This window comes from Camelus bactrianus, chromosome 32, assembly GCF_048773025.1.
Source record: "Camelus bactrianus isolate YW-2024 breed Bactrian camel chromosome 32, ASM4877302v1, whole genome shotgun sequence".
NCBI lineage: Eukaryota > Metazoa > Chordata > Mammalia > Artiodactyla > Camelidae > Camelus > Camelus bactrianus.
This window is the reverse complement of record NC_133570.1, coordinates 187,680-288,896: the sequence shown is the minus strand read 5'-3', so window position 1 is coordinate 288,896 and position 101,217 is coordinate 187,680. Positions and strand designations below refer to the sequence as shown.

General features: G+C 49.6%; 3 protein-coding genes and 1 non-coding gene across 23 annotated transcripts; 1 reads left to right on the top strand and 3 right to left on the bottom strand.

Annotated features, from left to right (window-relative positions):
* Positions 1-1,593: 1,593 nt before the first annotated feature.
* On the bottom strand, positions 1,594-44,787 carry GOLGA3 (golgin A3). 6 transcript variants are annotated; one of them, XM_074356676.1, is made up of 24 exons: positions 44,445-44,783; positions 37,723-38,038; positions 35,140-35,382; positions 32,379-32,491; positions 27,305-27,963; positions 26,889-27,000; positions 24,426-24,732; positions 22,033-22,235; positions 19,880-20,017; positions 18,657-18,818; positions 18,037-18,405; positions 17,042-17,119; positions 15,965-16,228; positions 14,917-15,011; positions 14,073-14,289; positions 12,108-12,251; positions 11,189-11,386; positions 10,603-10,713; positions 8,385-8,524; positions 7,625-7,757; positions 7,282-7,404; positions 6,440-6,604; positions 5,407-5,570; positions 1,594-4,665 (listed from the first exon to the last, which is right to left on the bottom strand). In XM_074356676.1, the coding sequence occupies exons 2-24, from the start codon at positions 37,853-37,855 to the stop codon at positions 4,449-4,451; spliced, it is 4,488 nt and encodes a 1,495-aa protein (XP_074212777.1). In that variant the 5' UTR covers positions 37,856-38,038; positions 44,445-44,783; the 3' UTR covers positions 1,594-4,448. The 6 variants fall into 6 exon arrangements, with proteins under 6 accessions (XP_074212777.1, XP_074212776.1, XP_074212778.1 ...); XM_074356675.1 differs by having other exon boundaries at positions 10,603-10,719; positions 44,445-44,782; XM_074356677.1 differs by having other exon boundaries at positions 10,603-10,719; positions 35,260-35,382; positions 44,445-44,782.
* Positions 44,788-49,819: 5,032 nt separating this feature from the next.
* CHFR (checkpoint with forkhead and ring finger domains) lies at positions 49,820-72,071 on the bottom strand. 6 transcript variants are annotated; one of them, XM_074356688.1, is made up of 17 exons: positions 71,977-72,071; positions 71,642-71,785; positions 65,997-66,096; positions 63,469-63,578; positions 62,518-62,577; positions 62,175-62,384; positions 61,649-61,816; positions 61,194-61,356; positions 60,276-60,593; positions 58,088-58,230; positions 56,955-57,071; positions 56,439-56,522; positions 55,778-55,848; positions 54,748-54,835; positions 52,748-52,855; positions 52,294-52,366; positions 49,820-50,925 (listed from the first exon to the last, which is right to left on the bottom strand). In XM_074356688.1, the coding sequence occupies exons 2-17, from the start codon at positions 71,772-71,774 to the stop codon at positions 50,883-50,885; spliced, it is 1,989 nt and encodes a 662-aa protein (XP_074212789.1). In that variant the 5' UTR covers positions 71,775-71,785; positions 71,977-72,071; the 3' UTR covers positions 49,820-50,882. The 6 variants fall into 6 exon arrangements, 5 of the variants coding, with proteins under 5 accessions (XP_074212789.1, XP_074212790.1, XP_074212788.1 ...); XM_074356689.1 differs by having other exon boundaries at positions 71,958-72,059; XM_074356687.1 differs by having other exon boundaries at positions 71,972-72,034.
* A 6,714-nt stretch (positions 72,072-78,785) lies between these two features.
* Positions 78,786-78,974, top strand: LOC123614930 (U2 spliceosomal RNA). The gene has a single exon (XR_006722434.1). It is a non-coding gene; the product is annotated as a U2 spliceosomal RNA (small nuclear RNA).
* A 426-nt stretch (positions 78,975-79,400) lies between these two features.
* Positions 79,401-95,873, bottom strand: ZNF605 (zinc finger protein 605). Of its 10 annotated transcripts, none has more exons than XM_074356697.1 (8): positions 95,799-95,873; positions 94,792-94,857; positions 91,177-91,666; positions 89,929-90,016; positions 89,352-89,527; positions 86,822-86,942; positions 86,149-86,241; positions 79,401-84,316 (listed from the first exon to the last, which is right to left on the bottom strand). In XM_074356697.1, the coding sequence occupies exons 5-8, from the start codon at positions 89,364-89,366 to the stop codon at positions 82,521-82,523; spliced, it is 2,025 nt and encodes a 674-aa protein (XP_074212798.1). In that variant the 5' UTR covers positions 89,367-89,527; positions 89,929-90,016; positions 91,177-91,666; positions 94,792-94,857; positions 95,799-95,873; the 3' UTR covers positions 79,401-82,520. The 10 variants fall into 10 exon arrangements, with proteins under 10 accessions (XP_074212798.1, XP_074212797.1, XP_074212802.1 ...); XM_074356696.1 differs by having other exon boundaries at positions 89,352-90,016; positions 91,177-91,267; positions 91,546-91,666; XM_074356701.1 differs by lacking the exon at positions 89,929-90,016 and having other exon boundaries at positions 91,177-91,267; positions 91,546-91,666.
* Between the last annotated feature and the right edge of the window lie 5,344 nt (positions 95,874-101,217).

The following is a 101,217-nucleotide window of genomic DNA, read 5'->3' as shown; positions in this document are numbered from 1 at the left end:
GCTGTGGGCTGGGCTGGGCCAGGCCAGCAACAAGAAGGATGCTGAAAACACCATTTTATTACCAAAAGAAAAAAGAAAAGAAAAAGGATGCCGAGGACAGGAAACCCAGGGGGCTAAGAGATCAGAGGGACAGATCACTGTCATAGGGAAGTCAGCCAAGGAAGGGCCCATTTTCTGGAAGGAGGTGAGGCGATTCAACACATTGAGGTTTAAGGACTGTGGAAATCACTTTGAAATGTCCACCGAGTATTTAGAAATGCGCATTTGAGCACTCGTGGAAAGCTCACAAATGAAACGATCGTCCTCCAAGAACTTCCTGAGCAGAGACTGTTCCCAGGTGGAGTCCAGACCTGCCGCAAGCTCCCAGAGGTGCCCCTTCCAGCCAGGTGCCAAGCTCGGGCCTGAGAAAGGACCTGGTGCAGAAGCTGCACCCCACGCCAAACAGGCCAGTGAAGGGATCAGCCACACAGAATATTGTTTCCCACGCTTCTGGGGAAAGATGTCACCAAAGCATACTTTTTACCGGAATCTGCCACATTCTTTGTTAAGTGAAAACCTGCATACAGGCAGGCTGCTTCTGGTCGGAGAAGTTACTGATTGCACAGAATTCCTTCTCAGGGAAAGGCTTGGATGCTCTTCCAACAGCCCTCGTGTTTATCCATCACACTGCACATCAGTGGCATCAATAATTCTATTCATCTTCCCCACGAAGTCTGCACAAGGGATGAAACTGCCTGATCTGGTGATTTTTAAACACCGAGCCGCCCCTCGGCGCCAAGTCCCCGGTCCCACACTCACCACAGGTTTCCACCGGCAATTACACCTCCTCTAGGCCAGGAAGCGGCTGGCCATCTGAGCCTAGACCACTCCTGCAACACCCACTGCGGGACTGTTAAGGGTAGGTTAGCACAGAACACCTATTTGATGAAGGAGATACAACATAAAGGTAAATCCAGGGGGAGGTATAGCTCAGTGGTAGAGCACATGCCTAGCATGCACAAGGTCCTGGGTTCAATCCCCAGTACCTCCAGCAAAAAAAAAAAAAAAAAAAAAAGAAAAGTAAATCCATCGACTTGTTAGCTCATCAGTGCCTGCATATGTCCAGCAACTTTATAAGAAAAGGGAAGAGTTCGGATACATAGAACCATGCCCCTCATGATTACTGCAGGAAAGAAAATCTGCATCTTCAACCTTTCAGGAAGCTAAGGCCACAAAAAGAGGCGGTCAGAGTCTTCATTCAGATAAGGTAGTACGTGTGCTCCCTGACCCCTGGGTATGGACGCTAACCCGGTGGAGGCCTAGGGAAAGTGTCAGCCCCACCGCAAAACCAAATCCTGTGCTGCCGGCTGGCTTCTCCTTCTCTGTGCTTTTTTTCTCTTTTTTTAAACCATGCTGGTTATTAATACTAATATTTAACTGAAGATTCTTACTGATCAAAAAAAGTATGAACGAAAAAGGCAAAACTGGGGAGCTGCAGCATTTCTCTTAGTCAAGTATTTGACCAGAGTTTATAACTGGACAGAAAAGTTACTTCCAAATGTGCTGAAATATAAACATTAAAATGAAGCCACCCCCACAATGAAATGTAAAAAGTCTTTAACAAAAAATAGTTTATTGCACAAATTCAAGGAATTCCCAAGCACGCTTGAATTGATATAAAAAAAAAATCAACATGCTTTTTAAAGTTACAATCCGTTGTGCGTGGTGACAACCTTTCCCCTGAACGGCCCCAACCCGAGGACTCCCTTTTTGTGAGGACATTGTTAAGAGACACGAATAACTTAAAACCACTGAGTTTTCAAGACCCTCTAAAACATTACTCTCAAGGACCCATCATAACCTGGGACCACCATACCGTGAGACTCGCCTGGAACACGGTGAGTGGACTTGTTTGAATAAGGCTCAGAGGGTCCCACACGCCCCAGCGTCGCACACGTTGTGGGGTCCAGGACATTTCTCTTTCAGGTACACTGGTCCGTTTCAATATTAGAAATCTTTACGCACGACATTTAGTTTTTATTAAAAAAAACACTCATGGAAGTGGGAGCTTATGTCGTGGGGACTCTGCAGGCTGTGGCTTTTGCCACTGCAACAAGAGTCTTTAAACTGAGAGCGTTTAACGAGAATCTTCCTAATGCAGCCTTCCACAGGCTGCCTCCCTCGAGGCCCGTCCTGGTCCTGGACCCCAGGCCAGGATACGAGCCAGTTTCACACGCTGTCAAAAACACTGCCTGTGATAGCTTCTAAACAGCAGAATGAAGGCGTGTAAATCTGTAAGACGTGGCATCTATCTGATGTGCACCGTGGAGAAATCAGCAATAACCACGTTGCAATAAGTTATCTTTGGGACGTAAGAAAAACACGTAATAATAGCATGAAGTGTCCAAGCCGAGGACGCGACATACAGTATCCATCGTACAGATGAACTACAGACACCAACACAACGCAATGGCGGGCTTGCCTTTGTAAGTGCTCCAGAGCTGACTGCTGTCTTCCGTGAGCACGTTCCTATTTCCCCCTTCTGCCCACAGCAGAACATTTCCAACGTCACTCACTCAAGAACCTAACTCTGGGAGGTAGCTGTGCCAGTAAAGTCCCTTGGACATAGAAAACCAAAGAGCCAAAAAAACCCCCTACAAATCAAGAGCAAGTGAGTCAAAAACACAGCTTCCTCTTTCAAGATGATGTATTGAGGAAGCCTGAACACAAGAGCCCCGGATGGGGAACTGCGACCAGACACACATGAGGCATCACTGTGGCTGGAAGTGGACAGCCAGGCACTGCCAGAACCAAAGGACGAGGCTGCACCCTCGTCACCAGGTGACGTGGGAGGGCACGGGCACACACACACACAGGCCCCCCACAAGGGCACACGCACGCAGAGGGTGACGCGGCAGAGGAAAACAGGGCCGAGGAACAGAGATTGGCTTTCTCCTGATGGACGTCTTCAGGATTCGTTCATCCTTTCCTAAGAAGAAATGACCGTGACCAGCATTCACGGAAGACCTCAGCAAGCAGTCAGGAAGCAGCTACAGAAGGAGGCTGTGTGTGATTTCTTGGCTCTAAAGATGAAAACAACAGAGTGCAGCCGAAAGAAGTGAGAACATAAATTACACTTTTCTTTCCCGAGGGCACAAAAACAATCTTGTCAAAAATGATTCCAACCTCGGAGGCAAAGGATATATTTATAATGAAGTTTTCAAGTATAATTTCCAAGATTAACCCTGTACCAATGACGTACGTATTTTAGAAGTTCTATTACCTGCTGGGGGAATTTTTTTTCCAATACCAGATGTCCTTGTGGTTATTGCCACTTTAACCTTAGGACTTAACCTTCTACAGCAGATCGTGAGAGAAGAGGAACGACTGAAAACACCGCGCTGCTTTCTGCACCGACGAGACTCGGGTGACACGGTGGCAGGAGCGGATCTGGCCTGGTCAGTATCACCACAGACGTCATCTTCAGACCAGCAGCCTGCGCGGGGGTCCCACACCCTCCCTCTCTCCTCTGACTCAGAACAGTAAACACTATTTTAGGACATCTCAGCAAACTGGGGACAAATGCACAAACCTCGAGTCTCACAGTCAACCATGCAGTGCCGAGGTGCCCTAGGTGGACCCTCACACACCCGGGAGCTCTGACTTCAAGTTCGGCATCCTGACATCCCGCCCGCCCAGGGGTCGGCCACGGTGAGTGAGGCCACATAGGGCCAGGAGTCAGACAGGTGGACATTGTGCATGCAGGATGAGGAAAGAATCTCAAAATAAAGTGAAACAGAAATAACAAAGAACTTCTGTCTAAGGATATTTGGTTTTAGAAGGTGAATAAAATAATTACCTTTCTTAAAATATAATTTTCTGTCTGACGTTCCTAAATCCTACACATATATTATTTCCTAACAGCAGATTTTCAGAAAGGCCATCGACAAAAAGACAGTTCAGGTCATTCTTAAATAAGGTGAGCATATACTTTTAAAAGATTAGATTATGATTTTTCAGGATTTCTATGCACATTCTATGGAGGGATGGTATTGAAAATAAAATAAAATAAAATAAAGACCAAAGGTGCAAATGGAGTCTCACTTCTGCAGGGAGGGAAAACTCTTCCTGAATCAAACAGGACAGTGAGAAACCAGACCCAGAGTGTGGTGACCCCACCAGTGACCGTCTGAGAGCAGCGCCCACTGTCGTCCTAAGAGATCTCCTTCTGCAAGTAACCCTTTGGGTACGTTCAAGACGTCCCTCTGAGATCTAAATGAGGTTTTCAAGATTTGGTCATTTCAGGAGAAAAGCTGGTTGTGATCTGCAAATGACGATTTGTTGACCCTGGGCTCTCGCCCTGCTGTGCTCCTTGTAGAGGCAAATGCAAACCTTAAATCTCATCTTAGAGAAACACAGAGCGCACGGTCCAATGAGCAACATCGGTACGAGGACATTCCTCTGGGTAGCTACGAACACTCGGGGTGGGGCTGCTGAGCGGTCGCTGTTCCAAGCCCCTCTTCAGAGGCCCTGCCCTGACTGTGTCGCTTCGTGTCCCCTCTGGGGTTGGCGTGATCTCCCGACGGGGCGGGGCCGGCGGGGTCCCCCTGAGTCCATGAGGACAGCGACTCATGCACAGTGACCGTGTGAGCCTCCATCTGGCGCTGCAGGCTGTCCATCTCCTGCCTGGGGAGACGGGGGAGGCAGAGGAGGAAGCGCGGTCAGGGGAGAGCCGGCAACAACGTCGTCCCTGCCCTGAGACACAGCAGTCGCCGCGGACTCGCCCCAGTGACCCTGAACGGGACGGCAGCTGGCTCATGCGTGGTGCCTTCTGGGACCAAGGGAACCTCTCTACTTGGACTGGGAAAGTGGTGGGGTCGCAGAACGAGAGGGATCCTGGGCAGTTTTCTCGGCACCCTGCAGAGGCCAACTGGCCATGCGGTGCCCCGCACGGGCCTCTGCTTGGGGACAACGTGGGAAAGACAGTCGAGGGTCCGCCCCTCACGGCTTCCAGCCACGGGGTCAAAGGACACAGGGCCCCATCCTCCCAACACTGGCCTCCCGCTGCTGCCTTTCTGAGGGCTCAGCCCTGTGGCTGGAGGCGTCTCAGGTCGTTTGGCCCTGGGCAGCCCCCCCTTAACAAGTGGCTTGAGGAGGGAAGGGTGTAGCTCAAGTGGCAAAGCGCATGCCTAGCACGTGCAAGGTGCTGGGTTCAATCCCCAGTCCCTCTTCTAAAAAATAAACAAACCAACCTAATTACCTCCCCCCAAAACACAAAACAAGTGGCTTGAGAGGCATGTGACCCTGAACACAGAGCTGCTCAGCTTCTGCTGGGTAGGCAGCGCTGGCAACAGGGAAGCTCCTTCTGGGTTAAAGGTGCCACTTAATCAGAAGGACTCAGTGCCGGGGCCCAGAAGCAGGTCGTACTTGAGCTGCTGCAGGCAGCTGTTGAGGTTCTTGAGGGGCTCCTTGCTGACGGCCGGTGGGGGTCGCAGCAGCTCCTCCAGCAGCGAGGCGGGGACGGGGCAGTCGGGGACCTTCACTGGCGTCACGGGGCTGGAAGAGCTGGCGTCGCCTTTCCGCTCCTTCCTCTGATTTGAAAAGGGACAGAGTTAGCTGCCCCCGTCCCCCAGGAGGCTGCTGGTGGGGCTCCACCACCCCGACTGCTTCCAGAGGTGCCTCCCCAGCATCCCTGGGGCCTCAGGAAGGCATATCCTGCTAGTTCCAAATCAGCAGACCCAACTATACTTCAATTAACAAAATAAACAAATCAGCAGAGCTGGCCACCGCAGGGGTTCACGAATTGGGGGCTGAATAAAGAGCCACCTTTCTGACGCATGTGACAAACATCCAGGCCTGGCTCCTTGGGCGGACGGGGCGGACGGGGCTGAAGGCCCCCCAGGTGTGAGCACGACTGTGGGGCTTTCCACAGCCTGGACGCTGAGTTTCCCTAAGAAATGAAGTTACGTTTTCAACTCCTAAGACACCTCCCTACCTAGGACTTCAAACCTCTGCCACAGATACTTAACCAGGCTGAGTAAACCTCTGGATCAGAGCGATTTCTTTGCAAAACATTTATACGGACCGAGGAGAAAGACAAACGGTGTGTAAACATACAACCTGAGCAGGGCTCATGACAGTGGCTTTCGGGGTCCCTGAGCCCCGAGCCCGTGCTGGTAGCTGTCAGGTCCCTGCTAGGCTCACCGAGAGGGCCAGAGGCCCTTGTTAACACACGAGCTCCACACCCTTGTGTGGCCTGTGAGACGTATTGCAGTAAGACAGCCCTGGAATTGCGGGGGAAAGGCACCAAGGCAGTGATCTGGCCTGGTGTCGCAGCAGAACACTCCCTCATCACCTATTTTCACACAACAGTCGCTCGATGTTGGGTGAGTCAACTCCGTAACTGAATGACCAGGAAACCCGCCAGCCTCCCACCAACACGTCTACGTAGGCCGCTGACCGTCTTGGCCGCACCGCGTCGCAGGTCCAGCTGGAGCTGCTGGTTTTGTTGAAGTAGAGTCTTCATGTTGTTCTTCAGTTCTGACACTTTAGCCTGAAGCGTGAACTTGTCTTTCTGGGTCATGGACAGGTCTCCCCGCACCATCTCCAGCTCAGCTTTAATGTTCTAAAGGGAGGGAAGTCAGGTTTTCAGAAACTGAAACACTTGAACCACTGCTAAAATCTTCATCTGTAGGTCACCAACCCAAGGGGCGAGTGTCTACAGGATCGCTTTTTACCCGACGCTCCCTCCCCAGCACAGCTCCTCTCCCGGAGCCTGGCCTCCATCTTCTGGCCCAAATGTCAGCGCCTCTGCCCAGGAGCTGGTGGTTTTCCTACATTCTACAGTGAACCCCGAGGTGCCTGTTCATATCCCAAGGTCAGAAGCCTAACTACCCCTAGGACAGAACACAAAGCCGTTCTGATTGCTCCTCAAGCCATCCACCTACAGGGAGGAATCTCAGCAGAGTCGTGGCCCTGATCCTTCTCTCAAGTCGTCAAGACTCTCCACACATTTCTTCCTAGAGATGCTTATCACAGATGTGTGAGCTAACGTGTACTGTCTCGGTTTTTGGACTTAATGAGACCCAGTTCCTGGTACACATCACACAGCTCAGCCCAGGCCAGGGCACAGGGTCTCTGATCTCTGCTCAGCACCCTTCAGCGGCCTGGCCTGGCTTCTCTCTGAAACGGGACAATGTCTACAGAAAGGTTTGGTGAGAATATCCGATCTATCGAGAATGCCTGCACAGCACCGGGACAAGCTTGTGACACGCTGCCCTAGGGCCCTTGCATGCCACACACCTGCCATGACTGCTGTATTCCATCCAGTTCCTTTTTACTCTGCTGTTCCGTCAAGTTCAGCTGCTGCTTCAGGGACTGGATTTCTCTCTCCTTCTGATCCACCTCCCATTTGAGATTTTCCATCTAGAGAAGGGAAAAAGTCACGTGAGCAAAAGAATTTTCAAATGGCCTTCTTGCGTTATAAAAGTGCTCTCACTGTATCTCTGCGTGTTGCTTAATATTACACTTAGAAAAAACAAATATCCCTTTCCGAGGAGATAGGGAATGAACCGAAGTGTCGGCCAGCAGAGCCCAGCTCTGTAAGCACATCCACCGCAGGTGGAAAGCTGCCTCGGAGGCTCACCTCTTGGGTTCCCACGGGCTCTCTGCTCAGCTGCTCGTCCAGCTGCTTCTGCAGGAGCTGGAGTTGCGTCCGGGCCTCGGCCAGCTCTGCCTGGAACTGTGCTACTTCCTGGGAATGCTTCCCCTCCTGAATCCTAGCACGAAGAACAAGGAAGAGTGAAGTCACAGTCTTCCCTTTCCCTTCCTGCTCTACGACGCGGTCAGTTGGACGCTGCATGTGCTGGTGACACTCCTAATGACAGACAATCATGTACGGCTCACCCTGGGCGGGGACTGTTCTGGGAACTCTGCGATGCGCTGTCCTCACTCATCCTCACTGCTCCCCCAGCCCCCCACCGAGGGAAGCTGGGTTGGCGCATTTCACAGATTGTGATGGGAGGGAAAGTGCCACGGGGACCCACGCGCCTGCAGGGCCCAGCACGTATGCCTGCCCTGAGCAACACGCGGCTTGCCCAGAGGGCGCCTACGGTGAGCCTCGGTGCTCGGTGGTGGGCACAGCCCGCAGGGCTCTCTGTTCTCGAAGGAGGCCCAGCCAGGCAGGGCGGGGGCGCATGGCGTCAGGGCCTGCGTTTCAGAGTTAAGCTGCAGGCGTCCTGACGCCAGAACTGGCTCTATGGCTCCTTAGATTTGCCTCCAGAGCCCTGGCAACTTGCTGAGAGACCGGGGGCCTGATGTGCTGAGTGTGCGAACTGGAGGGGGCAGGGAAGCCCCTCAGGAAGCTCTCCGGTGGCGCCGCCTGGCCCGTGCCCGCTCGCACTCACTGGAGCCCGTCGGCCTCTGCCTGCAGCCTCCGCACCGCCTGCTCCTTGGCCTGCAGCTCCTTCTTCACCTCGCTCAGCTCTAAGGTGGCGGCCCTGAAGTGGCGGCGGTTATGGCCCGCTTCCGCCTTGGCAGCAGCAACCTGGGCGGGTGGAGAGCGGCAGCAGCAAGTTCAGAGGCGGAGCCAGGCTGTGCGTGCCCGGGGTGCGAGGAGCAGCCACCCCGCCACCCGCATCCCTGCCAGCCTTGCAGGCTCCCCTTCCAAAGCGTGCAAGTCCCTGTCAGGGACTAAAGCACCGAACGCGTGCCGGACACGCAAGCTCGCGCAGCACAGTGCAGGCAACTGTGACTGAACAGAGGGGCCCGGTGTTCTGGGTTTTCCTCGGGCACATCTGTACGTTTCTTGTTTATTCACAATTCACGTATTTGGGAGAAGTCTACCTTTCCATCAGACCGTCTCACTGTAATAAAGCTACTGAGTATTGTCTGTTTACGATATAACTGGCTTTTACATAGTTAACAGTTTAACTCAAGGTTTTTGAAAAAGACAAGCAAATTCTCCGAATATATCAGTGTTTTCCATCTTCCTTTCCAATAATTTAGTTTTCTCATCTAAGTGCACTAGCAAGCACTTCATTTAAAAGAAGTTTCAAAAAAAATTTTTTAAAGAAGTTTCATAAAAATAGTTACAGTATATGACATATGAATATAGAAAGAACTCTCAAATGTAAGTGGGAAAAATCCTTCCACGGAAGGTATGAGCAGTGGTTGTTACTACTCAGAGGTTCAGGATGGTCTGTCCTTCAATCTCCATATACTTCAAAGCTGTTTACTAGCACGTGCTACTTTTACAATCGGGACAATCAGCCCAAATGCACTTAGAAAAACGAATACACGTTATTCACAATTACCGCCCTTAAAAAAAGAAATCAAAGTCAAATACACTTCATGCCCCCAGCACTTTGAGTTACACATCACCTAGCTAGAAGTTGTAACTTCTTTAAGCTGAGACTAAACCTAAGAAGTGACACTTGAGCATCTCCCACACCAGAGGCAGGATGAGGGGAGAGAGGTAGGGAGAGCTGCCGGCCCAGCTCAGAGCCATCAGAGGGGAGCAACGCCACCCAGAGACCGAGTGTCAGCTGCAGATGCGGCAAATGTGGGTCAAAAATCACTCAATAATGGTTTATGTTCAAACATTCTCAACGTATCTTAAAACTAGTTCTATTTCAGAAGACTGTTTCACTGTGTCACCCAGGAAATAGAGAACTGTTTTCTTCTATCTCTACTACATAATTATGGAAAATTTTGAAAGAACGTGCCAAAACAGGGGGGAGGGTATAGCTCAGTGGTAGAGTGTGTGCTTAGTGTGCGTGAGGTTCTGAGTTCAATCCCCAAATCCCCAGTACCTCCTCCAAGAATACATAAATAAATGAACCTAATTCCCTCCCACCCAAAAAAAGAATTTAAAAAATAAAAAAAATTTTTAAAAAGAAAATAATAAGGAGTGTGCCAAAACAAAACCCAGGTCAAAAGAAAACACCTGCGTGAACATGTGCACGGCCAACGTGCCCTGGGCATCTGTTCCGTGCAGGCACTGGGGTGTGAGGGCGAGGGAGCCGCGGCCCTCGTCCCAGGAAGCTGACATTCTAATGAGGAAAGGGCTCTGTGGAACCACAGGCGCAGAGACGGAGAACGCGGGGCCCGCTAGCCCGCAGGGTGGCTGGGGCAGGCCTCACTGCCAGAGGAGCCGCCTGGTGTGCTGGTGGCCACCTGAGTGTGGCCAGCAACAGCCCGAAAAACTGCTCCAAACACAGAAAATGGCCCAGGGTCTCCAGACTGCTTTTCCTGGTTGCTTTTTTAACACAAATGGGATCACCGTCCTGCTCTGCAGCCTGGTGTTCTAACTCCCTCCCTAACGCGTGCAGGGAGTCTTTCCTAGCGGGTATAGAGCCGTGTGCAGGCCTTACTCCCGCCTGCCGGCGCCTTGGTTTAAGCTAAGCCCCTCTTCCACTGACGAGCCTGGGGGCTCTCTAGCCTCTCACTGTCACCAGCACCACGATGACACCTCTGTCCTCGGACACGGCAGAAAAGGCGTTCACGCGGTAAGTTCCTGGACGGGAACCTACGTGCCGAGGGTACCAATACTTCAGACACTGGAAAATCACAGCCCTGAAGGCTCTATGAGTTGTAACTTGGACCCGGGCGGGAGCCACGCACCTGCTCCTCCAGGCTGTGCGCTGTCGACCTCTCCTTCTGCAGCGCGGCCTGCAGGGCCTGGACCAGCTGCTGCACCCGGCGGTCCTCCTCTTCCTTGCGCTGCAAAACCGCCTGCACCTACGGCACAGGCCACGAGTGGGAGGAGGACAGATGGACGGGCGGACGGCAAGTTCCCAAAGCCTAGGAGCCCTGGGGGAAGGCATGGGCCACGCTGATCGGGGCCACGTGCACATGGGGGGGCCTGGCGTTGTGGCGGCACACGACATCACGTGTTGCCAGCAAGGGTACAGCCAGGGCAGGTGCGAGAACTGATTCCATCTCCGGAGACTGTCATGGCAAAAGCTGCAACCTCAGCTCACAGGGACCCAAAAGATGCACGTAAGTCAGGGGTTACAAACGCAAACCCCTTCACAGCAAGGCCGGGACAAGGGGCTTGAGACCTCCCCTGATTCCCTGAGCCTCTGTTCCTGCACCTTGGCCCTGCAGGTGGTGATGATGATTCAACACCAACCAGGCGGCTGACACACTCCGAGGGCTGCCTGGCCTGCAAAGTCTCCTTCTGCTTCTGGAAAAAGAGTTTCAATACCTGAAGATTCAGCTGAACTAGGTCTGCTTCCCTCTTGGCCAGAGCTGTTTCCAAGATGCTGTTGTGCTCCCGCAAAGCTGCATTGGACTGTCCCAGGCCCGTCAGCTTCCCTCTCTCATGTTCTAACTCAAGAGCCAACTTCTTATTTGACTCCTCAAGGCGCTTTATCTTCCTCCTAAAGCCTCTGGACTCCTGGAGCTGAAACAAATCAAAGTCACCCTGAAGCCAGGTGGTTACACATCCCAGTTCCCGGAGCTACGGCACACCAGAAACCGAACAGCTAGAGCCAAAGCGCAGCAGCCAGCAGCCAGGGAACGCACCGGATGCAGCGGGCGCTCGCTTCACAGCTGGGAAAGCGGCCGCAGTCTATTCCCTTCCCAGACCCCCAGCCAACAGCCCAGCTTTCCCCCGAGGACCACATACTTCTGGAGAAGCACACCCCAGGTCGGAGCCCAGATGGGCCCAGACATGCGTGTGACTCAGATGGCGCGCAGACCCACAGCTCCTGATGGCCACCTGGGACCCCAGGGAGAGCCCGTGGCAACAGTGCCACGCTGCTGTGTGGGCACCACCTGCCGCCACAACTGTCTCTGGGCCCGAGGGCTACATGGAGTTCCTCTAAAGGCTGAAGCTAGTTTGAGCTCGGTTTCTTCTCTGCCACCAGGGCTTCTACCTGGGAGCAGCAGGGGAGCCGCCAGGAATGTGGCCGATGGCCTTACTGAAGGGCGGGGGGCACGCAGCGGGCCTGGCTGGAGAGCTGATGGCACCACACGGGTGAGGAGTCTGGCAGCACGGGCAGTCAGAGGCCCAGAGCAGCGGCCAGGCGGCGACGCTGAGCACACAGGCTGGGCTATGACTCGGGGCCCCCTCCCTGCCTCTGAGCTGCGCTCGGGGCCACACAATGGCAGGACCTACCTACCTCGTCCTCCAGCTCCAGCACCTTCTCCCGGTGCTCCTCCAGCTCCTGGCCAGTCATCGCGATGACCTCTTGGAGCTCCCGCTCTAGCATTGTCTTGCTGTGGGCGACGGTCTGCAGCTCCGCCTCCAGGGCCTGGATCCTCTCCTGATGGACAGGAAGGTGAGCCTGGTCACAGGTCTCCGCATGGCCTCCCCTAGCACGTGACCCCACATCACAGAGGCAGAATGAGGCTGCTGACCACGCTCGACAGGCGAGATGCTCTCTGCCGGACTCTCCTCTTGGTTACAGTTAACTACGCTCAGCAGGCACGCAGGAGTTACTCACAAAGGTACTTTTTCAGTTAAACACTATGAAAGCAGGTGGGAGGGTTTAACTCAAGTGGTAGAGGGCATGCTTAGCAGGCACGAGGTCCTGGGTTCAATACCAGTACCTCCTCTAAAAATAAATAAACCTAATTACCTCCCTCATCCCCCACCAGAATAAAATAATTAAATAAAACAATAAAAAGTGAAGAAAGAAATCCACTATTCTACAAATTTGAATCACAGAAATTCTAAAAATTACTAAAAAAAAAAGCTTTGACAATACAGAACGACTACTCTGTGGCAGATAGGCTGCAGTATAACCAGGACCACGCTCGTGTGCACGCACAAGTGCACACAGACACGCGCACGCTGGCTGCTGTTACGGTGCGGGCGCTGGTCTGAGCACTTCACACGTCTCCTCCACTCACTCAGAAAGCTGGTCCCATTTCACAAGGAGAAAGGAAACTGCAGTTGAGTAAGCTGTCCCCCTCCCAATGTTTTCAAAAGTAAGCAGGCGAGAGGGAACACTGAATTGATCTATTTCCGCAAGAGAACACCACGCTATGATACGGCCTCCTCACTTAAATCGAGAGGAGAGAGAAATAGAGAGAAAACACAATTACCAAGCGTAAGCGTGTTATTCACATTGCTGAGTAACAAGTGAACTGCAAATGACCTTCAGCAGAAGTTCACACCCACGAGCAAAAGGGAAAGGCAGTGGTCAGATCCAGGACACTGACGGCGACAGTGCGAAATCCAAGAGCTCGCGTCTCACCAACACCCCCCAGCACACACACAAGCCAGGAGGACTTGCCGCGCTGCCCCGTCCTCCATCCTAAGACAGACCCCAAGGCCGGAGGCTCCCGCCCCCTGAGGCGACAGTAGGAAGAGCAGTTTCAGCGCCCCCGCCCCTCACCGTGTGGGGCCCTGGTCCTTCTGAACCCTAGGGCTTCACAGCCACCCCCACCAAAGCCACCCTCTCTGGCCCCAGGCTTGCCCCTGCTCCTGCATGCCAGCTCCCCGGCACTGTCCCCCGCAATGCCACCTCCTGCTTGCTCCCCTGCCACCTCCACTCAGTCTCCGTCTTCTCAGCTGCTGGCACAGCCTCTCCCGGCCTAGCCCTTCCTCCTCACTGCTCCTCGGGGTCCTCCGGACAGGACAGTGACTGGTCTCAGCCAGCTCTCTGTCACACGGAAGTTCCAGTCCAAGTCCCTGACCCAGCCCACTCACCCACCCTCCAGTGGGACCCTCCCTGCCCACCTGCCCTCCCCAGAACCAGTGCAGGGCGCACCTGGTACAGGAGCACCCCTTGGCTGGGAGGCCCCTCTCATTCAAGACCAGTTCGGAGGTCACCTTTTCAAAAAGCTTTCCTGGATTTTCCAAACACTCACCCCAAACCTTCTCATGCCCCTTGTCCGCTCACAGAAGCTCCTCCCCAGACACCGGGGCGGAGGGGTCTGGCCCAAGCAGGGGAGCCGAGGGGGAGAGAGGGTCCCCACGTCACCGGAATCCCTGTCCATCCGTAACCGTGCGGTGTTTTAAAGAGACGCTAGCCCACCCCTCCTTTCCAGGCCCTCTTGGGGCCCAGAGGGGAGACGCCCGTAAGCGCCAGGCCCCTGCGTGAGTCTCTGCGACCGGCCACAGCAGACAGGCTACCCACGTGCAGAGCGAGGTCGCCGCCGCCGTCAGCCGCCCGGGCTCTCAGCTGGTGCAGCTCGGCCTCAGCGGCCTCCCTGCCCACCAGGGCCTCCTGCAGGCGGCGGCTGAGGATGCCCACGGCGTTCTCATAGGCCTTATGCTTGGTCTTCATCTCCTTCTGCGCACTGCTCAGGTCTGAGCCCAGCCGCTTCATCCTCTGCTTCTGCTCGGTGATGGCCCTGGGGCGGGCAGACAGAGAAGGAAGTCCTCACTCACTCCGGCCCTACTGCGCCGCGCCAAGCAAAGGCAACGTGTGTCTGGCCAGTTCTGCCCTTCTCGGCCTCCAGCTCCCTCCCTGGGGCTCTGATGGGTGGCCGCCCCCCGCTACCACACTGCCCAGGATGGGGTGGGTGGCGGCCTCCGCAGAGCCCAGCCCTGCGCTTACACCCACCCTGCTCCCTCTTGGGGCTGCTTCCAATGTTCTTCCAGAATAGCAGTCAGAAACTCAACTGTCAGGTGCACAGTAAATCAGAACAAAGCCCAGAGGCTCCCCCCATGCGCATGTGCCCCGGGAGGGTGGACACAAGCGTCAACCCTGGTCTGGGAGCCAGGGGTGGGGAGGGCGCTATTGCCATCAGCGCTTGATGCGAAAAGTCAAACAAAAACAAAAATGAACAGGGACCGTTTGTTAAAGCAGGTGTGGAACCGCCCAATGACGACAGAATCACTTTGCCAGCTTCATCTTTGGCACTGACATCCCAGGCCAGGGCAAGTGTGAGCAGACCTGGCGAGGGCTGCACAGACAGCGCTCAGGGCCTGGCCTGGCCCCCGCCCGCCACCCGCTCCTCCCTCCCACGCCCCCATACTTCGTGGCTTCTTGCTGCAGCTCCTCTATCTGTTTCTTGAGCATCTCGTTGGCCTCCGTAAGAGCAACCATCTGCTCTTTATCCAGCTGCAATGACTTTGAATAAAGGGAGAGAAAGACAAAGTGAGGAGTGCAAAGCCCTCCCCAGGAAGCCCAGAGGTCGGGACTGGCTTCCCCTCTGAGGGGACTGACAGAGGACCTTGTCACAGTGACCACCTGACAGGGGTCAAGAGTGCCCTGAGCTGCCTGTGCCAAGACTGCTGCTGGGCAACAGGTGGGAAGGACTGGCTAACAGGAAAGGCCCACTGGACCCCCGACAGAGCCCCCCGGCCCCTTCCCTGCTTCTCCCAGCCCTCTCCAGAGCAGCCATGGGCCCTCCTCCTGGCCTCACTTGCTGCCGTTTTCCTTCTGTGCAGTGAGAACTGTCCCAGGACGAGTTTGCCCCTGAAAGCCCTGAGCACCTCAAGGAATGCACGTGTCCTCATAGCTGTGGGTGTCACACCACACTCCCCCAGGGCCCTCTTCTCCCCTGCACCCTCCTGGCTCTCAGTTGCAGTCTCCAGCCAGTCTTTCTACCTGAACCCTGCCTGGCCCGCTCTGTGGCCTTCTGAAATGTTACATGTAAGACAGAGCCCTCCGTCTGCTCCCTGTCCACCGCCCTCCCCAGGTCAGCGGTCTCCCAGTTTCTAATCTCAGGACACACTCCTCAGTCTTGACAGGAACCTGGACTGAGGGTCTCATCTCAGACCCTGGGGCTGACCCTGCCCCACGATCTCTTATGGGCTCCCACCCCGACGCTCACCTCCCCTCGACCCTGGGGACCCTCAGGTGCACACATCAAATCCGGTGACCGGCTCCCAGAGCACATACAGCCCAGAGCCCAGCACCACATTGTCCTTGCGCTCCGGGTCCCCCGCCTGCCCCACCAGATGGGAGCTCCAGCAGGGCCTCACTCCAGGCTGCTGGGCTACAGACCTCCCCATGTGTGCCCGCCCCCAGCACGGCCCCAGGCACATCGGCAGGACCTTCTCAGTCAAGTGCTCCCGGACCTGCAAGCGTGTCTCCACCTCATCGCGCTCCCTCTGCGCAGACTGGAGATGCCCTTCAAGGTCCACCACCTGCTGCCGGGCCTGGGACACTTCCCTCTGCAGGCGCGTATGCTCCACCTCCACCGACCTCTTCTCCCCCTGAAGTTGGATGAACTCCTGCCTCAGCTCCCTCATCTCCGAGTCCAGCCTCTTCTTTGTGGCCTTCAGCTCACTGATAAGCTGGTCTTTGGAGGTGGCGTCCCGGCGGTAGGCCTCCACCATCACCTGCCGAACGAGACAGTAGCTGCAGCCAGCGCGGGGCGGGGCCTTCCGAGGGTTCTGGGGCCTTAAAGAAAAATGTTCACTGCGAGTCTAGGCAGAACTGTTGTGGGGCTAAGGATAACACATTTCACCAAATCCAAGATACCACCACGGAGACTTGCCGTGGCTTTATGCACTGGAGCAGGTCTGGGTGACGCCTGGAGCGGCCACGGAGCTGCTGGGACCTTAATTGCCTCACCTGCCCCCTCCAGTGCCCCCCCCAGCTTCTGATGGGGACCCCCGCTCACATCCCAGGGATGAAACCCACCAGCACCTGGTGCGCCCTCGGTCATCCTCCCTGAGCCCCTTGGTGATGCTCTGCGCCCCTCCTCCCACAGCACTCCCACAGCAGAGTGGGCCTGACTAACGTGGAGGGCCTCGTCTCAACGCTGGACTGAGGTGTCACTTTTTCAGATATGACAGGCAGGACACTGGACCGGTGTGGTGGTGACACACGCTCACCCTGATGTGACAGCAGGCGTGGTCCACGTAATGCCAACCCCGCTGTGAGAAGGCATCCAACCTCAGAGACACACGAATGGGAGAGTGAGCGGGTATCTTAGAATCAAAAAAGGGCCTTCCAAGAACTGGAGTCTGGCTGTTACCTCCCTCCTGAATGACTTCCTTCCAGTGAAGTGATTAACCGCACAGGATTTTCTTTTTTTCCTTTTTTTAAAAATTTTAATTTCGTGAAGCAGAGCTTAAAACTTTGCCAAACATACAGGACTTTCTTCACGCGCCTGTTTTGCAGGAAGGAAACCAACCCCACGTTTTTACCTTTTGTTGAAGAAACTGTTCCTTTATCTTCTGCGTCTGCTTTTTCAGGGCGGCAGCTTCTTGCTGCAGATGCTCCACCTGCGAGGGACACGCATGCAGACGTCACCCTGACGGCTCCACCTGTGCACGCCACTGACCTGCTCCAGTGTGTCTCTCCTAGAAACTGTCCTAGCACCTGTCAATGTGCCCAGACAAACCACAGCCTGCTTCCCAGGAGGAACACACGTTACTGGTCTCCTCCTGTCCTCGACGCTCACAAGGGGGATTTGAAGACACAATCGCTCCCGACACCCACTCCACTTCCTCCACACCCTGAGCTTTCTTGTTTCGTCTGCGTTTTTTTTCTTAACTTTTAAATTTTGTTTTGTTGGGGAGGCTATTAGGTTTTTCTTATTTTTTTAACGGAGGTGCTGGGGGTTGAACCCAGGACCTTGGGCACATCAGGTGCATGCTCTAGCCCAGCGCTTCACCCACCCACTCTGCATTTCTTAACGTTCACCTACATCGTCAGGAATGATGGCATGACCGTTCCCCAGTGTTGCCTGCTGGGTCCTGTCCACATGCACCCGGGCCTGCAGAGGCCGTCTCCCCGCCCTCGCCCACTGACACACCACAATCGGCCTGCCCACGCGTCCGGGGGCCGCACAGCCGTCAGGCACCCGGGAAGGAAAGAACAGAAGTTCCACATGGCTTTCCCCTGCCTGACTCCACATCGCAGGTGGACAGAAACTGGTGTTTTTTAGATTACTTCCAAAGCCCCGAACATAACTCTGTTTCCCGGTTCTCCGCCATCTACACACCCAGCGGCTCACGCAGGCCCAGAGGCATGCCCCCAGCTGAGCTGTCGTGGGTTCCTTCCCCAGTCGAGCCCTGGGCCCTGCCCTGGATGTGTTCTTCCCCGTTTACAAAACAAGGAGTTCAAAAAAAGACCAATCAGCATTAACTCCTGTGTGCGTGATTTCGATTCAGAGCAAGCTGATGGCGAAGCGCGTTACCTGGCCGGACTTGACGGCTAACTCTCGTCTCAGCTGCTCTAAAGTTTCTGACGTCTCCTGGGTACCTTCTTCCAGGCGTTTTGCTCCTCTAGCAAACTCCTCCCTGCTGCTCTTGGCTGCTTGCAGAGCCACCTCCAAGACGATCTTCTCGTTCTGCAGGAAATGGATCGCGTCGTCCTTGGAGGCGGCCTCCCCCTGCAGCTCCTCCAGCCTGGCCTGCAGTTCGTCGTACTGCATCTGCAGGCCACCCAGGGACTGCTCCCGGGTCTGCAAAGCCTCCTGGGTCGCGGTGAACTGCTTCAACAGGTCCAAGTGCTCCTGCTGCAAAGCCTCAAGCTGCTGGTCTCGCTGAAGCAAAGTCACCTTCACCTGGAAGAAAAAGGACCTGGAGTCAACGTGGTTGTGCTGTAAACAAAACACCACGTTTCCACGTTCAGGTTGGAAATAATCTGGATGGACGCCATGGAGGCAGCCCTCTACGGAAAGCTGCAGGGTGGACGAATACTAGCAGAAGTGAGCAGCGGCAGGTCTGAGGATGTGACGTTAAGACCAGACCGACGGGCAGGCTGGCCCAGGCGAGCAGAGCGGGGCGTCAGCGCAGGGCCATGGTGGGTCCCTGCCTGCTCTAAGTGCTGCTCCAGCGTTGCTGCTGAGGCCACCATCTTCTGCAGCTGCTCCTTCTCGTCTTCAAACTCCTCCAGCTTCCTCTGCAGGTCCTCCTCCACCATCGTCTTTGCCTCCTGAATCTGCACAAAGGCAGCCTCCTGGTCCAACATGTCAGCCTGGGCCCAAAAGACAGAGGGTTTTTTTAAAAAGTGGGATAACCTGATGGCTATGGCAGATGCAGCGGGTAAACCCAGTCCCCCCCAGTGACAGCCCTCGTCCAAGTCACTGTCCCGTCTGCCACCCACAGACAGAGGGTCCTGGAACAGAACCTCCGTGGCTGCCTCTTAGGTGAGGACAGGTCGCAGCCCCGCTGGGGTGTGGGACACGGCACATTCTCTTTCACAAGATTACTTCTCGATGCCTCTTGGTGAAATGGGAACCCAGGGGCCTTGGGACCTGACTAGGTAGATAAGACCCAATCTAGGTGTTTTCTTAAGGAAAAAAACATCAGATTAGAACTTAAAATCGTTCCAGTTCTTTGACACTGAGCCCTTGAAGTGTATGTTTGACTCAAGGATTCTCTCTGATCATCCATGTCATCTGCACGGACAAAGGGGAGGGGCAGAGAAGTGAGGAGGTGGGCGACCACAGCAGTCACAGGACGCCAACCTTCCATGTGACTGGGAAAGGCCAGTGACGTTCTCAGCACACAACTGCCTCACTACTCAGAAAATAATTCACGGAGGCAGCTGGACATGGTCCTGACCCGTCCCCTGGCTGTCGGAGGGCAGAATGGTGGTGCAGGCTGGGCGCTGGGACCAGGCAGGCTCTGAGGTGGTCTCAGACATATGATGTACTAAACTCCTCCCTCCTCACCCGCTCGCTGCCCAGGCACACAGTGGCCCACAGATGAGTCCCAAATTACCCTGACAACTCAGACATGAGGGAGGGGATGAGTGTACAGCAAATGCGAGGAACAGAATCCCCATGCCTGACATCACTGCAGGTGGCTCAGGAGAGTATTCTGAGACACATGTACGTGTGTGTACAGTATTCACGTTGCTGCGTATGTGGACGTGTTGGTATGGTTTCTTAACCTGGCTCACTGTCACCAAAAAGAAGCCCAAACCCCAAACAACGCAGCCATACAGCCACCCCAGGAGCAGCACCCACCTCGATGCCCTGGAGCCGGGGCCCAAACCCCAACACAGTGCGGCCGCCCCAGAGCAGCACCCACCTCGATGCCCTGGAGCTGGGCGGCAATACGCTCCTTCTCCTTGATGGACTTCTGCTGGGTCTCCGTCAGCTGGTGGGACAGGGACACATTCTCCAGTTTCAGGTGCTCCAGGAGGCCCGCCTGGGTCATCTGTCCAACCTTTAAAGAAAAACACCACAAGGTAGAAAGGTGCAAGGTGCCAAGCACCAAGTACAGACAGCCAGTCTCTGAGGCCACGAGGGTGAGGGTCACTGTAACAGTGCCGGTCCCCAGGAGGGCCACTCCCCAGGACCCCTCCACGCAGGGCCTCACTGCCCACCCTCGCAGCTTCTCTAGGTTCTGTGTGCCTAAGAGGGGCTGGCCAACAGCCCAGAAGTGAGTGCTCTTCACCCTGAAGGCCTACACAAACGCTCCCATCAAAGGTGCACCTCTGAGCCCTGAAGGTGGGAGGCCTCATCTGGACGGCAGGGACAGCCAGGGCTGGAATCTGCCCACCCAATGAACGGACCACCTACAGCCAGACACATTTCAGGCCCTGCCTGCTCAGTGCCAGGCTGAACCTGGCCACTTCCAGGAAGTGGCACTGGCTATCCAGCCCGGCCATCTCAGACCTCGAGCACACCCCTTCCAGAGCCAACATGAACGCTCCTGGACCTGCAGGTGCCAGATACAACTGGAAGTTGTGAGCACTGGGGTTTCAGGGGAAGCCGCCCAGAGCAAAGTCAGGCGCTGTCTGTCGGGGTTTTACTTCAAGGCAACAAATGAACAGACTACCTTGCATTCTCCTCCCACCTGGACGGTCCCAGGACACTTCCATGTTATGGGAAAAGAGGGCGAAAATTACGAACGCCAACTAACGAACGCTGAACCTGGGTGCCAGAGGCATTTGACAAAAGCAGGTATGGTCCTCACGCTGCCACTCTCTTGGACTCTGTCTCTACTTTTGTCTTCCAAATTCCACTTCTGACTTACGTTAGGACACATAAATCTGGCTTCTTTAAGTATTTTATGCCTCAAATAAATGCATAACTTCAAAATTGCATTGACTTGCGATGGTCTATTTCTAAGCACACTGTAAACAGAACAAATGCTTATCTCTACAAGCATTTGTATGCATGCTTAAAAATATATATACATTTTTTAAAACTTCTTGGGGGGAGGGTGTAGCTCAGTGGTAGAGTGCCCTCTTAGCATGCACGAGATCCTGGGTTCTATCCCCAGTGCCTCCACTGAAAAAATAAATTAAAATAAACAAACAAACAAACAAACCCAATTATCCTCCCCTAGCTTAAAAAAATTAATTTAAAAAAAACCCTTCTATTTTGTGTATTTGTAGACTTAAGATTTTTTGAAAAAAGAGTATTTGATGGGGTTAGTACTTTCCATCCTCTACTTGAGAAATCAAGTTTTAATTAATCTACAATATTTTACCTGGGGGAAAAAAAAGGGTGGGGGAATAAAACTCACAGCACAATTCAAAAAGAAGACATGCTGACTGAGGCACCATCAGCACCCTCAGGATTGGTCCTATTAGTCCAAAGCACTGAGAGCTGGAGCAAAACGCTGTGGAGCAACTTGCCCACCGCTCCTGAATGTCTCCAGAGCACGCTGCGGCTCTGGTCACCCTGCAGACCTGGACTGGCCCCTGCTCTCACTCACACTCAATCAGGGGCCAACGCACTTGCACCCGGATAAAATGGAAAGGAGAGGAAAACGTCTCCCCCGAAACGGAGGAAATGAGTGTTCTCTGGAAAGCTCTGGGGGTCAAGCAGCTGGAGGAAGGAGCAGCTCCACCGGGAAGGTAATGTGTGCTGTGCTCCGTGCACAGGAGGGATGCGTCCCAGGAGGCAGAGGAGCCCGTGAATGGGAGTCTTGAGACCCAGGCAGATGTCGATATGACAGCAGGGTTCAAATGATGGAAGGTGCCCTCCAAGGAGGTGGTGAGATGTTCTGCATGCAGGAGGCCCCGGGGGAGGGGGCTGAGAGTTAAAAATGCTCTAGCGGAGGCTGTAAAACTCCCTGGGTCAGCTGGTCACGGAAGGCGGGCACTAGACAGGACAGGGTATGGGCTAGACAGGTAGTTAGAGGATTTTGAAAACACCCTGTGAAATCTAAAACCAATGTAGGGAAAACTGCTCCACAGGAGACGCGACCAGCCGCGTCAGGGGCCCTACCTGGATGTGGGCCATCTCGCCCTGCAGTCTGACCCGGGCCTCCTGGGCCAGGGCAAGCTGCTGCTGGTACCACTGCCGGACACTCTGCAGAGACGAGATTTCGGCCTGGGACGCCTTCAGCTTGCTGGCCAGCGCTGTGCGCTCCAGTTGCACCTGCTGCAGCTGGCTCTGTAAGGCTGTCATCTGTTGTCGCAGGTCGTGCACTGAAAGCAAGAAGCACAGCTGCTCGGACCACCTGCACCAGCCAGGAGAGCCAGAGCCTGCACCGACATTCCGGTCAAAGTCAGAGCAAGAAACACACTAAGCCTTCTCGGTCACAGGAGCGACGTTCTGCAAAGTCGCAGGGGCATGCAACAGTGAGGACCGACCCACAGGTCCTGGGGGAAACACGGGGTTAGGTTCTGGCCACGTTTCATCACATACGATCGATACATAACCTTGTTTTACTGTGTTTCTGTTTAAGGAAGACACCTGACTTCCTGTCAGTTCAGTAACACCGAACCGACAGCTGACAGCACTGCAACTTGTGCCTGAGCAAAGCCAAACTAACGTGTGTATTTTTCTCCAAAAAGCACATCACAGCCTTCCTGCACTTAGGAGCACCAGGTGGTGTTTGGGGTTAGTTGTAAAGAGCAAAATGACCCCCAAAAGCACACAAATGCAGAAAATGTGGCACTAAGTAGACCACGAAAGGGCACGCATCTGTGGTGCAGGCGCTGCACCGCGAAGGCTGAGCCTCACACATCAGGCGACTCCAGCCCTTCCCTGCTCCGCACTGTGTGCCCGAGACCCTGAAGGAGCTGTACTGACCTGGGGAGTCAAGTACATTAGGGAATCTGCAAACATGAAGATCGGCCACACCACTGCCGGGTGTGGCCTGTGGCTCTAGCCTTTGGCCTGAAGGCATCCACGAAGCATCCACAAACTCAGGAATGGAATCCTGTTGCTAACTCGGCACTAGAACCCGCTGGTTGGCTGCTACAATCAACGTTTAGCACTGATGAAGGGGGGGGGGGAAGGGGGAGGAGACCGGAGATCTCAGACAACCCAAATCACGGTGCAAACAGAACCAAAGACTGAAAGAGAGAATTGCACCAAATACTGAAGAAAGCATTTACAAGTCTGATGACAGTTTCCAAAGATATAAAACAAAACAAAACAAACACCATAGGAACCCCGACCCCTGCTCCGAAATTCTTGGGGACAGCTGTGGCTCAGGGTTCAGAGTGGTGGGACTCGACATCAGCCTGCACCCCCGTCCACCACGGGGCAGGCCCCTTGCATGAGGCAGGGGGAGGCTCACCCCGTGCTCATTGAAGCCCGCACTGCTGCCTGCTGGGCTCTGGTCAGGCCAGGTCTGGCCACCCAGAGCGACCCAGTGATTCTGGAGGTCAGCTCTTCCTGCTTTTATCACTTTCTTAAGGGACTAGGCATTGTAAAATGCCCAGAGACTAAAAATGACTGGCTGCTTTATTTCCCACTGGCCCTTTCTCCTCCTGGTATCAGGATAAAGCTCCTGTGACAGTTTGCGACTTTCACGTCATCAGATCTGAAAGCCAGTCTCACCAGCCTCCCAGTCGAGACTCCACACTGGCAGATGCAGGTCTTCACAGCAGCCCCGCTGCACCGCTCTCACCTCCCAGACACCCAGAGCTCTGGGACAAGACTGTCGCCTGTCCAGCCTGCACTGGGGGAGCAGGGCCTGGGCTGACTGTACACCCCCGGGCTCCCACCTTGACTCTCCCCACCCCGACTCCCCAACCTCCCCCCTCCCGTCAGCGGACACTGAGACACCATGAGCCTGCAGACGACCCGGCCAGGTGCAGAGCATGGACTCTAGGGGTGGAGCACGTGTCCCCAGGATAAGAAGCAGGCGTGAGGGGAGGGCCACATAGGTTCTCCGTGCTTGGCCTGCCACCAGGTTCCCTGACTCCCCTGTTCCAGTGGTCTACCATTCCAGGGGTGGTTCCCACAGGGGTCCAGCTAGACCCCAAATCTGAACTTATGTGAGGAAAAATAAAGTCCACAGTCTAAGTGTTGCTTTAAATATTTTAAATAGCATTTGCAATTCTGTGGCATAAGCAGGAGCTCCAGCCCCCAAACAACAATGGCCTGGGAAGGCAGGACGAGGGGGAATGATTACTACTGACCATCCAGCTCTAAGACCCATGGCATCCCCTTGACGTGCGTGCAAAACCAGGCAGAATTCCAGGAGCGCAACCAAAAACAAGGCAAGTGGCCACATCATGTATGAATCGGAAGGGACTACAAGCCCCTACGACAAGACATGACAAGAGCTCAGTCCCCAGTGCAGAGTGATGCACCCACCCCAGGCCACAGCCCCCAGGCCCCCGAACGGGACCGAGGACAGAGGCAGACGCAGGACCACGCACCTGTGTTGTCCTTGCTGAGGATGCTTCTCTGCATCTCCTCCACTTTGGCCATCAGTCTTTGGTACTGCTCCTCTGCCACCTGCAGGTCGCTGTTGGAGGATGCCAGGCTGGCATTCTTGGCTTCCAGCATGTTCTGCAGGTCGGTCATTGCCTGCTCTAGGTCCCAGCAAGACTGCTTTAAGGTGTCAACCTCCGAGCTGAGTGAGTCCTGCCTCTGCTGGCTGCTGTGGCTGAACTCCACCTGTGCCTGGAGCCTCGTGCTCAGGGCAGCAAGCTGTGCCTGCAGCTCTGCCTTCTCTTTAAGTGCCTGGAAAGATCCCCAAAGAGCCACACTGACTTCCAGAAAAGTAAGTCACTTCCACCTCGCTTTTCACGCAGGCCAAAACACAGCCAGGGAGACAAAGAAAGGTGTCTGACAGGTGGACTTTGCAGGAAAGCACCATGATTTCCAAAATATGCAGTCGCTCCAGCAAGACAGTCATCCCAAGAGACGGGGTTTCTCCACACAGGCCCAGGAGGCAGGAGGGGTCACTAAAGAATCTGCAAAGGGCAGGGCCACCACCCACCCTACAGTCAGCCTACTGGGGTCTGCAGAGCAATTCCAAAATGCAGAGAGTGGCAGAATGTCGCTCATCGACACCCATCAGGAGAAAACCAACCTCGTAAAGACAAGCAACAAACTCAACACACAGAATAACAAAAACCCAAAGAAAACACGTGAACTGAGCCAATGCAATGCGGTTAAGATTTTTCCACTAAGAGTAAATTAGTATCTTCATAGAAATGCCAGAAAGTTTGGCACCCTTACCAATCCACAAAGATCCTGGTTTAGATGCAAGTGAAGAGCAAATCAAATCCCAAGAGGATAAGAAAGTAAAGCAAAAGTACCCTCAACTATTTACAACAGCCAAGACGTGGTAGCACCTAAATGTCCATGGACAGATGGCTGGATACAGAAGCTGCGGTATGTTTAGACAATGGAATACTACTCAGCCATAAAAAAGAGTGAAATGCCATTTGCAGCAACATGGACGGACGTGGAGAACATCATTCTAAGTGAAGCCAGAAAAACAAAGAAAAATACCATATGATACCACTCATACATGGAATCTTAAAAAGAAAAGAAAAGAAAAAAAAGGACACTAATGGACTTATCTACGAAACAGAAACAGACTCGCAGATACAGTAAACAATCTTATGGTTACCAGGGGAAAGAGAAGGAAGGGATAAATCTGGGAGTTTGAGACTGCAAATGTTCACCACTATATATAAAAATAGATAAAAAACCAATCTTCTGTATAGCACAGGGAACTACATTCAATATCTTTAATAACCTTTAATGAAAAGGAATATGAAAATGCATCTATGTATGTATATGCACGACTGGGACATGATGCTACACACCAGAAACTGACACACTGTAACTGACTATACTTCAATTAAAAAAAAAAAAACAAACCACCTAAATAAAGAGCACACTCAGGTTCTTAGATTGTTCGGGGATCAAATGTAGACAAAGTGGAAATGCATTTGACGAGGTCACATTCTAAAGGAGGACAGAAAGTGAAAATAATGTACAACCAAAGTGCACCTTGACACCTCAGTTGTCACCTCTTCAGTCGGGAGTTCTATGTATGTGGAGTCAGGGGTCTGTGTCCCAGGACTGAGTGCACAGAAAAAGCCACAACAAACACGAGGAGCACACTGAGCAGAGCAAGCTCTTGTGGGTGAGAGCGGCTCCCCTCCCCGGCCCAACAAAGGAACACCCTTGCTGCCTCTGCCTTGCTGTGCCCTGGGCCGTCTCCTGTTCTCCATGCCAGATGTGGGAAGTCAAAGGCAACTGAACTGATTTACTCTAACTGCGGATGGGAAAACTGAAAGTTAAGGGATGGAAAATGATTTTTCAGGTGTATGCTAACCAGAGAAAGCAAAACTCCTATTATAAAAAGAAAAAAGGGGTGGGGGAGGGAGGGTAGAGCTCCTGCTTAGCACGCACCAGGTCCTGGGTGCAATCCCCAGCACATCTGTTAAAAATAAATAAACAAATAAGCCTAATTACCTCCCCTGCCAAAAAACTGTTTAAAATTTTTTTTTCTTTAAAAAATAAAAAAAGTATGGCAATTGTACCAGGCAAGAAACAGGTGAAATCCACCAAAAAGATTTAACTGTATGGATTACTAGGTGTCTAACAGCTCAGCTAGGAACTATTCCAGGCAGATCCTGAGAGAGAGACACGGAGAAACGGAACCATGCGCAGTCAGAGCGGGAAACCGGCACCAACTCCTCTGGGGCTGACAAACCTAGCAGACAAAAGGTGAGGACATGGGAGGCTTGGCTGCGGCCACTGCTCTGATACAGCGCCTTCCTACAGGCACGTGGAAAGCTCTGGCCCCGGCCACCCGGAGTGGCACGCTATTTTCAAAGACGTGGGACAGTCACACACACCCATCAAATGTCCGTTACCTGACTAGCCTCTAACGATAAAGCTTCCAGCTGTCCTTCAAGTCTCATCTTTTCCTTAAGAACCTGCAACATTTCATCTTGCGTTTCAGCCACAGAGCTTTCCATGGATGCACTGGAAGAAAAGGCACGAGGGATCAGGGGGTGGGGATGTGACTGTTCTCTCCCCTGAACATTTGTCTACGCCTTCCAGATTCCACACCCTCTGCTCCCCTCCCCCGATTATTAAAAAGAAAACAAGTAAAAAGATTTAGAGGCAGGTCTGCACACATCCTGGAAGACAGGCTCTTTTAACACTGCAGATGGTGACACATTAGGTCAAACTCTGTTTCTCACAAAGCAGCGGGGTCCTGTGTACATGAAACATTAAAGGCGAGGGCGGAGGCCCGGTGGCCAGGGGCGGTGCGGGCGGCGCCCACCTGCTGCCGAGGCTGTCGGTGCGGCTGCGTGTCTCCCCGTTGACCTCCTGCCTCCGGTCTTGGTGCTCGGCGGCTGCAGCCTGGAGGACGTCCGCGATGGAGGGGAACTGGCCCAGGGCGCTGGCAGCAATCTCCTGGCCGTGGACCACGTAGGGGGCCCCGCGCGCACCTGCGCTGCGCCCCAGGCGGCCGAGTGCCCCCAGGGCGGAGGCGCCGCTGCAGGAGGAGCTGTCGCTCTCATTCCCGTCTGCCTCAGATGCGTTGTCCCCCGTCAGGGCCGCCTCCTCCAGGCGGTTGTCTGCCTCGGGGCTCAGGCTGATCTCGGACACCACAGATGCCCCGCTGCTTCGGTTCTGCTTCAGGGAACCCCTGGCAGAGTCTGCAGCTGGGACATCTCCACCAGAATTCCGACTGTCTGAATCTTCAGTTCTGTAATCAGCCAGAGACCGAATTTTGCTTGATTTGGCACTTTTTTTCTCCTTAGGATGTGCCAAGAGCCCTAAGCTGCCCACCTTCGGCCCCCGGGGGACACTGGTGCGCAGGAAGGAATATTCTTTTGTCATAGCCACGGCACTGGCCCTTGGTAAGGTTTCAGGGTTCAACATGAGTTCAGGATCAAGTGTGCTGAAAAGTCTTGTTTTAGTTACAGGCTGAACTGACTGAAAAGGAAACAGAAGTACAATAATTACGTTTAAAATTGACAAGCAGCATTTCGAAATTACCAGCCAGAAAGGCCACACCAATCATATAAACAGAGTGCGCCCTCCCACCCCGTGCCCTCACCACGGCAACCCCGCCCAGGCCTTGAATCCTTCATGACCTCACTGCCTCCAGGTGGAGTCCCAGTGACGGTCTGAGCACACACCTTTCCTGACTCTGACCTGATACCATTTTAAAACATCTATTAATAGAGCAATGCCTTCCTCATCATGCCTCCTTTATAAAATTTTCCTGGCTATTCTCCCATATTTCTACTTTTCATAAAAAAAAGAAAAAGAAAAAAATTTTCTTCAAGTTAAAAAAGTCTTGCTGAATTAGAACTACCTTAAATTCACAATTACGTAGGGGTAACGAGCTGTTTCCCGGCATTTACTCATACCTGCTTGCAGGCGCCTCAAACAAGGAAGCTAGGTAGTGCTTGTCTAGATTCTACACCATTTTTGTTACAATTTTAATGCACTACTTAGATATTTTATCATTTTGTTGATAGTATAAATATTACTGTCTTCCACTCATGATGTAACTTGTTATGAGGATAACTATTGATTTTTCATATTTGTATTTTAAACTGACAATTTTCAGCCCTCAATTATTTTAATGTTTTATAATATCTTTATAAATTTATAATAATAGCAAATTTTCAGTTGATCCTTTAGAGGTTTTCCAAAGCGTCACCAACACCTGCAAATAATAATATTTTTCCTCTTTCTCAGTATTTGTATCTCTCATTTCTTTTTCTTACATCCTGTTGGCTAGAACTTCCCAGGTGGGCTTGAACGAGGCTGGGGAGGAAGGAAGGCGGTGCCTCGTGGCGCTGAATCAAGTGACTCTCCCTCACAGATTCACGTTCAGCTCTGTGTTATTCTACAAAGTCGATGCAGTTCCAAAGGGGCCGGGGGGTGAGTGTCTCGAAATGATGCTGAGGTGCAACAAGAAGGATAAACGCGCAAGAGCGAGAAGGAGCACGGGGGGGGGGGGGGGGGGGATGCGGCGGCGGAGGGACAGGGCCTCCCAGACGCTAGCGCACACGGTAAGGCTGCCTAAGGGGATCCACTGAGAATCAGAAAAGCCGCAGGCGGGGGAGACACACAACACAGCCCAGAACCCAGCCCAAGGGCAGGCAGGGCCGCAGACGTTTAAGAAGCACCGCAGTAAGGCAGCGTTCCGACCAGCGGGGAAACGACAGACGACGCAGCAAGCAGCCTGAGAGAACCGACCAGCTGCCCACAGAGGCTCGTTCCCACCTCCCGCCTCTGTCCAGTTAGCTTCATGTAGGAAAAACACAACTCTTTACTTTTTATACCATCTCTTACTTTTAGTACAACGAGAAAACACTAGTGAATTCATTCACAGCCTTCAAGCAGGGAGATCCTCTTCAATACGACATGAACCCCCAAAGAAGTAACAGCAAAGACTGAAAACTTTGAAACATTCAAAATCGATGTGCAGCAAAAAAATATACAAGAAAGAAAGAAAGACAGACAGACAGCAGAAAATAAATGAATAATAAATTAAAAAATAGGGGGAAAAATGCCAGAAATCAAAAGATATGGCAAACTGAGAAAAAAATTATTTGCAACAAAGACTGAAAAAGGATCACTTCCTTGTGTATAGCACCTACGCAGTAAAAAGATAACCAAGAGGAAAGCGGACAAGGGCTGACAGACACCCAGACAGCCAATATGTAAAGAGCGCCTACTGTTAGGAAGTACTGTTTTTTCCACCTACTCGGGGACAAAAATTCAATTCTGTTGCTTCTCACGCTACCAAGGATGAGAAAGCTAACAGTCTTACACGCTGCTCACCAGAACGTAAACCGGTCTAGCCTATTTGGAGGGTGGCATGTATCAACTGACAAATACGTAAGATCTTTTAACTCAAGAATTTGATGGTGAAGGATTTACCCACAGAAGTACACCAAGACACAAAACGTTCACTGTGGCACTGTTTGCAATTTCAAAAAATTAGAAACAGCCTAAATGCCGGTCACTGTGTGTTGGTTACTGCAATGCTGGTCCACACATGGTTACAGAGGATGAGGTCAGTCTCTGTGCTGATGGAAAAGGCGTTCAGGACAGGTCAGTGACAAAGGTCATATGAAGAACAGTGCAGATGGTTAGTGACAATATGAAAACGAATCCACACATGTATACACATGACTGGGACACCTAGAAACTGACACACTGTAACTGACTATACTTCAATTAAAAAAAAAAGGACAGGGCAGACGGGGTGCTTGTCCTGCATACAAATCATCATGCCCTAACGTGACAGCACACGCAGAGCTGTTCTCAGAGTACGTACGAGGCTACAAACACGGGGGCACTTGTACTCTGCGTCTGTATCATTCAGACATGAGGTCTGCAGTACATTCCTCGTGCTAAGGAAACAGTCCTAAAGAAAGACCCTTCTACTCCTAGTTTGTTTTCGTGCGCTTGCTTCGTATTTCTTGAATCAAGAATTCTGAATTTTATCAAACACCTTATGAGATGATTATGAGTCTTTTCACATGGACCAACCATTATAATGAGTTCTATCAACAGATTTTGAACTGGGGGGAGGGTAGAGCATATGTTTAGCATGCATGAGGTCCTAGGTTCAATCCCCAGGGCCTCCATTAAAAATAAATAAACCTAATTACCTCCGCACCCCATGGAAAAAAAATACAATTAAAAAAAAAACAACCAGATTTTGAATTAACTATACTCTTAAAGAAATCCTCACTCGTCAATCTAATACAGATTAGTCCATAAGTCACCAGGCGCACTGACTGGTCACGATCACAGCAGAGGGGGCACAGCTCTGTGCTCAGACAGGCAGGTTCACATCCCAGCTCGGCTGCTGGCACCGCTGACTCCGGCGGTCACTTCAGCTCTGAGCTCCCCCAGGTTGTGGCGGCATTGACACCTGCCCTGCAGACGCTGGTCTGCACGAGGATGACACCTCCCAGGCTGCACTTGGCCTTGGCAGGCCCTGCCCCGAGGGTGTCCAGAGTACCTGGCAGCTGGGCCTGCCTCCCTCAGTGTGGGGGCGGTGGGGCAAGAGGGCCTGTCAGGTTGGGCAGAAGGGGTGTGATGAGTGCAGCAGTTTGAGAGAAGTTATTTTACTGAGCCTAAGACTGTTTACATATATGTGTGTATATACACACACACACGATGTTTAAAGATGGGAAATGATGTTGAAGTGCACAACTGATCGATGTTGGATGACCCAGCAGAGCTTGGGACTTCCATTGCAAGGCTCTGGGAAGCAGGCAGCGGACGGGTCTCGGCACGCAGACAGACACCGGCAGGTCTGTATCTCAGCTCTGCACTTCACTGCTGAGCGACGTCTGGATGTTCCTTGCCCATCCAGCCTCAGGAGCAAGTCCAGGGGGAATGTAACCCAGGGCCTGGCGCACGTCATCACTGACCACTGACCATCGTTGTGACTTTTCCCGGCAGGCCACAGGGACAGACCCCTAGAGCCCCAGACCAGGCGGGGCCCTCTGTCAGCTGAGCGTCCGTTTACGTGGCCTCCAGAGCAGTGACACCTGCAAAGCCAAGGTTCTCTCTTGGGAAAACCAGCGGCCAGCCCTGATGAGGGCTTTTCACTCTAGATCATTCACTGAGGGCATTTTTTTTTAAAGTAAGCTTAGCTTTAAATCATTTGAAAACTTCCAAGCCCACGGAAAAGTTGAATGAACAGCAATACCTCCCTTTCCTAGAGTCACTTGATGTGATTATTTTTAATCCAGGATTTTTATTTTTTCCTTTTTTTGGGAGGAGGGGAGGAATTAGGTTTGTTTGTTTGATTGATTGATTTTTAATGGGGGGACTGGGGTGTACAGCCAGGACCTCGTGCACGCTGCGCACGTGCTTTACCACTGAGCCCTACCTCCCCCTCTTTGATGTGCTTTAGAAGACTGCATGCACTAGTGACCCAATGAGTTTTATGAAGAACACTGACTTCAGCCTTGCCTGTGGACACACTTAGCAGAGTGTGTCACCTGGCGTGTGTTCCAACGCTGTTCAGCAGCGCCCAGTAGAAACTGTAGCGCTCACTCAATAAAGGAAACCTCGGACTGGCTGCTCGAGGACTGAGAGCAGCTACACCCAAGTATTTGCTGTCTCTGCTTTTCCCACGGGAGACTTATAAATAAACTACGCTTGTTTCAAGGGAAGAAGGACCAGGCGGGGTGGGAACCCTGTGGAATCTCCCCAAAGGGTGGGAACCATGTGAGAAGGATCTTTCCCAAGAAGCACACAAGCCCTCCCGAGAAGAGAGAAATAACAGCAGATCCGGGAGTTTCGTGTGGCCAACTACTGTTTTCACACATCAGGTTCTCCAGCAGCTCGCTGGGGAGGAGACTCACCCTTTCCTGCTGGTGCTTCACTCTGTACTGTTTGAGCTGCTCTTCCAGCCGTTTCCGAGCCTGAAGTCGGACCTGCTCCTCCTTCTCCAGGGGCAGAGAAGCCTCTGTGGAGCCTGTTGGGGGGAAAAGGCCATTAAGAAACTCATCATGCACCAGGGCGCAGAGGACAAATCAGCACAGCAGCTTGGCTGTTGTGTGTTTTATTACCAATATGATTTAGCATCTAAACCACACACAGCTGTCCAGTTTGCAAGGACTTTTCCAGATGGACAGAAAACTGTGTGCCTTGGACACGGGCCCCACCTGGTAGAAGCCCCACCGGCCAAGCACAGGGGCTGTGCTCGCACTACAAGCACGTCACTTCCCACGGGCACCCAGCTGGGAAAGCGGGACACCGGCCACTTGTGCCCTGCAGCAACGAAGGACCTGGGTCTGAAGTGTGTGCCTCGGTAAGCGGGCTCAGGCTCACACCACGTCCCCAACCTCTCCCTGCCATCCCGGACGAACATGAGACAGAATTACAGCCAATGGTGGGGAAGGCACACGCCTGCCACACCTGCCTTCTCTCTGCTGTGAGACTGGGATGTCACCTGACCCACGGCTCATCCAACTCCTGCAACAGTGAGTCACACTAGGGTTTTGTAAAATCAAGAGAGCACGTACAAGCCATGCTCAGACATTCCTCAGGAAGGACTAAAACTGTTCAGGGACACCTTCAGGACTCCCCGTGGAGCAAAGGCCGAGGAGGCAGCCCTCAGAGGCCTGGGCTGTGCTCCAGGACAGGAGGGGAGCTATCTCCACAACTTTCGGGCTAATAACAGAATTTAAAACACCTAAAACCAAGCCTTTTATTTGGGGTAATAAAAGGGCTGATCAGTGAGTGACAGGCGTAACCAGCACAGGCTGCCTTCGCACACAGCAGGGCGAGTATGGACACGACCACCAGGGTGCAGCTGAGAATGGAGAAATGTCATCATCTAACCACTTTAAAGGCGGCATCATCTTTGAATGCGGATTCCAGGAGATAAGCAGCTGTTGTTATATTTATTTTTAAGTAATACAAATTCATGTTTTTATTTTTTTTGTAATTAAAAAAATTTGGGGGAGGGTAGGTAATTAGGTTTATTTATTTATTTAACAGAGGTACTGGGGATTGAACCCAGGACTTCGTGCGTGCTAAGCACGCGCTCTACCGCTGCGCTACACCTTCCCTGCAAGCAGCTGTTGTTTTAAATAAACTCTAAAACCTGAACAGTTGCCAAGAATTTCACTAGGAATTTAGCAAGGTCATTACTGATTTGTGCATTTATCACTGAAAAGACCTTTAATGCTTTTCATGACCTTAAATGGTCCAGATGGCGGAAACCAAGGGGCCTGCCGCCTCTGGCATGGAACCTGGATCAGCAAATGCAACAACAGAGGCACAGCTTCAGGGCTGGGGTGAGGAGGGACACTCCCAGGAGGGGCAGCAGGTAGGACAGGTGAGCCATGGGGGCACGTGGGGCCGGGGCACCCAAATCCCTCACCTTCACGTGAGGTCTTGACTTACAAAGTAACATTCAGCTTATAGAAATTTGTAAAACATGCTGTGGCCCTAACAAGATAATGCCTGTGAAGAAAAAGTCAAATAATCTGAAAGAAAAATGGGCCAACACATGCAGACAGTTCACAGGAGAGAATGGCCAAATGGCCAACAGATAAAGAGATGCTCAGGGAAGGGTGTAGCTCAGTGGTAGAGTGCGTGCCTGGCATGCACAAGGTCCTGCGTTCAATCCCCAGTACCTCTGCAAATAAATAAATAAATAAATAAACAAACAAACCTTAATTTCTTCCCCCTGCCAAAATGTTTTTAAAAGATGCTCAAACCGTCTAGGGAAGAGTAAGTTGCAAATGAAAGTACAATGGTGGCCTCATGGCACACCTACTGGAAAGACTGAAAAGAAACAGCGTCTGTGGCCTGGCACAGGGTGTCAGTGCCACAGCCGCATGACCACACGTGATGGAAATATACACACCCATAGTCAACAATACGGGTTCAGACCCCTGACCTGTCCACACTTGGGGCCCACTAGCCTTAAAAGAGAAGCTGCATCGGATGACGTGGGCGATCCCCACTCGACGATGCTAGGTGAGGCTAACGTGCAGTAATGTGAGCCATACGATCCCGCTTTACAAGACGAGGGCCCCGTAACCTGTAAAGGGTTGTGTGAGCCTGTGGCTGACCCGGAGGGGAGGGGAGACACAGTGGGGGCGAGGGATAAAAACAGCACGTGTGACACGATCCTAGCAAGTAAAACTGCATACGTCTGTGTTTGAAATCCTAAGGGCTAGGAAAAGGCCCGGAGGTTTCTAGGGCTCCCAGGCTGCCCGTTCTTGGCTTATTCACCTGAGTCCCCAGTGACTAGCACAGAATGAACGTTGATCACAGTAACTCATAAAAGAAAGCTTTCACATGTAAACATTGCAATCAAGTCCCCACTGGCTGCTGGCTCACCATCCAGGGTGACAAAAGCCCCACACAACCGACCCTTTAAACCTGGACCTCAAACACCATGGTCAGTATCAGGCCATGATAAAGGGTAACTTCTCTCTAAAACGGAGCTGTCTGTTAAATGCAAGACCCACCACAGCGATAAAACAGCGAACAGCAGAGGGATGGGGTGGCCCGTTGGGCCTGTGCCTTGCAGGACGGTGAGGGACCAGGGGCCCTGGGGTGGGGGTGGGGGGCGGGCAAGGAAGAGCCAGGTGGGACGATGCTTACACAGTTGCGTTTCTTGCATAGGAAGACTGAGTCTGAGGGACTGCAAAGCTTCTTTTCTTACACTGCCCTCAGCACTAGTCCCCTGAGACTTCCTTAGGTTGTCATGGAAACCAGCCACACCTGGAGAGGCATCAGGACCCACTGGCGGCAGAGGGTCTGGGAACTGCAGCGTTGGCCCGTTTGGACAAGGGTCCCCTTGGCTTCCTCCCTCATCCGAAGCTCTGTTTACCGTGGCACTGGCACCTGGAAAAGAGGATGTGCTGGGCCATCATGGTTTTAACAGCTACGTAAGGTCATTCTTCAGACACACAGCTAAAACAGGGCAAAGGAGAGTCGAGATATGTGAGTGCTCTCCACACCTTGGCAATCCACTCTGAGAGAAGAGAGGGCCTCGGCCCCTGTGCGCGGGTGATGTGGGACAGGCTGCCCAACTGCACAGAGCCTGACACTCTCAGCTGTGGAATGCCCTCACCCTCCACACTACAGCTGGAGAATTTCAGTAGGAATGTCTCCTTTTCATTTAAACAAGACCAGCAAGAAATCTCATGAAAGTCTGTTCTTAAAAAATGGCAAAAAAAAAAAACCCACAAAAAAACCATAAGATGCTTAAAATGCGGCTCACAATGTTTTTAACAGGTGCTGTTAGCAGCAGTGCTAATCCGTGTCTCCACCTCACATTTACGGGGAACTGATTCCAAAGTCATTTCAAAGAATACGTTTATCCTCCAAAACCAGAAATTAAAGGCAAAAAGTCAGAATAGCTGATCAGAATGATGACGGCAAAGCTGAGCGTGGAACCCAGGGTGTGTGCTTCTGATGGACAAGCACCCGTGGGGGGAAACCCAAGCCCAGCAGTGGTGGCTGTAGGTGACCACACACACCCAGCTCAGTTCCACCCGCCGACGCTATTACAAGTGGACTCGTTTACACACTAACTGAAACCTGTTTTTGCAGCAAAAGGAGACAAGGAAGAAAGCGCCCTCCCTCTGCCCCTGATGGGCCGGTTGGCAGCCCAAGAGCCCAGGGGTGCTGTGCCCCCAGCTCTCACAGGGGTCAGCCTCACCTGGATCTCAGGACGTAACCAGCACGCAACCAGAAAAGTGCCTTTGTGACCAAGCAAATTTAACACGGATTTCTGTCGGTGGAGGGGAGGGTACAGCTCAGTTGTAGAGCGTGTGCTTAGCATGCACGAGGTCCTGGGTTCCATCCCCAGTCCCTCCATTAAAAACAAATAGATAGACAGACAGACAGACCTAATTACCCTCCCCAAATGATAAAATAAAATAAATAAAATAAAATAAAATAAAATAAAATAAAAATAAAATAAAAAATATTAAAAAATAATAAAATAAAATAAAATAAAATAAAATAAAATAAAATAAAATAAAATAAAATAAAATAAAATGTTTCTGTCATCTGAAATGTGACTCTCAACTAGCACAGCTACTCACTGTCACACCTCATGGAAAGGAAGACCAGCATAAAAGTGGGGCACCCCCAGAGACGTAGCAGCCAGGAGACTCGGGCATGGCCCTGACATAAATGGCCTGCAGCCCCACTGCTGGGGCTTGTGGTGGCAGGGGACCTGCATTTCAGATCCAAGTCCATCAGGTCAATGCCATTTCTGACGGGCCTCTAGGTCTGGGAGAGTCTCTAGACCTTCTGGTCACATAACAAAGTAATTCTGTAAGCATCACAGTGCATTTTAAGCCCAATAAACAGTAAGACTTGGCTGTTTTCAAACACAAGTCTAACTGTGGATAAACAAACGATGACCCGCAAACCCGGCTGGCACCACGTCCTGGGCGCTTCCCGAGTGCACCTGCAGCCCTCCCAGCTGCCCTCAGGTGCAGGACCATTCACCTTCCCGCTTCTCAAGAAGAGTGAGACTGAGATAAAGTCAGGATCTTGCCTGAGGGCTCATGGCTCGTAGAGGCAGACCCAGGAGCTGCCCCACAGCGGAACCCTTGGTCTCAGGCCAAGCCGCATCGGCCTCCCTGGCACTTAAGAAGCACTAATCAGCAAAGCCCTTGCAGGTGGTTGAGCGTTGTTTTACAAAAACAGGGATGCAATTTCTGCAAGTAAATCAAGACATACGCAGGCTCTGATTTTCAAGCAGGTGCTGACCAGGAAGGAGCAGGAGTGAGTAATTCACCTTGTGCTTCTGATGCATGAATAACCCACCAGCTAACATGCAATGTGATCCAATAATCCTCAGACCACCAGTGGACCATTTCTGGATCCCACTTAGTAAAATTTTGGCAACCAACCAACATACAGGTTGAATGTTAACAATAATGCGTCGGTGAAGACCCGCAGAAGCCTTAAGGGCAAATGATGCTGCTCCGTCCTGCTGGGGCAGAACGTGGGCTGGTTCTCACTCTATTTAACACGAATGCTGCTTAGCTGAAAGGCAGCATCAACTAAGGAAAAACACTCATCTGATTACAAAGAACCCACTCTGAATGAATGAAAAAGTTCACTATGGCCTCAGACACCAAAGTCTTCCTCCAAAATGCAAGCTGACCCACGTCCTCCTGTTTAAAGGCAAAATCAGCAGCTGCAGAGTAACCGGCGACTTACGCTGGGCTTCATCCCACTGGTCCAGAGGCGCCAGGGCGCCTGGGGGATCCGGGGGGGCCTCGGGGCGAGCTGAGGTGCCACTGCTGCACCTGTCCTCCAACAGGCCATCCTGCACTGCCCCAGCACCCTCCATGGCCAGGATGACACAGGCTGGGCTGACACTCAGGGGCTACCAGTGAACCACTAGTGAGTTTGCTTTCTGCCATCAGCAACAGCCAAGAGCTCCTGGGATGGACCGCACTAGGCTTTCCATTTTCGGGAGAAGATTTAAAGTCTCACAGATGGCTTCAAATCACACCAAGTAATATCATGATACCTGGCAGGAGACAAAAAGAGAAAGAAGGTGTTATGCGACTTTTATTCCAAGACCAGCATTTGCTTCACACCTAGCATCTCTTTAATAAACGTAGACTCTTCATTCAACAAATAATCCTGGGGCACCTACAATATCCTAGATTTCATTTATTTAAAAAATATCTTCACATGCATTTTATTTATTTCTGTTCTTCAAGGGAATGTAATTATGTTTATTTTTTCACATATGTGTTTTTTAGTGGAGGTACAGGGGACTGAACCCAGGACCCTGTGCATGCTAAGCACGGGCTCTACCACTGAGCTACACCCTCCTCCCGACATCCTGGATTTTGAGGATAAGTGTTGAGCCGGCCGCATCTGGGCCCGTTCCTGAAGGCGCGTCTGTCCTGGGACTGGCTGAAGACAGTCCCACCAGGATAAGCAGCTCTGTAATGAGCGCTGTAATTGGGTAGGCGCAGGTGGTCACTCAGCTGGGGGGGAGGCCTGAGTGACTGAGGAACTGAGTTTTTACTCACTTAAATGTAACTCACTTGTGTGTAAATAGCTGCATGTGGCCAGTGGCTTCTGTACTGGACACGCAGGCCCAAGCACTCGCCAGGGCTCACAGGGCAAGCTCCTCTCCCAGGAGACCTGAGGAGACAGTGCCCAGGCCACAGCTCCCAAGCGGAGGACAACAGGGAGGCTGCAACTGCGTGGAACATGGTAGCCCGTGTGCTATTGGCGGAAGCCCGGGGGACAAGGACACAGGACACGTGGGTGGAGGGCGGAGAAAGCACCTCACGGCAGGTGACTGGTTCTGCCCTTCCTCTCTCACAGGATCTGCTATCTTTTCACCTGTCCTGCTAGGCTAAGCTTAAGGGAGCGAAACTTTGCCCAAAGCTTGGCAACTGTTTATCGCGTTTGCAGTGGGATGAGGATGCTATCGGCTCACTTCCTCACCCACAGATAAGGTGCTGCTCTTACTCGTTGTGCAGAAATGTCAGCATTTACTTCCTTTAAGATCAGTTTTCGGGCGGAGGCATATAGCTCAGTGGTAAAGCACGTGCTTAGCATACACAAGGTCCTGGGTTCAATCCCCAGTCCCTCCATCAAAAATAAACAAAACACACAAATAAATAAATTTCCCCACCAAAAAAAAAAAAAAAAGAAAGAAAGAAACAAGAGAAAGGGGAATTAAATTTAAAAAAAAAAACAAGTCAAAAAAAATTCAACTCCTTAAAAAAAAAAGATCAGTTTTCATATTATCTTATGTACTCTTCTGTGTCTCACAGGTTTCAGGACAGAAATTTACAGGACCGTCCTCTCCAGCTGACGAATCCTATACAGATGTTTTGGAAAACAGCCTAAATGGGAGCTGACTCTGACTCAACAGTCCAGTGCAACTGTTTTCCGACAGTCCTACTGCCCTGTCACCCAAGAGCAGGCACATCCGGGGGCCTGGGGTAACCTGTTTGCCCTGTGGTGAAGGACTAGTGATGGGAGCGTCCCTCTTGGGGACCCAGTCAAGTGCGGCCAGCAGCGCTGACCGTCAACACGTCCCTCTCTGCAAGCTGGCTTCCTGCAGGCCAGCAACACCACGGGTTACTGCAGTTATGAATGTGAAGAGGCAACGCCTGCTATTTCGTGTAAAACTAGCACTAAGGGTTTGTATGTGAAAGGACCGTTGAAATGTGGGAGAACCTGGGTGACTATAGTCCAACATGGCTAACCAAAGAGCCCCAGAGCCACTCCAGCTCACGGTGCCTCACCCATGTAAATATCTGGAGACTGAAACAATATCTGAAATGAACTGAGGTCCTGAGGCCAACCGAACATTCTCTACCTCATTTCTGTCTCTACAGTAATCAGTAACCTCTTCCATCCACGGAGACACTTTCCCGGGTGGGGAAGGGGCAGATAAATGGGCCCTTGGAGGCCCCATGCCTGTCCTGGTACATCCCATAGGCCCCTCAGAAAATCACCATTTCGCAGGGTCCCGCCTCCACAGGAAAACCCTGTAATGTTGGTGGAGCCCACCTCTGGGCTACAATCCCGACCCTCCCTGGGAGCGGCTGGAGCTAAGCTGATAATGCACAGAAGGTGCCCAAGAAGCAAGGCAAGGCAGTCAGCCCACGGATGGGCAGGCTATCCCCTCCTCTACCAGCTCACCCCTCAGGACAGATGATTTCAGGGGTCCTGTAGGAACAAGCGTGGTGGCAAGTGGAAGCCACCGTCCCTGCACGTGATGCACTGCACTTGCTGGCCATCCTGAAATGCTCCTTAACAAAAGGAAACGTTCGCATTGTGCTTTGACATGGCTGTTTCTGCCTTGTGGGGGTTTGGCGGGGGGGGGGTGTCTAAATCACCACAGGCTCCCTAAGATGCCTGAGAGGGTAACACTTAACGGGTCAGTGCTTGCCGGGCAGAAGCTGGTCCCTCTGTTGCAGGTGCCCTGTTCCCCTTGACCGCCAGGCATATTTCTACCAGTCCTTCTGCGTCTACCAAAAGGCACTGCTGTCAAGTCTTCTCTGGGCCTCAGGTAAGGCACCTGGCCAACTCCGTCCTGGCATCATGGTACCCCCGCGTGCACACCATACTGCGACTGTCTGTGCCCATCTCTTCCACCAAGCTGTAAGATCCCTGGGCATACCGGGGGGAAGGGGTGCGAAGGGATAAATTTGAGAGTTTGAGATCTACAAATGTTAACCACTATATATAAAAATAGGTAAAAAGCAGCTGTCTGCTGTACAGCACAGGGAACTATATTCAATATCTTGTAATAACCTTTAATGGAAAAGAACATGGAAACGAGTATAAACACGCATGACTGGGACACGCTGCTGTACACCAGAAACTGACTCACTGCAACTGACTATACTTCAATTAAAAATTTTAAAAAAGATCCTAGGGCACAGAAGTCACCACTCCAGGTCTGCCCCGCTTCCCGGAACATTCCCTACGCAGAGTGGTGCTCAGCGCAGGCTACCGACAAATCTTTGCCTCTGCCCAGTTCCACCCCTCAGCAACCAACCGAGTGGTTCCAAAACCAAAGGATACAGATGCCTTTTCAAATACATGATGCCTTTTCAAATACAGAAAAACTCTATTTCTACTATAAAAGGTTCAAGGGAGAGCAAAGAACACGTCTGGGAGTTATAAACTGGGAGAGAGACGTGTAATGGCCACAGCCCAGATAAGCAGTGTCCCCTGGGTGAGAAGGAAGAGCAGGACGGCCCGCGGGACTGGACTTCCCTATGAAATCAGAAACTGCCAACCGAAAAGGGGGACAGAGGGGCAGCCAAGGAGCCGCAGAGAATGTGGCCCCAAGGCTTGCAGTGAGAACCCCACACCCGACCCTGTGCAGGAAAGAGGGACACTGGCTGAAGGGCCAAGATGTTGGTGCCCACTGATGAAGGCAGGTGAAGGCCGGCCAAAGACTGAGAGAAATGCACCAGGCTGTCTGAGCCCAACGCCGTCACACACGTCATTCACCTGATTCCCTTTATTTGGATTTCTTGCTAAACAAGAAGCCTACTGATTCCCAAGCAGCTCTAACCACTCCAGAGATGGATGGTGCAGCCTAGAGAATTCAAGACCCTGTGCCTGTGACTGGTTCGGAAGACTGGCCTTATTCACATGCTGCTCCTCCCAGAGCCAGACAAGAGACAGAATTCACGGACTACCACAAGAGGCCTCTGCTGAAGGGACGCTCTCCCTACACATGATAAACGGGCATTCTGTGCCTCTCCTGTCTCATGTGAATTTTACTTAGCATGACTCAGTCGTTCAGGGCCTCATTGTCTCAGACTGCGGACAAAAACAAGATAAGGAGGGTCAGACAGCTGGGAGCACACCACAAGGAAGCTGTTATTAGTAAGATGCACCCTATTTTGTGGTCAAAAAAAGAGAGATCAATCTGATCACAGTACCATCTGACCACCTGCATTCTGCTGTTTCCCAGAGGGAAGAGATGAGGCAAAGCTGTCACTTAGAACTTGGCAAAAGTGTTTGTGACTCTAGGTTCACAGCTGTCTGACGTCAAGAGACCTCGGACGGAGAAACTACCATCTCAGGCACCAATGTGACTTCTGGTTTCCCCTATCTGGTATGTACACATTAACAGCTCCACCTACCCTGTCTTATTTAAGGTGTTCCTATCAGCATTTAGAAACAACAGAGCATGAAAACCCCAAAAGCCTCATGTGTCTGTACAGCGGTGGAATGGAAAGCACAGACTCAGGCACCAGGCATCTTGGCTTCAGGTCCTGACTCTGTCACCTCAGCCGTGAGATCATGGGCAGATGCTTTACCACACTTAGCCAGTGACCTCATACAGTAGGATGATGAGAAAAAGAATAAAAAATTTGTGCTGGGATGAAGTGCAGCAAGGCACAGCCTGTGTCCCATGCCCTTGATAAGCAGCAGCTGGTGTATTTTCCCTGCAGCTGTTGCTTGTCAACATCGATAGGGAAAAGCCAACTGAAGTTCAAGAACGTACACTGCTTGGATAAAGAAGATATGGAAGATACATATATACACACATATACAGACACATACATACAAACACACACACCTGCACGCACAACAGAATACTCAAGCCATAAAAAATGAAATTTTGCCTTTTGCGACAACATGATGGCCCTCAAGAGTATTATCCTTAGTGAAATAAATCAGACAAAGTCAAATACTGTATGTTATCACTTATATGTGGAATCTAAAAAACAAAACAAATGAACCAATACAACAAAACAGAAACTGACTCACAGATACAGAGAACAAACTAGTGGTTACCAGAGAGGAGACAGGAAGGGGGAGGGGCAGAGGGGTGAGGCGGACTAAGAGGTACAAACTACCAGGTACAAAATAAGTTACAAGGATGTCATGAACAGCACAGGGAATACAGCCAGTCTTTTATAATAACTTGGTATGGAGTGTAATCTATAAAAAATCAAATCACTAAGTTATATTCTGTATAGCACAGGAAACTATACTCAATATCTTGTAGTCACCTACAATGAAAAAGAATGTGAAAACAATTATATGTATGTATATGTATGACTCAAACATGCTATACACCAGAAATCGACACATTGTAACTGACTATATATCAATTAAAAAAAAATCACTATGCTATACACCTGAAACTAATATAATATTGTTAAGTCAACTATACTTAAACTTTAAAAAATTATACTGCTGCTTAAGGCAACTGGCTAAAAAAAAAGGCAACTTTTGAATCTGAGTAATGTCAGATGATTTTTATTTCCTTTTCTTGCCATTCAAGGTCCACTGTAACTGAAAGCTATCATTCCAGGAAAGCTATGTTTGCAATAGTTAAGGGTCAATTTTAAAAATGCAAAAAAGATCTATGAGTCACCTGTAAATGGCTTACAACGTCCCAGTGGTTTTTAATCACACTGACAATAAAATCCAAGCCTCTTACCAGGAACTAGGAAGCTGTGGACAATCTAGCCCCTCCCTACATTGCATCCTTGTCCCCCATCACTTTCTTCCTTTTTCATTACACGCTTGCCATACTTCTCTACCTAAAAACACCAAACCTACTCCTCCCTCAGGGTCTTCACATTTGGTGCTCATTCTACCTGAAACATTCTTATTCCACAATTTTGCAGAGCTGGTTTCTTGTCATAGAGACCTTGGCTCAAAAGTCACCTCCCTGGACCCGCCTTCCTAGAGACCCATCCCAAGCACCGCCCAATACTCTCTCAGCAGTGACCTCATAGAACGTGAGCCCAGCGAGGTCAGGGACCCTGACACGACTGCAACCCTGTATCCCAGGACCTACAATAAACAGTGCCCGTCACACGACTGACACTCACCAGTTGCTGAATGAAGGCCGACCTGCACACTTGTATCGCACTAGTTACAATGTCTGGCCCCACTCCCGCTGTAAAGTATCACTGACTCGGTGAAACACGTCTAAGCACCCAGAATTGAGATGGAATCGAGGTGGAGGGAGAGGCAAAGAGCACACGGATTCTTTAAACCAGGCTTCACACTAACCACCGACACCATGTCAGGACGTCATCTTGACAGAACTTCTGCAAAAGGACAAGAGCTGTTTCTCAGCAGCTCCAAGAGCAGCTGGGGCATCTCTGAATAAGTCACTCCCCGACACGCGTGGACAGCGTCCTGGAAGGGCTCGAATGTATGTATATTTATGAAGCTAGCTTCGCTAACAGGTGCACAGGTCGGCTTCCAAGCCCGGAGGCTACCAACGGCGAGATGCCAGACTTGCGCGGGGCGTTGCCGCTCCAGGCGGAGCCGCGGCCGGCCCTCCGCGTCTGCCCAGGCCCTGCCGCCCTTCGCCCACCACCCGGCCCCTGCCTAGACCGCGCCGAGGTCCCCCGACTTCCCGCGACCGCCCCAGCCTGAGCCTCTGCCCAGGAGCCACCCGCGACCCTCACCCCGGCGCTGCGGAAGCCGCGGCAAACGCCCGGCCCGGCTGCTCCGGCGGAGACGTGGCCGCGCGAGGGGCGGAGCACAGCGCCGCGACGGAGTCTGGCCCCCGGAAACAGCCTGTGCGCACTGCCTCCGTTCCGGAAGAGAGAACGTCCTCTTCTGCTAGCCAGCAGCGGCCTTCCGGCCACGGCTGCGCCGAGAGCAGGGTCGGGATCGAGCCCACTCACAACTGGCCCGAGGCGGGTTTCAGAAAGTGATTTTGGGGCTCCTTCACTTGGCAGGAACGCAGCTTCCGGACTTGCCGGACCAACTCCGACAGGAAGCCAGACAGCTGAGCTTCCGGCGGAAGTGGCGTGGCCAGGCTCCGGTCCCAGCCCTATCTTTCAGGGTGTGGGGCGTGGCCATCCTGGGCCCGCCCCTACCTCTTTGGGGGCGTGGCTAGGCGGCACGCGGGGGCGGGGCGGGGCGCTGGCTCGGGTGGGTCTTTCAGCACCAAACTTTCCTTTGCACCTGTCCTTACTAATCTTTCGGGTGTCAATACCAAAGTGACTGCTGCTTTGGAGCCGTAGCAATGTTTTATCTTAAAAATAAAATATTGTTGGCATTGGGCATGAGGTTTAGGTGAAGGGTTTTTTTTTTTTGGTCTGTGGATATCAAATTGTTCTAGTACCGTTTGTTAATAAAAGTCTGTCTTCCTCCATTAACTTGCTTTTGCACACTTGTCAAAAATCAGTTGGCTGCTTGTTGGCTGTTTCCGGGTTCTCTGCTCTGTTGCAATGATCTCCATGCCTATCCCTGTGCCAATTCCACAGTCTCCACGGAGGTAGCTTTACAGCAAGCCCCAATATGGGTAGAGGATTCCTCCCACTTTATTCTTTTTCATGATTGTTATAGCTATTCTGGGGCCCATGTCATTCTATATAAGTTATAGAATAAGCCTATCTGTGTTTACAAAAGTCCTTCCTGGGATTTTGATAGGAATTGCATTAAAACTGTAAGTCAGCTGGGGAGAACTGGCATTTTTTACTATGTTGATTCTTCCAATTCATGGACATGGCACGTCTCTCCATTTATTTATATCTTCTTTGATTTATTTCATCAGCATTTTGTAATTTTTGGCATCCTGTACATGTTTTGTTAAGTTTATACCTAAGTATTTCATTTACTTTGGAGTAATTGTAAATGGTATTGTGTCCCACAGGGTGTTAATAATATTGAGGATGTGGGGTTTGCCAGAAAACCCCACCTGATTTTATCAAAACCTGTGGTTTTTGATGTTTGACGACAAAGTGTTTCAGGCTGAACTGTGTCCCCCTCAAATTCACACGTTGACATGCTAACCCCCCAGGACCTCAGAATGTGACCGTGTGTGTAAATAGGGTCTTGAAATGGGTGATTAAGGTAAAATGAGGTCATATGTGTGGGCTCCTATCCAAAATGACTGATGTCCTTCTAAAAAGAGGAGATCAGGACACAGATATGTGCAGGGATGACCCTGTGAGGACATGGGGAGGAGACGGCCAACTCCACTCCCAGGGGAGAGGCCTCAGAGGGAACCAGCCCTGTCACACCTTGATCTCCAGAACCGTGAAACCAGGAGTGTCTGTTGTTCAGGCTACCCCATATGTGGTGTTTGTTACACAGCACCAGGGGACTGGCACACAAAGCTGCTACTGAGGGAAGCACTGTTCACAACACACAGTGGACCCCAGTAACTCCATGTCCAGTTAACATTCAACACGCCTTCCCATACCCGTCCTGTCAGGCCCAGGATGAGGATGCAGTTCCAGGTTCACCATCTTCAGAAGGAAGCACAGAAAAATGAAAGACAGAATTAGGTTTAACAGAGAGGAGGGGAAAGAGCAGTCACCTGTGCCTCGGGGAAGAGACCCAGGACAGGGATATCTGAGCTGGGTCTTTGTGAGGACCAGTCTGCTAGCAATCATTAGACGCTTGTCTGCATCAGATGTTTCAGCCCAGTTTACACCAGTGAGCAAGACAGGAAGGGTCCTTCTCTGGAATTTTTTTTTAATTTAAGTACAGTCAGTTACAATGTGTCAATTTCTGGTATACAGCATAATGTCCCAGTCATGTATATACATACATATATTCATTTTCATATTCTTTTTCATTAAAGGTTACCATAAGATATTGAATATAGTTCCCTGTGCTGTAACAGAAGAACATTTTTAAAATCTATTTTTATGTATAGTGGTTATCATGTGCAAATCTCAAACTCCCGAATTGATCCCTTCCCACCCCACTTCCCTGGGTAACCATGAGATTGTTTACTATGTCTGTGAGTCTGTTTCTGTTTTGTAGATAAGTTCATTAGTGTCCTCCTTTTTCTTTTTCTTTTTCAGATTCCACATATGAGTGATATGGTGTTTTTCTTTCTCTTCCTAGCTTACTTTACTTAGAATGACAATCTCTAGGTCCATCCATGTTGGTGCAAATGGCATTATTTTTTTATCACTGAGTAGTATTCCATTGTATATATATATCACAGCTTCTTTATCCAGTCATCTGTTGATGGACATTTAGGTTTTTTCCATGTCTTGGCTATTGTATATAGTGCTGCTGTGAACAATGGGGTGCATGTTTATTTTCAAATTAGAGTTCCCTCAAGATATATGCCCAGGAATGGGATGGCTGGATCATAGGGTAAGTCTATTTTTAGCTTTTTAAGGAATCTCCATACTATTTTCCATCTGCTCTGGAATTTTGAATGGGAGGTAAACAGTACAGAAATGTCTGCTTTCCAGTGGTAGGCACCTGGAAGTAGACTAGAAAGGCTGGTTGGGAGGCCTCTCCAAGGAGTGGATCTGAGCCGAGCCCTGAGTGAAGAGACGGCATCACCATCTCTGCAGCAGAAGCAGTAGCAACAGCGTAAGCAGTACATGTGAGGGCGCAGGTCTGGGTCGCTCTGTAAGAGACCCCGGGGCGAGGCGGATGGAAGGGAAGGTTTGCTGAGGAGGGGGAAGGAGCCATCCAGTGCTGGGCCTTTGTGGTCTATGGTATTATCTTTGTTGCTCTGTAAGCAGCCAACCCAAAACACAGTGGCTTCCAACAACTAATATTTCTCTCGACTATATTGGCTAGGGGCGGTGGTGTGCTGGTAGGCAAACTTTAACCAAGTTTTCTCCAGAAACAACAAGAAAATGACCCTGATTTGCAGCATTTACCAGTTTCCATGGGGTGCATGCACTTAGTGGGGCCAGTTTCAATCTACCAGCAGTGAGGTCCACAAACTGGACCCAACGCAGCACCACGGAGGACACACAGGTACAGACACAGACACCCCTGGAAGCAGAGGGAGTGGTCAGAGGCAGCACATTCATCAAGAAGAGATGAGTTGTCAGTGCTTGTTACCTCTGTTTGTATTATAACTCATGAACTGCAAGTTTATATGATTTTTCTAAATAGGTGTGTTTAAGTTACCGCCTGGAGTCATTCCTCAGATGGTGACAGTTGTCTCCTGGGAGCTGGCCAGGTGGCCCTTCTGTGAGTCACCAGGGCTCATGGTGCAGCTGGCTGCTTTCAGCTGGCAGACCCACGGGTTCTCTGCACAGGGTGGCGGCTGAGCGCAGGAAGGACCTCGCACAGCTTGTTCCTGCTGCGTCTGCTTTGCTGACATCCAGGGGAGGATAGAGAGGAAAGTCAGGGAGGAAAGGACATCCGTGTGCAGCCGAGAACTGGAGCAGCACGTGGCTACACATCCCACCACAGGCTGGCCTTTCCAAGGGGAGTAACTGAGGCCCAGCCAGCACGGTTCCCATTAGGGTCAGACCTGGGAGTGCGAGGGCCGCCGTCAGGGTTGGCTGAGATCTGGCAGGCTGTCTGGCCCAGTAGCCAGTCTGCCCTCCTGGCGGTGACACAGCCCCTGCCCCACCCCACCCGCCTAAGGGGTGCTGGTGGCTGACAGGTGGTGGGAGGCTCAGGACTGGTGGGTCATCAGCTTTGGGGTCAGAGACAGGCTCCTACCTGAACTGCTGGGGAAGCCACCAGTTCACCCACTTCTGCCTGGAGGGAAGCTGAGGTCTGGGAGGAATGACCCAGGATCGCATGCAGGTTCCCGCATCCAGACACTCTGGCCTTCCTAAATCCCACAGTCCCCACGTTTTCACTTCCTCCAGAGCACGGTTAGTTTCCTGGTGCTGAGCCACTGGTGTCATCTGAAGCAGCTGGGCCTCTTCTCTGCGGGCTGCATGAGGGATGGTCTAGCTGCAGGACCCCCATCCCCCCAGCAGAGGCCTGGCCTAGACTCCTCTCTCTCCCAGCTGAGGCACTTCCCTGGGGTAAAATCCACTGATGTCAACCTGGAGCTTTTGGATCTGAGGCTGCGCTTCCAATCTTTTTAGCCACGAGGTATTTAAGATGTGTTGCTGGGTTCTTGGTTACACCAGGAATCCAGACAAAGACAGAGCTTGGACCCACAGGCCAGGGAAGGCTAATGTGCAGGCCCTGGAGGCTGCACAGCTGATGTGAGGTGGGGGCGGGGCCAGCCTCTCTAAAGGGGGGAAGGGGAGCCCAAGAGGAACACGGGTCTGGGTATGGTCTGAGAGAGGCTGGGAGAGGACAAGGGCTGGGCCCAAGAAACTGAAGACAAGCACATGGGAGGCCCTCTGCATGGGCCGGCCATGTTCCCCAGTGTGGCCTGAGCCATGAGGACAGAAGCACAGGGCAAGGCTCCAGCACAGCTGCGGGATGGCCACTGGGTAGGGTGGGAGGGAGGATAGAAGAACGGGGGGGACAGATCATAAAACATTGTGTGGTGCACACCTTGTAAAACAGCTTGTCGTCAAGCCCAGAGACCCACCCCCACCCTGTCCCAAGGCTCCTCCCTCGGGTTAGAGCTGACAGGCTGTTTTGATCCCATATGCTCGTTAGCAACGGGGACTCCAAGTTCCCCCAGCAGGGCTGTGCCTTTGCCTTCACAGACAGATGCAGCATAGTCCAAGGAAGGCTGCGTGTTGTTTAAGCCTCGACCAAAAAAAGCAAGTACATTGCTAAGGGGCCTGCATCTCTGTTCTTACTTTGGGGGGAGGGGTCGGGTTGGGCATGAAGGGGGCGATGAGCCAACGTCCTAGGTGGTGGAAGGCAGCCCTGTGCCCACACAACTAGACATAAAGCTGTGGCTTCAACCTGGGTCCAACTGGCTGTGGCTCAGGGTTGGAGGACCCAAGAGAACCTGCGCCTTTTCCCAGGTGCTCAGCCAGCCCTGGGCCCCCAACCCCAGGTCACCTGCAGGGCCTGCTAGGCTCCTCCGAGTGGGGTCCCCAGTGGACTCTCTCTGTTGATAAGGTGACCAGTGCCACCTGCAGCCAGTCCCCACCGCAGCAGAAGGAGCACACAGCAGCCAACACACGAACCAACGTGCTGGGTATAGAAACAGACACGGCTTGTTTATTGGGACGCAGGAAGGCAGACTTCTTCCAGAGCGCTGCTTCTCAGTCTGCATCAAGAGCAAGACAAAGCTGAAAATTGTATTCCTGAGGAGAAGCAAAAAAGTTACCCTTTTGCAGACAAACCTAACAAGTGATTTCGACAAAGGATAAACAAACTTTTTTTTTTTAAACAAAGAACAAAATTTCAAGTATTGTTCTGGATGACACGGCACACCCAACGCAGGAGGAGAGGGCGAGGACTCAGGGAAGCACGGGTCCCTCACGCTCTTGGCGGGAAGGGGCTGCTCCAGAGGAGCCAGAGGGTGACCCCTGGGCAGCCCCCAGCCCCCAACACAGGGGAGGAGCAAGAAACGGGCCCGACCGTGCCCTCGATGCCGGGGGTCTGGGGTTAGCAGCCCTGGATGGCTGATGACTTGTTTGTAATCGACAGAGACATACTCTTTCAAATATCATACTAGCCCCAATTTTAGTCCAATTTGTACACTATAAATTATATCATTTATGCTACTGGTTGTGATAGGTAAGTCTTATTAGAGGATAAGCACCAAATCTATGAAAACACAAGCTTGAGACGCTGGCTCGCCCTGCAGCAGGCGTGCTGGACGCCCACGGCCTGTCAGCCTCCCCTTCCTCAAACGACACAGCGCTCCTGACAAACTTTCCTCCCTCTCCCAGGACGCTTCTCCTGAAGAGGGATGGCTGTGTTGCAGTGGTGCGGGAAGGTGCAGAGGGCAGGCCTGCGGTCATCTCAGTGGGAGGGAACAGGTGATGGCTGCTTCTCGGGCCCCAGAGCTCGGAGAACAGCTTGTGCCGTCCTGTGCCGCCCTGGGCCTCCCAGGCCACTGGAGGGCTTCTTACCGAGGGTCTCACTCCGCAAAGTAAAAGTCACACCACAGGGCCCAACGCAGAGATCCCCCCCAGTGTCCCCTAAGGGGGGCTGTAAAATGCCCTCAAACTGTCAGAATTCGGTATTTTCTGAAACACTTGTCCTCGACCTCCAATATTCCTCAGCCATCTGGGTGCCTCACTGGATGCTTAGTTCTTGAACCTCGTCTGTTCACAGATGTGATTGAATTTCCTGCAGGGAGAAAACAGTCGAGTTACACCAGAGGGCGCAGAGAACATGTCAGATAAAGGAATTCTGAAGTTGCATGGGCAAGACCTCCAGGAGAGCTCAACTGTGTCCTTGAGAGTTTGCAAGGGCGTGTTCTTCATACCGTCAAAGAAACTCACCCCCAGTGCAGGCTCCTTCCTCCTTTTTACATTTTAAAATAGAAGCTGAACATCTAGGGAATTTTCTGGGAGAAGAGACTCCAAGCTGTGCCTTGCTGGCGTCCCCAAGGCACTGCTGGGACCCTGCGGGGACCCTGCGGGGACCCTGCGGGGCTAACACCACCACCACCTCCTCTCGGAGAATACGAGGGTGCCTTTGCTGTCTTTACCTACGTCTTTATTAAGAAAGGTTAGCCAAGGGGGCGGGTACAGCTCAGTGGCAGAGCATGTGCTCAGCATGCACGAGGTCCTGGGTTCAATCCCCAGTACCTCCTCTAAAAACACATTTAAAAAAAAAAATAGACCTAATTACTCACCCCCCCCAAAAAAAAGGTTAGACAGTTACTAATGAAATCTTTTTTCTTAGATTAAAATGGTCTCTTCCATATGGTTTATGCTCAAATACAAAGGCAGATTTTTTTTTATTCCACAAATCACTCCTCAGAGGCAGCCGCCTTTCCGAGTCCTCACAATGCCTCTTGAACCAAGGGTGCTCCCTCAACTACCTTAATTTGAACCTCCCGTGACTATCTGGGGATCACAGTATCCTCAAACAGCGTCAATTCATGAGACTGACTTGTGTGATCACTGTCTCTCAAGGTTTGGAAGTGGAGGCGAACTTGCTTGCATGGGCGGCCGCCTGGGCAATGTGAACATCCACGTCAGCAGACCTCTAAAGAGCTAGGGGAAATGCCCATTCAGTGTTCCAGCACCCACAGCACCAAAGACAGAGCCAGGTGTGCGGCGACCTTGGCTTAGGAAGAAGTTCTCAGTGACCACAGCCACTGATTCGGAAAGTGCTGAACGTTGAACACGTGGGCTGGGAATGCCGGGCTGTGCTCCAGAGACATGGCGGCGGAGGAGGAGGTGAGCATTTGCACGCAAAGTTTTTATGAAATGAGGTAACAGAGAAGCAGAATTTCTAGGTGATGGAAATTTTCTGTATACTATGTGACTTGATAAAAGCGTGACAGCTGAGTTAGTACATTTATAAGTGGATAGTTGACTAGTTCATGAACATCCCTAAAACCTACTGTATCAACTTGGCCAAAACACTTTAAGAAAAGAAAGCACCTTCCTGTTGGGCGGGCACAGGTTGGCCCTTCTGCAGGGGACCCCACCCAGCCCCCTGGCAGCCTGGAGCCTGTGCCCCAGCCCCTGACACTGCACTCACATTGCATGGTGGGCCTTCACTTGAGTGCGGCAGTTGCGGCCCCAGTAGCAATCAGGACGGGATGTTACAGCCACTAGGAAGAGAAAAAAATTAACTTCACACTCCCCGGCTAAGCCAAGTGCATGTAAACAGAGACCCGAGAAGAGAAACTGCAGCTCAAATGCGGCACTTGTCACACTTTCTGACTCGTTTCCTTGCCCCGTTCCAAGACCTCAGGAGAGGAGAGAATGAGATTGTCCAGTTGCCCAGAGGATGCTTTCCGTGCATCTTTTTAGGAACCTACTTCACAGACCCAGAGCCTGAGCAAACAGCAGGCAGCCCACAGCCCGAGACAGGCATGGATGGCCCTGGTGCCCCCTGGCCCAAAGAGAACCTCTGGCTATTACCACGGAGCATAGAAGCCAATCCGAACAGAAGTGAGTGGTGGGCAGGCAGGGCTGGGGCGTCTCCTCACCCGGCAGCTCAGAAGCGGGAATGTTCTGCCGATACTGGTAGGACAGCTCTCGGAAGCTCCGCAGGCCGCAGCAGTAGCACAGCACGGTGTTCCCGGTGACTCTGTAATCTGGAAGGAACACAGCTCACTGCCCGCGCCAGAACAGCAGAGCAGACGCAGCCCTGTGAGCCATGGGGAAACCAAAGCCCAGACCTGTGCATAGGGTGGCGACGGTGGGCTGGGTGTTCACAAAGAACAAAACCCATCTAGACGCCAACTTACTTACTTCCTCACAGCAAAATAACTCCACTTGGGTGAAAAACTGAGATATTTTTTGTCCCTTGACAGATGCCTGGATAAAGAAGCTGTGGTAAATATACGATGGAATACTATTCAGCCATGAAATATGAAATAATGCTGTTTGCAGCAGCATGGATGGACCTGGAGGTCGTCATTCTCAGGGAAGTAAGCCAGAAAGAGAAAGAAAAATGCCCTATGACATTGCTTATCTATGGAACCTAAAAACAAGGACACAAATGAACTTATCTACAAAACAGAGACAGACTCACATAGGGAACAAACTTATGGTTACCAGGGAGTAAAGGGGGTGGGAAGGGATGAATAGGGAACTGGAAAATTGTACCAGTTGGGGAGGGATGGGAATGTCAGCTGCCTTGACTGTGGGGGTGGTTTCATGGGTGTGCACAGCTATCAAAATTCATCAAAGTGCACATGTGGAATATGTGCCGCTTACTGTACGGGAACCAGACCACAATAAAGGTGTTTTTAAAAAAAGAAAAAGACAAAAACTGAAAGCTCCTCAATCTTGTTAAGAGTCAAAGACGGCAGATAAAACAATGACATCTCACTGTTTGTCCCTTTCATGTTTACAAGACCTAAAAGGCAAACACAGGCTGACAGGCTCAGGTGGTGCTGTCCTCCGGACCCGAGGCACGTCTCAACCACGCGTGCTGTTCTCCGACCATCTGCCTGTTGCCCTAAGTGGGCGATTTCTAAACCCACAGTACTGCATGCTCAGCAGCTTCAGTGCCGTTTCAAGTAGTGAAAAGCTGGAAATAAATATCCTTTACTAACAGATTGGCTAAACAAACTATGATACCAAAACACTATATAATAATTAAAAATCAAGGTACAGGTCTTTATTGATATAGAAAGGCTCTAAGACACACCGTTGAGTGAACAGGTTATAAAAAGCATATATGGTAGGATTTCATTTATGAAAATTATGTACACACGTGAATGCATGTGTCAGAAGGGTGGTCACAGAGTATTACCACTGGGTATATGTTTAGGTGGTGGGATTTCCAATGACTTTTTCTTTTACCCTTCAGACTTCTCGGTTCCACTTACTTTCTTTGTGAACCACGTCATTCTTATAAAAATAGCAAGCCATTAAAAAGCAAAAAGAGTTAAGACCCAACCACACAGAGCTGTCCCAGCAGAGAAAACCCAAGACATGAGACGAAAACAGCATAGAAAGAGTCCCAGTGAGCTTCTCAAGCCTTTCATAATAATTCATGTCTTAGGAAAAAAAAAACCACTTGCTGATTTTTCTGATCCCTCCCTCAGTGATAAGCATTCATACGTCACAGTGTAGTGGGTGTCCCTGGGAGGGGGAGCGAGCCTTCACTGAGTCACCCACACGCCGAGGGCCAGCCCAACGAGGACCCTGAGGGGGGGCTTGGGAACATCCAGCCCCGGGATCAACGCTGGCCAGTGGAGGAGCCCACACCTCTCTGGCTGTGCCCCGTCCCCACCATGGGAGAAAAGATGACGCAATATGTCACGTCGACTCAAATGCAACTTAAAAAAAGAAATCCGAAAGTATCAGGACCTTTCTGTCTGTCTCTGCCAGGGTGGGCAGAGGTCAGAGTTGTGAATGTGGGGAGGCAGACAAGTTAGTCCCGCCAAAGTGAGGCCTGGCGGGGCTCTCTAAAAGGCAGAGGTCACTGGAAAGCGCCACCACCTTGGGACAGGAAAGCCAGTGCCACAAGGCTCACCAGACAGCAGGAACACTCCCCTCTGCAGAGCCACGAGACTTTCGGTCAGCACGTTTTTCCACGTCAAACCCCTGGTCGCCAGGTAATTCTGTAATGGAGACGGGGGCAGGGGAAGAAACTGGAGCGTGCAGAAAGACACACTAAGATGGCAAGAGGATTTATACATCCTCAAAGGCCCATGAACTTGGGCAAAGCCAGAGTGGTGGGCACTCAGAGAGGGAAGCCAAGGGCGAGCTCTGCATGAGGTTAAGACCACAGCCTGGGACGGCGGGGACAGCCTCGTGGACCTGGAGGCCGGGACAGATGTGGTATCACATCCACAGAGTGGGGGACTAGACTTCTGTCGGAGATGCTTCTTCAGACTCTCAAAAGGCAGGCGAGCTCTAGAGCCTGAGTGGCAGAGTGACCACATTCTTTCTAAGATTCTGCAAAGACACTCCTCACCCAGGAACAGTGAGACACCTAAGTCTGGCGACAGGCCCACCACAACAGGACAAGGAAGCCCGGGAACTGGATCTGGGCTCTGCCCTTGAGACATATGGAGCCGCTCGGCCCCTTCTGTGTGAACCCACAAGGAAGGGCCATGCGGACGTCTAACCAGAGCAGTGGTCCTGAGGGGCCTGTCATTCAGGTGAGAAGGCCCTCAGCCCTGGCTATGCAACACTGCACATAAATGGGGGGGAGGCAAGATTCCTGGCGAGAGACCGATGTACATGTCAGACACTGAAATTCTGGGAGCTGGGCTGCCTCCAGAAACATGGGAAGCCAGCCAGAAGGCAGGCCCTGGGTCCACATGAGGCCCAGCCGCTACCCCGGCCCCAGGAGCACTCTGCGTGGAGCAAGCAGGAGTTGAACCCGTGGGAAACAATCCCCGGGGCTCTCAGCACGGTGGGCACGAAGGAGCACCTATTTTTGAGAGTAGAGGAAGAGCAGATACGCAGGGGCAGCCCTGGGCGGAGTGCAGCCGCCGAGGGCACTGGGAAGCTCTGGGGACCCGGGGGCCTTCCCAGAGTCCACATCCAGCCTGTACCTTTAGGATGTCCGACTCGTAGTTGTTGTTGCTCAGCACCCCGTCCAGACACCTGTCACCCAGGTTGAGTTCTGCCAGGACGTAGGGAAGAAGGATTACCTGTTTCATAGACACTTCCCGAAAGCACCGCTCACCTGATAGTTAGGATGACCCCACTTCCCCCTTCCTTTCTGAGTCTACAAAGAATAACAAGTTCCACTACAGGGGGCTGGGGAGGGTATAGCTGAGTGGTAGTGTGTGCCTAGCACACACGAGGTCCTGGGTTGCATCCCCAGTACCTCCACTAAAAAAAAAATTAGAAATAAATAAGTGAATAAATCGATTTGTCCCCCACCAAAAAACTAAGTTAAAAAATACAGTAAAATTTAAACAATTTAAAAGGAAAAAAAGGGAAGTTCCACTATGAAATACAGTATCGAACAGAGAAAAAGTCAGTTAAAAGGGCTTCTGTTCCACTCCCTCCTGCAATGGCCTGTCTGCAATGCTCTGATTTGGGCTCAGGGGGCCCGGCCCATGTTTTGAGTGGGGTGTCCTGGTGCATAACTCAGGGTCTGCTACTGCTGGGGTCTGAGCTAACGCTCGCTGACCCTTCTGAAGTGGCAACCTACACAGACGACCAGGAAAGGTGGCTCATTCGGGGAGGCTGAGGGGCCAGCATTACCACAGAATGGGGCCAGGCAGCCAAGGCAGCCGGTGCGGGCACAGCCCCAGTACAGGTGGCAGAAGGGCTGTAGGCAAACAGCACCTGCGGACAGAGCAGAGCCGCTGGTCACGGCATTCGGTGAGGACAGTACGTACAAACAGTCCCTCGATAAACAACAAGCAAGCTGGGTTTTCAGAGCAGTCCCCGAAGCTGCCACCTGTGAGCCTTGCACAACCACCATGGCCCTGGTCTGGGGACAGGGTCAGATGCAGAGCCCAGGAAGAGAACCGCCCGTGTGCGGAACCTCAGTGTGTGATAGGGCAGGGTTACCCATCGGTGGGAAGAGACAGATTACTCAACACGGGCACGCGGGCACCACAAGTGACGCGCGTGGAGAAAACAGAACTATGTCCTCGCTTCACCCCAGACGCAGAGTCAGCAATGCTTTGAAAGCTAAGCTGGAAGGACATGCGGGAGGGGCTCCGTCGGGGGGGGGTCCACGGGCAGACTGGGCACGCGCATCCTCAAACTCACACTGCTGGGGGGCGATGCGAGGGTCCCGCTCACGCTCCGCCCGCCGGTCGGGCATGGGCTGGAAGCAGCAGTTGCAAATGGCATGGCTTCCTTGCAGGGCACACACGTAGTCCTGGGCTGTGGAACAGACAGGAACGTTCAGGCTGACGCCTGCCAGGACACAGCTCAGCCCACACCTACAGGGAGGCTACAAAGGCCCCATGAGGACACAAGCCTACCAGGAAACCCGGACAGAATTCAGACCTGTTCTCTTGAACAGCCAAGTGACTGGCCACCCTTTAAACGAAAAACTTTACAGAGACTGAAAAATGACCAACGTTATCTTTTGGTTCTGTAGTTGTAGTAAGATTCCAAAGATCTCTGGAAGGTTTCCTCCCCTCTCCTATGATGGAAGGGCAGGCCATAAAGCACACACTGTAAAAGAGTAGAACAATTTCTGTACCTAGTCTTGGCTGGCTGAGCCTGCACCAGGAGTTGTGATCACATGGCCCAGCCCCAAGTCACTTGGAGACCACACGGGAGGCTCTGTCTGTACACACACCTGACAGAGGCCAAGGGGGTCTTCCATGCACCGCACTGCCCACCCCCATCTGCAGGGCCTACAGGAAAGCCCCTGGGAGCGGTGGCACAGTGTTGTGGCAGCTGGTAAAGAACGGGGCTCTGGGTCACAATGCTTCAGTCAGTGGCCTCTTAGGCTTGGGCTGACAGTGGCTGAGAGGCCAGGCCCTACGACACAGATTCCATGTGTCCACTTCCCATTCCAGGTCCTGACGGCACCTGGGCACCCGCCCATCGAAACAGGCAGTGAACAGAGAGCACAGGGCAGCTCTGCTAAAATAGTGACCTGCTGCTGGCAAGAGGCCAGTCTCTCACTGGAGAGTGAAGGTCATTCTGGCTTGGCTGACACCACTGGGGACGGGGGCACCAAGAGTGAGAATCGGGACTGAATCCTCAGGTGTGTCCAGGAGCGGAGGCCCACGAATGAGCCAGTTAATTATCTGGTTTCTTAGCCCAAAACAGATGAGAAGCCATGAGCTATGCGAGGTAGCCAACAGCAGAGCAGAGAGGAGCCAGGAGAGATGCCAGGCCATGCCCCGGAGGTCACGCCAGCACAGAAGGCGAAGCCCCCTCACCTGTTGCAACACTGGTGGATGTTGACGGCGCATCCCCAGGGGCTGCTGGTGCCCCTGGCTCACTGCCAGGCCCTGGGCAGGGAAGAGGCTGCCCCGCCTGCCTTCGGTACTCAGGGCACTGTCTGCACACAACGTACGGCTGGCTGCAAGGAAAGCACATGGACCGGAGCAAAGGGCACTGAGGTGACACCTCCTCTGGCTGGTGTGTGGGTGGTGGCCACGGTACCCCCAGCCCTGTTGACAAGACAAGACCCAGAGCCCAGCTCACGGACCTGTCCTGCCTCCCCGTGTCAGCTTGCATCAGCTGCTGCCACCAAGGCTATGCAAAGGGGAAGGGTGGGCAGTGTCCCCACCTGCACCTGCACAGTGGGCTCTGCTCCCCACCAGCTCCCCGCTCCCCTTTCCCAGCGCCCTCCCCCTCAGCCACTCATGGGATCCCCTGACCCTTGCAGTCCCCACGCTGGGCAGGACGCCCTCTCGCCCTCTCGCATGTGTGACGCTGGGCGATGCCCTCACCCGGCCCAGGGCACATCCTCCCCTTCATTAAAATCTGAGCAAAATACGCGGCAGTGGGACTCTACTGTCCTCGGCCGGCGGGTGCATCCCCGCACTCGCTGTGCTGAACTCTGGAAACCTGCAGAGGGTAAAACAGACTCCATGGGAGGGCAGGACGTGGATGCCTGCCTCCCCTCAGTCAGAGGATGTCTTCCCAAGCCAGCAGGAGCCAGTGAGGGGAAAACAGGCAGGACCTGACTAGAAAGTGACAGTGAAAAAACAATCAACCTCGTCCCTTGGAGACACAGGTGAAAGGAACCAGACACTTTCCTGCTCCTTCACACCTAGTGTCAGGAGGGACTGCTGGTGTCCCCCAACACCAGGTGGCGCGCCATCACTGGGACCTTGCCCTCGGATGTCAGAAGTCCTGCCAGGCATCCTCTCAGGGAGACTCCTGACCTGAAGACCCTACTTCCACGGACATATCTCCAAGAAATAACGGGACGTGTGCAAAAGTATACATGCAGGATGTGCGCTGCAGCTTTGATCCCGAATTCCGAATATTACAAACTTTCTTAATTGTTAAAAAAAAAAGTGTGTGTGTGCGGGGCAGAGGGTATAGTTCAGTGGTAGAGTGCGTGCTTAGCATGCACGAGGTCCTGGGTTCAATCCCCAGTCCCTCCTCTAAAAATAAACAAACTTAATTACCTCCTCTGCCCCTGCCAAAATAAAATAAGTAAATACAATAATACATAAATAAGATATTTCAAAAAAAAGTGTGTACAACCACACATGTATGGCTAGATGAACACACAGTAAAACATTCATACAAAAGTGATTTTGTTTTTTTCTTTTTCCTTGACCAGTATTGACAAAATTCTGTGAAAAGAAACAAAGATCATAAACTGGGGACCCAAGGTAGGGGGTTACCTTTTTAAATATTATGACCTTGTAGTAACCTATGGTGAAGTAGAATATGGAAATGAACATATGTATGTTCATGTATGACTGAAGCATTGTATTGTGCACCAGAAATTGATACAACACTATAAACTGACTATACTTCAATAAAAATATCTATGTACAAGAAAAGAAAAAAAAATAGTATGGCCTCAACACAAAATTCACAACCCTGGACTTCTGAGTCAGGAAACATCAATGTTCTACAGCGGATTAAACACGGTCTCCTAGGACTGCGTCCTCTCAGCCAGGTGTACCGGTGCTTTTCCGCAATGACATCCTGACAGGTGATGAGTGTCACAACTTATGCTGCAGGACCATGGTCACTAGAGAAGCTACAGAGTGAGCGTGTGGACATGGGGTTCGTCCTTGCAGGTGAACCATGGCACTCGACGAGGGCCCAGCAACCCTCTCCCAGTAGGTTAAACCAAAGCATTACGCTGTATACCGTGACCTTACAGGGCTGTATGTCAGTTCTGTATTAATAAACTGGAAAAAATGCAGATCAGCAGCAAAAAAAAAAGCATAAATGTTTCACATATACCTAAAAAAAGGCCATCACGGGAGGCAGGGCAGTGAGGAAGCCTCATCACGGTCACCTGAGTGAGCGGCATCCTCAGCGCAAAGGCAGGCGACGCCACCACCTGGTCACATGTTGGTGGAGTCCAGGTTCCAGGTGGCAGTGGGACCCGTGCCCCCCGCCCTGCTCCTGCTCCCCTCCTGCGAGGCTCACCTAACGTCTGAGGACTCACTGTCCACGTCTGACAACTCCAGCAGGTCCTCGGAGCTGCCCTCCTCGTCCGAGAAGGCCCTCCGGACTTTGGGCTGCAGCATGTCCTGAGTGATCCTGTTCCTGGCGGCCATGCTGCGCATGTCCTCCTCGCTGCGGCCCTTGTCCGGGTGCTGCAGCAGGTAGGCCTCCACCAGGTTGTTGAGGATGTGGTTTTTGCAGATGCGCTCAACTGGACAGCGGCAGGTGGGGCACAGGGCAGAGCGCTCCATCCAGCCCGAGTAGCAGGCTGCGCAGAAGGTGTGCATGCAGGGCTGCAGGCTGGGGCACAAGGATAGGCCTTCAGACACCCTGCGGGGCATGCAGGCTAGAGCGTCCGCAGCGCAGCAGATGCTAGGGCCCCAGGGACACGGTTGGCCTGGCATGAGAAGCAGGATCCTGGGTCACACTGCCTCTCTCCCCAGAGGAGGATGAGGCCTTGCTCCAACTGAGGTTTGCTTCCAAAACAATCAGACAACTGCCCACCCTCTGCACTCCTCTGACTCAGCTGGGACCCCAGCCTGTGCTTCTCAGGCGCTGCACCCACACCGGGTGGGGGGCTTGCTGCTGCGGGGTCTGCATCCTCCACTAAGACAGGGGGATGCTGCCTGCTCCCACTACCCACCCGTGAAACAGTCCCTGTGCAAAAAGCTCAACTCTGTGCTCGCCAGCTACAAGGAACTAGAGGCCACATGGCAGCCTGTTCCAGGAGGGACAGGGAGCAGGTGCAACCAGGAAGGCACAGGGTGGAGACACTGGGTGGGGAGAAGACCTGCATTTAAGCCGAAATTTGGACAGACTCTTAAGCTCCCATGGAGGAGCACGGAGGGGGTTTGGGGACACTGGCCGCAAGGAACCACTGCAGGCCCCGTGGCCCCATACCTCACACAGTCGTGCAGCAGGTCCTGGCAGATGATGCAGGTGAGTGTCTCCTCCATCTTGTCTGGCTTCACGGCTGCAGCTCTGACCTCAAGGCTGGCCTGGGTGTCTCTGTCCTGGTCTGCGACCCCCGCTGGCAGGTCCAGGTTGGGATCCCCATCTGCATCTGTGAGGGAAAAAACCTGTTCTGCCCCTCACGACCGAGGAGGCAACAGATGCTCGGTTTCTTTGTTTGACAAATGTCTTACCCCAGACTGAAGACAAGACCTCACTGTAACCTACAGGGCATCTTTGCTAGGGAGGGTGTAGCTCAGGGTAGAGCAATGCTTAGCATTTGGAAGATGCTGAGGTACCACAATTATCAGCCTAAGACAGTGCCCTCTGGCTTCGGCAGATGTGATGGTGAGACCCTGAGGCACTCGCAAGCCGGGAAGGAGACACGGAACCACAAGACTGACCTCCTTTCATTCTCTTCCTAACAGGCCCCAAGTCCTCCTGATCCTGGGGTTCTGACCGAGAAAAGGATGCTCCCTCTCTGCCTGGGAGAGCCAAAGGGAAGCTGGTGATGTCGTCACTTGCCATGGATGGACCACACCCTTTTGGGGGGACGCCTGCACCTCTGAAGCCTGGGAGGGGGACAAACGAGAGGAATTCTGATTCACCCACCTCAGAAAGAGAGGGCACAGGAGTCGAAAGCATAGCTGATTCAAACCAGGTGCAGGTAATCCAAGATGCCATTAAAAAAAAATGGAAACATACACTCTGTGTGACTCTTAACAGTATGTGATTTATAACCTGTAGAAAACACCACAGCATGACAGTCCCTGACCTGCAGCCATTCTTCTGGGGATGGAACATGACGACAGGTACTGCTACCGAAGTCCTACCACCGACAGCCTGATGCACCTTGACTTCCGCAGGGCTCGCCTGTCTCTAGGACAACACCGGTCAGGCTGAGGGAGTAAAAAGCAGGCAGCTACTCACTGGGGCTGCAGGGAGGCACTCGCCCTGCAGAGCTGGGCTCTATGGAAGAGGTAGAGGCCGCGGGGAAGAGGTCTGACGTCGACGTCGATGGCTGTGGTTCCTCAAAGCACACCTGAGTGGCGGGTGCCGACAGCAGGGCCCCAGGGTCGTCGCCTCGCCCTGTACCTGAGGTATCTTTGGTCGTGTGGAGCACATTTTCTTTATTAGCTTCTGTAAGCACAAAGGGGCAGGAGCGGAATGCACTCAGGGCGCAGGTGAGGGATGTTGCTTTAGGAAGACGCTCGGCAGATGGAGGAGTTAACAGCCCTCAACACGCACCCTCACCTTTGCTAGTCTCACTCACCGAAGGAGTCCTGTGTTACGCCTTGCTTTTCATTAAAAGATTCGTAGAGGTATGCCACATCTAAGGGAAATAAACCAGATCAGAGCAGCGTCAGCCATGCACCAGGTGGACTCATTGTTCTGTTCCCTCCGGTCACCTCACTGTCACTTGGTCCTTGTCGACTGTTTCGACTCATCAGCTGGTCACAGTGTTCTCCAGCTTGAGGGGTTTGAAAGCACGTGACCCACGCCATCTCAATTTAAAATAAATAAGCTTCCGGAAAAACCTCTGGAGTTAGGAGGCAGATGAGGGAAGCAAAGCGATGAGGAGGTGCTGATTCTCTGCCTTGCTTATCATTTCAAAGCACTGGAAGGAACAGACACGAGGTCCTTCCATGTGGCTGGGGGCTGGCTTGGATTATGCTGAGGACAACCTGGGGAACATGTGTCCCTCCTTCCCTTTTCTGGGGTAACCTTCGAAGGACCTCCCTAACTCTCCCTGTCCAGTATCATCCTTTTTCCACAGACTCGGATGCTCAGAGCTGGAAAAGCCTGAATGGAATCCAGTCTAACCTTTGGGGTCTCCTGGAAAGTCTCCCAAAGTGGTGCCATTGGTGGCCTTGGGCCCCCCATGCTAGGCCTTCTTCTCCACAACTCGGACGTCTTCTAAGTAATGCACCCATCCCCTTTCACTTCTCCTTGGCTACCGCTATGAGATTCCTGGCTCACAACCACAATGGTATTTTTGAAGAATGGCTAGGGCTCAGACAGCAAGGCCAACACCCCCACTCTTCAACAGACACCACTCACACCAAGAATTTATATAACCAAAAAGGGAATGTAGCCACCACAGACATTGCTTCAGAAAATGTCTGCCTCAACAGACTCTTCCCCGCAATCATTCCTGGCACGGCCAGGGCCACCCCGCTCTACACCGCCCAGGTGCCCATCCCAGAAAGCCTCTGCCTCTTACTGTGTTCTGGTTCATTCTTCCTGTACACCAAGTAGATGACATCCCCAGTCTGTAAAGGGCAGGTCTGCTTCTTAACAACCTTCAGCTTATTAATTACTGTTCCATTGGTGCTGTAGAGATGACAAAAATCCAATTTATCCTACTTAAAATAATGTGGAGTTAAAAATGTCCTTTTCGACAACCACTGGGAAAGCAGTTCAGTATGACCACATTGAGAATGAGGCAGTCCTCAGGGGGATGGTGTAAATATTTAATGAGGCACATATCCAAGTGCCACCTTCCAACTCTCTGGAGAAAAAGCTTGCCTGGTGCCCCCGCACTCAAGGCCAAATGGCCTTGTCAAGGGTTTTAAAATGTTTCTTGCTCCAGCACCACGTTCTTTTCCATCTGCCTCCTGGTTGACCGCAGAATTCCACTAGCAGGACCACGCTTTGCTTTCCAGACTCTCTTCTGCTTCTGTGTGTGGCTCTGGTCCAGAGAGCTACCCTCCCTCCAGCAGCCACAACCCAGCTCCGCTCAGTCTTCAGATGAGGACTGACCCCTCCTGGGAGGCAGGGTCTGGGCAGAAGCAAACGAATGCAGGGCTGGCAGCTGGTCCCTGAGGCTGGGCGGTCACTTGGGCTAAGCAGGGACCCGCTACTGGCTGGGAGGGGCATGGGGCACTGCAGGGAATGACAGGAAGTGCTTCTCCAGAGTGGAGACCTGACAGAAGGTCAGGAGTGGTCCAAACCACACCGCGGGCAAGTACAACAGCGCACTGGACAAAAGCAAAACTCGGAGGCTGAGCAGACCACCCCGATTGCAGGCATTCGATCCACCAGCGCCTTAACACTATTCTCAAGTTCCTTCTAACCCAAAAATCTGATTTCACTTTTCCGCTTAAATCCCTTCGTGACTTCTCACTGCCTCTCAGGCTTAAGTCCAAACTCTCCAGCATGGACCTTGGGTCTTCCTGCTCACGCCCTTTCTCTGCGGCACCCCACCCCCACCCCCTGCCACCCCTGACCCCGGCCAAGGCAGGCAGAGGCCTCTAGAATCTGGGGAAGGCAGGGACCCGATTCTCCCCTACAGCCTCCAGAAAGAGCTCCACCCAGAAAGAGCCAACCCCAGGCTTCGGTCCAGCGAGACGTGAGGGCTTGGGACACCCAGCTCCACCAGGTCAGCGATTTGTGTTGTGTCAAGCCAGAGCCTGTGATTTGTCCCAACAGGCAGAGGAAGCAAATCCTGTCGTGCAGCCAGCGTGGGAAGGCCCGGAGCTGATGCAGGCAGACGGCTCTAGAACCAGAGCTGCTACTGCACACGGTGCTGAGAAGTAAAAACAACTCAGAGGACCCCATAGAGGAGGAGAAGGAGCATCAGTTTGTCCCAATAAAACCAATTCCTGACCTTTCAGCCCTAGAACTGTAGTTACCAAAGACTCTGACAGCACTTGACCTTCCCGAAAATAAAAGTCATCTTGCAGGAGAGGCACACTCTCCACATACTGCTGAGGGCCACCTGCCTGCCACTTGTACCAGGCTTAAAGCAGGCACATTCAGACACAGCCGTCCATCCTATAAACTCAGAGAGAGTTTTGGAAGAGAGTCGCTGCAGTCAGAAAAAGTCCAAGGAATGAGTTTCCGTCAGTAAAGGACCTGACAAGTAAGTTATTATATAATAAGGAAAAAGCTGAGGTGGTTCTAGACGTGCCGCTGAGTCAAGCCCTCCAGAAACATTACAAGTAAAAGAAGGAGATGCGAGGGGCGGTATAGCTCAGTGGTAGCGCGCGTGCCTCGCGTGTACAAGGTCTTGGGTTCAATCCCCAGTGCCTCCTCTAAAAACAAATAAATACCTAAGTATGTCCCCCCCAAAATAAAAAAAAAAAAAAGGAGATGCAACAACAGTGTGTGTAGTATAACCTCATTACTACAAAATAAACACCTGTGTATTCTTAATGGGTGAGTGGAAGTTTGGAAAGCTTTTCACATTTATGTGCTACTTATGCTGTATGGTAATAATAATAAAAAGATGCTTTGATTTGGAGGAGTCTAACCTGAATAGGTGTGCAAGAACCCAAAATGTATCGCTGCCTTTTAAGTCTTATTTCTGAGATTTTTTTTTTTGCCTTTTTTTTTGGACGGGGGAGGAGTAGGTTTATCTGTCTGTCTGTCTGTCTATCTTTCTATCTATCTATGTATTCATTTAATGGAGGTACCGGGGATTGAACCCAAGGGGAAATTATGTTTGTTTGCTTATCTATTTATTTACTGGAGGTGCTGAGGATTGAACCCAGGGCACGTGCTCTACCACTGAGCTCTACCCTCCCCTTTAATCTGAATATATTCAAGAAGGGTCACAGACACCAAAGTGTCACCAAGTAGTCCACTCTGGAAACTGGCAAACATCTCCAATACCCTGAGAAGCTAGTGGACTACTGTGCCGCAGAAAGCAGGCCCTTGTTACTCCTCTGCAGTCACAAGCTGACTGGCTGTAAGCCAGCTTCATGAAGCTACAAAAGGAAACAGAAAAGAAGTTCAGAAAGCGCTTACCTGGTATCTTCCAGTGACACCTGACCAGATTTTTCGTCCACTATAATCTTACAGTGGTCTCCAGAGACCAGCTTATTGCCGGGGAATGAAAGGTCACAGCCTGAAACAGAGGGGGGGACATGCCGGATTTGCCTATGGGTACTGAGCACAGAGTCACCCTTTGCTTAACCAAAGCATGTGACTGGAAGTCAAGACCCACGCTGGGGGGAGGGTAGAGCTCAGTGGTAGAGCACATGCCTAGCATGCACGAGGTCCTGGGTTCACTCCCCAGTACCTCTGTTAAAAAAATAAACCTAATTACTAACCGCCACCCCCAAAAGCTAAAAAGACGTATGTTGTACCGACTAAGGAGACAGCACTTAATCAATTACAGAAAAAGTTTTTAAAAAGCATTTAAGTGTTAATCAAAAGTAAAGGAACGGGGGAGGGTATAGCTCAACGGTAGAGTACATGCTTTGCATGCACAAGGTCCTGGGTTCAATCCCCAGCACTTCCATTAAAGATTAATAAATAAAACCTAATTACCACCCCTACACCCACCCCACACCCACACACAGAGTAGAAGAACAGGGCCTATATATGGAACCTTTCTGACTCATTACGCAGAGCATATACCCCAGCTACACATCAACTTCTTGGTGACATTTTTACCATATGCACACATATGCAGAGAGCCTGATAAATATACAACTTTTAAAAAACAAAGAGGCTTATTAAATACCTTCAGTATCTTACTCCTTAATTTCTTCTGTGTCAGTTAAGGCTTCATAAATCATCACAAAATGGAAGCAATGACAAAGCCACAGAAAATACGACTGAGTATATTATTGCAAGCACACGCACATGTTTAAGAAAATTTAAAACAGAAGGGGGATGCTAAAATAAAATACAATAGAAAAAGGGGGTGTGCATCTACAGCGGAATATAATTATATCCTCACTAAATCCAATGGGAAAGTCCTCAAATACTTTGTTCTCTCCTTATATCAAAAGAACACAAGCTTTCAGGGGAGTTTTGATATTGAGTCACTCATCTGCCTATAACGGGTCTGTACTCTAGGTTTATGTTTAATAACCAAGAGTGGGGAGCAGTGCAGTGCCCATCAACTAACAAACTCTGACACACGCAGCTGCCAAGGAGCGACGCCCGGCACAGATGGTGCCAAGTGTACGGCTCCTTCAGACGGCAGTCTGGGAGAGGCAGAACTACATGCAGAGAAGTCAGACTCGTGGGTGCCAGGAGCCGGGGCTGGACTCAAAAGGCCACCAGGCACTTCTTGAGGTGACAGAAATGGTCTACATCTTGACTATAATGCTGCCTCCATTCCTCAAACTTACTGAACACCTAAAGGGGGTGAATTTTACCATATGTGAACTATGTCTCCATAAACCATAATTATTAGAATTCATATTTGCGTATTAGCTGAGACATGGAAGCAACCTAAATGTCCATCGACAGACGACTGGATAAAAAAGTTGTGGTATATTTACACAGAATACTACTCAGTCATAAAAGAGAATAAAATAATTCCATTTGCAGCAACATGGATGGACCTCAAGATTATAAGTGAAGCCAGAAAGAGAAAGAAAAATACCACATATCAGTTATATGTGGAATCTAAAGAAAAAAAAACAAATGAACTTATTTACAAAATGAAACAGACTCACAGATATAGAAAACAAGCTTATGGTTACTGGGGGTAAGGGGGTGGGAAGGGATAAAATGGGAGTTCGAGATTTGCAGATACTAACTACTATATATAAAATAGATAAACAAGTTTACACTGTACGGCACAGGGAACTATACTCAATATCTTGCAGTAACCTATAATGAAAAAGAATATGAAAAAGGATTTATGTGTGTACATGTATGACTAAACCACTATGCTGCACGCCAGAAACTGACACATTGTAAACTGACTATACTTCAATTTTTTAAAAAATCATATTTGTATAAACATTCTACATTATGGGAAGTACTTTTTTTTTTTTAACTCCAAGTACAAACTTTATTTCTATAACAAGGATGTTAATAGTGAAAGTGGGTGGGGCTCTGATACTTGGTCTTCAGAGCAAGCCATGAGCTTAGGCCTCAGTCCTGATTAGGGCAGAGCCCAGCACAGTCCCCAAGGGGACAGGAAGCCCTTGGCTTCCTCCATCAGAAGGCAGTGAAGACAAAGGAGCTGTGCTACCCATCAGAAACAGGAGGCAGAGATGCCAAATGACAAGGCGAGTTTTACCTGTGCCATTCAACAAGATCGCCCCTATGGCACTGAGCAAAACCACCAGGATAGTCTCCTTGCAACCTCAGACCCAGGCGAGTCACTGTGTCACCAGAGTGGCTTCTCCACACCAGAACACCAGCGTTCCAATTTAGAACCAAAATACAGTGCACTCAAGTTCTGTTCTTGCCATTTGCCCTGCCTGGCATTCAGCTGGTTTATCTCTCCATGGTTGGTACACATTTCTGTCACTCCGGGAATGGGGAGCTCTTTGGAAAGGCAAGGTCCTCCTCTCCTTCCCATACATACCACCTCATCTCTCCCTTTCTGTCAGAATAATGCCTTATAAATAGCAGGCCTGTAACAGTTTTAAAATAAATATAATCTGGGGAGAGGGTCCAGCTCAGTGGCAGAGTACATGCTCAGCATGTATAAGGTCCTGGGTTCAACTTCCATTAAATAATAAATAAGCCTAATTACCTCCCCCCAACAAAACTTTAAAAAATAAAACAGAAAAATAAAATAAACATAATCACGTTCTACACCTTGGGTCCCCCTCCAAAATTCATACACTGAGACCCTATCCCCCTGCTGTGTGACTGTATTTAGAGAGGGCCTGTGAGGTGACAAAAGTTACATGACATCATCAGGGTGGGGCCTTCATTGACAGGGCCCGGGCATTTATGAGGAGAGACACCAAAGCGCTCTGTCCAGCACGGAGGACACAGCAAGAACGCAGCTGTCTGCAAACCAGGAAGAGGACTCTCACCAGGAAACAAACTGACTGGCACCTTGACCTTGGACTTCCTAGACTCCAGAACTGTGAGAAATGAATTTCTGTGGTTTAAATCAAACTACAATACCTCATATCAGTCAGAATGGCCATCATTAAAAAGTACACAAACAACAAATGTCGGAGAGGCTGTGGAGCAAAGGGAACCCTCCTACACTGCTGGTGGGAATGTAAATTGGTGCAGCCACTATGGAGGACGGTATGGCGGTTCCTTAAAAAACTAAAACTAGAAGAGGGGAGGGTATAGCTCAGAGGTAGAGCGCCCAGTATCTCCATATAAATAAATAAACCTAATTACCTCCCCCTACCACCAAAAAAAAAAAAAGTAAAGTGAAAAAGGATCATCTCAGTACCTTTAAAATAAAATTAAAAAAATTTTTTAATTAAAATAAAATTTTAAAAAGTAAAAACAGAGTTACCATATGACCCAGCAATCCCAATCCTGGACATATATCCAGAGAAAACCCTAACTCGAAAAAATACAGGCACCCCAATGTTCATAGCAGCACTACCTACAATAGCCAAGCATGGGAGCCACCTAAATGTCCACTGACAGATGAATGGATAAATAAGTTGGGATATATTTATATGTATATGTATACATATACATACACACACGTATACACATACATACACATACAGAAACACACAATGAAATATTACTTAGCCACAGAAAAGGATGAAATAATGCCATCTGCAGCAACATGGCTGGAACTAGAGATTGTCATACTAAGTAAGTCAGTCAGAGAAAGACAAATATACGATATCACTTAGATGCAGAATCTAAAAAATGATACAAATGAATTTGTTTACAAAAAAATAGACTCACAAACACAGGAAAGAATCTTATGGTTATCAAAGAGGAAAGGAAGGGGGAGAGATAAATTAGGAGTCTGGGATTAGCAGATATAAACTCCTATATATAAAATAATAAAACATTATGCTATACACAGAAATTTAACACAACATTGTAAACTGCCTATACATCAATAAAAAATAGAGGAAACAAGTTCCCACTGGATAGCACAGGGAATTGCATTCAATATCTTGCAATAACCTATAATGGAAAAGAAAATGAAAAATAATATACCTATGTATAATCGAATTACTATGCTGTACACCTGAAACTGACACAATATTGTAAATCCACTATACTTCAATAAAAAATTAAAAATTTCTGTGGTTTAAGCTTCCTGATCTGTGGTATTTTGCTATGGCAGCCTGGGGTGACTAATACAGCAATCTTTATGTTTTGGAAAAGCTAATACATTCAAGGAAAGGACACCTATTAAGAATGAACTCAACACACTTTTGCTGCTTGTATTAACATGCAAAGTGATATTACAGTACTGTTATAACAATGGTTAATATTAAGTGCTAACTCAGCCAGGCTCCTTCTAAGCACTTCACTTAGGATCTCATTTAACCCACACAGGAATCCTACGAAGTAGGCACAAAGGCACAGAAAGGCAAGTTGTTAGCCCAAAGCAAGTTACGTGGTGGCGGAGTTGTAGGGAAACCCGAGATTTGTTTCCAGGGCTTCAGGGCTTCCGGGCTTCTGCTCTTTCACTAAACTTCCTTTTCCATCAATTAAAGAAAATTAATGCATCTCCAAAGTTTCTAATGATATGTAAATACTTTTAAAGTTGTAAACAAAAATCTAACTTGATACTGGGATTTAAGGCTGCCTCCCCCAAAACCCCAACAGAAAAACAGATACAAATAGGTAAAATGAAACCAAAAGCTTTGCTTTTAAACAGTATCTTTCTCATCTTCTCTTGTTTAAAGTATAAAGTCAGAGTGACTATTAATCTGTAGGCAAACTGAGTATTTTTGTTGGCTTGATCACCACTGCACTTCGCTCCGGCGGGAAAGCTACTAGGGAGGTTAAATTACCAGACGGTCGCTTAGGAATTTAGAGGCAGTTATCCTGGAGGGTGAGGGCACTTTCTCTCACTAGCTGCCTGACTTTCTTCAAGTCCTTAGCTTTCCAGGTTCATTAAATCAACAAATATTTGAGCAGCTCTCTTCTAAGAGCTGGGATTGAGATATTTTTCTAATGTAGCTGCCTACAGCTATAAATTTCCCTCTGAGCACTGCTTGCCCGCACCCCTTAAGTTTTGGTGTATCACAATTTCATTTATCTCAAGGTATTTTCTAATTTCCCCTGTGATTTCTTCTCTGACCCACTGGTTGTTGAAGAGTTAGTTAATTTCCACGTATCTGCGAATTTTCCAGTGTTCCTTTTGCTATTGATTTCTAACTTCATTTCATTGCGTTCAGAGAAGATGCTCCGTGTAGTAATCAACTTGAGAAGACTGCATTCTAGGGGATAAATTAATGCCCCGACTTCCTAAAGCTGCGGTGAGGATTAGATAATCTCCATGAAGCAGTCAGAAGTGACTGGGCAGACCAGCAAGTGAATAAATGGCAGCTCTTACACGGAAAACTGGAAGCACGGTGCGCCCCGCCCAGTGGCCTCCCACAGCCCGGAGGGCCTGTTTGGCGCAGCTCCGGTCCCCAGGCCCAGGCCCCCAGCTCCAGCCCCCGGCTCCCGTCCCCCGCCCCCGGCTCACTTGGTCCCCGTCTCCAGTCAGTCCCGCGTCTCCCATCCCCGCTCGCCGCCCGCACCTCTTCTCCGCCCGATGGTCCACTCCCGTTTCCTCAGGAGGACGTGCGGCTCGCCCTCCTCGGCGCCCAGGCGGAGGAGCCTGCCCCACGGCTGCTGCTGCGGCGGCTGCTCGCCTTCCCCTGGCCGCTCCATCCGACTCACATCTGACGAGACCCGGAAACGTCGCGTGAGTCCCGGACTGCAAAAGCACAGGCTGCGGCCGGCCCTCCCCGCCGCCCCCGACCCCGGGCCCGGCGCCCACGCCGCGCCGCCGCCGGCCACGCAGCCAGTCTCCCCCCGCGTCCTGCCGGTCGCCCGCGCCCGCTGCCCGCTTACTCCCCGCCCCGCACCGAACCCGGAACCGGCCGCCCAGCCGCCGCCGCTGTCAACAGACATCGCGGAGCCCTCAGCTGATCCGTGGGGCGGGGCCAGAGGCACCTGCGCCCTGCGATTGGCCGGCGGTGGCGACTACCGAGCTCGGCGGCTAGAGCGGACCCGGGGGGGCGCCACAGAGAGTGGGCGAGTGGAGGCGAGCAGAGCGTGCGGAGACGAGAGGCTGCGGGCCTTGACGCCATCTTTGGTGCTGGCGGGGAGACTTGTTCTTGGTGGATCTCAGAAGTAACTTCGGTCAGCGCCATGTTAAGTGGGGGCAACAGGGACGAAGAAACTTGGGCGTTGGGCCGGCTCTGAAAGCCACGTTGGAAGTGCTGATGGCTTCTAGGTCCGCGAAGCGACGGCCCGCATGAGGCGATAAAAGCGGGTGGAAAGTGGGGGTGTCAGTTCCCCGCGATGGGAGAGGGGATGTTGCCGGGAGAGCTCTGGAGTGCGAGCGTCTCCGGCGTCAGTGGCCGGAGCAAAAGTGGGCCACGTCTCGGAGGGAGGGCGTGGGGCAGAGGCTCCTTTAACTCGGCGGTTCCGCGTCCCAGAGGAGGTGCTCCGGGACCGCGGTGCCGGGCGAGGGAAGCGGACGTGCGCGGAGACCGAGCCCAGGCCGGTGCGCACGGAGCGGAAGAGCGTGCGGCCCAGGACGGCGCTCGAGGAGCAGGGGTGTCTGCCTGACTGGGCCTCAGGAGGGGAGCGGGCGCCCGGTTGTAGAGAATAGGTGTGTCCGTGTGCCCACGACAGTGAACGTGAAAAGGCCCGAAATATGGAGCCGCTGGCACTGTCTCAAGTTCATAAAACCCCCACTCCTGGGCTCTTCCTGCGCCTGGAGCCACTGACAACTTAACCTCCAGTCCCCTCGGCAGGACCCTCCGCACACCTACATTCCTGCAGGATGAAAACCATCTCTTGGTGTGTGTTTACCCTAACAAAGCTCATCGCCCCAGGAGATAGCCCGGGTATCAATACGCTGAGCTGGCGGGTCTCACATCCTGTTCTCATTGGGGTCCTAAATCCTGTTACTCAGAGTAGTTAGTCCCTGGCAGATCTTACCATCAGGTACCTGTGCATGCATTGATCATGCGGCCCCTACTCCTTGTGTGCATAGCCCCACCCACCCCATGACAGACCCCGCACATCCACCCCTGCGCTCACACAGGCACCTCTCCTCTGTGTGGCCCGCTGTTGCTTGTAGCAGGGTATCTGTTGAACTTTTGTCTTAAACTTTCCTTTTCCTTTCATAAATTCTTTTACCGCCCGCAACACTGACCCACCGTGTTCTCCAACACAGTAATACTTGGAAATGAAAGGATATTAAAACATTACTTGAAAGCATCCATCCTTTTACAAATGTTCACTCATTTAATCAGAAAAATTTGAGTATTATATAGACAAATATGGCCTAACATAGCATAAAATTTGTGATCTCAAGATGTGCCTAACGTGTTCAGCAAAGAGTGATCCCATCCGGATGGTTGATTTTAAAAGGTTATGAATATCTTGATGCTCCATTTTGTTGTAAATTCTCTATACTCACATGCGATTTAAGTGTGTCATTTGTTATATATAAGTTTTTACTTTAGTTGCTAATGTACATGCGGTCTAGTGACTATAAAATGACTAAACTTAAAATGTGAAACTCATTGGATATATCTGACATATTTTCATGCACTTAACTATAAACGTAACTGTGTATGGGTTGTTAAAAAATGCCTTCCTAACCTCTCTTCCCAAAAAACAGATTAAAACAATTACCAGAAAATAGTGAATGTTTTTTCTCTCTGGGAATCTATAAATGTGAGACTGTTTCCATCCTTATTGTGAAGGCTGATTTTCAAAGCCATCTTACCGATGGCTTTCACGAGTCCTAACAAATGCAAAAGTGGCATATTGTCAAGCAACTTTGATGGTTCCTACTATATACATGAAAATACTACTAACATGGCTGTAAACTACAATGGAAAAACCTATGAATCTATTTTTATAATTTGTGCATCCAACAGAATGTAGAACATTTATTATTCCCATGTAATTTTAATTGTTAGTAATATTCATGATGAAATATTTTAATTCCTTACACATTATAGTCCACTATTGATCTTTAATTATTTTATATATAACATGTAATTTACTTACTTATATATGTATACATGTCTTAAAGAACAATATATATTTATATGTAAGACACACACACTAAGTGAAATATTTAAATGAGTTAAGAAAAACTATGGAAAAAACAGCTCTCAAAATAGAATCAAACCTTTAGCTCATACTTTATACTAACATTTTTATTGAAGAATTTCTCATGTGTTTTTATGTTATTTATGCTTATTTCTATTCAAGCAACATGATTTGTAAACCTTCTTCAGAAGAGCAACCTCTCAAATTAACATCATACACTGCACTGAGACTAGGATACAAGCTGTCCTCTGTCAGAAGTTGAGTTATTTCACTTTTTCTTATTGAGTTGTAAGAATTCTTTATGTATTCTGGATACAAGTTCCTTATCAGATGTATGATTTGCAAATATATTCTATTCTGTGGGTCTTTTCACTTTCTTATGTCTTTTGAAGAACAAAAGGTTTAAATTTTGATGAAGTTCAATTTGTTTACTTTTGTTGTTGTTGCTGTGTTGCTTCTGGTGTCGTATCTAAGAGTCCCTTGCCAAATCCTTTGGGACGTGGAGAGTTACTATCTTTTGCTCTAAGAGTTTTATAGTTTTATCTCGAACGCCCCTGCCATTATAGCTTTGTTGCCTGTTAACTTCATCTTGATTTTTAAAACAGAAAAGTAATTTTGGATCAATACTTATTTATATTGACCTACATATTTGTTTCAATTTCTTTCTCAAAATTGCTTCTTGAACACTGTTCCTTCTTTGAGATTCAATTACCTGCGTACTGAAGCACATGCTTTGGTGTCCTTTGTTGGGTATTTGAGGTAATGAACTCTGTTTTAATCATTTTGTCTAAGAAGCTTATTCACCCTTATTATTTATAGAAACTTATTGAAATATATGTGCAGAAAAGTGCACATGGGGTACAGATCATGAATTTCCACAAACTGAACACACCTGTGTAAGCAGCACCCAGAATAAGAAAACAAGACATCACCAGCCCCTCCACAGCCCCTGCACCCCTCGCCAGACCCTGACTTCTCTTCCAGGGGTAATCACTTTCCTGAATGGGTGAGTTTGGCCTGTTTTTAAACTTTATATAAGTGGAATTATGCTTATGTACTCTTTTAGGCATGGTCTCTTTTCTCAACATCATGTCTATTCAATTCATCCATATTGTTACATGTCATCTTAGTTGTAGTTGTGAATTTTTGACCGTTTTTAAAATCCATTTAGCTGTTGGTGGATATCTGGGTCACGGCAAGGGCTACTATTCTCAGAGCTGCTACAAACATTTTTTGTTTCGGTATTTTGGTAAATGTATGTGCACTTCTGATCTTTGGAAAAACATATGTCAGATTTTACTAGATACTGCCAAGTCGTGTTCCAAACTGGCTGCACTAATTTACTCTCCTCTCAAAAGGAGGACACGAGGTAGAGAAAGATGAGGAAAGGGATGGCTGTGTTTTTCACTAGAAACCCTTATCTGTCTAATCTGATCTAAACAACAAAGAAGTTTATTTCTTTTCTCACACAGAAGTCTGCAGGCAGGCTGGTGTGCTGGCCCCATGAAATCACTGGACACTCCTTCTATATTTCAATTCCACCTCCCAGTGTGTGGCTTTTATCTCATCGTCAACTTATTGTCCAAGGTGGCTCCTTGAGTGTAGACATTATCTCAAAAGTGTAGAAAGAAGAGGAGGACAGACAGGTTCTCCTACCAGCTGAGTTGGTCTTTAGACAGTTTTTACTGGGAAATTCATTTTTATTAATTTATGAGATACACATGCACATATACTATTAACCCTGTCTATCTTGTATGTGAGATACACATTTTATACTTAATCACTTGCTTTTTAACTTGTTAATTCAGAAATTAGTAGTGTTTATAGTAAAATCTCTTAGCATTTTGTTTTTGCTTTTTGTGTTGTTCTTAGGCCTCTCCACTGAAGATTATAAAAATATTCATCTATATTTTTTTCCAAGTGGCTTTATATGCTAATACTTAGTGTTATTTTAAACTTGAAATCCATTTGAAATCAATTTGTTGTTATACACGAAAAGGTACTCAAATAGTTTCCTACTGTTTTAACAATTTGGACTAATGTCATGGATCAACAAAGGTTTTCATTTCCCACTTTCAACATATGAAAAACTCACATAAGTGTTTCATTTGTCTGCATGTGTTTTCTAGAGATGCTTACACTGTGCTGATTCTTGCAGTTTTGTAATACGTATCGTTGTCTCTTTTAGTAGGTTCTTCCTAATTGTTCAGAAGCGAGCAACTACAGTGGGTGGAAGTGGGAATAGACATGAAATTAAAGATGATGTAGGGGAGGGAAACAGCTCAGTGGTAGAGCGCATGCTTAGCATGCATGAGGTCCTGGGTTTAATCCTTGGTACCTCCACTGGAAAAAGAAAAAGATTATTAGAAATGAAACAAGGACAGGATTTGGTTCCAGACTATACATCAGGAAATGAGGGTCAGGGAAAGGACTGAATTTCCTAGAATGGGAGACTGGAGGAATGTTGTTTCCAGTGACAAAATTAAGACAGAAGGATCTGCAGCTTGGGGAAGGGTGTTATGGTGAGGCAGGGACCATGTATTTCAGAATTATATTTTAAAAATTAAAAATAGAATTACCACACGAGCTTGTAATTCCAGTTCGGGGTATACACCCACAATAATTAAAGGCAAGATCTCGAAGAGACAGTGGTCCACCCATGTTCACAACAGCATCATTCACAAAGCTGAAATGTGGGAACAGCCCAAGTGCCCATCAGTGGATGAATGGATAAGCAAAATGCGATGTACATATAGAGCAGAATATTCTTCAGCCTTAAAGGGAATTCTGCAATATGCTATGATATGGCTGAACGTTGAGGACGTGCTGGCCAGTGAAACAAGCCAACTGCAGAAGAACAAATACTTACGATTCCACTTGTATGAGGTTCCTAGTGTGGTCAGATCCACAAACAGGAAGTGGAAAGGTGGTAAGCAGAGGCTGGTGGAGGGGGCTTTGGGGAGTTATTGTTTACTGGGTGGAGAACTTCAGTTTGTAAGATGAAAAGAGCTGCTGGGATGGATGGTGGTGATGGCTGCACGTTATAAATATATTTAACACCACTGAAGTAGTCAGGATGGTACATTTTATATGTATGTTAGTACAGGTTTTAAAAATGAAAAAAAAAAGGAGGCCTACGTGCTACTTATTTTTCACTTTGGTCTTCTGAAGAAGTAGCTCAGAGAGGTATAATACCTACTTTAGTCAAAACTTCTGACTGCAAGAGACAGAATGCAACTAAAGCAGAAAAGAAAACTGGGGCACAAACAGAATTCAAGAGTGTAGACACCTCAGGGAAAAATGGCCCAGACCACAAAGGCCATCACTGGGACTTTTCCCTACATTCACTGCTCGGCCGCTGTCTGCTTCACTCTAAGTCTTGGGATCTGCCTTCACCCCCAACTGAAGCTAAGGCTTTCCCTCCAAGGAGGAGGATGAGCAAGAGCAGCCCCCCCTCCAGTTTTCACACTCAAAGACAGCATCCTTGCATCTGTGCAGCATCCATTTACACAGTCTTGGCAAATACATTCCTTGAGCCACACGCCCCCACACCTGGGCAGTTGCTGTGGCCAGACAGCTGCACTGGCAGTAAGGAGGGTGGGCCAGGATTCCAGCCCCCAGAACAGGAAAAATGGGCTGGACAGACACCATTAACACCACTACAACCCCATTTTAATTTTATAAATTGGGAAATTGGAGTTAAAGAAAATTTAACTTGTCAAAAATGACATGACAGTAAAATGGCTAGCAACGCCAATGAGAGACGCCTTTCGTGACCCTGACATTTTCAGACCCTCCGTCTTTCCGGCTGTCGTGGGTGTCAAGTGGCAGTAAGGACTCCGAGATACTTGAAATCAGCTGTTTTAAACAGGGACGAATACAGCCTAATTAACAGTAGCTTAAGAAAGAGTGCTTCATTTCTAGGGAGTTGGAGGGGTTCAGACCCAACCCTGCCACCTGATAGCTGTGGGACCTTGGTAAACCAAAGGAGCTTAAAGTGAGCAAGGAGCTACACGCTAAATGAGGAGACAGTAAAAGAGACCTGGAAAGCGCGAGGCACAGAGCTCACCTAGCCCAAGCACTGCGGTACCAGTCCCGGAGTCAGTGACCGCTCACTCCTTCCAGCGGAGAACCTCTCATCTCGGTTTTTCCTGAAAGTTGTGCTCTCGGTACAGCTATGAGTATCCTACTCTTAGACCTCAGAGGATCAGGGGAGTCCCCAGATTCTTTTGTGAAAAAAACAGGCTGTTTTCCTGCACAGACCCCAGGCCCCAGCCAGGTGAGCTAAGGGCTGGACAGAGCATTAACGCTCAGTACTGCCAACACCTGCCTTTCCTCCATGTTAGGTGTATCTGGATTATGATGGGCTGGCACCTGCCCAGAGTTTGGATTTCATTTGTGATCCTCATTGGAACTGAAGCTAGTTTATCATTCCCAATGATCACACACATATTAATCAAACTGCTTACTCAGTACACATCTGGGCACAGAGATTTTTCCTTTTAAACACAGCCCAGAGGGAAGTGTCAGCCAAAAGGCTCAACCTAATGCAGCTCCCCAGGTGCCCCTGGTCTCCAGATGCCCCTTCAAAATGCAGACTGAATCACTTCTCGGCCTTTTGGCTAAGGTCAAGTGTAGTATATGTTCTAATCAGATTGATATCTGCCGCGTCCTCTATCTGAACACAGTATTAAATGGATTTCTGGAGCAGGGAGTTGGAATAGGAGCTTGCTCTGTCCACTCCGTGCACTGACCTGGTATTGCAGTACCTCCAGGAGCAATGCCCCAAAAGGAAAACAAAAGCAGACTGAAACGCAAATCCAGCTGGAAGAGAAAGCCCCACAGGATAGCTGCATACAATTACTCCCCTCAGATGAGGCTGGTGTGGCAGTGGGAGAGAAGGACGGGATAAGAGGAGATAAAGAAGGCTGAAATTCTTGAGAGAGCTCTGGTAACTGATGGAAGGGTGCTATCTACGCCCTCTGGGCCTCGGTGATGGTCTGTTTCAGCCCAATTTATTATGCTTCATGAAGTTATAAGTGAAGCACCTCTGTTTTAATCTTAGAAAAGCTGATTTTCATCTTGGCCTGCCGTCTGTGGTGGGAACTGCTGTGGAGCCTTTGAAGACGTTCTCAGGAGTGATTCTAACTCCTGAAATGGGAAATCTTGTCTCGAGTTACAGACTACGTGAATTATACAGAATAAGAAACTGAAGAATCTGGAACGAGAATATTTAATTGCACAGCACAAAGCTTTAAAATGAGAGTACAGGAAAGTACAGTACATCAGCCCTTTCTTCACTCAGTAACTGCTTTTCTTTTTCCCGTCCTTACACATTTAACATAAATAACAATGCTTTCTTGTGGGGTGTTTGCCTAACCCAGAGGTAGCATAAGACTTCATAAATGTTCTGGTCTCTACTTCTGAAGAACAACTGCCAGAACACTTGCACATGTGGCAGGCGGTAACAGCCTCCAGAGCCATTTACATTTGCAGCAAAACAAAACACACAAAGAGAAAATATATCCAGTGTGGGAAATCTTGACTGATGTCAGACTATGCTCCAGGAGCCCCATGCACCAGGAACCGATACTCAGAATTTTGTTAAACATTCATCATTCAACATGTTACAGAAAACAAACGGTACGCTCAAATTATTCGCTCAAGAACATTTAGTAAAGGGACTCCTTGCAGAGTTGTGTTCAGAATTAAGAAAACTAACCAGGGATGGTGAAGCCCCTGAAGCAGTCACCACCTTTCAGTCTGATGGACAGGGAGAGGGAATGTGGTCAGACGGGAGCTGCAGCCCAGCTGCTCAGGACACAGGCACTGTCAGAAACGTGGTGGAGGGAGGAGGGACCCGCACTCCGACCTCTCTCTCTCCCCACTCTCTCCCGTGTGCTCATGGCTTACCAGCACCTCCCACATTCAAACCTAAGCAGAAACCCAAGGAAGCAGTCTGGAGAGGGCAGCCTCTGGGTGCAGAGCAGAGAAAGGAGACGTGGATTCGTGGAGAATGCTTGGCACACATACGGAACCACAGTGCAGACAATTCCCATCCTGTATCTGCTGCTACAGATACAGGTCATCCTGAGCCCCAGGGAAACAGGCTTCTGACTCAGATGACGCAGTCTATGCAACTATTTTTAGAGTCGTACTTAAGCGCTACTGTTCCCGTACACTTTACTTCTAAATAGACCATAACCCCTGATGTGTTGTCATTCCTTTGGCTTTAAGCGGTCCATTACCTGTTTAAAAGATTTTCAAATGAGAAAAAAAAATGTCATAGTCACCCACAGAGTCACCATTTCCACTCAGCAGACTCTTCCTACTGCCCCCAAACTCCCTTCAGTGTGTCCTGAAGGCAGGTCTACAGATGAGGAGCTCTCTCTTGATTTTGCTTTTTCTGAAGAAGTCTTTTTGGTCCTCTCTTTTGAAAGACAGTTTTGACAGGCAACTGAACTCCAGGTTCCAGGTTCCCTTCCGTAAGTTAATGATGTCACTCCGCCATCTTCTAATTTACAGTTTCCGACCAGACATCAGTTGTCATTCTTGTGTCTTTTCTTCTCCAGGCATCTTCCAGTTGTTTGAACACTGGGTTTCATCAGTTTGACTACCATGTCCGTTGGCTTGATTTTCTTTATGTTTCTACTGTGTTGGGTTCTCTGAGCTTCCTGACTATGTCGAGCTACACTTTTCATGGTATTGGGTATTTTTCAGTCATTATTTGTTCACGTCCTTTTTTCTGTGTCTCCCTCCTCCCCTTCTGTGACATACATCCCCACTCCGTGAGGATTACACCACTGTAATGACTTCCGTTCTCTCCCCTCCTTCCCAATCTTTTTCTGTGTGTACCACTTGGATAGTTTTTATTCTTATTCTGCAAATTCATTGATCCCCCCCCTTTTCTATGTCTAATCTGTTCTAAATTCCATCCATATTTTTTTTTTTTAATTTTCAGATGTTGTTTTCATCCTGAGAAGTTCCATTAGGGCTTAAAAAACATATCTTCCACTTCTAGTTTCATCAAATTCATGCTTCCCTCTACTTTATATTTACATTAGCTAATTGAACATCCTGGTCTACTAATTCCAACCACTTCAGTCTTTCTATCTATTGACTGGTTTTCCTCCTGGTTATGAGTCATTTGTTCCTGCTTCTTGGAATGCCAGGTAAGTTTCTGGAGGCAAGACCCTATGGGCCCAGGTTGGCTTTCAATCTAGGGTTAATGACTTTCACTACCAAGACGGTACTCTTCTGGGAACCCTCCCTGGTGCCCACATGTTAGAAGTTGTCTCCACCAGCCTGGTGGGCACAGGAAGTGTCCCCAGCCCTGCACTGAGCTCAAGGACTCACTCAGCTGACTGCTCCTCCTGGCTGTTTCCTTTCACACACACATGCAAGTCAACACCAAAGCCAAAGGTTCAGGGTAAGGTGCCCCCTGGAGACTTCTGTAGCCCCCAGCGCTCCCGCCAGGGAAGCTCCCTCCTACCCAGTATTTTCCCCTGCAAATTCCAGCTACTGTGGCTCCTCCAATGAGGGCCACTCGCCCCTCTCTCTTCGGTTCAGCAGGACAGGTTTCTGCCCTGCCCTGCCCTGCCCTGCCCTTCCCTGCCCTGCCGCTGGCTGCTTCCACAATGGAGCAGGCTGGGCAGCCGTAGGGCTCTCCCTACTTGGTCCACTGCTGCCAGGGGTCATGGGCCTGTGCCTGTCACACAGCTAAAAACCGCCATTTCACATATGGTACAGTTTCTGGATGTTTAAGGCGGGAGAGTCTACCTGTCCCTTGGTACACCACCACGGCAGGAAGCAGAAGTCTTCACGCTTAACACACAGCTACCACTTAAAAATGACTACTTTCTTACAATAATTTATATACAATGAACACTTCTTTATAGGATTATTTCAATGGGATAACACTTATCAAGTTCTCCCAACTATTAGGACCCCTCCTCTGCACGAGAGCTCTAACACGGAATACCGTTTCCCTCGTGTGTGCTCTCTCGTTACCCTTTCCTGATGAAATCCTTCACTTGCTTGTTAGGACAGCAGCATTCTCCTCCTGTCTCAGTTTCCTAAATATTTAATCGCTGTCACTTTTGACGGAAAGGTCTGTACTATCACAACACCGACCAGACTTCCACACTGAGGAACCATCACGATACATAACAAGCTGTGTTTTCTGGGAGAAGCCTTTCCTATGTTGTTCACTTGAAAGAAAAAAAGTTCTTTTTCTGAATTCTGCATTGACAGGGCTCCTCTCCGGCTCGCGGCCTCGGAGGTGACACCGCCTGACCTCCGACGGCCGACTCTGCGTCCTCTGCTCTCACACTGTTTCTAGATCACATGATTCCTCTGGTGCATCATGAGCTGTGCCTTCCTGTGGAAGGTGGTCCCACATTCACCGCATCCATAGTACTTGTCTCCTGTGTGGATTCTCTGATGCCTCATGAGGTGCGACTTCCTAGTGAAAGACTTCCCACATTCACTGCACTCGTAGGGTCTCTCTCCCGTGTGAACCCTCTGATGTATTACAAGCTGTGCCTTCTCAAAGAAGGCCTTTGCACAGTCACTGCATCCATAGCTTTTCTCTCCCGTGTGATTTCTCTGATGCTTAACGAGCTGTACTTTCTGAACAAAGGCTTTCCCGCACTCACCGCATTCGTAGGGTTTCTCCCCTGTATGAATTCTCTGGTGCCTAAGAAGCTGCGGCTTCCACGCAAAAGCCTTCCGACATTCACTGCACTCGAAGGGTTTCTCTCCCGTGTGGGTTCTCTGGTGATGAATGAGACTTGACTTCTCACTGAAGGTTTTCCCACATTCCCTGCACTCGTAAGGTTTCTCACCGGTGTGTGTCCTCTGATGTGATATCAGGCTGGACTTCTGGGTGAAGGCTTTCCCACACGCGCTGCATTCATAAGGTTTCTCTCCAGTGTGAGTTCTCTGATGTGTCAGGAGCTGTGACTTCCCAAAGAAGGTTTTTCCACATTCAACACATCCATAGGGTTTTTCTCCTAAATGGATTTTTTGATGTCTCATCAGTTCTGACTTCTTAAAGAAGGCCTCTTCACAACTGCCACACTGATAGTTCTTCTCTCCTGTATGAGTTACCTGGTGTTTGATGAGCTGTGGTTTCCTGATGAAGGCTTCCCCACATTCGCTGCACTCGTAGGGCTTCTCTCCTGTGTGAATCCTCTGATGCCTAATGAGGAGTGAGTTCCTGCTGAAGGCTTTCTTACACTCGCTACATGCATACGGTTTCTTCCCCGTGTGAATTCTCTGATGAGTAATGAGCTGTGACTTCCAAAAGAAGGCTTTTCCACAGTCACTGCATTTATAGGGTTTCTCTCCCGTGTGCGTTCTCTGATGTGTAATGAGCTTCAACTTCTGGGAGAAGGCTTTCCCACAGTCGCTGCAGCCAAAGGGCTTCTCTATTGTGTGGGTCCTCTGATGCCTTTTGAGCTGTGACTTCCTGCTGAAGGCTTTCCCACAGTCACCACATCCGTAGGGCTTCTCTCCTGTGTGGGTCCTCTGATGTAAAATGAGCAGCGACTTCCTACTGAAAGCTTTTGGACATTCCCCACAGCCATATGGCTTTTCCCCTGAATGAGTCCTCTCATGAATGGTGAGTAGTGACTTCTGGGAGAAGGCCTTCCCGCAGTCACCGCAGCCATAGGGCTTCTCTCCCGTGTGAGTCCTCTGATGGGCAACAAGCTGTGACTTCCTGCTGAAAACCCGGCCACACGCCAGGCATGAATAGACCCCTGCGCGTGGCGCACGGTCTGCACGGAGCCCCAGCTCTCTGATGCTGACTCGTCCACACTTACTGTAATCAGAGTATTTTATACCACCATAGGTTCTGTCAGCTTTGATACAGAATAATAATCTCTTATGAAGCTCATCAAGTTTCTTTCTTCCACAGTTATTTTTTGGAATAAGAAAATCAAAAGGATGTTTCAAACTTTTTTCACCCATGCCACATTTATGGGATCTCATTCCTAAATGAACAAAGTTAATGCTTGAATGAAACATTTTCCCCAGAACGTCATATCTGTGGCCTCTCTCCATACTTTTCAGCTTGTCCTGAGTATCTTGGTGCCACATTGTGAAGGTATTATCTAGTCCGACTTCTTCTAAAAAGGAAAAAAAATGAACCATACTGTGTAAATTTCCCCAATGATCATGCCTATCGAATAAATCTGAAATGGAGCCTAAGATCCCAGTCCAAAAAAAAAAATAAAATAAACTCCCAATACAATGTCTACTTATTAGCCATTAAAAATTTTAATAGAAATGAAAACAGATTTTGAAATTACCAATGTTTATGAACACAGACTTTTAAATACGGGAAGAGGACGTCTACTCCAGTAATCATGATGAGTTAAGAGAGAGGAATAATTTCTAACCACACGCTGCAGTGATTACTCACTCCACAATGACCTACTGACCACTGATTATGTGCCCAGACGCTGTCAGCAGCAGGTCAAGGGAGAAGGCAGGTCAGCGCCCTCACCAGAGACGACTGAGAGTCACAAGTACACAGAAGAGCAAGATTAGCACACACTGCTGAACGTTATAGAGGAGGAAACACTGAGTACGACGCACAGTGAGTGCACGATATCAACTTCACATCCGAAAGATGAGGTACTCTCTTAGTTTTCTGTACTACTGGCACATTTAAAAAACATTCTCACTAAGGTCATCACCCGAATCACTGACATCAGTAATGTCACCATCATGAGAGCTGATTTTTGGAATTATCCAAGAGTTCTCCAGAGCTCAGCTTTTATTTTATTTAGGCTTTTTGACATTTTAATCAAATCTATCATCTAGATATTGAATCTGTATATCACGGAAATTATTCCAAACCACAAGTATTCTTTGCATAACATTAGGGCAGGTTTTTTTTTTTAAACTGGTAAGTACAACTATTTGTGATCCCCACAATATGACCATTTGTTGAGTATTTTAAAGTGATCTTTTAATGGTTTGTTTCCTTTATGATACTCTTTACTAGGAATTGTGGAGGTAAGATTCCTAGGAAGTACTCTGCAAGATAAAAGATGTGGCAAGATCTCAAATGTAAGGCAATTACTTATTTTCAGCGGGGTAATTTTTGGGGGAGAGAAAGCCTCATCTATCTCTTACACATATCAGAATTATGAGGACTAGAGCAGCTGACACGGAGAATGAAAGGATTCAATGTTTTGAGCATACGTGAGTGGTGATGATAATATTATTCACTGAGATTTTAGAGACTGAAGAGAGAAGTTTAGAGGTTAAAAGCAAGAGTCGTATGTGAACATATTAAGTGTGAGATCCATTGGAAGAGTTTACAGAAAACTTTCATAAAATGCGAGTAAAAAATTTCTTAATTTTTGTATCAAAAAATGGTATCACTTATATGTGGAATTAAAAAAAAAAGGACACAATGCCCTGGAAGCTCGACTGTCATTCTCTATCCACAGACTCACCGTCTACTCTCTGTGGCTCTGAAACAGAAATCTGACAAATTGGAGAGAGAGAAGAAAAATAATCACAGAAACTCAAAGATAATCGGTATCACCTAAAACAGGAAATAAGTTATGAATCCTTCAAGAGGAAGAAACAAGCCTACCTCTGCAGGTTGGACTGGGGCAGGAGAGAAGGAAAAGCCAACGGGGGGAGGGGGGAGCTAGGAAGGGAAGCCCTGTCCAAGGGGGAGGTCCCGAGTGACTGAGCCACCGTGCGCACAAGAGGCGGCACCTGTCGCCATCCGCCCCACCAGAGGGGACGCACCGCGACGTGGAGACCAGGACAGAGAGCGTGTCAGAGGGCAGGAGGCGCTCCTGCCACTCATCCTGAGTCGACGCTGCAGACACAGGAACTTTAAACACAGCCTATGAGTGACATTTCCAAAGGCCACCTATCACCAGAGACCCGAGACTTCACTTCACTGCATGCCCTGCACCTGATTATTTCTCACCTGAAAAGCCCTGACTTAGGGTTTCTTCATCTGCTACCCATGGCTTTTCTCGCTCCAGCCTGAAAATCGCATCAGGTTTGAAAATCTGATAACCTGTCAATTGGAAACACAGAGAATCCCAATTGCTTGGGCAGAGGGACTCAAATATAGAGGGTTTTTCACTAGAGACGCTGTAAAACAAAAGTAAGCAAATGAAAATCTTTCCATTGGATACAGAAATCAAAGAATCTTTGACATTTGAAACTTAAATCTAAAATCAGTAATATCTAGGGGGGAGGGCACAGCTCAGTGGAAGAGCACGTGCTCAACATGCATGAGGTCCTGAGTTTAACCCCCAGTACCTCTGTTAAAAAAAAAAGTAAATAAATTCTAAAAAGAAACCTAATTACCCCCCACCCAAAGAAAACAAAAATAAAATAAAATAAAATAAAATAAAATAAAATAAAATAAAATAAAATCAGTAATATCTAGGGGGGAGGGCACAGCTCAGTGGAAGAGCACATGCTTAGCATGCATGAGGTCCTGGGTTCAACCCCTAGTACCTCAGTTAAAAAATAAATAAATAACCTAATTACCCCCCAAAGGAAAACAAAAATAAAATAAAATAGAATCAGTAATATCTTAGGGGCCCCATGGTTATTGCATTGCACATATTTCGTAAGGCTGTTCTTACCCAGGAACATTAGATTGCTGTAGTTTTCCAGCGTCACCTCTCTGTACAAGTTCTTTTGAGTCGGATTAAGTAGCTGCCACTCCTCCAACGTGAAATCCACTGCCACATCCTCAAACGATATCTGCAAAAGCATCTCTGTTCAGTCTGAAGTAATTAATTCTCTGTCGAATGCAGGCTTTCCTCCCTACAGTGGTAGGCAGCCTCCAAGGTGGACCCCGTGATCTCCAGCTCCTGGAATTCATGCTTTTGTCTAATCCTCCTCTCCTGAACATGGGCTGGACTAACCGACTTGCTTCCACTGACTGGAAGAGGGCAGAAGTGATGGGTCTCACTTCCACGATTAGTTTATAAAAGAATGTGACTTCCATCTTGGGAACCCTCTCCTGCTCTCTGAGGGGATCCAGCTGCCACGTGGTGAGGTAGCCCTGTGGACAGGGACCTGAAACCTGCCAACACCCATGAGAGCGAGCCTGGAGGAGGTCAACTCCCCACCGCACCTTGAGATGTGACCCTTCTCAGCATCTTGATTATAAGAGACCCTCAACCAGAACCAAATGGGTAAGCAGCTGGCAGACTCCTGACTCACAGAAACTGAGATAAATGTCTGTTTCCAGCCACTGAGGTCTGGGGTAGTGCCCTGGGCAGGAAGGCCTGCAGCAAAAAACTGCCCTGGGGGCCCCATTAACCTCACTGCCTGACTGAAGTATGTTCTGCGTGGGGCGCCCTGGCTCTGTTGATTCTTGGTTTCTGGGAGGACCACGTGCCCTAGGGGACTGCACTTCTGGTGTACAGACCCCAGCTGCAGGAGCCTCACTGTCTCAGCCCTGGTGGGCGTCTAGGCCAGCTTCCAGCTGCCAGCCAAACCTGTGCTGCGTCAGAAAGATTCACGTGGCAACGTGAGAAGCCTCCTGATGCACTGGGACACGCTTCCCGATTCGGAAACTGCTGAGACCACATTCAGTCTGGGAAGCGGCCTATCATCTGCTCGGGAGGTCTTCCTCAGGGCCCCGTCTGCTGCTGCCCTGGATTAATTCCCCAGTCCTTGGCTCAGCGCCTCAAAGCCTGACCCATTCAGGCCCACCATGAGGTAGCCTTTCTCTCACTCAGGTCCTGACAAATCAAGGCGGTGGCACTGAGGAATCTGACTGTTTAGAACCTATGCGTGACTCTTCAGGTCCGACCACAGGCAGTTACAAAGGCATGACCTGGCAGGCTTCACGGGGGAGGCTGCCCTCCCCACAAAGACTGGGACGCAGCCTATGGGCCACAGACTCCAAGGGGCTGCAGTCATGCTCCTGTGCATCCTGTCTTTACCTGAGGCCCCTGGCAGGGGCCCTTCTTGGGTGCCTCCCTAAGACCTCCTTCTGCGGGGAGGCGGGCCTGAAGACATGTTACCCACTCCGACTCAGCCCCCGTTCCCTTTCTCCTGACCTGAGTTCATAAAGCTGCCGGGTACTTCTGTTAGGGCTCCCTGAGCAGGGAGCTGACCCCTGCATCTGCACTGGGCCCCGATCCCTGCCCAGTTCCCAAGGGGACAACGCGGGGGGAGAGTCGCCGAAAGTCAGGAGAGGCAGATGCCCTCGTGTCCAGCAACAGAAGCAAAAACACTTCCACCTAAAACCTATCAAAATTCCAACTAGGAGAGTATTTATAGGGGCGAAGGTTTTGTGATGACAAATTCTGCCAGATGATTTAGGTTTCTTCCCTAAAACCAGAGTGTCATCTACAAAAATAGCAATCAAAACGCCTTTGCTACACTACTCAGCCATAAAAAAAGAGTAAAATAATGCCATTTGCAGCAGCATGGATGGATCTGGAGGTCATCATTCTCAGTGAAGCCAGAAAGAGAAAGAAAAATACCCTATGATATTGCTTATATGTGGAATCTTAAAAAAAAAAAAAAAAAAAAAGGACACAAATGAACTTATCTACAAAACAGAAACAGACTCACAGACATAAAGAATAAACTTACGGTTACCAGGAGGTAAAGGAGGTGGGAAGGGATAAATTGGGAATTTGAAAATTGCACCTCTTGGGCAGTGATGGAAATGTTAGCTGCCTTGATTGTGGTGGTGGTTTCGTGGGTGTGCACATCTATCAAAATTCATCAAATTGTACATCTGAAATGTGTGCAGTTTACTGTACAGGAACCAGACCACAATAAAGGTGTTAAAAACAAACAAAAAATTGTCTTCTTCGTCAGGAAATGTGCGCTTTTACTGAGCAAAGGGTCTGCTTTTAGAGAGAGGAATTCACGCAGCTATTCCTGGGATACCTGATGAAAGCTCGCAGCTCAACGCTTAACAAGGACGGACGGACCTCATTTCCTATACGGCCATGTCCCACCTTCAAGACGTCTGTACGGCTCTGTGATCCACTCAGTGCTTCTTCTGACATCTCCCTTCCCAAGTCTGTATTTCCTCTGTTTATAATTTAAGTGTGTTTAGATCCTTCCTGTGGGTTGTAGCGATCCCTGCAAGCCTCCTCACATCCACAGAAAACACTGGTGGAGGATAAACAAATAACTCACCTGTGACTTCATCATCTTCCGCTGTTCTTGAGAAATAAGCTCTGTGACTTCTCTCTGTCCCAGTGCTCTGGACAAAGGCCTCTGGTCAAAGGCCTTAGCTCTGAGAGTGCACCCCAAGTCCCGAGGCCTCTTCTTTCTTATCTCATGTGAGTCATCTTGTTCCTGAAAGCCATGGCCTGAAGGTGCAGTGGGAACTTCATTTTAGATGATGAAATTGATTTGGGGACCGCAAGCTTGGTTCTCTCTTATGGGAACTCAGGTGGGTTGTTTGCTAGTGGTTAAGACACAGGATGGAATATGAACTACTGGCACGTGTCAGCTGACCCGGACAGCGGCCAGGCCAGACCGGTACCACAAGCTGAGCTCTGCAGCCCTGGCTCCCACCTGGGAATGCCAGATGGGAGCCACCTGCCTTAGTGGTTCAACCAAAGACCCTGGGGCAGCCCCACTGCCTCTAATCGCTCTGCAGAGACGTCAACAAAGTCTGGAGATACAGTTTTGGCTCCTTCATTCTGTGGCACCATTTCCCAGGGCACTCACATGAAATGCACATGCTACAGAGTAAAACGCAACTCACTTCCAGACAGGACAGTGAACAGTAAACGGCTTTTATATCAAGAGGGTGAAGCAGCCTGGGGTGCTGGCCCTCTACTTCAGAATCAGCCCTGGAGCAGAAGGAAAGCACAGATCAGAGGAACTAAAAGAAATGACAAAACAAGAGGACAGACCGCAGGGGGAGATGGAGGTCGAAGCGAAGCTGCTGCTCATGTGTGAGTTTACGCCGGGGTTACTGCCCTGAGCAGTGAGAAGAGGGACCTAAGGAAATCTTTGATGTTCTTTCTTTCTCGGCTCACATTGGGGCAAATACTGCCTCCCTTCCCATCAGAAATCAGCTGAACAGCTCAGGCCACAGGTTTCCAAGGGGTGACAGAAAGCAGATCAAAATCCCTGCTGAGTTTAGGAATCGGGGAAAAGGCAAGGGCTCCCGGCTGCCTGTGGGCACTCACGTCCCTCTGGACCACAGGAAATGGCTCCACAATCTACTTCTTTCCAAGGGTCTCTGATCCCTGACCGGAGCAGCTGCTCAGAGAGGTGGTGGGATCTGGGGCCAGCCAGTCGTTCTGTAAGGTCCACACTGTTGGCCCTGGGGCCCCTTCCCTCTCCTCTTTGCTTCTAAGGCCTGGCCTCAGCCCTTCCCGAATGGAAATTACCAGAGTAGCAGAGTAGGTAACACCTCTAGGGGGATAAAAGCTCTGAGGCCTGTAGGACAAATACAAATTAAGGAGAAAAAGACTCTCCAGGCCCTGACTCAAAGACCACTTACTGCAGAAAACCCGTAATTACAAATTCTTTCCCGGCCCCTTTGAGATGGATGTAAATCTTAAATCTCATCCAGTTTAACAACTCAAGAATGTCTTTCTTAAGGACCTGGGAGCTGTCTCACTGAAATCATCCAGGAAGACACCTCCGTGTCTCCCAGTCTCTGGGAGGACAGGAGCCTAATCGGCCTGACCCTGGCACCTGGCTCCAAGTTGTAAAATCACCTCCCGTCATAAAGACATGAGAAGTATACTTTTCCTTTGGATAAAGGCAACTACCTAACACAGACAGCCACCCCAACTACCAGGTAAGTTTAGGATGAACTATGTGTGACAAATTATCACCTATCTTCTTTTTTTTTTTTTTTTCCTTTTCGGGGAGAGGTAATTAGGTTTATTATTTATTTATTTTTAACGGAGGCACTGGGAATTGAACCCAGGACCTTGTGCATACTAAGCAGGTGCCCTACCACTGAACTCTACCCTCCCCCTAAATTAACACTTACCTTGAGAACGTGTGTATAATGGCTTGCATGTGCCTGGTACGGAAAAGGGTGCGATCTCTTCCTGTCTCCTGCAATCTCTCTGGCCGACTGCCTGAGGTGGGCATCACATTCTGGTTTAACTTTTATTCAATATTGAAACTATTCTTTCTCTTCTACTTCTGTGGAATAGTTCTCTGGATTGGCAGATTTGGGTTTAAATTATTCCCCCCCACAAGCCAAATAATCAAATAAATGAATACAACCACTATTTTAAAACCTTTTTAAAAGATCACAAACTGTATAACAGAGATCATTCTAGGCCGGATTATCGGAACAGGAGTTAAGCATTGTAATAAAAAACACTATGTCTTGATGCACATAAATACTTACACTTTAAATTTCTTCACTGCTCAGGAACCAGGTCACTTACATCAGCCAGATATGGGATGAGAGCCAAGGACCTCCCAGGCACGGGTTGCACAGAGATGTTACTTCCTTCATAAGAAGACACCTGAAAGGAAATAACCAAAAAAACATGGTATCCAGTAAACCTGGAGACATGAGGGACAAATTCTACCTGCCAACTGAGATTTGTCTAGTGCTTGTGGTCCACACCTGTCGTCTGGGAGTGGCTGCTAAGCGCCCCCCAAACCCCCCAGCTCTCAGCTTGGTCTCCACGGGCCAACAGGCTGCAAGGAAGACCAAAGGTGGCGGATGGTCACTGGGCACCTTTCTAGGAAGTAAGTTGAGGAAAGAGAGGATGTAATCCCTACCAGATTTAAAGCAGTTGTTCTGTCAAAGAACGGGGTGGGGGCGGAGGTGCCTTCAGCATCCCCCTGGAATAGAGAGATGGATAGACCACGTGACCAGCTCCTGGCATGGTCTTGAGGGCCTTAAATGTCACCCTCTTGGGAAACTCAGGCCAGGGACAGGAGGCAGGTCCCAAGGTTAACAAGGGGATGAGCATCTTGCGGAGCCGCCAAGACCACAGTCAGTCTGGAAAGGCGACTGGATTTTTGAATTGGGACCTGAAACAGTGGTGGAAGGCAGAGCAAGGGCATCCAGGGCAGGAAGAACTCCTGCGAGTCGAGGGGGAAGCGTAACATGGCTTTGCCCACGTGTGGCGTGCCAAAGACATACAGGTCAGACCCCCGAAGGACACGGGACTCTACAGTCCCAAGGTAAAGAGTGAAGCGCTTGAGAACAGATCGCTCAAGAAAAATGCCCTGGGAGAGCAGAGAGCAACATCCAGAGGAAAAGCGCCTCTTCCCGAGATGCTCAGGGAGTTCCTCCCGGCTGCTGGGCGCAGGTCAGGGACCCACTGGTCTAGGAAGTCGAGTGAAAAACAGACCCCAGAGTTACTGCTTGCTAAACCTGGGGTCCCTGAGATGAAGGCCCACCTGCCATGGAAGGTTCTGTTTCATTTGGACCCCTCTGGGATTGATGCTTAGGTCCTTGGCAGCTGTCTCCTCTGGAAAAGGGGACTCGCCAACCCTACAAACATCCAGAACAGTCACCCTGGTTCCTCCTCCAGGATCCCAACATGCTCTCGCACTCCGCTGTCACGTCCATCTCAGATCTTTCAAGTGAACTCACACACGCAGGCTCACGCGCTGGTACCCACGTGCACACACACTCAGCTTCACTTACAGGCCAGGAAAGCAGTCATTTGCTGAATGCCTCTTACTACCTGGCCGTGTTCTGGGCATGGGAGAGAAACCACTGAAGACAGACAGGGTCTCTTCCCCTGAAGAACTATATCCTGGGACGGGAAACAGACATACAAGTAAACTTCAGATGGTGAGAGCGCTCAGAAGCGGGTGGATGCAGGACACTCCTTCAAGATGGCCTCTGGGAGATGACTTTTAGCTGAGCCCTGAAGAGGAGGAGGAGCCCACCTTGGGAGGCTGCAGAAGACCTCAAGGAACCTCAGACACAAAGGGCTGGAGGTGGTTCAGGGATGGAGGAGGGTGATGGGGTTTACCCAGCCTGGGGGAGGATTTAGGGTCTCCGAGAACTTTTAACAAGGAAATACTCAAGTAAAAGGAGCCATCGCTGACCAACACAGTCACATTCTGGGTGAGAGGGGCCAGAGAACACAGGACAACATGGTTATTTAACAGAAGTCACAACAAGAGTCTGGCCTGAGCCAACACTCATGCAGATCCACCCACACCCCAAAGCACCGCCCTCACAGGGCCCGTGATCCCCAACACACAAAGCCCCTCAAATACGGGTTCCAAAGATGGCCTCAGTCACACAAACTGACTGGGAAGTCTCCAGCCCCCAGATCACCGAACACACTGGCCCCGCACAAGTCTCCAGACCACACAACCCCTGAGCCCCGTAAACCCATGCCCACCATTCAGGATGTCTGGGCTGTCAATTACACAGACTGTGGGTCCACAGTGACTCCTCTAGCAAAGCTTTCAACTGCCAGCCCCCAGTGACAAAACCGACCCGTACAAGTACATGGATTAATGGACCCCAAAGGCTCTCCACAGCCCCACCCCTGGTCGCATACCCACAGAATCCTTCACTCCTGGTCACACCAGGGTTTCCCTCACTCGGCCCTGCGCACTGTCCACAGTCATTCCTACAGACCCCTTGACTGATTACAACTGCGTAGCCCCTTACCTCTTGATTCCCGCAGGCTCCTAAACACTGATGCCAAGAAACCCCATCACTGGCTCCTCCAAACCCCACTCAGTAATCTCCACGGTCTATTCACTGACTAGGAGCTGAGTCAGTGAAACCCCAAATGCTGAGTCCCAAAGGACCCCTGCAGAACTCCAATCACTCTCTCTACAGGACCCACTCACTCGCCTTTACAGGTGTCCAATAACGGCTCTCAGAGACCCCCTCCTCAGGCTTGCTATCTCCTACCACCCACCACCTAAACTGGCCCCTCACTAAACCCCAAGGGGTCCCCAGTCCTCATCACACAGGGCTGCCAGCCATTCACCTCAAGGATACCCACTCTCTAATCCACTCCATGCTCACACCACTCAGTGACACCCCCACAGGTCATCACCCAGTGAGGGCCTCCAGCTCTGCACCAACACCCACACCCCTAGCCCTGCAAATGACACTCATTACCACCCCCATTTTCCACTCACTCCCAAGCCCCCAACAGGCCACCTGTCAACTTGTGTCCAGACTCCTTACGGACACACAGGCTCCAATGTGATACCTCCATTACAAGACCCCCAAACCTGGGCCTAGACAACTCTCCTTCACAGGCCACCCCAGTCATTCCCCTCCACCGAAAAAGCTACCATTGAACTGTCCAGTAAAAAACAAAGCAGACTTAGCAAAGAAGTAGTTTACTCCAAAGATTTATTATTGGGGTGGGGGAGAACACTGCAGCCATAAGAGGGCAAACATCTCTGCAAGGTGTAGGGAAGCTGGGTCAAAGGGCAGGGTGACCAGACAGATCAGAGAATATTTTACCAGAGGCCGGCCAGTTCTCAGGAGGGGCTATAAGCTGAGGGTGGACCAAAGTTTAGGGAACTGGGAGGAGAGGAGCTTAACCAAAGTTTGGTTAATGAGCATTTTGATCGGTAGGGACAAACAGTTCAGCTAACCATGCATGAGACAAGGGATGAGAGTTTGACGGGACGGTGTCATATTTACCTGTGATCCTGTCATAGGTAAACAAGGGAGTCACGTAGGGGCGGGGCCTTTCCAGCAAGCTGTTTCCTAGAACACAAGAGAGTAGATTTCTTATCCTCCCTCAGGGCTCAAGCCAAACCCAAACTGTCAGAACCACCGGGTTTTCCTGCCAATGAAATCCTTGGTCTGACCAATCTGAGCCCTCTAAATGCCCCCCAAGCAGACCCCCCGCCCTCGGGGCCTTATCATTCATCCCCACAAGCCCAGTCACCAACCCCAAGGGACCCAAATCACTACTCACAGTTACTCCTATAAACCCTCAACCTATATTCCCAGCGCTCACTCTCACCCCAGGGCTTCCCCACTCAGTTCAGCGGGCAGCTCCCTCACTCCCAATGCCTGCTGCCTGGACCCCTGAGCTACCGCCCCGAAAATCTAAGGAGTCCCCCCAAAAGCCCCTCCCAGAGGCCCCCATAACCCAGTTAATTCCCCCCACTGGCTTCACAACCACTCACCTCTCCCAAAGCCCAAATTACTTATTTTCATAGACATTTATCTTGACATCAAGTGTCTCCAAATTAATTAGCTCCACAGTATCCCTTCACACCCATCACACTCACACAGTATCCCCTCCTCACCCATCACCACGGGAGGCCCTGCCACCGACCCCCAAAACCTCCCTCCTGACTCCCACGTTCATTGCCAATCACACGCATCCCTACAGGCGCCCCTGCCCCCTAGGCACGGCCCCCCACGACCCCGCTCCCTCCTGTCGCCCCATGGCCCCCCCCCCCGCGGCCCCCTCCCCCACAGCCTCACCCCCGCCCCCGACCTGGACCGGGATCGGCGCCTGCGCGGCAGGGCCGTCCTTCCGCACCTTGCCCGCACCCGCCCCGGAGCTGGTTCGTTCCCACGCTGGCGTCGCGGTCGGCCGGTCCGCGCGGGGGTCACTGTGGGCCCCCGTCGGACGCAGAGGCCACCCCCGGCCCGCAGCCTCGAGTCCCGCTCCCCACCCCACACACGCTTACCCCTCAGGCCACAGCGCGAAGGAGGACAAGGCCAGGCCGCGGAAGTGTACGCGAAGAACTACATTTCCCAGAGTCCTACTCGCTTTAAAACTATATTTCCCAGAGGGCTCTGCGGCGTGCCTCCCAGGCTTGATAGGTTTGCGGTGTGCGGTGTGCGCTGTGCGGTCTGCGAGGACTTGGGGGCGCCAGGTGGGGTGTAGCCTGCCCTGCCCGCTCAAAGTATGTTCACCTTTCCGTTTTTGATCGCAGAGCAAAGTAATTTATAAATTCAAAGCGAGTAATGTAGGTAAGTGTTAGTGCCTCCAGTCTAACACTAAGTACATCCATCCAAAAAGAATGAAAATAAGTGAATTGAGGGATTGAGGGAGAAATTAAATGTAATTAGGTAAAGAGAGGAAGTTAATGGATATAAAAATATAAACTGAGGAATTAAACGAGAAAAAGCTGACTTGAATCCATTTTTTAAATAAAATATGAAATCATACCATAGGTTTTTATTAAAAAGCAGAGAAACAGCACAATTGGCAATGAAAAAAGAGAATTGGCCGTAAAATACAAATTTAAATATTTGTGAAAGAATATTTTGCTCAATTTTATGTATTAATTCTATGCAGTATGTTAATAAAATTTCAATCTAATGAAGTACATGATTTAAAGGGATAATTGAGTAATTAACTTGGGAAAATAGTATCTTTTGAGACCTACAGCGATTGTTAACAATGTTTTTAGCTACAAGCTCATATGTTTTAATTGGTGAATCCTCATTATCAAAGAATATAATCCTTAACAAACAATTGCCAGAAAAATCTAGGCAGACTCTTTTTTTTTTTTTTTAAATGGAGGTACCAAGGACTGAACGCAGGACCTCATGCATGCTAAACATGTGCTCTACCACTAACCTATACCCACCCCCTTAGACAGAACACTTTTCTTAACATTAAGGTAGCAAAATAGTTATACCATAACCAGACAAAGGTAAATTTAAAAAAACTCTAAAGCTGTCTCAGTTATGATATTTATGTGAAAATTCTGAAAAAAAAAAAGTGGAATCAAGCAATACATCTGAAAGTATATACCATAACCAAATAAAAGTCATTGCAAGGCTTTATAAACTAACATAATTCACTGTATCAATAGATTAAGGGGAAAACACGCATCATCATCTCATTAAATACTGAAAAAAATCATTAAATAAATTCAACCTAGAGTGTCTGTTTTTAAAAAATCCCACATACAGAAGCGTTGAGAAACTACTGCTTCACCATGTAAAAATAAATGTCTCTGTTAAGTGGATAACAGTATAAGAAGTGTTACCATTAGAAATCATAAAACAATCACCTATATTGTTTGCTTAAATTGAGACTATTTTAAAAATACACAAAAGTATAGAGAATGATATCATAAAGTGTCAAATGATCACATATTCATATTTGGTGATATTTGATTCAGAGCCTTCTTTTTAACTGTTTTATGTCTTTTTTTTTCCTGAGGGGGAGATGTAGTTTGTTTGTTTATTTATTTATTTATTAATGGAGGATCTGGGGATTGAACTCAGACCTTATGCATGCTAAGCACACACTCTACTACTGAGTTATACCCTCCCCCCATCTACTTTATATATAGTAGTTTATCTGCTAATCCCAAACTCCTAATTTATCCCTCCTCCCACCCTTTCTCTTTGGTAACCATAAGTTTGTTTTTTATCTCTGTTTCTGTTTTGTAAATAAATTCATTTTTAACTTTTTTTTAGATTCTACATGTGAGTGACATGATGTGATATTTGTCTTTGTCTGATTTATTTCACCTAGTATGATCATCCCTAGGTCCTGGTGCTAATTGATTGTGATAAATCAATCGATCATCTAAGTTGGATCAACTACTTAGTGCCTTTTTAAATGGCACAGAAGGTTTTGTTTTTTAAGTAGGCAATTTAATTAATACCCCTATAACTGATTCTTCAAACTCTTCAGAATGGGCATAGGACCTGTTCTCTTGGCTTAATTTAGTTAAAGCTGACTCTTGGATTAGAAGTCTCTGATGTGTAATGAAGTCTTCACAGTGTCTGAAAGGTTTATCACACGTTATATTTCACAGGGTCTTTCTTCAGTATGAATTCTCTGATGTTTAACAAGGCTTGAGCAATAACTAAAACTCTTCGCACATTACTTATAGTTAGGACCTTTTATCTAGTATAAGTATGCTGATATTCAATAAGGAGTAAGTAACATTTAAAGACTACCACATTCATTGTATTTATTTATTTATTTATGTACTTATTGAAGTATAGTCAGTTACAATGTGTCAATTTCTGGGGTACAGCTTGTCCCAGTCTCTCTCTCTCTCTCTCTCTCTCTCTCTCTCACACACACACACACACACATACACACACACACACATTTTCATTCATTGCCTTCAGAGAGACTTTCTGCACTATAAATTATAGGATGTTGAGTAACGTTTGCTCTGTACATGAGGGAATTATCTTCAAAGAATTTGATTCCAGCATGTGTTTTCTGGTGTTGGGCTAGAGTTGTGTTAGAGCTAAGATATTTTTCACCCTTAGATGTTTGTAAAGTTTCTCTCCAGTAAGAATTCTCAGATATAGGTGAAGGTTTGTATGCTGGCTGAAAGAAGAGATTCCTTGCTAGGTCCTGATAGTGTCTTCTGATTTCCCTTCTGTTTCATGTACTAGCCTTTACATTCCTAATTCTCTCTGAAACTGGAACACTTAAGACCATGGCTTAAAAGTTGTTTCATCATTTTGTGTTGGGATGAGTTATCTTCACAGATATCCTAGACTTCCGGTCTGAAAATGAAAGAAAAAAAAAACCCTCCTACTTTGATTTCATATTTTAGAAGTAAGGAGACTTCTGTACTAAAAGTGGGATCACTGAACTTCAGATAACACCAATGAGACATGAATGGCACAAGCAGCTATTGACTGTGGATTTGCAATCTCAAAATTGGATAAGAGCACTGAAAATTAAGAGATTTTTGTTTAGCAAAGTGAGAAAGGATATCAGAGAAAGAGGTAAATCAGTGCTTCTCACGCTTTGGCAAGCATCATATTCATGTAGCAAGTTTATTTAAAATGCAAATATCCAAGTTTCATCCTCTGAGTAAAGAACACATGTTTTTACTAAGTTAGGTGATTCCAACAAATCCTAAGCTTTGGAAACCACTGGACACAATCGAGGGAAATGAAAATATAGGAAAGTATTGTGAGGTTAAGGAATTGGAGAAGCCAGTTTAGAATCATACTCTTCATTGTGTATCTGCAGTCATATAACAAGTGGTAAACTCTCTCCCACTAATCTCCCCAACCTCCAAAACATTCTGTATTTGTTTTAAGACTTATCTTTGTTAAGTATCAATTTATATTGCTGGTGCTAACCAAAAACCTTCAAGGGCTTCCAAGACCACTGCCCTGCAACTATACATTCTTTGTAATGACAAGAATTGCACTGTGATTGTAGGTAACATTTACCAACCACTTTTATTTAAACCCAGTGCCACAAGCTATTTACTAGTAGATCAAAAATCCAAACCTGGGTGGTCTAAATACAAAGTTGTGACTCAGAAAAGAAAAATGCAATACAGGCCTATTCACCGAAGAATTTGTGTGAAATTTCAAGCTCAACTTTTCTGAATGAAAAATAACGAGAAATTTTTCTAGCTGAAAAAAATGTAGGTGACTCCAACTCTACATACCTCATCAAAATCTGGAAATCATTATTGGTATAAATATTACTTTTCACACAAATCGAATGAATTTCCTCATTAAGTATAGGTACTGACTCTACCCAGGGTATATCTCCCAGTAGTTTTGCCTAGTTCTGTTTAGAAACTGACTTCATAACAATAGGCTGATTTTCTTGCAAAATCTTTAAAATGCCCATGGGCAGTCTTATCTGAGTGGTTTACTGCCCTGTGTGCGTCGTTGGTACTCTGGTATACAACCTACAACCTCCTTCAGGACTGAGGCACTCACTCCTCCAGATAACAACTGTGGTGCCTTCTGAGGGGCCATAAATGAGTCCTTCTCAAGAAATTGCCCTCAGTTGGTAAAGGAAAAGCCGGGCTGGGCTAACAAGCTAACTCACAAATCTAAGTGTATCAAGCGTTGGATTACTGATTTGAGTTCTGCTGGGCTAACTTGTAAATCTAAGTTAATTAGTGTTGGTTTGCTGATTCCCTGCTCATGTGTTTTTGCTAGCCAGCTGGATTTTCAAAGAGACATATCTGGCCTTGAAATGTTGGTTTGCTGCCTCCCTGCCTCTACTTTTGTGATAATGATGCTGCTAAAGCTGTTCCATGCCTATTGGCTGAATACCCCAAGCTTGTAGTTAACCCTATAAAACCTCATGCACACATCTTAGAGGTGCTCAGAGCTTTGGAGCAGAAGCCCCTCTGAGCCCGCTGGCGTAATAAATCCGAGTACTCCAACCCTCTGAGTGGTGCTTGTTTCTTGGCTGGCCTGTCATTTCCATAACAAGCTGAAGGGAGCTGCCTCACCTAAGATAAGTGTCCTTCTTGGGGACATCCTGTATCCAACAGCTGGTCAATATGGGGGTAAAAAGTCCTCACCCCTTTGCCTCAATTTTGGAAATCTCTGAAGGACCAGCTTCAGAAATTTTTGTGGGATTAGCTGAGGCTTCCTTTGACAATGGAACTCTTCAAATTTTCCCTCTGTCCAGTCCTGTTTCCCTCCTTCCCTCACAAACAACCTGCTCATCAATCTCCATTACAAAGTGTGTTTCTAGCAAAACTCAGCCTACTGCAGTATATACTCCTTGTTCTGGCTGGCTTATAAATCTCTGTTAGAGAAATAAATTTGTCTCATCCTTTGCTGAGTCCCTTAGTATTAAAATCCTTGGCTTACACAGTAGATTTCCATTCCCCTCCATCCCACCCACCCCAACAAAACACAGAAAGAGAATGGACGATCAGGAAAGCTGACACTGAGAAGAAACGATCATGAAAAAGAATTTCAAAAATGAAGAAATAATTTTTCTAGGCATATTCCTTGTAAATAAACTAACCCATTAACCATCAACTAACCAACTAACTGGCTGATGAGAATCTACTGATTGCAAAAATCAGAAACAAAATACATAGGAGCCCTTACTTACTCGAACCTTCGAATTTAAGTAGAGAAAAAAATAAAGGATATGCAAAGAGGGAGAAAAGAAGGATATGCCATGTGAGGGCCACGGGAATACTTTACATGGTTCAAATGACAGGTCACACCACAGTTCATCAATATAGTGGGCTCAGAATTCACTGGCCTAGTCAAGAATTAATTTGGAGGATTTGCAACTTGACTTGAGTGCTGAAAATGTGTTACAGTGCTTCTTCATGCTGTGGCTATCCCATGAGACAGAGTGCATTCATGTATTGGGGAGTCAGTAATTCCAGA

Excerpts from the sequence above, each read along its gene's own strand:
- GOLGA3 (XM_074356675.1), bottom strand. The coding sequence starts at position 37,855 with ATGGAGGGTGCTGGGGCAGTGCAGGATGGCCTGTTGGAGGACAGGTGC. Across the intron at positions 5,571-6,439 it reads GACGCGGTGCGGCCAAGACG|AGGAAGGAGCGGAAAGGCGA; the intron begins GTCAGCGGCCTA and ends TTTTCAAATCAG. Across the intron at positions 4,666-5,406 it reads AGCTGCCTGCAGCAGCTCAA|GCAGGAGATGGACAGCCTGC; the intron begins GTACGACCTGCT and ends CCGTCTCCCCAG.
- CHFR (XM_074356687.1), bottom strand. The coding sequence starts at position 72,017 with ATGTCTGTTGACAGCGGCGGCGGCTGGGCGGCCGGTTCCGGGTTCG. Across the intron at positions 63,579-65,996 it reads GTGTCACTGGAAGATACCAG|CACCAATGGAACAGTAATTA; the intron begins GTAAGCGCTTTC and ends TCATCTCTACAG. Across the intron at positions 52,367-52,747 it reads TCCCGCTTCTGAGCTGCCGG|TGGCTGTAACATCCCGTCCT; the intron begins GTGAGGAGACGC and ends TTCTCTTCCTAG.
- ZNF605 (XM_074356693.1), bottom strand. Across the intron at positions 86,242-86,821 it reads CAGCAATCTAATGTTCCTGG|GTTATCAGATTTTCAAACCT; the intron begins GTAAGAACAGCC and ends TCCAATTGACAG. Across the intron at positions 84,317-86,148 it reads CCTAAGTCAGGGCTTTTCAG|AAGAAGTCGGACTAGATAAT; the intron begins GTGAGAAATAAT and ends TTTCCTTTTTAG.